This window comes from Clarias gariepinus, chromosome 27, assembly GCF_024256425.1.
Source record: "Clarias gariepinus isolate MV-2021 ecotype Netherlands chromosome 27, CGAR_prim_01v2, whole genome shotgun sequence".
NCBI classification, from domain to species: Eukaryota; Metazoa; Chordata; class Actinopteri; order Siluriformes; family Clariidae; genus Clarias; species Clarias gariepinus.
Genome location: NC_071126.1, coordinates 8,262,322 through 8,406,500, shown reverse-complemented (window position 1 = coordinate 8,406,500; position 144,179 = coordinate 8,262,322). Strand labels below are relative to the sequence as shown.

At 38.5% G+C, this 144,179-nt stretch overlaps 3 protein-coding genes across 7 annotated transcripts in view; 2 read left to right on the top strand and 1 right to left on the bottom strand.

Moving 5' to 3' along the window:
• Positions 1-47,210, top strand: part of mark3b (MAP/microtubule affinity-regulating kinase 3b) — a 52,940-nt gene extending 5,730 nt beyond the window's left edge. The window contains exons 2-18 of one of the 3 annotated variants that reach the window (XM_053488575.1): positions 1,108-1,299; positions 1,616-1,669; positions 20,573-20,621; positions 25,864-25,929; positions 26,049-26,119; positions 27,019-27,075; positions 28,666-28,902; positions 29,454-29,573; positions 30,324-30,423; positions 34,248-34,360; positions 34,684-34,831; positions 34,957-35,168; positions 35,254-35,357; positions 36,596-36,775; positions 37,875-38,141; positions 40,720-40,746; positions 45,740-47,210. In XM_053488575.1, the coding sequence (XP_053344550.1) occupies positions 1,108-1,299; positions 1,616-1,669; positions 20,573-20,621; positions 25,864-25,929; positions 26,049-26,119; positions 27,019-27,075; positions 28,666-28,902; positions 29,454-29,573; positions 30,324-30,423; positions 34,248-34,360; positions 34,684-34,831; positions 34,957-35,168; positions 35,254-35,357; positions 36,596-36,775; positions 37,875-38,141; positions 40,720-40,746; positions 45,740-46,085 (2,343 nt within the window). In that variant the 3' untranslated portion in view covers positions 46,086-47,210. The remainder of the gene's footprint in view (positions 1-1,107; positions 1,300-1,615; positions 1,670-20,572; positions 20,622-25,863; positions 25,930-26,048; positions 26,120-27,018; positions 27,076-28,665; positions 28,903-29,453; positions 29,574-30,323; positions 30,424-34,247; positions 34,361-34,683; positions 34,832-34,956; positions 35,169-35,253; positions 35,358-36,595; positions 36,776-37,874; positions 38,142-40,719; positions 40,747-45,739) is intronic. The other 2 variants (XM_053488573.1, XM_053488574.1) reach the window with 2 other exon arrangements.
• A 13,400-nt stretch (positions 47,211-60,610) lies between these two features.
• daam1b (dishevelled associated activator of morphogenesis 1b) lies at positions 60,611-131,026 on the top strand. Of its 3 annotated transcripts, none has more exons than XM_053488862.1 (26): positions 60,611-60,751; positions 96,628-96,912; positions 105,685-105,774; positions 110,205-110,276; positions 111,582-111,676; positions 112,165-112,498; positions 112,594-112,704; positions 112,984-113,087; positions 113,191-113,257; positions 113,386-113,503; positions 113,722-113,860; positions 113,999-114,057; positions 114,206-114,393; positions 114,517-114,828; positions 116,035-116,142; positions 117,135-117,164; positions 117,348-117,445; positions 121,194-121,278; positions 121,394-121,500; positions 123,975-124,063; positions 124,952-125,120; positions 125,210-125,317; positions 127,353-127,413; positions 127,548-127,679; positions 128,942-129,112; positions 129,421-131,026. In XM_053488862.1, exons 2-26 carry the CDS (start codon positions 96,730-96,732, stop codon positions 129,631-129,633), a joined length of 3,243 nt encoding a protein of 1,080 aa, XP_053344837.1. In that variant the 5' UTR covers positions 60,611-60,751; positions 96,628-96,729; the 3' UTR covers positions 129,634-131,026. The 3 variants fall into 3 exon arrangements, with proteins under 3 accessions (XP_053344837.1, XP_053344836.1, XP_053344838.1); XM_053488861.1 differs by lacking the exon at positions 60,611-60,751 and adding an exon at positions 83,642-83,839; XM_053488863.1 differs by lacking the exons at positions 60,611-60,751; positions 117,135-117,164 and adding an exon at positions 83,642-83,839 and having other exon boundaries at positions 129,421-131,025.
• A 272-nt stretch (positions 131,027-131,298) lies between these two features.
• LOC128514944 (trans-L-3-hydroxyproline dehydratase) lies at positions 131,299-137,665 on the bottom strand. The gene is made up of 6 exons (XM_053488864.1): positions 137,572-137,665; positions 136,080-136,566; positions 135,809-135,978; positions 135,601-135,723; positions 133,952-134,089; positions 131,299-132,582 (listed from the first exon to the last, which is right to left on the bottom strand). Exons 2-6 carry the CDS (start codon positions 136,558-136,560, stop codon positions 132,457-132,459), a joined length of 1,038 nt encoding a protein of 345 aa, XP_053344839.1. The 5' UTR covers positions 136,561-136,566; positions 137,572-137,665; the 3' UTR covers positions 131,299-132,456.
• Between the last annotated feature and the right edge of the window lie 6,514 nt (positions 137,666-144,179).

Here is a 144,179-nt window from a genome sequence, read left to right as displayed (position 1 = left end):
GCTGGAGCTCAGCTGACGTGCTGGGCAAAAGTACATAAATATGTTTCGGAGAAACCACTCCCTGCTGATAAGACTAACCAGGGTTCAAAACATGTCCACTCTTTCAGATTGGAACTCTGTTCACTGTATGGAACATTTTTAATTATTTTATTAATTTGACAGATATTAGTGACCTTCTAGTGACAATTTGCAGGCGATTTCCCACATGATTTAGCCGTTATTCCAGAAGTCATTGGTGACGACAAAATCATTATCAGGTTATCCCTTTATCATCACATCTGCATCATTGTCTGTTATATAATGTTATCTGTTATGTGTTACATGAATAGTCTGAGTATTTTACCTCTTTGTCATTGTTCCACTCTTGTACCAGAGACTGACTAGTTGTTTTAAACATATAGTTGGGCCATTAAAGTGTTCATTACTCTGGTTCAGCAGATTAATGCCTTGGCTTTTCAAACTGTAAATTCTCTCTGAAAGTCATTCTTGCTGTAACCAAGCATTTCACTATGCTGTTGTTCAAAGAAAGAGGAAGTCATGGCTGAAATCCAGGAAACAGCATGGTGTTATGTGTTTAGCCAGCAGTATTAACATGCATATTCTTTCCCGCTGTCAAGGCTTTGAGGCTTTTGCCTATGTCAAAATCATTTTAAAAAGCATTATTTTGAAAAGATTGTGATAATCTTTTTCTGGATCTTCTAATTTAACATATATCATTTTTATGTTAAACCCTCCTGTATGTCTAGTTATTAATAAAGACTTGATTTATTTGCATTGTAGTTTTGTGAACTTTGCATTGCTTTGTTTAATTTAAAAGGTGAAACTCTCATATATTCCAGATTAGTTGCACATAAAGTTAAATGTTTCAAGCATTTTTTTGTTTTAATGATTACTGATGACAGCTTATGAAAATCCAAACTCCAGTATTTCAAAATATTTCCCAAGATCTATCAAAAGGGATTAACGATACAGAAAAATTATGTTGATTTATGCACTTAATACTGGGTCAGGGCTCCTTGAGTTCGAATCATTGCATCAATGTGGCATGGCATGGAGGTGATCATAAAGTATTGCTGAACTCTGAGTCTATGTGTGGTGTATCTCCAGCACACCTCGCACAGTGACGGGCGGAACGATGGTGCCACGAGATCCAGTCGCTCCGGGGCTCGATGCCGCAACTCTATCGCTTCGTGTGCCGACGAGCAGCCGCATATTGGCAACTACCGGCTGCTCAAAACTATCGGCAAGGGCAACTTCGCCAAGGTCAAACTGGCGCGACACATCCTGACGGGACGAGAGGTGAGATTTAGGCATTGACTGACTTTTTTTTTTTTCCTTTTTTCCCAGTCTCATCCACCTGTAAATTTCCTCTCTCGCTTACTGTTTGGCAGGTCCATTTAGTATTAAAAAGATGAATTTAAAACTAATCAGATTTTCATGTTTTTATTTGTGTGTGTCTTTTTGATTAATTTAGTGTTTATAGTGATGGACTTGTAACTTTGTCATAGAGATTCTTTAGAGAAGTCTTTTTTCAGTTTCCCATTTTAGTTCATTAATGTTCCCCTGTGAGCTGCAGGGTCGATAAAATCTAATTTGTCTCCTTCCTTTCTTGCAGGTGGCCATAAAAATCATCGATAAGACACAACTCAATCCTACTAGTCTCCAAAAGGTAAACATGTTTGATTTCTACTTTGTATTATTTTATACTGACATTTTCTTTCTTTGCTTCCTTTTTCCTTTTATTATCTTATTGGGAAAAGTATATATCAGATGTTTTGCTTTTACTTTGAGAGGTGTGCTGTTAGTATATTAAAGGGATGAACAGTTCAGTTTTAATGGTTCAGGGTAAGTGTCAGCTGACGAAGGGAGCTTCTGTGGCCTCAGATGTCTGATGCGGCTAATGATAGCAGGAGTGGAGAAATCCAAACAAGTGACGGGAGTAATGACGGTGCATGCATCTGTGCTGAATGCAGAACGTTTAAATGTGACAGTGGATCGATTGATTGATTTTATTTGTTTTCCCTTCTTGGACACGGTGACAACTTGTAGCTCTAGGAGAATTTGATTCCCAGTTGTTCAACCCTTCTACAGCTAAGGAAGTTTTTTTTTTTTCCTTTTGTCATGCCAATCTAAAAAAATCTGCAGTATGACAATGACATGTAAACATGGCTGGTTTGATAATACCACTGACATCATTTCTGGCAATAAATCTGATATGATCTTTTTTTCTCTGTGTGAAACAGAACTTTTTTTTTACCCTACACGGAACAGAAACGCTTGCATAATAGAAAGGATTACGCACTGAGGTGCGTCTCCTACCAGTAAGATCAGAATGATAATCCTGCAAAAGATGACTATTGAATAATATTTAAAGAATAGTGTTAAACACACAAACACCACAGCAGGGAGGGGTTAAGGCTGATATGTGCTTTGATTTGGTTAAACTAAATGTCTGAATTGTTAACTGATCTACCTGGCTGATTGTCACATTTTTATTTAAACATGTAACTTCCTTTCAGGATATTGCTTTAGTCTCGAGGCATAAATTAATTTGGAGATTTGGTTAATATCAGGTTAGAGTATTTTTGCATTTATGCTACACTGCTTGTGTGTTATTTTGACTTGTGACGTTGTGTCACCTTATCACTGACTTGTTGAACTGCTGCTCTCTGCACACTGGCGAAAGACCTATCCCCCTCTTCTACTTGCGTAATTTTACAGACTCCTGTGATTAACAGTTGTCAAACACCTGATTTCCGGATGATCGTGCAAACCCCGGAGTCCTAATGGTGTGAAATTGTAACCAGTAATGCGTCAATATGCTTTTCCATGAAGAGCTTTGAGACCACTATGTTTGTAGTACCATGTAATGTATGGTACATGTTTCCAATGAATGCAATAAGTAGAATTGGAATAGGAAATCTATAACTAATTATATCTAGACTATATGGAAAAAAAAATACATGAATACATGACCATCTGTGGCTCTTCCCTAAGTGTTGCTATTAAGATGGAAGCATCTTGATGAAATCGTATAGAATGTTAAAATATGCTATAGTTTTTATAGACTTGGCCTTCATTCAACTTAAGTGCACAATCAGAAAACCATAAACTGTTGTGGGAAAAAACTCGAGAACCCTGACCTCAACATCACTGAACACCTCTGGGACGAATTGGAACACTGACTGCACACCCCCGGCCTCGTCAAACATCGAAGCCTGACCTCACTAATCCTCTTGTGACTAAATGAACCCAAATCCCCACAGCCACTCATGACAATCTAGAGGAAAGCCTTCCTGGAAGACTGCAGTGTTCTAACCGTAAACAGGGACTTAATCTAGAAAGGGTTGTTTCATAGGCACATATAAAAAAATGTTATAGTTTTTGCTATTATAAAGGCTTCCTGCTTTTATTTTTTCTTTAATACCGTGACGTTGGTTCTGCCCTTCCCTAGGATATCTCTCAGGCAGTAGGTTCGCCTGATCCTCTCAGTCACTAACAACTGCTTGCTGTAGTCTGTCTCTGACACCATTTCTATCTGCTCTTATGCAATTGGTGGGTGTGGGAGGAGTGTCCGTGCCTCAAGTTCTCTCTTCATTTAGAATCAACCACTTTCTAATCAGATCAGACCTTTTTAAATAAAATAAATTTTTTGTTTTGTTTGGGAATGCTTTGTTTAGAGATGCCTGTCTTTATTCACAATGTCTCGGGTAACACTATTTACTTTTATTGGTGCCAGATTTGCATCAAGCCACCAACGATTCACTACAGGCTTGCAGAAAGACCAATGCAGCAATAGTATAAAGGTTTTAAAAAAAAATGTAAAGAGTGTTATGAGGTTGTTTTGTTTTCTGAAAGTGACCGCTTTATTGGGTAATTTCCTGCTTTGTAGTGGAAGACCCTAGATCTCTTAGTGCTGTCGAGCGCACACGCACAGACACATGCACTTGCACACGCACAGAGCCATGTCGTATCTGGGCTCCCACAGAGGGTTGTATTATGCCTGTTTTTTTTCAATTGCTTTGTACAATGTCACTACTGTGCCGTGATTTGACCTCTGAATGTAAGAGAAACCTGTCTGGGTTATCATCAGAGAACAAATCGATACTGAAATCAATATTCTAAGCAGTGAGAATGATTAAAATTCATGAACAGTATTAGTAATTTGCTAGATTTAGCCATTTAAGCCATATCAAATTCTCTCTTTGGACACACATCACAAACACAACCATGTTGCAAAAAGTCTCAAGTAGCCTAACATCCTGATGCTAGATGGTTTTAAAAAAAGGCATAAACATCAGGCTTTTGTCTGCCATTGCTTTTAAAATCTTAGCACTGTTGTATACTCTGGTTGATCAGATTATGTTTATTGATTTTCAGTAATAGTGAAGGTTTGGGTAGAAGTTCCAAAACAAATCACAGGTTTGTGTTAATGCACTTGTTCTAATACAATATCTTTTTTTTTTTTTTTTAATAACAGCTTCTTTTTGTATAGCAGACCCTCCACAGATGGTTACTTGTGAGATGTTAATTTTTTCCATTTTTGTAAGTAGTCTCAGTTGTCAGTGCTTTGTAAGTGTGAGTTGCCTTTTTATATTTCTTTAGTACCGAAAAGTCTTCAGGGCCGAGGGCATTGCAGCCTTTAAGTAACAGAGCAAGCTTTTTTTTTTTTTGTCGCAACTTCTAGAGAGAGGACAAAAGAAAGGGCTATTTTGTATTTGTTACAACCAACTTGTTTTGCAGACGTTCCACAGTATTAAATATAACTTTTAATTTGATAGTTTTGGATACATTCCAAAAAAAGTAATTGTTGTTAAATTACTGTGGTTACAGAGAAATAAGGCTGTTTTCACACCAGACACACTAATCTGCTCTCCGCTCACATGCTGACCAGCTTTCTGACCACACTAGAATGTTTACACTCTCCGATACATCAGGTGGCAGCATGCGTCTGATTGGTTTGCAAGCTGTTTTTTGAAAGCTGCCAATCATCACAAAAATAAGAAGAGTACAAAGAAATCAAACTTCACAGAACCATGTCATTTATATTTCAGAAAAAAAACTCAACAGCGACCCTCTTGCCTTCCTACTTCTTCAACTTTCATATCTGATTCTAGCTGTGGCCAGGTATGCCACACTGTGCTCAAGACCACCTTTTCAAGTTGCCTTGAGCATGGTACATAGATTCATATCCCGGCACAGTAGGGAGTAGTATGGATGGATGGATGGAAGGATGAATAGATGGATCAATCAATCAATCATACTTTATTAATCCCAAAGTAAAGTCCAGAATATATTACACAATCATGGCAAATTTGACAAGTACACCTTTTCCTCCAAGGAAGTTTTGGAGCTACTTTAGGACGGGTACTCATTTTCGAATCAGTTCTTTGTTTTCAGGCAGCCAACGCACTGAATGGTTTCACGGTGGCACCAACAAAAATGCTGGGCTAGAACAAAGACCCACCTACATCAGTGACTAATTAAAAGTTTGTCACTGCCATCTTAATATCAGAGTTGTGTGCTCGCGTTTGGTGTGGTGCTGTATCTATCACAAAAGATAAAGAAGTGTGCTCCGGTCTGTGCCTAAGCCTTTATTAGGAAAACACGTCTGGATGTGTTGTTAGAGAACAGTAATCAACTCTGAGGTTGTAGCGGTTCTCCATTTCACCATATCTTTCCCATGCCATTTATTCCTTACATCCTCTGTTCTAAAAAGAGATCTCATCGTCCATGATAACAAGCATTTGAATTATTATGATAAGTTAATATCCATTAGTGCCAATCTCCTAGTCTTTTTACTACCCAAGTACTCTTGTATTTCCAGCACATTTCACTGGAACTTTCCTTTTCCTGTTTTTCTGTTGTCAGTGAGGTTCAGTCGTCTCTCTTTTTCACCCCTCTGTATTTCTTGTTCCTGTTATTTTAGCAAGAGATTTATTGTAATTTTTTTCTTTCCTTTTTCTTTTTTTTTTTATAATTCTCTGCATTCAACTGAGAATTGAATCCACCTTCTAAACTGCTATATTAGATCATAATGTTCCAGGGTTTTAGTCACAGTGGACTCTGCTATGTTCACACAGATGTGTGCACTGTGCCAGCGTACGTGCATCCTTGCAAGGGTTAGTCTCTTTCCTTCCTCCCGAGGCGTGTTTTCGAATAACATGTCACCCACTGCACATTGAGAAATTATCAGCTGCTACCTGGAATGACCCAGCAAAGAGAGAATGAAGAGAACAAACATGTCAGGGTTAAGAGTGGAGCGGAGACATCTTTATGTGCCATATAGCACTCAAAAGTGTTTACATTTTTTATTATCATTTTTAAACTTAAAGTATTTAGCTTTACTCAGTCCATCAACTATTTATCGGAGCCTCTTCTTAAGCACAAAAAAACAGACCTGGACCTGGCAATCACCTTATAGAATTACCTGTAGTGCAGCATGAAGTAGATTACACAATTGTAACAGTAATCAGGGGAATAGTAACCAAATGAATGTTTAATACTAGCAGTACTACAATACAACAACAGTAATAGTGATCTAAAGGAATATACAGTAAAAAAAAAAAAAAAATTTATTTAGTCAGCCACCAATTGTGCAAGTTCTGCCATTTAAAAAGATGAGAGGGGCCTATAATTTTCATCATAGGTATACCTCAACTATGGCAAAATAAGAAAGAAAATCTTATTGTAATTAAAAATTTCCTATTACAATATTAAAAATTTTGTTGTGATTCTAAACAAACTTTGCAAATAATTTGCTCCTACCACACAATGTTGTGCTGCCGGCAAATGTGTGGATAATTTAGAGTGCACCACCCTTAGGATTATAAAGAAATGTAAACATTTTTTCTATTTCACAAGTTAAAAGAATTATAGATTTTGGAGTTATTGTGGTGATATATGAATTGTCACACAAAAGAATCACGAAATGTAACCAAATAAAATTTTCTCTCACCCATGTCTATAGTATACCCCTATTAAGTGTCTAATTTGGTGCAGTAATGTAAGTGCAGACAAGTTTTTAAAAATTCTTTTGTAAAACGCTAAATCGCTTTGCCAATAATCTAAATGATCCCAAGAATCAACAAATGCTACCTTCCATCCAGTCATTTTTGTTACAAAGTCACAACCATGAGAATTTTATCAAGTCTATTTTCTTCTAATATTCGGAATTGCATCAGGATTCATGTAACATAAAGAACTCGAGTCAAGTAGCTAAAGGGGATCTCTTACTCACTTAGTCAATATTCAAAGTGTCGGATGGTTTTCCCCCGTAGAGAAGCTAGGCCGCCTCAACCCCCAACTAGAGGGTTTGCAGAATTTGATTCCTCTGCCAGCATCTCAATTACACCTCTAATTCACTCAAACACAATGTTTAGTCTGCTCAGGGTTTCTAGCTGATGTTTGAGAGCAGTTGTTTAGTCTATCTGCACACAGGTATGTTTCTGAATGAGTGATATGTAGACTTTTCAGCATGATCTGATCCATACACTCTGTATTCCTTGGAGTCATTACGTCTAGTTGGCAAGTCGAGCGCCGTATACGATTAGATGTTATTGACTGTGGAGCTCTAGTGCACCTGACTGCCACGGGTGGACAAGGACCACAGTCAGTAAATGACAGTTCTTGAACCTCATCAAGATTCTTCATGAATGAACCTGTGATTGGGTGCAGTCATGGAGCTCTCTCTCTTATGTGTGCCTAAAACACATGCTAGTACAACAAGGAAAGTATCAGGCAGCATGATTGATGGGAACTGAGAAACATCTTTGTGTCATGGTTAGTTGGCTGTGGGTGGTCTGCGCTTTGGTTCCATGATTACAGAACCAGGGGCCCTTTTGAGCAGAACGCTTGTCATGTTGCATGGGAACGCAAATGCATCTGTCAGAGACGCTGTTGTATGCATAATTGTCATCAGTATGTTTTCATGCAGTGTATAAATCTATGCATGTGTGTGCTGATGAAACAAGGAAGTGTACTAGAAGAGAAGTTTAAGAGGGGAAAACGCATTTACCAGGCTGGTGGGGAAAGTGGGCAGCTGGCCAATTAGGTCAGCTAAGAGACCCTTCTACCCTCTGAGTGCTGCAGTGTGTGTCAGTATGGTCCCCACGTGCTCCCCTGTGGTAGACATAAATGCTAGTAAGAGAAAAAGGTGGGGCTAGAAAGATTTATTTATTTATTTTATTTTTTAAAGATGGTTTCATCCTAATTTTGTGTTGGCTTTAAGCATGTATTAGTAGATTTTAGCAGTCTCTACAGCTTGTCTGTCTGTATTAGATGATGATCCAAGTAAAATCTTCACTGTGTTCTTTAACCCGCTGGGTGATCATTTCTGTCCTCCATGTCCGATTACAGGGCAAAGATCGTACAAGGATAGATCTCTGAGGGGGAAAAAAGTTATGTTCAGTAAGTGCAATCTGGGGTTGCGAGTTTAAAGTTACAGCGATTCTTTTCCTATACATTAGGCTGTTTGTTAATCACTACAACTAGCATATTTTTTAGAGCTCATGTGAGTTTTGTCGTCCTATGGTTAGGTTCCAATTGTGCAACAAAAAAAAAAGATTTACCTGAAAAGGAAAGAGATTGTTTTATTTAAAAATATTTCTGTATTTAATGGACAAAGTGCACATGGGTGGACAGATGATGAATCTGAGTCAGCTTATCCACCAGGCTAAATTCATTCCCCAGTCCAACATTACGTTTTTTTATGAAGTCTAGATATTTCGATAACCCACAAGACTTCAATTTGCTAGGGAGCATAAAGATTAGACTTTGAAACAACGGAAAAAGGTCATGTGGTCTGATGAGTTCGGATTGAAAGGAAGTGCATAAAGCATACACACATCATGTTTAGTGCCCCCACTGTACAAGCCTCTGGCTGTGTGATAATCTTGGGTTGCTTCAGATGGTTAGGTCTAAGCTTAGCATCGTTATGGGGCAATAAAATAAAATAAACTGACGACATGAATGTACTAAATGACCAGGATATCATATTTTACACTGTATCAGTTTTCTTACCTGATTGTGCGGCCTCAAATTTCAGGATTCAAATTGCTTGATAGTTTTTAGGACTTAAATTTCCTCAGAGAGTTTTGTACCTGACCCTACCTCAATGAAAATGGATTTAATGTGAATTAAAACATTTTTCCAGTTATATAATCGAACTTGCTCTTGAGTCTGGTTTCTGTCAAGATTTGTTTTTGTTGTCATCTCTGGTAGTTTTACCTTGCTAGCGTCACCGTGGTTGTGGGCAGTCAGCACTTGCCTTTGATTAGGTTAGGTTGTCAGGTTTTCTCATGGACGCTGGGATAAATTCAGAGACAGCTTTCCTAGTGCTGCCTTTATCTGTATGTGTGTATGTATGTATAGGGAATCAAGTGTATAGTTACAGGGGCGGCTGTTTGTGCTAATCCATGTTAAAAGGCTGGTACTTTTTAGCACTTTTGTTCTGCTTCATAGGAAGGCTTTTGTGTTGCAGGAGAGCAGTAGCAGGTATGTGAGCTTCAAAGGCTAGCCATAATCTCTTGGCTGACTCCTGCCGTGGTATGTTGCCTGACCTATACCTAAATGCAGACTAGAGCTTAAAAATGCAACCAACTATTGCTGCACTGCCATGTCGATGAAACACTTCCAGGTGCCATTGTGACAAATACTGTAACTGTACCTACTTTACATTAGCCATCATAAACTAGGCCCTTGTCAAAGAATAAGAACAACTCCAAACCTGCAGCTCTTGTGAGATGTTTTCAGTCTGCATTGGTCAGGACATACCAAGATAGAAAAACAAATGAACCAGCGACAGTCTTGGGCAGCTAAGGTTCACTGATGCGCTTGGGGTGCGAAGACTGGCCCATGTAGTCCTACCCAATAGAAGAGCTACTTGAAATTGTTGAAAAGGTTTATGCTGGTTTAAAAAGAAAAGTGTAAGAATGCACAGTTATGGCGGTTGACTGTTGGCAGTCATGGCAAAAGAAGAACCTCCTCAATATTAGCCATTATTATTGTAATCTGTTTATTATCAAGTCAATCCCAAAAAGAATAGTTTTACTGATCTCACAGCAAGAGTCAAACACTCAGACAGCCTTGAAGTGTTTAACTCAGTTCCAAAAATAAAACTCCCTTTATTTCTGTATATAATGGCCTGCTACACTAATACACTTTACCCAGCATTTCACTAGTGCTCATATACCATCAAGATAAAATATTTTCTCAGTAAAGACAAATGATTGGACTGCCTGCTTCACGTCTGAAACTCTGGCCTCCCAGGAACTCCCCTAATGGCCCAAAAATGTGGAAATGGCTGAGAGCGATCAGGTGTTCCACTTGCTGCATGTTCACGGATTACTTAATTTTTAATTAGTTATAAAAAATGTTAATTAATTATAAAACGTATTGTTTGTTGGAAATGTAACACGTTTGGCGACTGTTCATTCTTCTCTCTTCATCTGGTTGTGTTTATGCACACTTAGTTTGTGCTTACTGCACGTGTTCGCAAACTGTTTTTTTTCCTGTGGGTGTAAGCAAGTCTCACAACCAGCCGGCCGCATCTCCACGAGCAGCTTCCTGTTTGGGAGAGTGTGCCGAGAAAAGTGAGAGGGAGGGGAGCTTCCTACTTCACAGCTCCACAGCAGGGCAGCCAATCGCCTGCTGAGCTCCAGAGAGAGAGCAGTAAACTATTGGGAGATCCAGTGCGTCAGTGAGTCTGCCTGCTGTGGCTGCGGGATATTTGTCTTCACTTTTGTTTTTCCTCATCATGCCCATCAGCGTGGCAATTCTTAAACCTAATTAGTTGTGAATAATTTGAATGCCCTGGCTGATAGATTAAGGATAGATATTTTCCCTGTGCCATCTGTCAGCCATACACACATCTGGAACGTTATCGTTGTCTGGCCTGCAGACCTTCGTAATCACTCTGTGGCTTTTTACTGCTACGCATTTCTCATGAGCTCACTTTCTGATATTTCTCATCTCAAACCAGCAAAATATGCCATGTAGGTCACCCCACTGGTGGGCGAGTGTGTGTGGGAGGCAAGCGACTGAGCTTGATGTCTCAGGGCTTTTAGGGCAGAACCTCATGTCAATGGCGCTAAGAACCTGCTGAAGCGTGATGTCTATTAGCAAAGAAAATAATTGTTCAGAAGTGCAGTGGGAGGAGAAACTGCAGCCGCTGGGCGTGAGGAAACGCATGTGCAGAGACAAAGCTACGAAACCACACCCAGAATAACAATACCTTCCCCAAATGCTTACAGGTGTTCAGAAGATTATTCTAAAAACACAAAACACAGGCATATGCACACTTGGACACAAACCATTTAGATGAAATTCACTTGGTTAGGATTTCTTTACATCTCTATTTTATGCTACTCTTCGGTATGAATTAAACAGTATCTGCAGTGTCTAGGATAAACCACTGAAAGCTACTCCAGACATGTTAAGACTGTTATGGATGTTTTGCTTTGTGATGTGCTGCTAAAGACCTAGTTCGGAGTGGGGGAACAAGCTGGCCTCTTTTCTTTTACTGCAGCCCACTTTCCCCTGAGCAAAGTGTATTCAGGCCTGTCCCTGGCTTCTCGTGAACAAAGATTGATCATCTGATGTTAAAGTTAATATCAGTGACCGTATCTGATTTTTATTGTTCAGCATGCAAGAGTTTACACTGTACTATAAACACACTGTAGTCAACTGAGATGCTAAAACCAAAAAATTTTTTATGACAAACGGATCATGACTAAACTGTTAGAGCTGTGCGATTTAGTTTAGATTATGTAATTTAATAAATCTTTTCTTGGTCACGTTTCAATTCTGAATTGATTCACACGTTTTAAAATGTTTACAAATGTTAAATTGTCTAAAATGACTTTCATTAAACATATATCACAGCTTTAGCAGGGAATACCAACCACTTTCATCTTTTACGAAATCGAAATTATTGCTCCTGATGCTTTTTCTTTTGATTTTATTGGTGCAAAACCGCTTCCTACTGGATTGGAGTGTTAAGCATGAAAAAGAGAAAGTGTTTTGCAGCGAATACGATTCACTTTTTACAGCGTTCATGAAATAAGTTGATTAGTTTCCAATACTTTACATGTCTGCTTAGGACAAATCAAGTAATAAACCTTAGTGCAGTTGAACTGAATCAAATCGTGCATGCGACGGATTGCCATCCTGTCCAGTGTGTACCAGGAGCTTCCTGTACAGGGTAAGCGTAAAAGAATATAATTAAATGAATAAATAAATTTTTAAAAATTATTATAATGTCACCCGTCTAAATGTCCTTTTTTTAATTTATTCATTTTGTTTAGACAGGCTGCAGAGTGCCTAAGGATACAATTTAAAAAAATTGTTATTTAACAACTTCAACAGTTAGCTCATTTCCCCTCTCATCTATTCCAACCACTCAGCATTCAGCATCACCAGTATACTAATCACTGGTCTGATCATCTGACATCATCTGCTCCTGTTTTTCACTGGTTCATGCCTGTTTTTTGTTGTTGTTTTTTTCAGCTTTAATTATTTATAGGTCACCGTGTGGGTTAACAAACAAAAACATTCCTTTCACACTGGTCAGGTAAATGGACTGGACTAAAAATGAGGGCCAAAAGGTCCTACAGGAACCGTGGAGAACTATTTCTCATGACTACATTAAAAATAGAATAAAGTTTGTCCTTTTTGGAAGCAAAATACAAAGAAATGAGGGATTCATAGACTTTTGCAGAGGGCTGTATTTCAGATAGTTCTGGTAGAACTGAAAACAGACCACCTCCTTACTTTGACATACCATAGAGATAAAAATCAAGTAAGCGCACGTGTTGTCAAGTCAGTTGTTTCAGTCAGTACGATGCTATCTAGTTTCTGTTCCTGAATGATCTTTTACCATGCTTGTTTTGTTTTCTATAATATCTGGCCAGCTCTTGCAGTAGTTTACTGTAGGTCAAAAAGAGGAATAACCTTTTTTTTTTTTTTTTTAGCTATTTTCATAACATGTGGCTGATGTCCTTCACAAAGAAGGTTGAAAAATTCAAGCGTAAGAAGTGGGACCTACCTTAAGGTCGTCATAACATTTTTGTCAACTTCAAAGTTGTCATCAGAATGTAAATAACTATATTGATTAGGCTGAACTTTGACATGCAGCTCAATTACAGAAGATAATGACTCATTGTTGAAGTGTTAACCAATGACTTCTTGTCAAGAGCATAAACACAACGTGCCATGTGAAAAAATAATAATGACTCATTTCTTTCCCATAACTAACCAGCTTGTTCTTTATTATTACGTTGGCTACCAAAACATAAGACTCTGCAAGCATGTTATTGTCGAGATAGCTGATGAAGTTATGGTTCGTCCCACAACACACCAGTGTGACTCATATCATTGACACAAAAGCTGTAACTTGCTCCAGATCATGAGCCTCTGTGGTGGCGCCTGCGATCACGTAGCGCGGTTGTGCGATTCACACACTCCGTACAGCGGATGCCGATGATGACTCATCTCATCTAGTTGTTTAAATGCTGGAAAACGTTCAGTCTTCATCTCTGAACCCCTTTCCCTGTTCTCTCTGCTTCATCTGTGTCTGGACGCCAGCAGCTTGTTAGCACAAGCAGCAGTCTTGTTCTTGGTTGGGTGATTAGTGGTTTCAGGCTGATCTTGAATCACTGCGTGCTCTCCTGCCACACACAGACTCCCAGCATTCCTCTGTCTCTGAGCATCACAAGCGAATCTAATGCTCAGCAATGAACTTTCAAAAGAAACCATGTGTTTGTGTGGGTTTTTTTCCCCCTCTTGTGTGCGCATCGACTGACTTTTACTGTGAAGCCAGGTGGACTTGTGCTTCTCAGTGTTTGTTTCCCAGCTAATGAACCCTGTGGCTTAATGAATTCCCATGTGTCCTTACAGTGTCTCATTCGTAACACAGTCTCCATTTGAATATGCATCTAACACGCCTTTAACTGGTAAAAGCTGTTGATGAGATTGTGTTACCACTGTTCATGTAAAAATACAATCGCAGGCCTTGCTTGAAGCTGTATTTAATATTCATAACCAGCCACTTTCACTTTAACTCTAGTGTCAAGAAAGCATCAAGTATTTATTCATCTATTTTTTCCTCCCCAAAGATGTTCAAGCTAAGCAGGTATTTCCAACACAGGAAGGACGACACCTGGATACTGTGTGTGATCTTAGCGCTCATTGTGCCAGCAGGCAATCCATCTCTGCTTGCTCAGTTGCTGGAGCATCAGCTGAGTGCTCACCTAAGAAAACTTAGTTTGGGGCACTGATGCTAGAGTGGCAACACTGGCACAAAACCGACATGCGTGTTTTTTTTAACCATCTCTTTGCCTTTCAGTACACTTTGTTCATCTGTCAGCAAGCTTTCATATTCCCTCATTAAAAAATGTAGGCAGAGCTGCGAGCCACGAATGGACTGCTGTATTCAGCTCTTTATCAGAAGCGATTCTTTGAAGGAAGTGAACCAACAGGTGATGGAGCAAGATCAGGACTAAAAGGAGGATGCTTCACCATGTCAAAATGCGGAGATGCATTTTCATGCAAGATCACAGTGCACTTGGATAGCAGTCCTCTGTGTTTAATCCAAAGTTAAGGCTTCAGCTCTTCAATAAGCATCTCACTGTAACAAGTGAAAAATTTTCCTGATATTGTTTCAATACTGGCCCTTAAGAATCCCAGAAAACTGTAAGCATTCATTTTCCAGCTGATGGTTGACTTTTTTTTGACTTTTTAATGGTTGTTGATTAAGGATGTTTCTGTTCCATAATCTGTTGTTTACTCTCAGACTTGTAGTAATGAAACCAAGTCACCCCTAACGATTCTCTTTACAATCTGTCTCCTTTCGTCTTCCTTAGAGTATCGGTCCAAATATTGGTTGCAGATTTCCAAACACTTCTGCTTATATATATATATATTTTTTTTTTGTTTCGGCACAGAGTACACACTCAAACCACAAAAAACTAATCACTGCACACTGCTCTTCTTTTGTGCAAATCACAAGTGAGTAATTTGTTTTTGCTCGGACCACAGTTAAAAATGAACTGATGTAACACATTCACACCTGCCCAGCACTGATAAGACAAATTTCTTTGTTTGAAAGATTTGTTTGAGATTTTTATTGGTTTTCTTCATATATAGCATACAGTACCATACAAAGGTTCCAACAAGCTATAAAATGAATAAATAAACATAAATAACAGTAATAATTAAATAATGATAATACAGTAAAGCACCAAAGGTAAAGACAGGATCACAGTTTAACCAAAAAAAAATTAAATTCTCCCATATATCAACTTTACTATTCTCTCCAGTCATTTAAGCTAACATTTTTTTAATATGATAAATTCTCAATCATGAATTCAATCCACAGTTTAAATGTAGGACATTGAATATCTTTCCATAACCTCAGTATCATCAGAAGAACAATTTTTATTTTTTTTTTTATTTAATTTTCTCCTCAATATTAGTCGTAGCCAATTCCTCCCCGTCCCTAGGGGGCACCCACATTAAGGCACTCAGTCGGGAGGGCGAAGACTATCCTGTGTTTCCTCCAAACCACGGACGTCAGCTGACCGCATCCTATCGAGGGGGGGAGTAACACATTCAGAGGAAAGCGCTAGCCGTTCCTTCCGCGTGCGCGAGCTCACAGACGCCCTTGACTGGCTGTAGAGCCAAGATTAATGTGGGAGCGCAAGTACCTCTCATCCCTCCCCTCTGAGAGAGCTCGGCCAATCAGCTTTCTCTGTGCCTCCAGCTGTGAGAGGAAAACAGCATCACCGGGGGTTCGAACCAGCACTCCCCGGATGATAGGACGAGCGCTTTACCACTACGCCACACGGAGGCGAGAAGAACAATTTTTGACTCACTTGCTCAGTTGACCACTTGTTTTACTGTGGTCAAGAGTCTACTCACTATACTGTACTGTGCTTGAGGTCTTCTGTAAATGTCAGTTTTACACCTTCATTCTTAGTTGAATCTAATCTAATTTTTATTCAGTGTCAATAATAAGTTATATCTCATGATCGTACTGCCTGCTTCACGTCCCAAAAGCTGGTCTCTCAGGAGCTCCTTTAATATAAAAGGTCGTGTTTGCACATGGTCCTTTTTTTAAAAGCCAAAGACAATATACTTACTCATTTTCATAATAATTTAGTGATGAATACACATACAGAACAAATAACGCGCAAGTGATTAGATTCACTTCTGCATTTGTTGGTCAAAGTGCAGTCAGAGGACTTACCGCCTGCTGGATCAAAAAGGGAAGGTGGATTCCGATGAGTCAGGGGCTCGGGTAAGTATGCCTTGAGAAGATCTGTCACCAGTTTCTCATTGGATCAGAAGTGTGGACGTGCCCTTAACTGATGATACGATCTTCTGTGAGTCCAATGAGGCACGAGGTTAAATGGCTCCTCATTAAAAAAAAATAAAAAATAAAAATCATGGCTGAAAACACGTAATGCAAGATGGTTCCTCTGTGGCACGTGATGCCAGCGACATGTTACTCATGCAGCATTGGAGACAGCGTAACACACATGGAGGACAGCGTTATCCACCTCTTCTGCTTGTCTAAGCCCACAGACGTCTACGATAGGCAACGAGATACGTTGCTCTCCCAATACAAGACGGCAAGACCAATTTGCTCTCTAGGCTCCTGTCTATACGTGGCTGTAGCATCACCTAACAATGGATTTTTCTATTTAGTCACATTTTAAACACTGGCCTCCCAGGACCTCTTAATGCCCCAAACTTTTTGAAATGGCATGGCGTGAGATCAGGATTGTACAGTGGATGTGGCAATAACCTCCAGCAATGTTTAAGTAGTGTTTGTGAATTATTGTGCGTAGGTTTTCACAAGTTGGTGACAAGTTTTTGGGTTGATTTTTAAGGGTCTGGCGTTCCACTTCCTGTATGTTGACGAGAACGACTGCAGTGGGCTTTGAGTTACCTGTGTCGTTTACAGATCTATGGCTTTTTTGCCTTGTTTAAAACATCTGCACCCTTCAAATGTTTTACTGTGGTCAAGAGTCTCATCTCCATCCTGTGCTTAAAGCACATCCTGCGCCTGTGTGGCAATAACTCCCAGCCGAGTTCTAGTAATCTGCTATGATGGTGATATTCGCACCATTCAAATTTTTTTACTGCGGCTTATCAAGTCTCATTACCGTAATCTGTAAACGCGCACACACTACTTGCCCAATGTAGTTTAGACAGGACAAATAGCGCAAATTGACTTTGTGACAGTGCAGTGCACTGCTGTCACATGATTGGCTGATTGGATACTTATTTGTCACTGTTTATATGATTATAACCTATTTTCTTTGCATTTTTATAGTTTTTTTATGTGAATAAGTACTTACGGTATGTTGAATGTTTTATTTATATTTAAACACACAAATTTTATACACTACCTAGTGTTTCCTACACACAGAATTCCGTTTATCATATTGCCTAGGTTGTGCTGAAAAAAAAAACGATATGTCTAAGGATAGCTTTATATTTCACAATCCTGATCCCATATACACATACATATACGTAGTAAAGCAAGAAAAAATTAACAAATAAGGGTAGAGCAATAAAATATTTACCCAGACAATCAGTGCCATCAGTGTATACCAAAGAGGGTTTGGTTTTTTTTGATCATCACATATGGGTACAAGGAGGGGAGGGTTAGTAGGATGGATCTCTGAAATGTAAAATAAATATTTATGTAGTATGTAATTTGTTGTACTGTATGTAGTTGACCACTTTTTGCGCTGGCAGGAAACGCCGACCCGCTCTGCTGGCTGCCACCTCCAGTATATTTCACACCTGTTGAAATGACTGCTGCAGACGGTTTCAGTGTTATAGACCCTCGAGCCACTTGGTTAAGGAGCTTTGTTTCTTTGAGCTTGAAACGTACATGCACACGCATCACATATTTTAGTCTAAAAGTTAGTATTCTTGTGGCATTCTAACAGAACCTGTAAACAAGAATCTTCGCCTCATATCCTGTAATGTCCTCTTAACAGTCCCAATTTATTCTGCCTCATGTATGAGCTCATCCTTTTTTTTTTTTTTTTGAGGAGAAACACTGCAGCCAAAATAGAAACAGGACCTTGTCACAGAAAATGCAGCACCTGTTATTGCTGTTGTTGTTGCTGCTCTTGTTGTGGTTACTCATAAGCTACACTTGGTATAAAATTTAACTTGACATTACTTGCAGACTTCCCTGTCATGTTATGTTTCAGGTTAGGAATATTATCGTGTCATTTAATACATTGTAGTGTCTTGTTCTTTGTAATGTCTTTTTCTGTGATGTAGTGGAGTTCAGTTTTAAGGAAATGCATATTATTGGTCAGTGTAGTATATTACAAGGTCTTGTTTTGTGCTGTAATGTATATTGTCATTCAGTGTAAAATATAGTGTTTAACAGTATTCTACCGTATTGTAGTGTAGTATATAAGTATCTATCCAGTGACGTAAACTTCAAAGCACTTTTTGTAAGTCGGCCCAAATAAGAGCATCTGCCAAATGCCTAAATGTAAATGTAGTATATAATACATTGCCTGGCCACAATACAAGTGCTAAAAAAAAACTCCATTGATGTGATAACCTGGTCATTCAGGTCATCGTCTGACTTCAGTTTATTGCCACACAATGTTGCCAAGTTTAAACCTAATCAGCAACTGAATCAACCCTGTTGTCTCATTACAAGTGGCTATCTAGTACAAATCCTTTGAGTTCTCATCGCATTGTGTAGGTATGGAAATGCTCTTTTGTTTACTATTAAACATGGTTATGGTTTTCAATGTTAATTTTTAATGCAACCTCAAGTGTTTACGTGATCTCCATTCGTGTTTTTCTTTCTTAAACGAGCTCTTTACTCAGTTCCAGGATTTTAAATCTCCTCAGTTGTTTTCTATTTGCTTGATGAAACCCAGTAATTTGACCGTTCTGAAATGGTGACCTTTCATTTGGCCAGGAAGTTTAGTACAGTGTAGTGTCTTGGTGTCTTGTTTCGTGCTATATTGTAGTTTATTGTACACAGACATCCAAGAAGTTTGCAGAAACGCATAATTTTCTGATCAGTGAATTCCCTATAATTTGTCACAAAGTTTGAGCTAGTAAATGTTTGATATTTTAAAACTTTAAACAGCACGAAGAGGCCTTGCAGAAGGCCAACGTTGACCAGGACGTGACATTGTGTTGTTTTAACCTTTTTTTTTTTTTTTTTTTTTTTTTTATTGAACTGCAAGTATATTATTAGGATGCAGGGGGATTTCAAGGCTCATAGACACTTGTCTTTGAGACATTTACCAACAATTCAGAATTTTCTTTTTAAAGAATCCAAAAGTAAAAGGAACAAAACAGGTGTTGTATACACAACCAATTTTGGTGCATAAAGTTTATTCCAAAACTATGGGTGCCCATTTACTACTTGCATGTTTATACGTACAAATTCAGGACAGCGTAATGACGTACCTGTTTACAGGACAAAAATTATAAAGAAGAATTAGGGTCACAGAACAGTGAATTAAAATGAAACTGAAACTCTTCTTTCTGCCTCCCCTGTCTATTGTGGTGTGTGTGTCTGGGTGTCTGCATGAGTGTACGTCTAAGTTGGTGCTTGTGTGAAGTTATTTCAAGGCCCTGAAGTTCCAGTCCTCACCAGAGCACAGCGTTCAATGTGGGTCTGTGTACTCCACAGCAAAATGCCAACACCCTTAGCAAAAGGTTGAGTGGCTAGAGAGATAATGGAACGAAAGAACACAAAAGCACGAGAGAGTGAGAGCTAGACGGGTGGGTAGAAAGACGCATTAGCAAATTCATAGAAGCAGAAAATGTCACAAAGAAAACCTGACTGCTATTGGCTTTGTGTTTGATGGGAGCCAGCTCAGAGCGCCCCTCTCACCAAAAGCATCTGTGTCACCATGGCTCTCTGCCAGACAGGGTCTCCTTTTTTTTTCTCGCCAAGAGTCGCTCATTCACATTGTCTTCTTGTTGCTGTGTGGGTCATAAGTTTGTGTATAGCTGGGGGAGTGTCACAGGGTTATAGCAGGTTAGGAGTCTCGCTCTCCTTACGAATGGGTGTTTATAGAATGAAGAAGAAATAAAGAAAGGAATGTATTAAAGCTACAACAGACATCTGGAGTGTGTGGTTTAAATAAGGGTTTAATAGATCGATCCTGGTTGGTTCACGTGTCAGCATATGGTGGTGTGTGGTGGAAAAAAAAAATCCTGAATAGCATCCCACCAATTTTCTCACAATCCATGTATTGTAAAAAGGTTCTTCTGTCTGTTTCGACTATATGTTCCTCGCAGTTGCATGGCATTTCAGAATGATGCTATTACAGTCACTTAATAATACACAGCATATGCCAGGAGTACAAGCAATGTGGGGTTAATGGAGGAGTTATTGCTTAATTTATGAGTCGCTGCTAAAATACCCAATCACTTGGAGAATGTCGCTCTAGATAGTGTCTCCAAACAAGCTGTTGTAAATATGTACATAATGCTCTAATTGACCTCTCTCTCTCTCTCTCTCTCTCTCTCTGTCTCTCTCTCTGTCTCTCTCGCTCTCTCAAAGCTCTTCCGAGAAGTAAGAATAATGAAGATTCTGAACCATCCAAATATTGGTGAGTTTGAGACATTCTCATCACATCCACACAAACACACTTCTTGTATTTATATATATTTTTCATTAGTAGTTTGAATTGTGATGTGCCTGCGATATTTGAAACTATATAAAATAAGTATTATTTGAAAATCATATTTGTTATATAAGGCGCGTTCAAGTCAAAACGAGATTTTTGAGATTTAATGGAGCACTGTTATGAGAATATAAACTCCCATCATTTGTCTACACTAATGCACCTATCCCAGCATTTCACTAGTATTTAAAGTACACAGGAGCCAATATTAGATTACTTGCTTTATGTCTTAAACGCCGACCTCCTAGGAACAACATTAACAGCCTAAACGTGTGAAAATGACTTGGAGCGAGGTCAGGACTGTATGGAGATGTAGAAATAACTCCCATGTGGCAATAAGCTACATTCCTGTGCAAGTAGTGTTGATGAATGATTGTGTGTAGAGTTCCCACAGAAAGACACATCTCTTCCTCAAGTTTTATGTCAATTACTTGAGGTCAGGCGTTCCACTCGCTGAATGTTCACGGGAACAACTATATTCATGGATGCACAGTCTTTAAAATTTTGCACTATTCAGATGTTTTAAAGCAGTTAAGAGTCTCATCACCATATTGTGCTTGAAGTCTTTTGTAACTGTCAGAATCCGTTTTTTTTGTACAGTATATACAGTAATTAAAGTCTATTTAGTATTATTAAAAATACTTACAATTTAAGATGAGTAAGATTTAAACTGTATTTGTAATGTTTGTGTATATTATGAATGTTCTGTTCCTGCGAGGTTGTACAGCAGCGTGTATTGTATGTACAAGTGTTTATGAAAGTTTAGCTCACACTGTTTAGAGTGAGAAGGTGGGAATTTAATTAACAACAACCTCAACCCACACTCATGCTAATTGTTCCTCACCCCATAATTTAACATCTTAAATAATTTCTCGCTCAGTCTTCAAAACCTTGCCTCATTCAAATCATTTTATACAATGTGTAAAAGCAAAAGCTCTGACTTTGTATTCCGAGGAGAACGTTGTTGAATAGATAGTATGGTTTCAGACTAAATCATATAGTGACTTGTTGTAGTAAACGATGTTACATGTTCTCAGCCATTTGTGCAAATATGTTGGGTCTTAATTTTATTTTATTCCTCCACCCCCCATGAGATCTTTAATTATTCTTGGTCCTAGCTTTTGTATTTGCTAACTACAATTGGTTTAGCATAGATAGAAACACATACATAAGCACATAAGTCTTTCCTACACATATGTTTACTGAATAAAAAAAAAAACACTATTTCATCATTCTATGAACCTCCTTTGTGACTCTGCACACAAAAAATTTTTTTTGCTTGCACGGCCAATTGCTCTGTGCTTGTGAAAGTTGCCAGATATGCCAGGTCCCAATATATATAATTTGTTTTTTTTTTTTAAGCGGCTACTGTGTCGACCAACCCAAATAATATCAGTCTTACATACATTACGTACATTCTTTCACTAAAATTAGCCTAATTTTAACTCATCAACCTAAGAGTTTTGCAGCAAAAGGTAATAAAGTATCTTACTTACTGGAAAACCACCCAAACTGGCATCACTGCTCACTTAAGAAGGCTGTTTCTTATGCAGAGGATCCTTTTTTGAACAACAGGGAATGGGGAAAAATAGCCTGGGTGTTTTATGATCTGTTACAATATTAAGCTGTTTAAATACTGCTATTGTGTGTCTGCATATTCAAAATTGAAACCTCAAAAATACAATGTGCAGTAATATATTATATTATATTATTGTCAGTTAGAAGTTAATAAATATAATTTAAAAAATAGTTCAATTCTTGACGGCAATTTATGATTTATAATCAATCCTTAGTGGACATACAATTGTATGCATAACTTAAAGAAAGCCATGCATGAGTAGAGTTAATTGAGCTATTCTGTGGGTGGACAAATACTGCACATAGATTTGACTACTGAGTGCTTGACTTGTGGAATTAACATATCACACATGATCAAACAGATGTCCCTCGGTGCAAACATGGAGTGCAGAAGGACTAAGAATGCAGTACGCTTGGCATACTTTACTAAGTATTGCATTGTGTGCACTTTGGTCTAAAATTGCAATTTATTTTATATATTGTCTTTAAGAAAACATAAACCAATTGCACAGACCCTTGCAAAAATATGCATTACTGAATCTGTGTTTTGAATATTTGATTTGCTTTGGAAAGGAATGTCAGTAAAAGCTGACTGAATTTAATAAGAACTAATTTTATGTATTTTTTTTTTTTTTTTTATCTCACATCTCTTGTGTAAAACCATATTTTAATTTTATAAGGAACACTGAGTTTTAAAAAGCTACTCAGCCTAACTCAGTGAAATGTCTAGGAGAGCTCCCTAGGAACCAGGATTGATGAACAGTGCAGATATTATCATGGTCTTGCTCTGATTGCACACACCATCGTCTGCAGCTGTCTGCTGTGGGCTGAGCACATGCACTCGAATATCAGATAAGCTGGTCCGGGGAAGTCTCTCCTCTTTTCTCTGGCATAAGAAAAGTTATTGTGTTTGGTCACGTGTTTCTTCTTCCATAGCAATGACCCACTTTTCTTTTGTAGATGAAAAACAAACTGCACCGGCAAAAATTTTTATGTTGGCATTGCATTAGCTGAGGAGTCCAGGAAGTGGTTCTGCGTACAGGATATGTCAAATGTGGCAGTGTAACGCAGTCATGATGTGGTTTTGTAGAAGTTTATGCTGTAGGTGTTATGATGGAATATATATAGTAGTTTTTGGGCCCCAGCCAAGTAGTTTTCTTTCTTTGTACATTACAATATTTACAAGATCTATTTAATGTAATTGTTTTATTTAGAATGCTGTTATCTACAGATTCTTTTGGAAGTTTTATACTCTTATTGTTTTATTTAATTTTTTTACTGAGCAGCACATATTTCTGTCATCCATCATAACGCCCTCCCTCACTGTCAATCATCGTCATTACCGCTTAATCCTGTAGTTTGGGGGGCCTGGAGCCTATCTCAGGAAGCTTAGGGCACGAGGCAGGATACACCCTGGACAGGGTGTCAATCCATCACAGGGTACAGAGACATACAAACACTCACACAAACACTCACACACACACTACAGGCAATTTGGGAGCGCCAATTACCCTAACCTACATGTCTTTGGAATGTGGGAGAAAACCGGAGTACCCGGAGGAAACCCACCAAGCACCGGAAGAACATGCAAACTCCATGCACGCAGGGACGCAAATCGAGCCTCCATCATAACTATTATTTCTAAACAAACTATTACCCCACGGAATGGCATTGTATAAATAGTTTTGAGTGTACCAGCTGAAAGATTATAAAGAAATGTTAATGTTTTACTGCCCCAAGTACCTCTTAAATGCGATTTTAGTGGTTATGAGCCGACTAAATGGCGCACAAGGTGTTTTGAGGCTGGTATAAAAGTGTGTATAAATGTACTCAAGACTAATTGACTCACAGAGTTTGGACAAAAAGGCAGAGCAAAGAACAACTTTAGATAATAAGCGACCATTAAAAACACGTTTCTGTTCCACTACTCAGAAGTGTGTGCACCCAAGCCAGAATCAATTATGTCCAACGTGGCTGATCGAGCGGTGCATCTTTATTATAAATATAATAAATCATTTAAAAATCTATTTTGGAGTCAATTTGCCAATTCCCTCCCCCCAAAGCCATGTCTACTATTATCTTTGTATCATTTATATAAGTAAATAAATGATGACAGGGCTAGCTACTATAGGAAAATAATTAACAACAAGGTCATGTTACAACTCCAAAGTTTATTTCTTTCCTAGAAGAGCAAATGTGTGTTCTGTTCCAGCTTATAGCACAGCAAGTTGTCAAAGGTTACAGCTTACTTTCTTTTGTTTATTTTTTTTTAATGCTCATTTAAATTTTTACTAGGGATGCAGCAATCAATCAACTTGTGACTGAAATCAATCGTTTTTTAGCTTGAACACAATTGGTCAAAAATTCTTGGATTTGATCGATTGATTGGTCAATCCTAAATAGAAATTATAAAAATACTAATAGGCAATATTTTATTATAGACCTACAATATTTTTTTTTACTAATGTTATATAAATGCTTTTGTATGCTGTCAATTATATTCAAAGTTCTTAGAAATAAAACAAAATCAGAATCATCAAATGCCAACTTTAAAAATAACTGATTATAAGATATAATCAATTGATAAGACATTAAGAATGTGAATTTAAGTTCCAATTTCATTTGTCACATACGCCACCACTAACAGTATACAAACAGTAAACAGTATAATATGCAGTGAAATGCTTAAATGACTGCTCATGACCTAACAAAATAAAGGCAGGGGGAAGTGAAAAGACGAAGGAATCTACAAAGTCTTTGTCCTGAAGCCCATTTCCCATGTTTAACCTTTAACTGTTACAAAGGTGCTGATACTCTTCACAGAAAATATTTTAATATTTGCACTTACACACTGTTTTAGTGCAGTTTCCTCCATACAGGTTCTTCTGTTAGAAGAGCCTGTAATATTTTGGAACATTAATATAATATATAAAATGTACACATTAATATAGATCTTGCAGCTTTTTATACAATCCGATTAGAGATTTCAACAGTGCTGTGGTACACTAACGTATCGATGTACAGAGTAATGTGAGGACATTTACAGTATTACATAACAGTTTAACAGAAGTGATGCTTAACCTCAGTTTATATAAATGACTAGAGAATCACCCAAGTGAGTATAGTAAATGTCTTATGAACATAATTATGATCATGTAACACATCCCACCGAGACAAATTCTGTACGGATTGCAAACACATCCATCTGAGAGAATACTGTGCTGCTACTGTGTGAGTGCCATTGTACTCATGTTTGTGTTTTGAAAAACTTTTTTATTTGTTACAGCTTGTAGAGTGTTCAATGTTTACAAAGAGAAAAATGATCAACCTCAAACACATTGGCCTTGGCTCATGTCTGATTTCCGTATCAGCTCGGTTTAATTTAGTGCTACACATCCTGTCCGAGGTTTCCAGCATCTTGTCTTACTGACTCCACACTACACTGGTTTTTATCCAACAATTCTCACGATTATTAAGAAGCAAAAAAAGATCACTAAACTCTTGTTCTGCCATTCAAGAAAAGTATAGACCTAACTAAATGTTTACATTGCTTTTTGGCTTCATGATCTTTTTTTCTCCTGTCCTCCAGTAAAGTTGTTTGAAGTCATAGAAACGGAGAAAACCCTTTATCTGGTGATGGAATATGCCAGTGGAGGTGAGAGCATGTGTAATGTCATTGCCAGTCTATTGTTATCTTTACATTGTCTGTTTTAAGTCTGGGAGTGCACTGCAAGTGTGAAAGCTGTGTAATTCAGTGTGTGGTTTTCTTTGTAGGGGAGGTGTTCGACTACCTCGTAGCACACGGCCGGATGAAGGAGAAGGAGGCCAGGGCTAAATTTAGACAGGTATGTAACCGCAGTGTGCTCAAAACTATATAAAACGGGCAACATGGCATCTTGTAGATTTGGGACATATTGCTATTAGTGTGTGTGTGTGTGTATTTTAACATGCCTGCAGTGCAGTTACGATGTAATTGCCATCAGCACTACAACCCACTGGTCTTGTAACCCCATGTGGTGGGCTGGGTGTAGGTTTTTTTAAATACCCAGGGTCTCCCTCTCCTCCTCCTCCTCTTCCTCCTTCTCCTCCTGCTTGGAGTGTGTAGTGCTGCAGCTGCTAGGCGACTGGCTTATCTGGGTCAAAATGTAACACTAGGCACATTACAGGATCACGTGGATGATTCCAGATTCTTCCCCAGTCAGACAAGGGGAAAGATGGAAATGTGTCATCAACCTGTAATGTTGCTTCTTTTCAAGTCCCAATCCATATCAGTGTGTGGCTAAAATGGTGTATAATGTGGATTAATTCATGATATAAACAAGAGTCATCATAGTCTTGTTTATTTGTTCACGTTAGAGTGTTTCTTTGTCAGTTTTGTTGTTGCCTATCTTTAATATTAATACTTAAAATGCATAAACGGTAAAGCTTAGTTGATTGTGTACCCTCCGTAGATGTTAAATCATTAAATCATGAAAACAATGAGGTTTAGCAAAGAGATTGTGGCTCTATCCAGATCACTACAGACCATGTTGTGCTAGCCAGACACCTGTCCCACTTTTAATCAGTGGGATTCTGGGAAATCGCACACGCAAAGGCGGTCGATGTGATTAATTTGCCTTTCACACACCACTCCACATCACGGGTCATTCGATTTGTCCTGGTGTGCTCCACCTTTATAGCTAACTATACTGTTATTTTTCTTCTTCTCTCTCTCTCTCTTTTTTTTTTTTTTTTTTTTTTTTAGATCGTATCAGCTGTACAGTACTGTCATCAAAAACACATTGTGCACAGAGACCTCAAGGTAAGAACCCAAGACTGTTGCTGTAGCAGTATCCACAAAGACAGGAAAATGACACAATCACACTGCTTGGGAAAGAGTCTTCTGTGCCAATAGGAATTAACTGCCAACTGATTGGTCATGAGTGAGCTATGGGAGAAACATTTTTCTGTAAACCACTCACTGCTCAAACACCCTGACTAATGCATGTCGTGTGTGTGGTGTGGAATTGGATGTTTAACTTTAAAAAATAAATAAATAAATAAATTATTACAGTTAGCATCTTGGTATTGTCGATGGTAGTGACAACACCAGAGGGTTAACAAATACTGATTAATTGAAGTCTAATTTTAGATTGTGCCATGAACACGCAGTTGGGGTGTAACAGTAGGGAAAAGACACATTTGGTACGTACCTTGATTCAAGGTTTTGTACAATTTTGGTATAGTGAAGTCAAATAAAAAGACATGACTTCTTTTTCCTTTATTATGCAAACATATACATTTGTAAACAGTGGCAAACTGACCTTAATTCTCTGAACACATACTACCTATAGTGAACAGTGCTTCTTTTAAATCAGGAATATTTCAATCGTATTTTTAAAATAGTTGTGCATTATTTGTTACTAATGATCGCACTTATTCAGTTATGCATTGTGATTCCTTGTGTGACAATTAATGTATCACCACACCGATTTCAAAATAAATATAAAAAAACAAACAAATTTATAGATGTTTTCATTTGAAGTGGGTTAAACATTACTCTTTTCTCATTGTAATTCTACAGGTTTACAGTGAGCTCTAAACTATTTACACAGCATCCTATGTGATAGAAGCAATTTATTCAAAATAGTTTTTCTTATTTATTTCCCCAGAATAGTAATAAAATTTAGAAAAAAAAATCAGCTGAATTTTTGCTACAAATCCTCAGTGATGATCAGAATTAAAATAATTAATGGAGAAAATCACTCGGCATTATTTAACGCTAAGCGGTAGCCTAACTTCAGGTCATGATACACTGAACAGTATGAATTTGAATACTGTTCCACTCTTTGTAAACGGATATTGTTTTCTCAACATGAAATTGTAGGGTACTTTATCTATTTAACACCTTACACCACTCTTTTCTGTAATTAAATCATAAGCAAGTAATTCAGACTTCAATAAAACATTTTTTTGTCTAAATAACCTTGAAGCACTGGACTTTCTCACGCGGCAGTTGGTGGAATAATGATCGCGTGTACATGCATTATAATCATCAGCAGGAGCGCTGGGCAGATGCTTGAGTGATAGGGAAGAAATGCTCCTGCTTGCTCATCTATTTCCATTTTTAGTCTCTGTGTTTCCATATTATGTCTTCTTTGAATGATTCATAAGACCTTAAAAACCTTGTCAAGAGCAGGGGGAAAAAAATCATTTGCTCCATGGGATGGTGGCAAATGATCTGTACATAATATTCTTCCTTCTTTTTTTGTAGTAACATTATACACTTTAATTTGCCACTCATTGTCTTTGTAGAGTTGACAATTTATATTTCTGATGAATTACAGTCTGCTGTGCTTAAAGTTCGTTGGAGCGTGCCATTGCTCATCTTTGTTTGCTCTCCCACTCTTAGGCAGAGAATCTGCTGCTTGATGCAGATATGAACATTAAGATAGCAGACTTTGGCTTCAGTAACGAGTTCACGCTGGGCAACAAGTTGGACACGTTCTGCGGCAGTCCTCCGTATGCCGCTCCCGAGCTGTTTCAGGGAAAGAAGTACGATGGACCCGAGGTGGACGTCTGGAGCCTTGGGGTCATTCTCTACACACTAGTCAGTGGATCGCTGCCTTTTGATGGCCAAAACCTTAAGGTTAGTATGTCCTAATGAAAAGTCTCAAGTGCCCTGACCCAGGTGTACAGAGCCTTGTATACATATTCACCCTACTTGAACTTGAACTACATTTTGTGGTGTTGCAGTTACATCTCAGAATGTTTTGAAATCTCCATCGGCATCGCAATCTGATCCTGATTTTTTTTCCAGGAACTGTACCAAAATTATTTCAACCATTGAATCTGGACTGAATTGAGGTCTCTTGATTTACTGGACCATTCGAACACATTTGGGTTCTGATTTTAGAATTGACAGTTCCATTTGTGTTTGCGTGTGTGTTTGCGTGTGTGTTTGCGTGTGCGTGTGCGTGCTAGTGTGTATGTTTATATGTGTGTGTATGAATAGTCTAACAATAACTTCAGGATCCACAGTGAAACCATCTTTCGAGTAATTGTTATAAATCTACCTTCAGCCTGGGATGTTCCCATGGAGTATCCGGGTGAAACTGGTTCAGTTTATCAGTACCACTTCCCCTAGCTAGGTGTTTAAAGATCCTGTTTCCTGTGTCTGTATTGTGCTGATTGATGCAGGAGCTGCGAGAGCGAGTGCTAAGAGGGAAGTATCGCATTCCCTTCTACATGTCAACTGACTGTGAAAACCTCCTCAAGCGCTTCCTGGTGCTCAATCCTATCAAACGGGGTACACTTGAGGTAAGAGAAAACAAAAACATGTTTGAATTTATTTTAGAGCTAAAGTCTCCTTGCCCTTCCCACCACAGTCCACGAGCCACTGGCATCTTTGGTCATAAGTGGGGGGAGGGGGTCATGCACAAGCGTATACTCCATGACCGATTTAGAGGAACGGGTGTTGTCCCAAAAAGAACTAAGCCTGCTGAGGTGCACACTTCACTAAAAGACGACAACCATACAGAATTGCCATAGTACATTGAACAAAGCATTATCTGCTTATATTGTGAATAATTTAGAAGTTCCCACTTAGCATCACTCAACTCTGTAAGGGACTAATGCTTTGAGCGCTTCATGAACATTAAAGCTTAGTTGCTGGGGATTTTTCAACTGACCAGCCTCTGTAAATATTGCATGGCCTAAAGAGCATACAAGCTATAAACAACACACTGTATCGGAAATATTTGGAGATGTGCTCTATAAAGGTATATAATACTTATAATCTGTAAAAAGCATAAAGTATGCAGCTCGTTTATTTTATAAACCTTTGTTCGAGATCTTCAAAAAACTATTTCAGCGGTCAACGGACGTTTACTTTAGCTAATAGTGTATATATAGCATTGCTATTGGCAATTTGTTATTCATAGTGCACTATGAAACTTCCTGTCCTGTTTAAGCCTCTCTCTTTCAAGTTCCTATCTTTTGAATCACTTAACATTTTTAGTGCCTAAAGTTGCATCTAAGCCGTTATGTAATTCTGTGCGTCCACTCCAGCAAATCATGAAGGACAGGTGGATCAATGCTGGCTTTGAAGAAGATGAACTCAAGCCCTTTGTGGAGCCAGAGCTTGACATCTCAGACCAGAAAAGAATAGGTACGACACCAGTTTTTTTTTATTATTTTTTTAACCACAGCAGCTAAACCACATGACTTGCATGATTATCTGTTCAAGTTAATGTTGTAAACAATAAAAAAGGGAACTTACATTGTTTCTGATTTCCAAATCTAGTTCTCTTTGTGTAACTGACTTGTGGTGTCATGTTCACTGGAAAGTGTGCTGTAGGTCAGCTGAATTTAAGATGTACAATCCTACAATAGCCAGCCTTACTCGTCCATAAAAGGCTAGACATCAGGCATATTTAAAGAAGGAAAAGAAAGAAACAAAGACATAGAGCTGGAAGTCTTGTTTTGTGGGCAAAAAAGGGGTAAAATATATTTATTTGCTAATTAATTTGCTAAATAAAAATGAGGAGAAGAGGAAGAAACAAATCCATACAAAGATGAAAACCAACCAATCGGGATTCATCTATGAATTATGTATGAAACTATGTCCACTGCCCAGACTCACCAAAAAGACAGTGGACACAATGGGCACATGCAATTAAAGGGGAAATACCAATACCAACATGACATAATATTAGAATATAGGGAATTTTATGTTAAGCCCCCAAAAAAGCCCCAGATGCTGGAAAAAAGCATTACTCTATGACGTCAGTTAATATGATGTAACTCAAGAAGTAATTAAACACTTTTCGTCATAAGTTTTTAAGGCATCGCTACCGCCATTTGCAGTATCAAAAAACCTTTAACAATTTTGCATCTGCATTGTCTTGATCATATTATCCTTAGAAGAACAATAGGGCCTTTAACACAATATAACATCATGGGGCTGCTGTCATAATGCTTGGGCCCAAAAAGAGCAATTAGGAGAGTCAGGTTCTAGATTTCAATTCAGTATGTAAGACGGATCTCTCCAGAATTTTTCCAAATCAGGGCACGTACATACAATACATATAATAATAGACACCTCTCCACTTTTACATTTATCACAGCAATAATCAACAACTGGGTAGAAACGATAAAGCTTACCGTTGGAGTGGTGGGCACATACGGAGGTTGAGTTGATGCGCTTAAGAATTGAGTTCCATGTATCATCTGACAGTGTGAGATTTTTTACTCAATTTTACTCAAAGGGGTGGGAACTCAAACTCATTAGTCCACCATAAATAGTGGATATTAGGTCTTTATGCAGTGGGGACAATCAGAGGAAATTATTTGTAATATTAGCATTAGGAGCCTCAGGGAATTTTGGTATCAAATAACTAATGTGTAAAGTGACTTGTGTGCAAGTATCCGAAAAAGTGAGATTTAGAGGTTAAACCATTCAGACAGCTGTTCAACAATGCAAACTTATGACCGATAAAAATATTCGTAATGTTTATTAAAACAAAAGCCATCCTTGAAATACGTAAATCATGTGAACAAGGTAGAAAGAAATGGTTAGAGATAATAGGACTGGAGAGTGGAACCCCCCCTTCCCCCCCTCCCTAAAGAAAAAAAACTGAGCCCATACTCTCAAAGTATGTCTAATAACTGAGTTATTGATTGATTTAATTGAGAGGATGGGAAGTGCAGATCCAAGTGCATAATCAGATTTTTTGACAGGGTTTGTCTCCATTTCTACTCAGGCAAATCGATTAGGTTAGTTATAAAAATATGCCCAAAAGTTGAAACATTAAATGTGTAACTTCCCAGTAGTAAAAACCAAAATTAGGTAGAGCCATGCCACTATCTCTCTTTTAGATGTTTGAAGAAGGGACTTGTTCAATCGACGTTGCTTACCTTTCCAATGGTAAGATGATATAATTGAATCTAATGCGTCAAAGTAAGATTTGGAAATAAAAACAATTACTGACTGAAAAAGATCTAAATATTTAGGAAGAATGTTCATTTTAATGACGTTAATTCAGTCCACCAGGGACATGGACAATGGCAACCATTGTCCCAAGTCCCTTTTTGATTGATTCAGCAACCCAACAAAATTTTCTTTAAAAAGTTTTTTTCCTCCTTGTAACTATGATAGCACGATAGGTAAACTGATCTTGTTTGTACATTTGTTGTTAGTACTGCACTATATATAAAAAATTTCCCTTTTGTGCAAATTCAATTTATATCCTGAGAAATGACTGAATTCACTAAGCAATTACTGCGAAGGTGGCTGAGAGGTGATTGGATCCGATATGGAAAATAAATGATCATCTGCATAAAGGGAAACTTTGTTGTTCTCCCTTCATCCAAATCCCAGATATATCCCTTCAACTATGGAATGTAATTGCTAATGGCTCAGTGGCAAGGTTACCCTCGAGTTCCCCGCTGAAGGCTGAATGGTTGAGATTGCTGAGAATTTGTCAGGCCTAAAGCAATAGGGCTTCAAAATTATAACCTGACCTTAATCTGAAGTGATTAAACTTGATCCAAAATAAAAAATTTTTAAGATCTTAAATAAACACCCCCTTTCCACGTGGTCTAAAGCTTTTTCAGCATTCAAAGAGACAACACTCGGAAATCCCCTCTATTTAAATGAGAATGGCGGTTTTTGATACAAACTGGTTTGGTCCTCAGATATAATTTGAGTAATACATTCTCTAATCTAAAAGCTAAGACTTAAGCAAGATTTTAACATCCACATTATGAAGAGAGATTGGTCTATATGAAGAGTCCTCGGTAATGTCTTTATCCCCCTTTGCTATAGAGTCTCATTAAATGATGCAGGCAATTTACCTTGCGTAAAAGAATCAGATAAAATCGAATTTATATTTGTACACTTCAGTACCTCACGTTTTATAGTTTCCTTTTGTACATTCTGTTTTTGTGTGATTTATTTATTTCTATTTTAATTCTCTATTTAGTTTAATTGGATTCTTTAGTACAATATTTTCATGGTTGTAAAATCTTTCTATTTTAGGTCACTGCATATCATATAGTTTATGGTTATGTATGTGACTAAATTTGAGGTATAAATTTGATATACCCCACTCATCATGTTTATAAGCCCTCCCTTTGATTATATACTGTATAGATGTTATTATATTAATTATGTAATAAGAATTAAACTACAAAGAGTTGGGAAATATGAGGTTTCTGGTAGTGTATTTAGGTTTGCAGTTCAGACAAGGAAGTGCTATGTGAAATAAACCACAGGCTGTTTTGGCTTGTCTTTGCTATTTAATCTTGAATTGTCACTGTATGTGTGCGCGCGCGTGCAAGCAGCGCGTCATTATTTTGACTCAAAACAAAGTGTTAGCCTGGAATCATTTCATGTGAGGCTGATAGTGTTTAATGTGCCGCTGGGCCTCGGTGATGAGGAATCGATGAAGCACTGGCATCACGGTGCTTTCCACTGGGCAGTCTGTCCTTCAAACACACCATCAATAGATCCCAGTTTGTCAATTTCAAAGAACCTTTCTAGTGTTCAGTCTGGGGCCAGGAGCTCAACTGTTTTTTATTAGTTTAGGGAATTAAGTATTAAAAGTAAGATAATTAGAGAAAACATGATCAAAGCAGACAAAATAAAAGATCAGCCCCTGGTGGTGTAATTGGATTGGATTTCTCAGCATGCTACTGCAGTATCATGTCTCTATCTCTACTGTCTGCGCCTTTGTAAATAATGCCACCTGTGTGTTTATATTCGACATTATAACATTATAATATTTTACTGAGATATCTACACTGTAATGCAATTTGGGAGTAATTTAAATGCTTTAAGCTGTTTTTTTAATTTATTAATAAGAAATAGATATGTATTTTTCCCCTAATAAAACTTTTCCCCTAATAAAACTTCGCTCAGCAAAACCCCAGCTTCTCATTACCAGATTTTATATATATAAAATATATATATATTTATTTATTTTTTTGTAGACATAATGGTTGGAATGGGTTACTCCCGTGAGGAGATCCATGAGTCACTGACCCGGATGAAGTATGATGAGATCACCGCAACCTACCTGCTGCTGGGTAGGAAACCCACTGAGGTGAGTCAGTTTTAGGATCTAAGTTAAGATAAGGCTGAGTGCCACTCTAAACCCACTCTGGTGAATGAGATAAGGGCTTTGTTTTAGGTGTGTTGCAGACAATTTTGTATAGATTTGTGGTTTTTAAGTCTGTGCAGGTCTGTGTTTTCCGATATAAGTTGAGCCATAAGGCATGCAATTTTAGAATGGGGTTTGGTGTGAAATAGAGATCAGTTCTTACAACTGATCCATAAGAATGGTTTTTTGCTGGATTCAAAAATTATAAAATTTCATTATAAGTAATTAAATGTAATTACGGTCATGTTTTGTTCTCGTGATTCTAGTTGGATGCCACTGAGTCCAGCTCCAGCAGTAACTTATCCCTGACCAAAGTCAGACCCAACAGTGAGCACAACAATGGCCAGTCACCGTCTCACCTCAAAGTCCAGCGGAGTACCTCCAACCAGAAACAACGGCGCTTCAGTGACCAGGGTGAGCTTCATTATATTGCACCTTGAATATAGTAATTGAAATTGTCACAGATAATGCACTGTTGGTGAGTTATGCCTAAGCTTTATCTCTTCCTCTTGGCTTCGGTCCCATGCCTCTCCTCGCAGCTGGTCCAGCCATTCCGTCCGTGGGTTACCCCAAGAGGAGCCAGACCACCACAGCTGATAATGAGCACAAAGAGGAAAGCAGCGCCCAGCCTCGCAAGTCAAGCTCTTCTGGCAGCCGTAGCATGGCGCCTGCTAGCCCCCTGTTGGGCAACGCCAACAACCCAAATAAGGCTGACATTCCTGACCGCAAAAAGGGCTCCACTGCTCCCGGGGTATGTCACCAGCTCTTCTGAAATTTTACATTCTTTTTTATCATCAGCTTATTATCAATAATCAGCTTAATCCTTTTTTTCACAGAGTAATTCTGTGTCTGGGGGGATGACCAGGAGAAACACCTATGTTTGTAGTGAACGCAACGCTGCAGACAGACACTCTGTCATTCAGAACGGCAAAGAAAACAGGTAAGCTCATCACTTTTTAAAATATAATCAACAACATGCACCAATCAATTAAAGAGAGAGGGTTGATTTAAAGAGCTATCAAGTGTTTTGATTTGATTGTGGAAATTGTTGATATTGTTGTTGTCAATATATTAACAATACAGTGTATATGTAAATAAAAAAGGTTTTTTTAAGAGGTTAATGTTTAAATGCTATGAATTTGCCTTTGCGGACCTTAGGAACTTCAATTCTCCCACTTTCCCAGCTTTCAGAATGATTTGCTTTCTGCTCTACAGTTGTAAACATATTGTTGAAATTAATTTATTCAACCTAAATTTATAGTCAGTATGAGCATAAGTAGGTTGTAAGTTTTAATAGTTTGTTTTTACCCATCACGTTAAGTCCTATTCAGGTGGCATTAGATTTACACAGTCGTCTGGAGTAATTGCATCATTTAAAGATGCTCCTGTGTGATTTAGACACATCAGATAAGACATGTCAGTGATTAGATGCAGATGCTGCCTCTTGAGTTGAGGGGAAAAATCTCTTGCAGTTATATTTCTTCACCTAGAGTGAAATCAGCATGAACAGCATGATCCTGAAAAGAACTATTATAATGCCAGATACATGTATAAAGCTGTACATCATGCATGTTTTTTTTTTCTAGAATTAATTTTTACAGTGGTTGTCTTGTTGTAAGTATCTTATTTTCCAAAGGATAGGTGCTGTAAAGTAAATATATCACATGACTTTAAGTAATTCCATCAAATATGAAGCGTTCTATCAGAAAGATGAGAAGTACAAACTTTCTATCCATGTCACACAGTGGATCTTGTGATCCCACAGGGTCAACATCTTTTCAGAGTCACTGGGTCCTTTTTTTGTAATTTTTTTGTAGACTTTTTACAGGCTCGGGTTAAGGATTATGTAGTATGCTCATCATCTTTTAAATCCAATCCTTCTTTTTCTTTTCCCCAAATGTATTTTGCCCCATTAGAGATGTAATTAAAGCAGCAATCAATTAATTTATTTATTCCGTGTAATTTTGTTCTGCAAACTCTTGACCAGATTGCACTATATTACTCTTAGCTATATTGGAAGAAATGTGCTGCTGTCTCAGCTTTCGCCGCAGCAAAGAGAGCAGAAAGCCAAAAAAAAACACTTTATCTCTCTTTTATGCATTCTTCTTGCTCTGTGTTGTCCATCATTGTTACTGTTTTGTTTAAATGCACATTATTTCCCGCTGCCTGCTTGGCCAGCCTGAGTGAAATGCCAGCACGCGCCACAGCAAGTCCATCTCCATACACTGCTGCTCTCATTGCTTCATCTGCCTCTGTCCGTCTGAGGCACCACAAAGCCACGCCACTTTCAGGTTCAAGCCACACCTGCCGCTCTACGCTGCCCCCTAGTGATGTCCCTGCTGAATTCTTCAGGTCTAAGTAAAGACAAGCTTGGTATCTGACTCACTAATTGCAATGTGACCCCCACCCCTCTCTAATGCCGCCATGACCTCTCTTTGATTACATATATAACACTTTTTACTGCCTGCCACTCATCCTTGTGGGGAGCCCTCACACTTTCCCGAGCCACTAGCCTTGACTAATCGTTGAGGCGGTCCTTTCTCCTCTGTTCTCCTCAAACTGTCCAAGCTAATGTCCCATGTGTGGTCCCATTACATGTAGTAAGAGTTAAATATGTCTTTATGCGATAAAAAGAAGTTCAATGTAATCTAACACCGGACTCAAGGCAGTGTGTTTAAACAGACGTCTAACATGATATTAATTGTTAAATATTTCATAGCTCTGATCAAGGTAAGATCAATGTGTGAGATTCAATCTGTGATAGAACGATTAAGAAGTCACAGTAGCTAATAAAATGATAAAGTGGGAGACATGAATGCAAATTAAAGTAGAAGTGTCCCAAAGGATATGCTTCCTCCTAATTTCATGCATAATGTGGCAGGGAAAGGAACTTTGAGAACGTCCCTAACTCTGGCTGCATGCCTTTTTGGTTTTATTGGATTCTAATGTCTCATTATTTACAGGAAGTTTAAGCTAGATTTTGCTTCCACATAAATTCTTGTGATATTTTGCATACAGTTGAGAATTTATTCAAAGAGGCTGAAGGGTGAATTTCTGTAGTAATTATTTAAAATGCTTAACATCTATCCTGAATGCCTTGTACTGTTAAGTCTAAGCTACTAGATCTTAAAATATTTATTAACCCAACCTAAGAGCTTTAGGACTGATAAAGCCCTTTATGGAGGCTTGTGATCAAGAGTTCAGTTCAAGTATGTTCTCAAAAGCTGAATCAGATTGATGGTTAACTCTTCTTTCAATCTGCTACGCTGTATTTTATTACATTATTGGTTATATATTAAAAATATATATTGTATTATAAATATTGGGTTTATGTATGGACATGTAAAAGTAAGCCCAGTGCATTTCTGCCTCGGTTTTACTTCAATGTGACATTTAGTTGTTACTTCTAGAAAAAAAAATTCCTTGTGAGTTCTGACCTCACATTTGTGCTCCTCAGCACAACCACTGCCTCTTCACAGCGAAACCCTGGGGCCTCGTCTCACAGCATCAGCAGTTCCACACCACCAGACCGCCTACGCTTCCCACGAGGCACGGCCAGCCGTAGTACTTTCCACGGCGGCCAGCTGAGAGATCGACGTACGGCCACATACAACGGACCCCCTGCCTCACCTACCCTGTCCCATGATGCAACACCGCTCTCACAGTCACGCAGCCGCGGGTCAACCAACCTCTTCACCAAACTGACTTCCAAGCTCACACGCAGGTAAGCAACGTACTTATCACTTATCAACATGTCAGGCATGACATCTTCATGACACACTGAAAGATGAGACACACTGTTTGCCTATTTGATTTATTCAGTGAGCAGTGGAGTAGATGGTGGTCTTGTTCTAATTTATGAAAGTGGAAATCACCAGACAAAAGCATTGGTGATCTCACTAAACCTAACCAATATAGTTTCCTCTTCTTCCTCCTTGTAATCCTTCCGCTGTGCAAGCTCATGCAAAACACAAACCACAAAACAGTCCTTGTACAAACAGACTTCCTGTTTACTCTATTTTCCAGACTATAAAATGCCTTTTTTTCCCTTTTATCAAGTGGTTTAGCAATACGTGTGAAGCAGCACGATGTTGTTCTTACTTAAGCTTAATAAGAACGTTTTCACAGTAAGCATGCTGCTCTAGATGTTACTCTAGTTCACCTGGTTTTTGTGAAAGACTGCCCATGTGAAATGAGGTTTGTAAACACAACTACATTTATGTAAACAAGCAAAAATAACCAAACTCCTATATAAAATAAAAAATTTCTACTCCAAACAATGATGATAAATGCAAAATAGGTATGTTAAGTGCTTTCTTATAAACCTTTTACATTTTATTTATGTTAAATGTAGGAATAAAATTCACAAAAGATTTGATTCTGTTTCTCTCATGTTTCCATTTAAGCTGTAATTTCTATTTAGTTTGTATTTGTCAAAGTAGTGTACTATACAGCGCTATTAGTTGTGCGCTAGCAGAACATGAATAAAATAGAGTAAAAGTTATTTATGAAGTGAATTACAAGCTTTCAGAATTAATCATTGATAATTAATCATCACTACTTTCTATTTCAGTTTTTAGGCCTAACAGAGTGATTGAAGCCAATGTGTAATACTGAAATTGAAAACTTGTTGTGGTGGGATAGCGCTAAATACGACTGATTCTCGGTTCAGATTTTTAACCCAGCTGCTTAAATATAGTTATATTCAGAACCAGCTAACAATTAAAAGAAATAAAGTATTTGGGATTTGAGGGTGGAAATTACTAGGAAAGGCTACTGTACTTCTTATTGATTCCCAAAACTTAATTTTTAATTTGGGGTTATATTGAGAGTTGACTTAAGCGAGTGAAGAAAGGATTTAACATTGAAATTGTCCACGACGTTATCCAGACCTTAAGCATACGGTAGCTCTGGAATTCAGCGTTATGTGAAAAAAAAAAATTCTCAGAATACATGCAATTTTAAATTCAAGTTTATTTTCTTAAGCAGCTCGAGTGTGAGGTGGGATTAATTTACATTTCAAGTTAAATTTTTATGTCCTTGATGTATTGGCTTTGTTTAATTTTGTAGAGCGTGCTATTTAATCTCTAAAAACTAATTTTAAATCCTGTGCTGTTTTATACGCTGGCTAAGGATTGAAATTTTAAATTAGAAAATTTGCAGTGCATAATGTAATTATCACTTTTTTGCAGCAGTATACAAGACTTATATTCAATATATTGTTTTTAAAACAGTTTTGTACATTTGACTGCTTGCCATTTAAAAATAAATAAATAAAAAAATAAAAACTAATGAAGATCCACCTATTATTTGCAGACTGTGGTGCATGTTTAAATCTTATCAGAATCAGGAACATGCACCTGAAAAAACTAAGCAAAATATTATGTGGCCAAAGCAGCCATATACAGTACCAGTCAAATGGTTGGACACATCTTTTAATTTAGTTGTTTTTTCTTTAGACATTCTAGAACAATACTGTATTTTTTCAAAATAATGCAATAAAATGTATATGGAATTATGAAATTAAGTAACAAGTTATTTTAATACACAAAGGTCAGCTGTTCTGTAATAGTTCTTGTAAAAACAGTACTGGCAAGTGCATTTGCGAAACCCATCAAGCACCATGATGAAACTGGTTCTCATGAAGACCATCCCAGGAAAAACAAGTTCAAAACTTAAATTTGCTGCAGAGGAGTAATTATCAGCCTTAAAAATGACCTATTAACATCACCTCATGGAGCCATTATAAAGGCTTTACAGAGCACAAGTAGCAGACATTTCAATATCGACTGTTTAAAGGAGATTAGTGGATATTTTTGATGCCTTCAGCATTGTTTGACAATGTAGAAAGAATAAAAAAATCACGAAAGACCAGAGAATTAAGTGTGTCCAAACTTTTGAATGGTAGTGTAACTATCCTTCTATACGTAAGTGATGTTAACCTCGTGGTTAAACACATGAACACTTCAGCTCCGCAGTGTCACCAGTGGCCTTTGAATTGCTTACTTTTTGTCAAGGACAGAAATGCACTATGCCTCATTAAAACTATGTTAAAAGAGAATTATAATGATTTATGCACTTCAAACATTTTTATAATCTGGAAAATGCTAGCACTTGTGATGTCTCTCACATGCTGGTGATTTTTTTTTTTTTTTTTTTTTTTTACGTTTATGTTGTCTACACTATTAATGTCTGTGTCCTTCTTTTCTTTGTATCAGTAATCACAGGAATGATTCTGTTAGTCTGTATATTTGTTTCTTGCGTGATTGACGCCTTTGTTGTATTATGTGTTTGTTTTATAGAAACATGTCATTCAGGTTTACCAAAAGGTAGGATCCTCAATTCGGTGTGTGAGTGGCCATGAGTTAACATTAACATTAAGAGTGTGGCAAAGTTCTGATTAATTGCCTGATACTCACTCCTTGATCTGTGTGCCTTAACCGGAGTGCAACCGCGCATGCCTGAGAATCACTGCTGTCTCGGTGGAAAGAAACAGACTCACCAGAAACTCTACTAATCACACGTGCATGCTTCTCTACAGGATGGAAATGTGCACAAAACTCTAAGCTTTTGTATATGTGGTTTTATTTATTTTAATATATTTTTATTAATGTCACATTCTCTTTTGCAGTCATTTTCCTTTCAGTTTCACAGTAATTTTTTGCATCTGAAAGAGTTTGTGACCATTTTCAGTAATTATTGTTTTCTCATGACTTTTTATTATTTTTATTTTTTTTATTACGCACAGTTTTTATTTTTTGGAATCGGCCCCTTACTTTCCTTGCAGTCAACTCTGAAAAGTTAAATCCCTGGTTCTGTAATTCAGGCCACCATACTGGGCGCTAAATTTGGCCGCTGACAGATGTGGCGATTAAGAGTGATTTGTTACAAGGTGTCTGGAGTTCAGGTACAGAAAATTTTTTCTTTTTGACTGTTGTTTCTCCCTCTCATTTTGGCTCTGCTCTAATGCTCCAGTATTTTGTCCTAGTTGTACAATCTGCTCTAGATGTTCCGACCTGCCCCTGTCAGTTCTCCCCAGATCTGTCCAGAGAAAGTGTTCCTAACCCACACTCTGCTGTAAAAGGTCTCAGACTCCACCCACCGTCAACATGCTTCACTAGGTGCAAATTCCCACAATGAACTTGTTAATGTCTTTCACAACTGGCTGGATGGACTATATGAAGCCCAGTTGTCTTTTTTTCTTTTTTCTTTTAATGAAACAGATTTAAACTTGTTCCACATGGCTGTATTATCCACTTGCTATTGCTGAGAAAAGGTGTGTCCTGCCAGACAGCACATTCCAATCTTTGTCATTCTAGGAGTAGATAAGGTGTTCGCAGATTCCATAACCATAAGGATGTCTTGGATGCTAAATTGGTCATATTGTTGAAGTGGATTTTAAAAACATTAACAAGTGGTAGATCAGCGGATTAAGGCTTTGAGTTAATAATCAGAAGGTTGCCGGGTCAAGCCCCAGCCTGGCAGTGTTTGGCACTTACAGTAACTGTCTGCTCCTGGGGCGCTGTATCATGGCCAACCATGTGCTTTGACCCCAGGTCAAGCTGGGACATGTGCATAAAAGTATTTCATTGTGCAGTTTATGTATTTGGCAAATAAAGGCTTAACTCACTCGATCTTTAAGGGATGGCCTATTATCACTCAGTGTTGTCAGATTAATAGCCACGAACTTCCTTCATGACATTTCCATTGATAAATGATATACTGGCAAATGATATTTTAATCTCATAACTCCAGATCTGCACTGCATTTTTTTTATTTTTTTTTTCATTCTTGCGGTAAAGCTGTCTGTCTTTTAAACCAAATTGTGGGGGAAAAAACATGATTCTGACCGGCTTCTGAACTTCAGTATTCAACACCCCATATTCCCTTTGTGCACATCTTTATTACATCGCGCAAACATTTTATGGCACACTCCGCATAAAAGTTCATAAAATCCCTATTCAATGAGCACTGGTGAATGTGTTAACCATGATAACCATCTACAAGTAAGTATTTGAAGCTTGAAAATATTTCAGGCAGTATTACATAAAGTCTTACAGCATAGTTACTAGGGAACAGAGGTCGAAGGTAACTGAGTGCATGTACTTGTGTACATATTTTATGTATCTGTACTTTACCTGAGTACAGTACTTTAAGTACTTCTATTTGTGTACTTGTCAGTACTGAAGGCCCATTCCAGTACCTCGCATTGTTTCAGAACACAATATGAGCAGAACTTTTGGGAATGCCCCACGTCTTCAGATATCCAATAAACCTGCTATTGCTTTGATAGCCTGTGAACTTTACATGTAGACTGGCTTCCAGTAAAAACTCCTCATTAATATCCTTCTGGTGTATTTTCTCTCACTCACGTATTCCACTTAATCCTTTTAAGGAACGGGCAACTTGTGTGGTAAGCTTGGTATTGGAACGATTTTACGAGTAAATAAGCATGAGATTGACCAATTACTAGTACTGGTTTTGGTTAAGTTTACACCTGAAGAGTTTTGACTCACTTGAAATTGCAGCTGTCCTGGCTTCAACTTAGAAATGTCATTCATCTTGCATAGACACTGTATTCATGAAAAAGGATAATTTTTCTGTCTTTTTTTTCCCAACCACATTTACAACAGTACATTCTATCCTTGGACCCGATGTCCAAAACTTTTTTGTTTTCCCTTTTATGGTAAATGCACATGTGCATTTACCATAAAATGCGCATTTTAGTTAAAGTTAAGTTACTCAACTTAAACAGTTATATAGAGGAAGTATTTCAGTGTATTCCAGATACAAAAGCACAAATTGAAAACTCTCTTCTTGTTTCCTACTCTGTTTATTTTATTTTAACTATCAAGTGTCCAAATCAGGGAACCACTTACATCATGGCCGTTTTCCCCCACTTATTTTACTTATGTCAGGAAATTCATTTCTAGGCTACAGAAAGCAGAACAGCTGCAGAATTCTCCTCCTCTTGTTTGATCCCATTCTTCTGAGTGCATAAGCAGTATCCTTCCCTTCAGCCCCAGGAAATTGAACATGAAGACACCAGACAGCTTTCTTTTTTTCTTTTTTCAAGATAAGAATATGGTCTCTCCTTTTTGTTCTCGGGTTGTTAAAACATGTTATAAACATCCCTCCACCACCAACCCAGGCCATCATAAAAACTCTTTTGTCTTACTTTCTGATCAATTATTTTCCTTATGTCCTGGTTATAAAGACTCCCAGCAGAGTTTGAGAGGAATGGCAGACCTGAGGGCTCAAGGTGAGACAGGACGTCTCACATCATGCAGTCTTGTTCACTCTATGCTTCCTGTCAGCCTTTACAGAGCTGAAACTCTCCTCAAGGCGCTGGGCTCTGTACCTTCATATCCTCAGTTTCTGATTGCAAAATTCAACCACAGTTTGAGTGTAGATTTAAGTAGCAGCTGATGAGTGCAGAAACAATGTGGCTAAAACTAAATCAGGTGTGTCTCCTATTGCTTGGGCTGTAAACGAAGGGTTGTATAGACAATTAAGATGTTATGTAACATTTTTTAAGTGTGTCTGGTTTTTGGCCATGAGTCAGTTTATGGACTGTTTTGTTGTATAGTGATGCTGATTGTTTTTAATAATAGCACTGCATAATATAGTGAAGACATTTTTTTTATACAGAATACATTCATGCAATATTTTTTTAAGGATGCACAGTCTCTCATAAAACCTGAGCATGCACTTCCTGGTGCATTTGCTTTATACTTTTTATAAATATACTCTTAATAACTTGATTGAGAATCATAACATATATAATGTTTATAAAAAAAAAAACTAATATTTCAGAATAAGGTCATCAGTATAAACACAAATGTGCGTATAGTTTATACAGTGCTGTGCATAGGGTATTAGCCGAGTGCTGCCACTTCACTGACGCTGTTGTGTGAAATGAACACTCAGTCATCATGTGACCCTTACACAATGCATCTGGTGTGAATTCTAGATATGTTTGTAGCTCAGATGGTTTCATTATTTAGCGTCAGGCCATTTTTGACTGCTGGGCCTTGAGCTGTGTTACTGTAACCTTCACTGATTTTTTCTTTTAAGACTTACAGTTTGTGAGTTTATATTGGTGTAAATAAGAACAGTGAATAAATGATGAGTTCAAAACCATTTTTTTCTGCTTTGCTGCCACCTTTTGGACAAAAAATCATATTGCTCCTTTCATTAAAACTGTTCTGGTGATTTATTTTTGATATGGCGCTGTGTTAAGGCATAATTAGGTCCTCAGATGATCATACAAATATCATTATGATATGCTAGTTCCAACGAGCTATCTGTTTGCATGGGATCCCATTCCACGAGTGACAGCACTGGAATGTTTAACTATATGCTATGGGTTCTGATAACCATAACTGATTATCTGTTGGTGGCAGCTTGTGTGAAAGTCATTTTGCTTTACCTGAGGAGAGAGCAGCTGTCTGGCAAAACCCACATTCAGAACCAGACACAGAAGCACGTTCAGTTTGATAACGTCATCTCATTTTAAACAACACACTGTCTTCTTAGTAACCACTTCCAAGTCCTTCAGAATCACCTCAGAACAATCAATGTTCTTTTATTTACTGTTACAAAGCTAACCAGCTTCTAACATAATGCTGAATCTCAAATCCCTCTCCAATCCCTGATAGAGGGCAGTACTTGGTGTGAGTGACTAAGGAATTGTACATAAAAGAGCACTCTTTTCATTTGATGCTGTTTGAGGCCCAAAAGTTAACGTAGATGATACTCTAAAGTGAAATAATTAGAAAAAAAAAGATAACCTTTTACCATATCTGTTGACTGTAAGCTCCACGAGTCACGATTATTATGATATTCCTTAATTGTCTCAATTTTATTATTTTGTTTGTTTATTTTGCTGTAAAGGCTTACAGTTGATGAGCAGTGTGTTTTGCATAAGAGTCTCAGCAAGAGAGTCTCTAGCTCTGCCTTAAGTGACTCTGTATCCAGTTTTGTCGGGTGGATATAATTCCTGTAAAGTCTACTTTCTCCTATTTTTTTTTTCTCTTCTCCTCCTTCTTCTTGAGCTGTTCATTTGCATGAAAAACAAAAACAATGTTTGTGTATGCTGTATGCTGAGACTCCCATGCATGCATTTACACAAGGTTATGTTGCACTGAGGAGAACATGTATGATAAATTACCTGTATCACTCTCCTGCTCTGCTAAGCAGCGATTATCCCTCATACTCACTCTCTCTACACTCTAATACACACCACACTGAGCTTTTGGACTGTGGTTATCCTTAACCGCTCTCTTTTTTTTTTCCCTTTCTTTTTTTTTTTTTTGTCAGTCGGAACGTGTCCGGGGATCAGAAGGAGGATCAGAAAGACACCAAACCCCGTTCCCTGCGCTTCACCTGGAGCATGAAGACCACGTCAGCCATGGAGGCCAGTGACATGATGCGCGAGATCCGCAAGGTGCTCGACGCCAACAACTGCGACTACGAGCAACGTGAACGCTTCCTGCTGCTCTGCGTCCATGGCGACGGCCATGCAGAAAGCCTCGTCCAGTGGGAGATGGAGGTGTGCAAGTTGCCTCGCCTCTCTCTTAACGGCGTGCGCTTCAAGCGGATATCAGGAACGTCCATTGCGTTCAAGAACATAGCTTCAAAAATTGCCAATGAACTAAAGCTGTAAAAAACAAACAAAAATCATCAAAATGTGAAAATGTGACAAAAAGGACTAAGGCAAACAATTTTTTTTGTTTTCTTTTTTTCTTTCTGTTGAGAAAAGGAGCAGAATTAAGGATTGTTTTTCGAACGCTTGCAGAAAAGTGTAATAAACTGTCTAGAATCATGCCTTAGGTGGTATTATTATTATTATTATTATTATTATTGTGACTGGTGGTCTAAAACTGTGTGGAAAAGAAGTGAAGGTTGGTGGTTTTCTTTTTATTTATGCACTACTGCATTAGGTGCCCACTAGGCCTAGAGTTAACCCTTCATTTAAAATCAAGGGACGATGAAATCGCAGTATTTCTCTTCAGTGCTGTGCCTGCCCACACTTCCTTTGGTTTATTTTTTGATACTAAGCAAAAATGGCCATAACATTGTGCGTTGTGTTAGGTAGATAGGACAATTATGACCATTATCACCCATATCCCGAAGCTGCTCATAGCAGTATGTTCACATTTCCCCTCCTAATATATTTAGACAGGAAGTGACTTCGTCCTGGTAGACTGAACTGTTCTGTATGCCTAATGTTGGACAGAATCAGCATATTTATAGACTGTGGTGCCATGAATCTGCTCACAGACGCAGCTCGGTGAAGTGACGCGAGAGTTCGGCCACAGCACCTTAATCAAAACCTCATGGTTGTAATGCATTGTAAGACTTTGACTAACAATTTTCAGAGAATTAAAAGACTTATTCAGAGCAGGAAGATTTTCCTTCCTGGTCTGTTGAGATATTTAGTTTATTTCCATATAAAGTGTTTTTTTTTGTGTGTTTTTTTTTTTTTGTAACATATATTGAAAGTTGTTGAAATATTTGTATTCTAATGAGGAAAAAGGGACTATGGAGGAGTAAAAATCTTTTTAGTCCTTAGTATTCACTCCCATTCACTTCCATAAAGAAACCATGGCACTGTTTTTATTTTAATTTTTTTTTCAGAATGTAAATAATGTACCTTAGTTTTACAGCTGCATATTGATATACTTTTCCTTTTCTAAATCTGGCAGTGAGTTGGAAATTATGGAAATTAATGTACTCATCACAGGATAAGATTAATCAGTGTCTTCATTAAAACACACCTAAAACGAAACTCCAGTGTCTTTTTGTTTTTTTTCTCACATCAATAATGTAAACCAATATTTTGTGTTTTCCAATTTGAAATGTTTGCTTTATGTATCATTTTAGGAGCTTAACCACTTTTTGTCATCTTTCGAAGAGTGTTACAGCTGGTAAAATGTGAATTCATGTTGAGAAAAGTTCTGTTAATATAACAGGGAATTTTAAAGTAGGTTAAAATCGAATCGGCATCACGTTAAGCTCAGGTTATTGTGCATGAAGTTTTTGCACGTTGTCCACTTGCACCTGGACACCTGGCCACGTATGCAGTTATCAAAAAATAATCATGCTTTACAACCATGGTGGGAAGAAAAACGTATATAAATGCAATAAATGCAAATAAATAAATACATAAATATCTAAAAATTCTGACAGGTCCACAATGCATTTTACTCTTCTTACATAAAAACAAAAATCTAAAGCTAGTACTGGTTATACAGGTCCTTTTCAAAAAAAGGGGGTCAAACACCGTATTAGTATGGTGTTCCTAATAATCCTTTAGGTGAGTGTACAGGTCCTTCTCAAAAAATTAGCATATTGTGATAAAGTTCATTATTTTCTGTAATGTACTGATAAACATTAGACTTTTATATATTTTAGATTTATTACACACAACTGAAGTAGTTTAAGCCTTTTAATTGTTTTAATATTGATGATTTTGGAATACAGCTCATGAAAACCCAAAATTCCTATCTCAAAAAATTAGCATATTTCATCCGACCAATAAAAGAAAAGTGTTTTTTATACAAAAAAAGTCAACCTTCAAATAATTATGTTCAGTTATGCACTCAATACTTGGTCGGGAATCCCTTTGCAGAAATGACTGCTTCAATGCGGCGTGGCATGGAGGCAATCAGCCTGTGGCACTGCTGAGGTGTTATGGAGGCCCAGGATGCTTCGATTGCGGCCTTAAGCTCATCCAGAGTGTTGGGTCTTGCATCTCTCAACTTTCTCTTTACAATATCTCACAGATTCTCTATGGGGTTTAGGTCAGAAGAGTTGGCAGGCCAATTGAGCTTGTTTAGAGAACCTATTTATGATATGCTCATTTTTTGAGATAGGAATTTTGGGTTTTCATGAGCTATATGCCAAAATCATCAATATTAAATCTATATCAATATTAGAACTACTTCAGTTGTGTGTAATGAATCTAAAATATATGAAAGTCTAATGTTTATCAGTACTGTACATTACAGAAAATAATGAACTTTATCACAATATGCTAATTTTTTGAGAAGGACCTGTACACTCACCTAAAGGATTATTAGGAGCACCACACTAATACGGCCCCCTTTTGCCTTTAGAACTGCCTTAATTTTACGTGGCATTGATTTAACAAGGTGCTGAAAGCATTCTTTAGAAATGTTGGTCCATATTGATAGAATAGCATCTTGCAGTTGATGGAGATTTGTGGGATGCACATCCAGGGCACAAAGCTCCCGTCCCACCACATCCCAAAGATGCTCTATTGGGTTGAGATCTGGTGACTGTGGGGGCCATTTTAGTACAGTGAACTCATTGTCATGTTCAAGAAACCAATTTGAAATGATTCGAGCTTTGTGACATGGTGCATTATCCTGCTGGAAGTAGCCATCAGAGGATGGGTACATGGTGGTCAAAAAGGGATGGACATGGTCAGAAACAATGCTCAAGTAGCCCATGGCATTTAAAGGATGCCCAACTGGCACTAAGGGGCCTAAAGTGTGCCAAGAAAACATCCCCCAAACCATTACACCACCACCACCAGCCTGCACAGTGGTAACAAGGCATGATGGATCCATGTTCTCATTCTGTTTACGCCAAATTCTGACTCTACCATTTGAATGTCTCAACAGAAATCGAGACTCATCAGATCCGGCAACATTTTTTCAGTCTTTAACTGTCCCATTTTGGTGAGCTCGTGCAAATTGTAGCCTCTTTTTCCTATTTGTAGTGGAGATGAGTGGTACCCGGTGGGGTCTTCTGCTGTTGTAGCCCATCCGCCCCAAGGTTGTGCGTGTTGTGGCTTCACAAATGCTTCGCTGCATACCTCGGTTGTAACGAGTGGTTATTTCAGTCAAAGGTGCTCTTCTATCAGCTTGAATCATTCGGCCCATTCTCCTCTGACCTCTAGCATCAACAAGGCATTTTCGCCCACAGGACTGCCGCATACTGGATGTTTTTCCCTTTTCACACCATTCTTTGTAAACCCTAGAAATGGTTATGCGTGAAAATCCCAGTAACTGTGCAGATTGTGAAATACTCAGACCGGCCCGTCTGGCACCAACAACCATGCCACGTTCAAAATTGCTTAAATCACCTTTCTTTACCATTCTGACATTCAGTTTGGAGATCAGGAGATTGTCTTGACCAGGACCACACCCCTAAATGCATTGAAGCAACTGCCATGTGATTGGTTGATTAGATAATTGTATTAATGAGAAATTAAACAGGTGTTCCTAATAATCATTTAGGTAAGTGTGTGTGTGTGTGTGTATATATATACTGTATATATACTGTGTGTATATACAGTATATATATATATATATATAGTGTGTGTGTGATACGCTGTGATAGACTGGCATCCCATCTAAGGTATCTTCCTGCCCAGTGGACAAATTCCCAAAACATTTGTCACCCTGACCAGAATAAACCGTTTACTGAATATATATTCCTAGCCTAAATAACCTTTATTTAATAAATGCATCTACTCTGGTACCAGTAAACACTACATTATTTTTTAATGCATAATAAAATTTTAACTGATTTTATTAAGGTTTGGTAAAATGTGTAGTAGATTTTGCAGTTTTCCTTTACAACCACTAGGTGTCTCTCTAGGGTTATGCTTTGTCAATTACTGCTTTTTGTGTTTTGCCTGGATTTTTCCCAAGTATGTGTGACGCCAGGCCTGAACTGACATGTGCGAATGTACAGATTATGGAATTTCCTGGTGTGAGTGCAGCAGACCCTCACACAGCATTATTTATATCTCAAGTGCTTTCTCTGCATGGTATTGCACTTTGTGTGGATTTCTACATGAGCGTCGTTTTCTGGGGCAAAGACCAGTCAGTGCATGATCATGTGCTCCAGACGGTCAGCATTTTTCCCCACTTCTGCAAGATTTGAGAAATTTTTCTGAGCAGTCTTGGAATTATCGGTTGTAATCTTTCAACGTCCTATTAACTCATATAACCACATAAGTACTGTGCGTTTCTGTTTGTTTGTAATCTTTCAACGTCCTATTAACTCATATAACCACATAAGTACTGTGCGTTTCTGTTTGTTTGTAATCTTTCAACGTCCTATTAACTCATATAACTACATAAGTACTGTGCGTTTCTGTTTGTTGTGCCTTTAGATAGGTGGTCGTCTAAAACTGATCATTTTACAGTGATATAGGTACCGTGGTATATATCCATGATCCATGAACTAACATATTTAATATGGTAAAATATGTACAAACATATTACATGAGATACCTGCTGGACTTTGGTATTTACCAAAGTATTGTGGTAGACTATATAGGAGTATAACGTCACCCTCTGATGTCAGAGTATTTACCATGGTGTTCAGCAGTGCATGGTAGTACATGTCATAGTACTGCCACGGTACATAAGTCCTATGGTAGCTACTATTGTATCAGGATAATACTATGGTCATTTTATGGTTTAGTCTATATACTATACTACATACCATAGTATCATTTGTTTTGGATTTGTCAAAGTTTTCAATTTTTGACAGGATATAATGTTATAATGTAATATAAAGGTTCTATAAAACTTATGATTTGTTAATATATTGAAGCTTCCATCACTTTCCCCCCTTAATTAGGTCAAATCAACTGAAACTTTTCATCTAAATCCATTCTATTTATTGCCCTTATATGGCATTCTCATTAAATCCCAGCTTGACAATGGATTTTAAAGGTGCCATTACTATTGGACTTCGGTTATGAAATATTCATTAGGGGTTACTCACAGGCCTACTTAGCATAACAAGGTCCACACTGGTTTCTAATTACAAAACCCTGAACTTTGAAAAGGCTTCTTTATTATTTTTAAGACAAGCAGCCTATAATGACCTCGTTTATTTATTTATTTATTTATTTATTTAGACATATTGACAACTCCTTTCCTATTTGATTTCACCAGCACTGAATAAACTAAACATTGATTAATTGGAAGCAGATGTGTGTTTCCGTCACCATCTGTGATTGGGTCTCCAAATAAAAACAGCCATATGCTTGATGTAATCAAAACCCAATGCCTTTGGCCCATAGTTAAAAGCCTGTGACGTTTGGCTCTGCACTCCGACACTAATTTTGGATAGGCGTAAGGCAGATGAGGCCTGCGAGATCTCAGGGGAGGGTTGAGAGTTACGAGACAAGGGAGTGGGTGACAGCTTCACATCGAGCACTCCAGATGGGACCCAATTTAACACCATTTTAAATCTGCCCTTTATTTTCTCAACTGTTTCCCGGATGGATTTGATTCGATACTGCATTAAATGGAAACAATTTTATTTAATTTATTCATTCCTCTTCACTAAGATCTTTTGCATGGGTTACAGTGCATCCAGAGCCTACATTGGGAGTACTGGGCATGATATAGAAATACAACTTAAATGGGGTACCAGTCCAGTACACGGCACCATGCACATGTAGACTTTCATGCTTAGGGAGGAAATCCAGCTTAGAATAGAACCACGAATGGTAGAGCTGTGAGCTTGCAATTGTTAAGTGTTGTACCACCTTTTTTTTAAAAATCCTTAATATCTATACCTTTAATAAAATACCTTTTTTTAATGACCAATGGTTTATGGATATGTGACCGGGCCCATACAGTATGTGTTTGCTAAAAATCCTATTCCTGATTTAGTCCCACTTTAGCACTTTTCTGCAAAGGCTTTCGACAAGATATTAGAATGTGGCATTAGTGACGTCATTTTACACTTTCGGGGTTAGACAAAGGTACGTTTATCTCATTATACATCTGTGCAGGTGAGGGTTCATCAATAGTAACCTGGTGGTGCTGGGTTTTAAACCTACAACGCCTTAAACGCTAAGCTGATCAAAGGTTGAAGAAGGCCAAGGTCAGTGGATGATGCAGGGCAGGAAGTGGTCTGTGGTCCTGTTTTTCCCAATTTTTTTTCAAAAAGACGCATTCTTTGAGCTGGCATTGTGCACAGGGGCATTTTCGTGCTGGATCTTTTTAGTTCTAGTGAGGAAAAATTGTAATGTTACAGCATACAAAGACCTTCTAGGCAATTGTGTGCTTTCAACTTTGTGGCAAAAGTTTGGTGAAGTATGATGCCCAGATGTCCACAAACTTTTGGCCTTATAGTACAGATGGACAAACAGTGCATAATATTATATTTACAAAATATGTACAGAACAAAGTACTTTTTAAAGATTAGAATGTATTTTTTCGAATCTTCTTTAGCTTTTGTGGCCCATCTGCACTGCAGAGGCTATTAGAGTAGAGGTTGATGTTTCCGGACTGTTCGCTCATGCTGGGGCTGTCCCTGTGCTGCCTTGGGGCTGTGTCAGGTCTCAGAAGTGAGACGCAGTGGGTCTCCTGGGTTATGGGCAGCTGAAGAAAGGAGCAGTGCTTTGTTGTGCTCTGCTCTGGCCATCGATCATCCTGCCTCCCCACTGATAGCCATTAAAGCCTCAGCAATTAGGCCCTTTTTACCAGGGATCCATACTCAGGACCTGGACCTCAGGAACTGAACTGAAACCTATTAGAGGCTTAATGTACAGTAATCACACAGCCATCATTTGAGTTTAGCTTTCATCTTCACAGGAAGCCATAGATAAAAGTGGACTCGTATGATAAATGGTGTGGCGATCGCTTAGCTGGTATGATATGGCGGCTGAGCTTTATCTGAAAACTGCTCATCATTCATGTCTTTTTAGCAAACCAAGGTGGGAGGATGAGCACATGTTTAATATGTTAAATCTCCATGAGACCTCAATAAAACATGAAGCGCAGAACGTCAGCCAGCCCATGCCTGAATCAAATCTCTTTTTGTCTCTAAGTGCTCTTTCCCGCCCGTCTCTGCAATCAATAACAATTTTTTGCATTGTAAGCACCACTGCTAATAGATCAACGCTTAGTTTAAGATCTGCACTTTATCTCTTGTGGTGCATTTCGCAATCATTTCCATGTACAGTGTGGTTATACAGCGAAAAGTCAGTATATTCACAACCAGTCAAAAAACGGATAGGAGGTACTCATAGACATGCTGCGCAAACTAAAACTCAAGGATGAAAACGTATTTTGTTACAAGACAGCTTGTCCTTTGCGTGTGAAGCTCTTTTAAGGTATTTGAGCCCCAGAGGCCTGGGAGTACAGTGAGGAGCAGAGCAACTCTTTAATTAACCAAGGACAAAGTGGAACTGCAGGAACTACTGTGGGTCTTTAAAATCATTTCTATCTTTTATGCGAGAGGACAAGGCTCTATAATAAATATTATAAATGTATCATTTTAAACCAACTTAACCAGGTACGGGTGAATGATCTGCCAAAATTCTCCCAAATTCTCTCCTTTCCTCCAAATGATTCCCGTATTTAGTCTCGGCCACCCACTAGCCAGCTTTCTTCTGTTATATGAGAGCTACCCACTGGGTTAAAGTTAACATGCTTCCTAAAAGCCATGTGAAGCATCCGCATCTTTTTCACACTATTGCTCATTCTGTCTCACAGGCTACTGTAACACTTTTAGGGGAAAGCTCTGTATAGATGCCTTCTTCTGCATACATTAACTCACAGATGCCCACAATTTGTGGATGCTGCTGTGATTGACAACAGAGAGAGAGAGGAAACAGTGGAAGCAGTGGACATAGACCACTTTAAAGACAATACATATTAAATTGAGCAATTCATTGTGGACAGTTCTCTCTCTTGGACTCCAGGTCATGGACGGCTGGGCCTCTAGCAACTCTTACATGGCACATGCAAGTAACGGCTGTAGAGCAAGGATGTATTCAAAAAAAGTAGTAAAACATAATTAATGAAATAAAGTCAATAATTGTATATAGTCAAAAAATATATAGTCTCTGTATGCCACAGAACAACCATGCTTCTTTTTTCATGCATGCAAAACCCCGAAGCTTTCTTCCTTTTTTTCTTTCTTTCCTTCTTTCTGTCTGTCTGTCTGTCTGTCTTTTTTGGAAAAAGTATAATTTTCTGGCCTACAGATATTTTCCTGCAATGATGATGACCATTTTATTGCATAATAAATATAAATATTATAAATAATATTTATATTTATTATGCAATATATACAGTATATATTGCACGGTACTACTGTATGTGAAATAAAAATGAAATGTTTCCTGCATGGCTAAATAAATCTGAAAACAATAGATAGAAATCTTTGATCCCAACTAACAAAAGGCATTGCCAAAACATCAGAGGATGATGAATATTATAATATGCAAAAAAAAAAAAAAAAAAAAAAGATATCTGTTTTAAAACAATGTGGACATTGGCAAGTAATTTAATAGCATTCACTCCTGCTGTGTGTCACTATAGTGACAGTAAAACAGTCTTAAAACAAGAAGATACTGAAAACAGGATGACCTTTGTACTGTTTACCAGACCATATCAAATCATGTCCTTAAAGATTGTGAAGACATCATTGTCACCTCATATTTATTTCCCGAGATCCTAATGTTCCATAATAAATTCATAATAAATAAATGCATGAATAAAAAAAATAATTTCCAATAAAGAAAGTTATTATTTTTAATATATCTAATATATATTTGCAAAGGGGAAACTGAATTTAAACACACACACACCCTTGTGTGTCCTTGCATTAGTCACCACTGCACATTGGAATATGATTGACTTTTTTTATTTTATGATGCAATCATTCTTGCTTGAGTTGTAATTCATGGTAAATCTTTTCAGTAAGATGCTCACTGTAGTTACATTTTTTCACACTTTGACAAGCTGTCTCACTATATTAATGTCTCTACACTATGTGCTCAATTAATTTTAAAACAGCATTAAAGTTTTGACTAAATTTAAAAAATTATTGCACTTCTGTTACAATACGACAATACACTTAACGTAAGTCAGATGTTACTTACCGTTCATTCACCACACACATCACCCACAGGGCTGGAACATCATGTGATAATGTGGCAGCATGACTCCTTGGGTTATAGAGGGAAATAGTGGTTAATTATTCAATCACTGACCTGCCCTTAGGCCTTCGCTTCACCATGTAGCACAGACAACTGCATACTTACTGTCACATGGCAGCAATCATGACGTCACACTGCAGGAGGTAGCTAGGCAAGGTCTTTTTACATTCCATACCTTGTACTTTTATATACTTTACTATTTATTCCAAAATATGCAATAATAGGCTTTTAACAGAGGCACCATGGTGGCTTAGTAGTTAGCACTGTCACCTTGCACCTTCAGGGTCCAGGTTAGATTCCTGTCTCTGTGTGCATGGAGTTTGCATGTTCTCCCCGTGCTTGGTGGGTTTCCTCTGGGTACTCCGGTTTCCTCCCACAATCCAAAGACATGCGGATACAGATTCATGTGAATAAGTGTGTGAATGTGTGTATCTGTGTGTGCCCTGCAATAGATTGGCACCCTGTCCAGGGTGTACACCGGCTTATGCCCTAAATCTCTTGGGATGGGCTCCAGGCCCCCCGCGACCATAAAAACAGGATACAGCGGTATAGACGGTGAGTGAGTGAGAGAGGCTTTTAGCGGTTGATATTAAGATGTGTCTGATCCTCATGTTCTATAAAGCCTTCATAACGGCTCTAATCTGAGGTGCTGTTAATTGGTGATTTTAGAGGCTGGTAACTTTAAATGCTGCTTGATGGGTTTTACCAGAACAGCAGAACTGCATGTCTTAAAATAACAAGTGATGTTATGTGTTGTTGTTGTTGTTTTTGTTGTAGTTACTTAATTGCCTAATACCTTACTGTATGTGTTATGTCATAGTTAGGAAATCTTCAGTATTGTTGTACAATGCATAAAATAAATCACAGAACAAAAAACACTGAACTAGAAGGAGTTTGACTGGTACTCTATGCTGTCCTTTAAAGTACTGTACAGTATGTCCTTAACATTAACGTCATTATTTGTGAACTGTATTGAGAGCTATGTGTGCATTTTACATTCACGCTACAGAAAGACACTTGCTGTTGATGGAGTTAGATACTAGCCTTTGATCACTCAGACAGGTGATGTACTGTGCAGATGTGTCCTGTGTAAATGGTCCTGCTGACAGACATGTGGACGTGGACTGACTACAACAAATAACTACCCTGTTTACTCTAGAAGTACAATTCCTATTGTGATAAAAGGGTATAAATTATTAAAATATTACAGATCATCCTGTCTAGTATGAATTTCTCTTGAAATATCATCTATTTTATTTTGCCTGTATATTCAAAAACAAATAGTTATTAGGACTCAACTAATATACTTTTATTCATAAAGCAGAAACATATCAACTAATTATTACTGTCAGAAAAGATCCACAGTTGTATCATTCATAATCCTTCATCTCAGACTTGAAAATATGACTTCATAGGCTTAAGGAGTGTAATTTTTAACTAATGCATATTTCACCATTTTTAACACAGTTAATTAATTAGCAGCATTAATACGTATATGGTACGTATATGGCTTAAGTACGTTTTTTTCTCATAAAAAAAAAAAAAAAAGAAAATACTCAATGAAGTGTGACTAGAGTGGAAACACTTACAACCCATTTTAGCCTTAAAGAAAACCTTACATATCCCTTTAGAGACAGGTAGGCCTCATCCTAGTATTGTTTGTTAAATTACACTTTATAAGGAGCTACCTGTTCTGCAGTTTGTCTATGAATTAGAAAAAGGCTGACGTGGAATTTTCCTCCACCCACAATTATCAACTATTCCATGCCTTTTATAAGACATTCTCTTTGGTTGTTAAAGTATTGCATGCAAAGGTACTCAGTTTCCAATGCCGTTTTGGAGCCATGAACACACCCATAATCACAGTACATTAACTCTCAGAGACTAATTATTTTGTCAGGGTTAGTCTTTCTGTTTGAAAACATCGAGTAAGTTCATAGATATTAGGTACCAATAAAGATAAGGTACAGGGAAAATGCAATGCACACAACAGTAGTGTCCGGGTCTTAAGAGGTTAAAACCTATACCATTTAGGATAATATAAGGAAGGGCTCAAACACCTAAAACTGAAATTGAAAGCAAAGAGGTTTATAGTCATACCTGTCATATCCACTGTAAACAACCTATTGTTATACAAAGGTATGTGCATAACTAACCTTTATGTACATCAAAGGTAATGCATAGTATTAACTATACTGTATATGTTATATCTTTCTCATTGGTCTTACTGACAGGTGGTTTTCTAATGGCCACACAGCTGTTTAGGTCAAATTCAGACATTTTTCATCACATTCATGTGTGTGTATAAAATGCATTACTTTTACTATTAACAGCTATTGTTTTTACTGATTATTTTTTACTATGCAACACTTCCGAGTGTTTAAGTAATCTGCAGTCATGTTTTTTCCCCCAACAACATCTCTTCCACTACGTAAGTTGATGGTTCAGCACTATCATTCCAGGTTTTGAAAACATGTTGAAAGCTTCTTAAACCAGTTCCAGTAATTTCTTCAAATCTTCTTAGTTGTTTTCTTTGTTGGATGCAGCCCAATAATTTGGCCCTTTTTAAATGGTGACTTTTTTTAGCCAGGTAGTGTAAATCAAATCTACCTGTATGTTAAATATTCTAGGAAATCTTGACTTCTGCAGCAGAGATCTGCATTGTCAATACATATTGAACTGCTGTTTTACAGTGTACAGTATGCCAAGCCAGCTTATTTGGAGAAAACCTGCTTTCTGTCTCAGTTCTCCATTGGCTATGAGACATTTAATTCCGTTTAGTCAACTTGGGAAAAGAAACGCAGGATGCACTGAACTATAGACCAAACGCATGTCGAAAAGTCATCAGTAAAATATTCACATGTTGTAAAAAATAATTCTTAAAGTCAGTTCTCAAGGGAAGTTATACACTTTTTATTTAGGACACTTTACCTTCCTATTAAGGCCCTAGTAAGGCTTGGCAAGAATATCCCTGCTCTCTAAGGAGAAAACATTCAAATCCTGATAAGGATCCAGATGCATGTCCTCCTCTCCATAATTCAATATGGAGGAGAGGAAATCCGAACACAATGGACTGGAATTGCTACTAAAGAGTGATAATCTCATTGCTAAAGAATGGACTGCAAAACAAGTGAAATAAAACTCAATAAGAGTATCATGACAAGAACATTGACTCTTTGACCTTTACTAATGCCCAGTCATTAGTGTGCCTCATAAAAAACACAGTCTATGATGTCTATGTATACAATATACCCTCTTTGTGTCTGCCCTAGATGTGAATGAGCATTTGATTGTGTGTGCCTTGTGGCAGGTAATGAACTGGTGTCTTATTTACCTTGCTCACAGGCTCTCTATCCACTGTGACCTTGACCAGGATAAAGTACTTACTGACAGTGAATGAATAGATTGGCGGGATTTTTAAAAGGCAAGATAACGCAGATCTCAGAGGTCTTCCAAAGTGTGTGTGTTAATGCTTTAGTTGGAATACCTCTCAGATAATGCATTTTCTATACCCTAAACCCCCTGTGAGTCACTCCTCCCCTAAATGTGCTGTTTCAATCTTTATGTAAATGAGCTACTACTGAGCCACAGGATCCATTAAAACCCTAAATATTTTAACACCCCAGAGATCTTTAGGAGTAATTTCAGACCTCATATTAAGGTCCAATTTAGAATTAATTAATTAATTAACTAATTGTTTTCCCACATTAATTGGTATTATCTTATTTTCTTGAAGATGACCTAAAGACTTGTTGATTGTGCAAACTCTGTGCACCAGAGGCGAGATAAAAGACCCCAAACTTGGAGGTGTATGGAAACTCTTAGCTATTAGCAAATGTTAATGCAGCATATCATTATGTCTTTGTAAACATCGACCAGGTGAAGGTTTGCTAACAATATGCCTGAAAAATGTAGCTATTTATATCTGATGCTTTAATAGCTAAAAGTAATAGCTCAGTAATAAGCACTGCATAGAAATATGATAATGGGATCATACACTGCCTGGCCCCCCAAAAAAGTTACACACCCTAAGATTTCATTTTAACATCTTTAACTTTGATTACAACACACAATATCATTTCCCAGGTGCCCAGATCCACTCTCTTACAGTTTCAGTACTGGAAGATGGCTGTGCCATCAGGGTAGAAAAACTCCATAGAAGAGATAACCTGGTCATTCCGTACATTCAGGTCATCAGCTGACTTCATTTTATTGCTACTGTGCCAAGACCTGACCAATAAGGCAACCCCTGAGCATAACACTGCCTCCAGTGGGCACAATATGTGCATCACTTCCCTTCTTACCCTGATGCACCTATCGCTCTGGAAAGGGGGTCAATCAGACCACTCATCATACCACATGATCTTTTTCTATTGCTCCAAAGTCCAAGCTTTATGCTTCCTAACAAATTGGACCCCTTTCTTTTGAGTAGTCTCACTAACAATTTCTTTTGGCCTCACAGCTTTTTAGATGTAATCCTGTGATTTCTCATTACACTGTACTATGCAACTTCACCAAGTGTTTAAATGATCTCCTTTTCACTCTCTTGTCGATATCGCTTTATTCTGTATACAGGGTCACAGGGAGCTTATCCCAGGAGACTTTAGGCATGAGGTAGGGTACACCCTGGACGGGATGCCAATCCACCGCAGGCCACACCTACAGACTACGGGCAATCTGGGAACGCCAATTGGCATGTCTTTGGACTGTGGGAGAAAACCCGGAGTAAACCCACAAAGCACAGGGAGAACATAAACTCCATGCACACAGAGGTGGGAATTGAACCTGCCCCCTGGAGGTGCATGGTGCCAATACTAACCACTAAGCCTCTATGCCGACTGATTATTATTATTATTTTTTTTCCTGACCACATTTTTTTCCACAAAGTTCATAGTTCAGCACTATCCTTCCAGATTTTGATAATTCTCGAAGATTTCAACTCCTTGTTAAAAAAAAGGTTGTTTTCTTTGCTTTGTGCAACCAAATCATTTGACCTTTCTCAGTGTATTTCTGCCAGGGATTTGACAAATTTTCTTGATTTGAAATTATTATTATTATTTTTTTAGTTTTATTGAGCTGCTGCCTTTTTTACGTACACAAGTGCTTAGTAGAGAAGAAAACAAGAAAACAGGCCGCTGTGGACTTTAGCACAGCCATAATAGTCCACTTCATTTCCCAGAATGCTTTTCGGGGCGCATGCGCAGTAGGTCCTCGCTCGGTAAAAGGAGAGCGATGATGTCAACTTTCATTCGGCTTGGCTCAACGCTCTCTCTCTCTCTCTCTCTCTCTCACACACACACACACACACACACACCGGCCGGGTTTCCACGTCCAGAAACAATGCGGCGTTCAGGAAGCGCTATGAACCGATGCAGGAGGTAGGTTTTCTTCAGCTGTTTGGTTGTACATGATGTGTTTATGAATCTCTGTGTGTGTGTGTGTGTGTGTGTGTGTGTGTGTGTGTGTGAGAGCTGGATCTCTATCAGCTGCTGATTGCAGGCTAAACAGGGACCGGCGATAGTGTCGGTGTGGATTCATTTCTGTTTTATGTTTTTCACTCGGATCTCTAAGGAGCAGCAAATAAACCCTGAACCTGTAAGGTATTAGATATTTCCCTATATATGTATTTATAATTTTATATAATCTTAACTGCGATCAGCAAAGCAGTGCACTAGCAGCAGCAGCAGCAGCAGCAGCACATCCCCCTGTGTGTGTGTGTGTGTGTGTGAGATCAATGTGTGTATTGACAACACTGGTGACTTTGCACAACTTGTGTCCAGGGTTAGTGCTCATAGTCCAAATGTAGATCTTTGTACTGGAAACCATTAAAAACCTTTAAACTGGTTTGTAATTCATACTATGGTTTCTGTGTTTTGTTCATACAAAGCCTTTAATGGGGTTCAAAAGTCATACAGATGCGTGCATTTCTGTTTGCATGAGAATGTCAAAGACAAATCAGTTTAATGTTTAATCAAGACAATTCCAACAATTTAATGTTTAATCAAGGAAATGCTGATTAATATTCTCACGGATGTTTTCCGCACTAGAATTGAATATAAAAGTGCATTAAAATAGGGCAATTTTTTTTTTTACACTTATAAATACACTTTGCCCATCAACAAGCTTTGGTATTCCCGTGCTCTCAGGGGACCAAACAGGTGAAAGTGCACTGGAGATCAGGACTATAGGGAGGATGCTTTAACATCTGAAAAAAAAAAAAAAAAAAAAAAAACGAAGTCGACAGTGTGTGTGGACGTGCATTGTCATGCGACGCCCTTGGATAGCAGTCCTCTGTGTTTAATCCGAAGTTCAGGCTTCAGCTCTTCGATAAGCATCTCACTGTAACGAGCACTGTTGATTGTTGAACCTTTTCCTGATAATGTTCCAATACTGGCCCCTGAGAATCCCAGGAAACTGTATGCATTGATGAATTTTCCAGCTGATGGTTAAGTTTTGCACTTTTTCTCCGAGTACGTTTCCATTCCATACTCTGTGGTTTACTCTCAGACTCGTAGTGCTGAATCCGTGTCTCGTCACTGCTAATTATTGATGATTTATGCTAATAAGACAATGAGACAATTTTAATATAACCAACATGCGGATCATTTTTGATTCAATCTTGTATGCACTGTATTTATAGTGTGTGTGTATATTGTACATATTACACACACACACACACACACACACACACACACACACGTGTGTTTGTGTATATATAATATAGTGTGTGGAAGAGAAGTGATCTTCACCCGCATCAAGTCTGTAAAGTTTACAGCAGGTCTTCAGCCAGGAAAGCTTTCTGACAAGAGAGGAATATTCAGATGACAGTAGTCAGACTGGTTTAGGCCAACAGGAAGTCTAAGATTAGTCTATGGCAAATAACAACTGAACGGAGTGGAAAAGCGTCTCATAACACACGGCAGGTCTACCCTTGAGGTGGATGGGCTACAATGCTAGGAGAGCACATAAGGTTTTGCTCCACTCAGTCAAGGACAAGGATCTGAAGCTACAATGGATACAGGCTGGACAGCTGAAGTTCCATGTGCATCTCTCCAATCTTTGGCTGTTTGCTCATATGGAACTTTAGCTGTTGAATACGTAGAGATCCACCCTTAACCTGTTTATTCTTTTGTTTAATTTTTTAAAATTGCACGTTGAAGCAAGCTTTTAATCTTTTTAATCAATTGTCTGTATTTAAAAAGTGGATACTGTGTTCTTTGGTCCAGGGTGTGGAGTTCAGAAGCCCAGAACAGCAGCTTGTTGATCAGAATTTGTGCTTGTATTCACTGGTATAGAACAATCTGGTGATGGATGATGAACCTCACCTGAACTTAACTCCGTCCATGTCCTGAGTGCATCCTGTTTTTACAAAACCAAACAACTGTAAATGAATACTATTAGGAGCTTGATATCAGGTGTCAAGAAATCTTAGAAAGAGTCACATATAATTAATATTTCATGTGTGTATGTATGTGTGTGTGTGTGTGTGTGTGTGTGTATGTGTGTATATAAATAATGTGTATGTATATATGTATGTGCGTGTATATGTTAGTGCTAGACGGCAACTTCTTTGTTAGTTTGTACTGAGATGTACAGCATTTCAATGATGATACTATAAAGGAAGGCAATATGAAGATTAGTGCTGGACAATTATTTGCATAAAAACCGAAACCACAATATGGACCTGTGCAATTATTTAAAATCAAAATGCTGAAATTTATTAAAGGTATTATACGCATAACTGGTAATTTATGTAGAGTCTGTGGGTTATTTAAGTATTTATTTATTTATTTTTCTAAAACCTTTTTAGTGATGTACATACTGTCAGACATCCCCTTAATGAGATTATTTGTGCCATTTAGTTTGAATGCAAAATGGTGCATTTTATGGTACAATGTTACATATTGCCATATGTATCAAAATAATCAGCCTTAATGTAGGTTCACCAATGCACAAATGTTGTGTAATTTGTAACATCCTTAGCCATGGCACATTTTTTCATTTTCATTCATTTCATTCAGAATAAAGAATAGTGTTTCGTTCAATCTGATGACGTATATAGATATAATCAATCAGTAGACGTTAAAATAAGAATAAAGATCAGACCTCAAATTTGGTTGACTCACACAAACAAGTGTTGTAACATCATGTGAGACAATTTTTTTATGTATTGCAATGTTTGTACTCTTGTATATGTTGCAATGTTATTACAGTATAGCATGAGTAGGATTCATGGTGCAGTTCTCCACCCATTCCATAGTCACTTTGTTTGCCATGTGATTTTGTTTAGCCAATTTTAAACAGTTTGCACACTGCCATTGTTGACTTTTTATTTTTTTTTTTATCCTTTTCTAATGGAGCATTGTATGGAAGTCACACAAAAAGCCCATCCATTTTGCAAGGTCTGGAGACACTGATGATTAATGTTTCACAATAAGCGTTCCTCAGGCAGATGTGTGTGGGATCTCTCCTGCAACTTCAGGTCCTTGCATTAATTCCTGTGTATGTCTTGCTTTCACGTCAGTCCTGTGTCTTCAGATTTACTTGATGCTATGTTTGCTGATGTGTAAATGAATTCTTGCGATCTCCAGTAAGGGGTAGCCCATTGTGGTTACTTAGAGTCTTGCTTGGAGGTCCAGCCAACTCCTACTCTTAGTCACTCGGAACAAGGCCTAGTGGGAGGCTGTACCAGTGCCTCGGCTCATGCGAGCAGTCAGCCCCCTTTCCCTGAGGGCTTTGCTGCCAGAATGTTGTGTTTATGAGGAGGCGGCATTCCTTGAAGTAATCGCAGGTCTTGTGCTCCAACAGCCAAACTGAACAAGCCTCTAATTAGGAAGAGGAAGATAGTGATAACATGATGAGTCTAGAGGAATGAGGGAGTCTTTGTAGACCGGCAGATTAACTCGGGCTGTAGGTTCAGCGCAGAATACACAGAACTGACAAAGCTAAAGATAGACATCATATCTTCTTAGGTAATGTGCTCTTTTTAAAGCTTTGCTGACTTTTTTTTTTCCCAACCTCATACATAAAACAGACATGGGCTTTGATTGTGGATTTTGAAGCTTTACAGCTTTTATTGATTAATTGATCTCTCCTTAATGGCTTGGTTGGTAATGGAGTGAGTAGTGGGGTCAGCATGTTTGTTCCGTTGTTAATCCTGGAATTAATCATACAGTTGCCACACTGAGATATTAAGCAATAGATTGCTCCTGGTTGATGTACTCCACTTTTTGAAGCAAATTTATAGCATTTTTTTTGTGTTGAATCATCTCTGTTTTTAAATTCGCAATAGGTAATATAATTTTGACGTGGCACAGTGGTGTAGTGGTTAGCACTGTCGCCTTGCACCTTCAGGGTTCGCGTTCGAGTCCCGGCCAGGCTCGATTCCCATCTCTGTGTGCATGGAGTTTACATGTTCTCCCTGTGCTTGGTGGGTTTCCTCCGTGTACTCCAGTTTCCTCCCACAGTCCAAAGACCTGCAGATTAGGCTAATTGGTGTGGTATCAGGGATAGCCCACCCCCCCTGCTGACCCTGAGACGATAAGTAAGTCAGTGAGTAATATAGTTTTTACATTGGTTTCTAATGGTTGCGTCAGGAAGGGGACTCCGGCGTAAAAACCAGTGCCAAGTTATTGTTGGGATCGGATGGTCCGCTGTGGTTCAATTCAATTCAATTAAATTTTATTTGTATAGCGCTTTTAGCAATTTTCATTGCCGCAAAGCAGCTTTACACAGTCAAAATAATTAACACCCCTCGATGGGAGCACCCGAAAGACCACCAACAACATAGGTTTCTAGTACAGATAAAACGTACACTGCGATCAGCCATAACATTAACACTGATTATTAATGAAGTAACCTGTCTGGAATGTTTGTTCGAATTTAGATGGGTGTAGAGTTCAGAAATCATGGTTGTAGAGTTACAACTTGGCGTTCAAGCAGCTGAATGTCTACATGTGGTTCAAAATGAAGTCAGGTACGGGCTCAATCATTCAGTCTTATTAAATTGCATATATTTAACCATTTTTACAAATTTTACCTTTTAAAGTACTGATTCCACAAAGAATGAATTGACAACCAGGCATCCCCAAACCTGATCTTGGGTTTTCTACTGTTTCTCAATTAGTTTTCTCCTTATGGTCAAAAACAAGTCATTTGGTGGAATGTCAGTTTTAATTTAAAGAAAAAAAGATTGCAGATGTTTGTGTTAATAGCTCCACTGTGACCCATAACCCTTTCTTTTAACATTTATACAGCTTTCCTGTGGTTGTTCCCACCTGTTGACCTTTTAGTGGGAAATGGGCAATAATTATATGTGCGATAAAACACCTAACTGAGCTAACACACGGCCCTCACTACCCACAACGTTGTATAGGGTTATTATGTGTAACGTTTACTTTTCTTCTCGCAGTCAGATCTACAGTGCTCTCATTGAGACGGCGTATGCAGTTGTTAGCCACATGACAGATGGAGCTGTCTCTGGCTTTATTAATCTAAATCTTCCCAGGCTCAGTGCTGGTGAGCTGGTTCCTTTCTGTTAAACGGAAGAATATTTCAGAACAGCATACCATGTGTGCATTTTGTTACCACCGGAAAGGGAAGAAAAAAAAATATGGTGAATGATCGTGGTGTCTGTGTGTGTGTGTGAAAAGCCAATTTAATTAGTCAGGTGTTGAGTTACTCTGGCTTGTGCCGAAGTGTGTCTGTGTCAGTAGCTCATGTTTGTAAATGAGGCGAGGGGAGAAAGCCGAGACGCCACTGGGAGCGATAATTGTTTCCGTTGTTGATTGGGTGGTCAGGGGACAGCTGGGTTACACCACCAGATATCATAGTCCACCCCCTGCATGCTCTCATCTCTACTGGGATTAATGGGAGGTCAGAGAACTTGAGAGGGTCAAATCTTTCCTGAACATTTCACCTGACTTTAAGACTCAACCAATACTGTATTATTAATACGTTTTATTATTATTATTATTATTGTTTTTTTAATTGAGCAAAGCAATGTTATACTTCCATCTTTCGTACCATTATATCATCTCTTGTCTCTTTTAGATAATATCAAATTTTCTTTCTTTCTAAATAATCTGTTCGAATTTCTCTTCCTTCTACATACACTCTCCATTTTAATCACTGCCTTCTAAGATAATTTTGGTGCATTGTAAATTATGTAACTATCAGTACTTTCACCCTTCACTAGCTCTTCTCCCCCTTGACTATGAATAGGCCTGCCTGACAATAAAAAAGATAAGAAATTGCATTTTTTGCAGAATCCATGGATGCTCAGGAGAACGCCTTTTCATTTTAAAGGGATTTTTTAGGGTCATCTCTACTTAAGGTTTAATAGTGCATTACTGAAGTCCAATATTTCTTTTTCGGGGTCATCTCCACCTTTCTCTGGAAGTGTATGGCAACACTTAGAGTTTTTGTTTGTTTCGTTTGTATAACTTCTTATGGACTGGATATGAAACCCCTTAGTTCAGGTCTTACGAGAGCTCGTGGCATGGTATTGCATTGTAGCGGGAGGCAAAGAGGCTTTTTGGTTCTGCCAAGCTTTGTGAGATCGGGTCCCACCCAACCGGCGATGACAATGGGCCTGTGTGGCCGTTTGAATGTCCTATTCTCTGACTGTTGTGGTTCACTTGGAGCACACAATGCGGTCATTTAGCATAATTTATTTTCAGAGGCCCTGCTTGTCACCAATCCAGTTCTGCTTGCCTCTTCCAGCTTTGCCCCTGCACCTGATATTGCAAATCTGATGACTCAGTAATCTATGTGCACTCTTGTCTGCAGACTTAGTGGTTTGCAGGAGACGTCTACATACATATTACAGAAGTCAGATATGGTTTTGTTTTTGTTTTTCTGCTTTGCTGTGGTGGTAAGCAGATTATGCGTATGGCCTGGTGACTGTAATTAACCCTGATCCCTACCCTTCCTCGTGTTTCGCTTTTTCTCCCTCTGTGTTTCACCATTGTTCTCAACTCTCTATCATCTCTGTTGGCTGGCCTGGAATTATTCACCTTCTCCTCTACCTTGTAGAGTAGACTGGTTGTTATAAACGGAACATATTAAAACATCAAAATAATTTGATTCATTCCGCTGCTTCATCAAGGTCAACTTTATGAGAACATAAGAGTTTAGCAGTGCAGTAGTAGAGCTTTTAGTATACGTGGTCTAGAGGTGAGTGTTTAGAGGAAAAAAACTATCCTTTCCTCTGTACCCTCGGGCAAGGAATCTTAAGCGTTTGCTGGTGTTAGCTTTCCAGGGTGTGACTTTGGGAATCACTTAGCAAGGTGTGGCCTTGGAGTTGTGAAGTTTGCACCAGTGTGTTCACTCACCATGGACTTCAGTGTACTGAAAGCTCCTCGCAGGCCCCTTGACCTACTCTATTGCTTTTGGGTCAAGGAGCAGGCCATTCTCTGCCAGTGTTTAAGAGAAGTCTCTTAATTTATGAAAGACTGCTCTTGGTTGTCTTATCCTTGGTCTTTTATTCTTTTATAGAAACTCAAGCTGCTCAAAATATCAGCTTAATTGTCATTGGTCAAGGTTTTTTTTTCCCCCCCAAAAAACCATTTTAACTTTGGCTACCAGCTGAAGGCTTAATCATATTGATGAATTGACCACCTTCTCAAATTCAACTCTTTTTTTTTTTTATTTATCCAGATTGATTTTTCTTTTAATCACGGCACTGTCAGAGTTTCAGATTATTCGTGTCTGTATGTACAGTAAGGCAGCATTCTTGAATTAATATATAATATCGGTCCAAGTTCCATAATGCTGTAGAACAGGAAATATTTCAGCAAATCTTCACTTATCTGATACTAATGCATGAGCCTAATAATGCATCTGATATCACTGTTGGCATGACATTTATAGAACTAGATTTTAAATGTTTGTAGAATTTGTTTTTTACATATCTTTGCTAACAGCAGATGAAGAGATTAGATTTTGGAATTGATCCAAACAGGGTCAAGGTCACAGCAAGGCCAGATGTTTAAAATGTTTATTATCAGTAGCTTTTTTCTATTTGAAGAATATTGTATGAATATTTCAGGCATATAAATTAGTAGAACTATGACTAGATTGCTTGTTGGTGGTGGAGATGATGTTCCTGTTTGACACCATGGAGTCACTAGTTTGCTTATGGTAGACCACAGTTGCGTCATTTACAGATCTGCAAGATAAATTCATCTAGAACTTGGTATGCAGACTCTTATCATGTTATACTAGCGAAAATAAAGGTGTAGCTTCTTGCCCTGTCAACATCGCCAGGAAATGGGGTTTTATTAGGTCCTGTTGATCAGCTTTTTGGCCACACACATAGTTTTGGTTTTAACCGGTCAAGCCCTATGTGAATCCGTTAGATCAGAACAGGGGACTTTGTATGATTGGTGCTATTGATTTTTCAGCTCTGAAGTTGGAAAGCATTGATGCGAAGGCTTTTTCACAAGCTGTGTGGCTGTGTTTGTGAATCTAGTATTGTTGGTCCACTCAGTGGTTGTTGAACATGGCCTTCAGTGTACTGAAATATGAGAGATCTAACCTAACCGTGGGTAGGTGGATGGATGCTGCGCTTTCACCATCGTCAGCACTGTTAGGGCTGATCAGACAAAACAAGGCAGCGAGCCAAAGAAAACAAGAGTCATCATCTTCCTTTGAAGCATTGTAATGCAGTGTAGTATGCCAGGAAAGATCAGACACCCTCTGTTGTGATAAAAAAGAAGAAGAAGAAGAATGATTAAAAAATAAATAAAAAAGGGAAAGCAGAACACGAGCAGTGGGTTTAGAAGCCAGACTGGTGTTTTGGAAAGCGTCTCACGGAGCATTCCTCTGAAAATTGACTACACGCATAGGTGTAGAAGCTGTACAAAAGCCCACTGTGTCCTACTGGAGAGTTTCAAAGGGTACCACTTATCCCATTTGTTTTCACTGGAGGTATTTTTTTCAAGGTGTGTTGCAGTTGACATAAGGCTTTGTTTAGACTCCCTGCTTTCTTGGCGGGTCTAAACCAAATCGTCTTAATAAATGAAACTAGCACTTGTTCTTCAGGGGCTGCTTTTGGCACACAATTACATTCCACTGCTGTGTCAGCCCTCTCAGCCAGAATCTCCTGAAAGACCTTCAATTATGTCTCGGCAGAGAATTAGGGCCTGTCCTGTTCCATCATCATTCAGGCTTTCTGCCATACAGCACATCCTAGTCAATCACTACATTCTATCTGCTTGTCTGTGTTTTTTTTCCATTGCTTAAGTGAAACACAGCTGTGTTGTTCTTATTCTTTCTTTGCTTACATTATGATAACATGACCTGCGCATCATCACCGGAGAAGCCTTGGGGGAACCGGGTGGGCTCATGCAAGTTCTTGGTGGAATATTTCATGCCAGGTGACGTCATGATGATAAGTTTTTAGAAAACTTCAAATTCGGGTATGGTGTAAGATTGTTTCCCCCGATCCTGAAATCAGCAACAACAGAGGGTTAATGATGAAAAAAAAACCAAGTGCAAGTGTGTTTGGGGGGGAGCAAAGTTCAGCTGTCAGGCGAAGCTGTAAAGAAATATGGAAATTCTCTTCCTGACCCGTGTTTGCGAGAGGCCCGTGTTTTATTTTCTTCCTGAAAGTTATAGTCAGCAGTGAGTCCAGAATGTCAAGCACCCCCGTTAAGTTTGAAAGCTCTTTTAAGGTTAAAGGAGCTTGTAAATAATTATTATCTTTTCCACAAACAACCTACATTTTTAAGTCGTAGTAAAAAAAAAAAAAAAGAAGGAAAATTTATAAGGTTTTAAATGGTAGGTGTCCTTGATTTGATTGCTCTTCCTGCGTCAGCCATTCGACCTCCCGCAAACGCTGGTTGTGGTTCTAATTAAGCGTTCAGATCCAATTAAAATGTTCAAACGATGGTATCAGCTGGATCTGATGCACCAAAGATTGGGCTCATAAGGAACTTTTTTTTTTTTTTTTTTTGGCATGGCATTAACTTTCATTTAACTTGCAAATGAGATACTTAACAAATGACAATGCTGCATTTGATCCATATTTGGTCTGTGTTATTAGAATGCAGCCAAGTTTGACAGTCTACTATTTCAGCCTACTATTTCTGATCTCAACGCTCGAACACTGCAATCCAATCAGTTTCACAGTGAAATTGTAGCAGTTCCAGATGTCTCCATAAAACTCAACAAGGATAGAATTGAGACCAAGTCCAGTGATGTCACCTTATAACCGAGTCCAACAACAGTTAATGACTCCAGATACAAAGGACCAAGCTTTCTTTATTTAAATGTATTTTTTTTTTATTGTCTGTTAAAATGTTTCCCGGTTCAACTGGAAAGTTTAATGATCTGAAATTCGGATTGTCTTCCATTTGCATGGAGCTAATTTGCAAGTTGTAAGTCAGTGTCAATAATAATCATTACAGTTCTTCTTCTTGTTCATTCTATGATCTCATCTATATGGTTGTTGTTCTTTTTTTTTTCTAACTTTGTATAAGCGTGACAGACGTAGTTATGCAGATAACCGACAGGTTTTTCCACTTTGTCGTCTCGCGTGCCTCCTGAGTTACTCGTCTCAAATGATTAGCTTTGTGTTACGGCAAATCTGCAGGTCCGTCATGACTTCTGCTTCTCGTATTTTAAATTAGCTCCTCAACTGGGTTGCTCGAGACTCCGAATCTGGGTTGAGAGGAGCTTTTCGTGGAAGTGTCCTTGAGTGTGAGCACGCACTGTTCCGTTCCTGTAAGTAGAGTATGTTTTTTTTGCATCTGAGAACATTTGTGTCCGTGATGTCCTGGAATCATAACATTTAGTTGAAAACAAGTTTAGGAATTAGCCACTGTTGAAAATTAAGCAAGAATGCAGGCACCTTGCAACGTATTCTAATGTATATTTTATTGTGGACAGGTGTAGATTTAGATTTTTGTAGCTGTACATAATTGTGTACATGTTTATCTGCGGTTTCTATATGATTTTTCTTGATTTCTGCTCTCCTAATGTCAAGCTTTCTTCCCCCCCTCCAGTTTCCTCTCTCTCTCTTTCTCTTTCTTTTTCCTCGACCAAGATTAGCAAGATAATGAAAGCATGTTCTCATGATAGTCTGTGGAGCCCATAGCTCCGATGAGATGAGGATGGCTCCATGCTGGTGTACACGCCTTATAGACAGTCTGGAGGAAAAAAAAAAAACGCTATGTCTGTTTTATTACGTGACCTGTTTAAGTGCAGGTTATCGACTGTGCTGTTGTTGGCTTCCAGTGTACTCTCGACAGGACACCCACTGACAGGACACGGCATCGCGTTCGGGAAGAAAAGCCGATGTGCGATTTTGGACGTGCGCCAACTCGCAGCCCTGCTGTACGCTAAAAGCTTTCCTGTAAGGTGTCATTTCTGTCTGTCAAGATTGCGTGCCAACGTGGGGTCAATTCGCTTTGGTGTTGAATATTTAAATGGCACGGGAGGATAATATATGGGAAGGCTCGAGCTAAAGTGTGGTTTGTACCTCACAGGAAACATGCACATCGCTTATAACTACGCAGTTTGTGGTGTTCAGACATGTTATATATGTTGTTTAAATGCAGTTCTCTAGTTAAGACCCTTAGCAGGTCTTTTATACAGTAAGAGTGTTGGGATTCTGTGTGCTTCCTGTTCTTGTGCCATGTTGATTTTAAATAAGCTTTAAATAAGGAAACCTTTATTTAGAAAAAAAGAAGAAGATAGAATTATCAAAGGGCTTGGGTTCAATTTTTATGCATTTTATGTTTTAGAATTAAGGTGTTGTGTCTTTCCTGTTTTGGGTTATTTCCATGGCGCAGCTGCTTGTTGCCATTCATGGTGCTTCTAGCATAGCAACAAGACACGTGCCATCCTATGTAGCCTCCACTTTTCCCTAAATGACCTGACACCGGGTGCAGACTGAGGACTAATGCTGCTTTCGACCTGACATGTACTGTGTGTGGTAAATTCAGGCTGGAATGACATCATTTTCCACCTTGACATATTCAACTTGTGAGGCCTGAAAGAAAAATGACATGCATTCATGCATCTTTGTCATTTGTAAGCAACGAGCTAGACAGCTGAAGATAATGTACATTAATCAGACTAGGGCTGTAGCTATTAAATATTTTAGTAATCGAGTATTCTACCAAAAATGTAATCAATTAATCGAGTAATCGGATAAAATGTACTTTTGCTTAATTAAACAGCAATATAAAATATATAAGAGAAACAAAGTTTAATTGGTTTTCTTTTTAGAAAAATCAACTTTTATTTTTTAAATGCATACAGCATTTTATCAAAAATAAACATTGTCATTATTCACAATACAAGGAATACCTTATAACCCTGTCTCATCTATGCGGTTTGACTCGCGGTGAGTGAGTGTCAGACACCGTGAGCGGCTGCGATTGCCCGCCGACATTCTGCTGACGTTCTGCAAGGTCAAAACTCACGGTGAATCATGATGAACTGTACTTCCAGCCACCGTGCGAAACCGCGTAGGTGAGATTAGGGGTATTGAGTCTTATTTTAAAGCCTTTTCTCAGATGCAACTGAAACTAAAAAAAGGTATTTCAAATGGCTTTAAGGATAAAAAAAAATTAAGGCACACATTGAAATAAATAATTATACAAAAACACTATATTTTTATCGCTCCCTTCCATTTTGTAGCCCGCAACAGAACACGCCATCAAATCAATACACAGCTAACTGTTTGCGTCTCCTTCAGCTTTGTGGGTGACGTAAGCGCTTCTTCTTCGTTGGTGTTTACTGGCGTTGTGCATCCGGAAGCGCACTATGTCAAAAGCTTTTAAAATTAATTAAACAAAGCTTTGAGGCAGAAGATTTTGCCTTGATCATTTTTTGTAATCAAATTACTTTCAAGTTCAAATTAATTCAAGTTACTCGAAGAATCTTTTCGGCCCTAAATCAGACATAACCATCAAATGACCTGTCTGATATGTTAGCATTAAGGCATGGACTCAGCTAGATTGCTGATCCTTTAATAGATCCTACTAGATTTAGATCTTTGGAATTTGAAGGCCAAGTCAACACCTTGAACTCTTTGTTGTGTTCCCCAGACCATTCCTAAATGATTTTCAGTGCAGCAGAGTGCATTATTTTGTTGAAATAGGCCACTGCCATCAGGCAATACTTGGTAATTCCAATTTGAATGCCATGACCCAGGGTTGTTCAGTATAACATTTACCAGAGCATCACATTGTCTTTTTTGGCTTGCCTTCTTTCAATAAGTGCATCCCGGAGCCAATGAGGCAGATGCACCCAGACATCAACAAGATGTTAAAGAAAACATGATTCATCAAACCAACTTTGCATCAAACACAACATAGGTCTTGCAGATATTAGTGATAATGATATGATATGTCTATACTAGATCATAGTTCCTGTTTCCTGCTACTCCAGACAGAAGCCTGCTTAGTGGTTTGGCTCAGCACATGTAAAACTGACCTGCTTTGTAGAGATAAAAAAAATCGATTCACTTACGCTATTCATGTATCCGGTTTATCGAGGGATGGCAGGAGGCACAGTGTCCTGTGTGTTTGGAGCAAATTAGTTTGTTTAGAATTGTTACAAAATCTAGAAAAAATAGTTAAAGATTTATGAAATCGGGATACTAACAGAATCGCAATGCAAATCAAATCAGATCAGCACCATTATGTCGTATCGTCTGGTCGCCCTAGTGATGTCCATCCCTGCTGCTTTACCTCCTTTTTCTTTAGTCGATATGTTTGTGACCAACTCTAAATGAATTTGGTTTAAAAGAGTAATCTGATTAAGTACATGCCTCATATGTCTTTTATTTCAAGCATATGTCAAATTCTTAAGAAGATGAGCTTTCTGTTTTTGTGCGTCAACATACAGTATCAGTCAAAAGTTTGGACACACCTTCTACTGTAATTCCATGTTTTTTTCCCTGATTTTTATTTCTTTCTGCACTGTAAAACAATGCTGAAGGCATCCAAAAGCCTTTATAACGGCTCTTATCCGAGGTGCTGTCAACTGGTCAGTTTTGAGGCTGGTCTCACTTTCCTGGGATGGTCTTCATGAGAGCCAGTTTCATTATGGTGCTTGATGGGTTTTGCAAATGCACTTGCCAGTACTCTTCTTGCAAGAACTATTCCAGAACAGCTGACCTTTATGTCTTTAAAAAAAAACTACTGACTGTTGCTGTTGTTGTTTTTACTTAATCTTACATAATATCATATGGGTTATGTCATAGGTCTGAATTCCTCAGCATTGTTCTAGAATGTAGAAAATAAATCCCTTAATCAAAAGACACTGAATTAGAAGGTGTGTCCAAATTTTTGGCTGTAAGAAATATACTGTATGTTTGATAAAGGGCAGTGGTAGCTCAGAGGGCTAAGGCACTGAGTTACTGATCGGAAGATCGGCGGTTCGATCCCCAGCTCCACCAGGTTGCCACTGTTGGGCCTAGAGCAAGGCCCTTAACCCTAACCGCTTCAGGGGCGCCGAATCATGGCTGACCCTGCGCTCTGACCCCAGTTATGCTGGGATACGCGAAGAAGGAATTTCACTGTGCTGTAATGTATATGTGACAAATAAAGGCTTAACCTAACATAAAACAGTACTGTTTGTGCTGCTGATTATGTATTTAAGATATATCTGTTATTCCGTAAGTTCTTAGACTGGGTAAAATGCTGAGCTCTTATCAAGCCGTACATGCCCAGTGATGAGACTCTGTCTAAAGTGGTGTGTTGTGCTGTGGCGGCGCTGCTAACATGACGTTCCCATAGCCCAAAAACTTGTATGTATAAGATTAGACCATAAAGAGCTCTGCCATCAAAAGAAACAGACACATCTGTGGATGAGTGAGTTAAACCAGAGACGTTAACCCCCAGATTCCAGTAATCTGTCGTAAGCGTGTCTCGAACAGATGCAGCATTTTCTCCTAGCATTCTTTCAGTCTTCAGCTCTTAAAAATCTCTAAAAGGCTGTTGTAGCCTTTTGAGCAATGTTTATCTAACTTGGCAATATATAATAAAGGAGTTGTTTACCTAAATTATATTTATTGCCAAAAAAAAAAATTTCATATGTTGTGTTCATATGTTCATGTTCATATGTTACTTTCTCGTAGTTATTATTAAAAACCTAATTTAGGCTGTGTGCAGTGAAGATAATAAGTAATAGTCATTTGATGAATGTGTGTAATAATGATGGATGTTAAAGTGCTAGTCTGTGAATTTATTAAATAGTAAGCCCATCCCCATGATAAGTCAATATGCTACAGTTTAATAATGTTGTTTTTGTTCTGGTCTGCATGAGTGTTTTGAGGACAATATAGAGAAGGCTAAATTATAGAAATCAATGGTACAGCAGCTCTGATGAATGTTTTTTTTTAATTGTAGTGACTTACCAAATTTCCCTTATTATATAAAACCTAAACGACTAATTTGACTTCAAGCTTCTTTGGGCATTTGAGGTCGTGATGATGGTGTGAATGCGGCATATTTAGAAAATGTTGTAGGAAGGTCAGGCCAAAGCATCTTCGTGAGTCTCTGACAGTATCACAAGCCTTTCTGGCTTAAGGATGAGTAGAATCACTGTAGAAGCATTTAAGGCCAGATCAGGTTTTTTCTTTCAATAGTTTCAACACTTTGCAATTTTGTCATCTGCATATAAAGTGTAGGCCCAACACATAGGGATTACTTTTCGTTGGTTCCATTGCCTGCCATCGTCTCACTTCTTCTCTATTCACAACTCCCCCTAAACCATTCATAGGAACTTAACTGAACATTTACAGAAGTAATTTAGGAGCACATTCAGTGGGCAGGTGACACTGGTCTTCTTTGGAAGACTTATAAATTATTTATTATATATGTAATACTATAGGTAACTGGATGATAATATTTAAATGAAGAAGAAGGTATTCGTAGTGATGGTATCCATTCTCCAAGTGTTTCTTTCTTGGGACTGCCAGATGATGCCAGTTGATATGCCAGATCTGTTGTTAGGCAGCATTTTAAAGGTGTAATGGGAGGCATCTTGTTTGAGTCATGATGTGTGATTTAAAACACAATCAGACCAATGTTAACTAAGTTACAGCTAGCTGATAAACTCCATGTAATTAGTTAGTAAGTTGGTTGCACAAGTTGCAATGGGTCTTCAGTCTGCATGCACACAAAAAAAAAAGGGATGAAAAAAAGTTTTGTATTGGTCTATAATTTTTCTTTTACTTTTTGTGATCTCTCATTGAGAAATCCCCTACTCTGGCTTGTTGCTCAGTCCTGCTCATTTACATAAATACTGAAATTAAATGAAGGAGTGAAGTAAAATAACTACCTTTATTTCTCTATATAATCCGATGCAACTCTAATGCACTTATACCAGTGTTTCACTAGTGCTTGGATACCATAAAAGTAAAATTTCCACCCGTCACTAAGGGGCTCCCACATTAAGGCTACTACTACGAGTCATGGAGGGCTCCTCACAAGGTTCCTCCAAAACCATGTGACGCTGGCCAACCACATTTTTGTGAACTGCACGCTCACAAACTGTTGAGTGTGGCGTAAGCCATTCAGAAGATGATAAGGCGAGCATTTTACCACTGCGCCACTTGGGGGTCAGAACAGCCTTCTTTAAAACGTTTGCACTATTTAACTGTTTTACTGCAGCGAAGAGTCTTCATCATGTTGTACTCAAAGTCTATTGTAAGCGACAATCGATTTTACGGCTACGTTCGTGAGTGAGTTTATTCCAAGTCCTGGTTTGATTTGAACGCCTCTTGTATTTGGAGAGCATCTCATATGAACTGAAGAATTCTTCCAGTGTCAGAAGGAGTTCATCTTGGACCAGTGCCAGCTCTTTGCTGCTTTAGATCCAGCTGCTTTTATAACTTTTAAGAAAAATATGTTTTTATTAGTTATTGGACCTGACTGCATAATTGAACAAAATGCCCGAGAGAATCTGTACAGTTAATACAAAACATTATCTGAAATAATGTCTTGTGAGAGGATAATCAATGTCTCTGATTGCTAGAAGACATTCTGTATCAAAATAGTTTGTGTTTCCATGTGCATGCTCCCATTGTAGACCTTTAAGCAATGTTTATCTAACTTGGCAATACGTATATAATAAAGGAGTTGTGTATCTAAATTATATTTATTACTAAACCTTTTCTTAAAAACTAAAAATTCTATGTCATGTGAAACTTTCTAGTAATTATTATTTCAAAAATAGTATCCAGGCTCTGTGCAATGAAGATAATAGTCATTTGATGAATGTGTGTAATAATGTTGGATGTTAAAGGGCAGGTCTAGTCCACCACATCATTACTGTCATATATTTATACTACAGTTTATTAATGTTGTTTTTGTTCTGCTCTGCAAGAGTGTTTTGAGGACACTAAAGGGAAGGCTAAATTATAGAAATTAATGGTACAGCAGATTTATTAATGAATCCAGCATGATGCCAGACTCGACCTTTTTTTGTATGGTTTCTTTTGCCATTCAGAGCAGAAAGGAACTGTTTCCTAATTTGTTGTTTTGGTTCAAATGACCCATCACAATCATTCCATGCTTTTGACTTTGTTTGCATGTACTGCATAATTGAAAGCTAAGGGCTGAAAATATGTTTTTGGTTGACTGAGCCCCCCCAAAAAAGAAAAAAAAAACAACAGAATAAGAAAACATTGTGGTTGCTTATCGTAGTACGCATTGAAATATCAACATTGCTTGTATTTCTGTCCCCTCCACCACTGAGGATTAAACCGGATTAAATGTCAAAATGCGTTACATGGTGCGGGCGCTGTCCGCAGACGCGATGGTCCACAGCTGTCTGTTTTTTTTTTTTTTTTAACCTTTTATCTTATTTAACAAAACTTCCTTCCTTTACATTTGACCATCTCGCTTGGTGTGTAGATGGCTTTCATGCATCACATACTGTATATCAGATGGCTGTGACTCAGCTGCCTTACAGACATAAAGCCCATAAAAGACAGACTAAACACGTTCTCCGCCCAGGGGCTTCAGCTGTCGTAGGGTTGTGTACTGCGTATCCAGGTGCTCATATTCAGTATAACCAGATAGCGATCTTTTGATGTATCTCCCTGGTGGCACATCTCAAAACTGGTTCTGCTTTGGGTTTGTTATCAGTTTCAAAGCTGCTGGCTGTGGGTTATTTATATGGCTGCAGGTAAACGGCCAATTTCTGTGTCGCACCTAGTTAAATAAAGTGCAAATGCTGAAATGCTGATGTGCCACGTGATTCCATGTGTCTCTGGACTGTCCAGACTACGTTGCTAGTTTTAATAAATTTTATTATTGAATTTAATAAATCTGAGAAATTATAACCAGGTTAAGTGAAATGTCGACACACTCACTACAGCCTTTTAGTGGAGCTTTCAAAGTGGCTTGGCCATGCAGAGTCAGGGTGTGGTTACTAAAAAAAAAAACAAGGTGAGCAGACAAACACGTTAACTTGAAGATGCTAATTTTTTTTTTAAATATACCCATTTTCCAATCTTTATAAGTTCCAAAAAGCACTGTATCAGTCCCATTTCAAGACGCTTTAAATCCAGTAACCATATTGAGACGCACAAGCTTGGGACCAGGTCTTTTCAAACATCAGACTTTCCAAATGCGCTTCTGGAATTATGGTGAAAAATTCCCATACACACTTGCAGTATAGCCATTATGTAGTGAATTTCATTCTTCGCATATCCCAGCTTGTTGCCCGGGGTCAGAGCGTAGGGTCGGCCGTTATACAGCGCCCCTGGAGAAGGCAGGGTTAAGGGCCTTCCTCGAGGGCCCACCATAGCAGCCAGTGATTTGAATTGTCGATCTTCTGATCAGTAACCCAGAGCCTTAACCCACTGCCCCTGATTGAATTACCTTATCTGTATTAGCTTCTGTGTATCTGTACTACTGTATCTCTGTCTATATTAGTGTACTTCTTACTGTGGTCTGTGGTTAAGCTATAATGAGAATGTAGGAACATATAGTAAAGTTGAACTGCTCTGTTTTTAGCCAGTGGTAATCTCCATAGTAGTGATTATTGCAAGTCTCGATTTGTAACCTTTATTCATAAAGTACGATGACCTCACGTCTGCTGAATGATCTCAGTCACACCTCACCCAGCTGTTGTTTCGCTTAATTATTATGATAAAGTTGCTTTTAACGCTTCATGATGGTTTTGATGTTTACTAGCCGTCACTGCAGGATATAGCAGCCTTTCCACATGACCGACACCTCATCTGTAAAACGCACACGTACTGTAGGCAGATGCTCCCCTTTGGAGGCATGATGGAGCCTGCTCTGACCTTCTGTGGTGTGCTGATTCAGGAAAAGTCTCCTCAAAGCATATGCTCAATTGAATTCCTTAAACTTAGTTTCCTTTGTGCTTTCTTGTGGAGTGTCCGTTTATTTGAGAAGTAGGATAAAGCCAATGGATTATGAACGCATCCTGTCTTCAGAGCAGGGGAGTACAGTGTACCAGTTTAAAGAAATGTGGTTTGCATTTACATTCTAGGCTTGTTAGAAAGCAGTGGGAGATGTCATTAAGACATTTTGTGCTCTAGAGTCTGTGCTCATTCCTGTGCTTGTCTCTACCTGTCTGAAGAAGCGCACGGTTCTTTATTCCCTCAAGTCACATGGACATGAGTACACGACTTTCCGAATCATTTCATTGACACTGCTTGACTTTATCACTTGTAATCCCTTGTTTTTGTGGATGATGTGTTGTGTACGCTCTATATTCTCTTTTGTCTGTTGGTGTCCCTGATGATAAAACACCTGGTCCCTTTGTAGCCATGAGCTGCAGATCGTCTGACGTTGTCAAGGGCGGCTGTCTGTGGTGGCTCGTTTCTTCAATGTTTTGTACAGAAAATCCAGTTGTCCTAGGCATTATTATTATTATGCGTACACTTTGCATTTGAACTCCCACACAGACGGATGAATAATATAACTGGATTAAGGACTTCCTCTCACAGTTGCTGTCTGTTACTCATCACTGTTTTTGCCACTTGTCATAGAAGTGATTACACATTACAAGATTCATCACCAAGAATGTCAAACGTGTAAAAATATCAAAGCAACAGCACATGGACTGAGAAAATGACATTAGCCATATTTTCATGCTACATGAGATTACCCTGTAGAGCCTGGGCTAAATCATATAGTGTGCACTCTGCATTAGTTCTTCATCGGTTGATCCAATGATGGACAGGTGTCGCAGGGTGGGCGGGTGAATGGCTCGGTGGGGTAGTGGTTAGCGCTGTGGCCGAGCATCTCCAGGGTACAGGGTGCGATTCTTGCTTTGACTCTGTGTGCATGTTCTCCCTGTGCTTGGTGGGTTCCTCTCCGGTTTCCTCACACAGTCAGAGACAAACAGATTAGGTTAATTGGTGTGTGTGGCATGCGAATGATTGGCAAACCTTGTGTGCAAAGGCTCCAGGGCCCCCCGCGATCCCATATAGAATAAGTGGTCTAGAAGATGAATGAATGTATTTGTGTATATAGATACAGATAGCTTTATGGTGTAATATCACTTATAAGGGTTTAGACACTGTACAGTATATACTGTGGACACGCATACATATACATAAAATGTATATATGCAATAAAATTACATCTTATTGACGGTGTTAAGGTGTATTACTGGCTCTTCTAATCTGGATCAGTTGGCGAAGGGAACAGTAATATTCTCTAATAGACTCTTCTAAGCAGCCTGCATGTTAGGCATGATCGAGCTGGACACAAAAATGAAAAACAGATTGGAGAAACTTTTGGCCTTTATAGTAATAGAAACCCACTTGGCCTCATTTATATTATGAATGTTTTTGTTAATGATGTAAAGTACTGTACAGAAGTCTTGAGCCACCCTTATTTCTTCATAATAAATGAAATTAAACGTAATGATGTTGAATAAAGCGAAGAAATGGGAATAAATGTTTTACTGCGACAGGCCGCAAAGTCCCTAAAGATATCATTTGAAAATTGCCTGATTATGTACGTTACCAACTTTAGCTGCAACCTCATTTCCCCTCTTGTCACTTTTAACCACTTCAGCATCACTAGTATACCAATCATTTAAACTGAACCAGTAAACTAGTCAAGTGACTTAATTTCTATTTTTAAGCCTAATGTGATACAGATTTGGTTTTTAAAGGGCTGTTTTTTACCTCGAATCTAAGTCCCAATCGTATGTAGTTCTATATGCAGATCCTGTACACGGTCATGCACCTTGAATGAGAATGGGCAGATACAAATTGTGCCTTGGTACATGCGTGGGATGCTCGCTGACGTCAGTCAGAATCGGCAACGTAGGGATCTCATAGCAACACTAGCAATGGATGATAAATACAATAGCACACAATTTTCCTTTTCCATCCGTCCGTCCGTCCATCAAGTATCTGGCCTACTTTCCTCTTCTGGACCTTAAGAAAAATCCCAAGCATGTTTTGCAAAATCGCATTTATTGTTTGAAATGAATGAGTGATATTTTAACCCAGATCAGAAAAGAGTCAGAAAAAAAATCAGTTTATGAATCAGTAATTATGAATGTGAACCATCATGAAATCTGATCTGACCAAAAAACTAAGTCAGAATTGCACCATAATGATAAAAATAAGACCAATCTCCCACTTTCACTTGTTTTATAATTCACACAGAGCTGCACTAAGCCGCCACAGTGTTTGCTTTCAAGCAGCATGTAGCTTTCTTCTATTCGAGTAGGCATGGCATTCTCCACATCAGCATCACCAATTGTCAAGTGTACCACATAGATCTGAAATAACCCCACAAACTATTTCTTCCAAAAGCAGTAAATGCATGTGAGCTAAGTACGGATAACTGCGTTGCACATATCACGCATTTATAAACATATTTGCGAAAGGGGGTTCACTCTTTTCACACCGCCTTATTCCCTCTGCTCCTAGATTAAAGGTGGTCACAGTGTTCCTGTGCTTTGGACAAACATAGACCTTTTAGATTTTTTTCCAAAGTGTTCAAGCTTTTTCATTAGACCAGATTGTACCCAATTTAGTTTAGGTTGTTATTGTGTAGACTTGGACATGCATGAGACACAGGTTTTCCGTGTAGCCTTCCTACCTCGTAGGCCAGACATGTGAAGAATACCAGGGATTGTCACATGCATCAAGTGACCATTTCATGCCAGATTTTCCTGCAGCTCCTGTAAGATTACTGTAGCTCTCTTCGCAGGTTTTTGGCAGCTTTCTTCTTGTTCTGTTGTCAATTTCGGTAGGATATCCTGTGCTTTATAATCTCACTGTGGTGCCGGATTTTTCTCCATTTGTTGATTCTGGCTTTCATGGTGTTCCATGGTAAGACTGTTGTTTCTTTTGCATCACTCTACTGATAACTTTTGAACATCCGTGACACGGAGTGCTACATATAGTTAAATGTCCCAGTTCTGTTACGGTTTATCATCACCTCTTATTGAGTTCCTCTCTTCCAATCAGATTACTCAATTTGGTTGTATAATTACATTGACATTTGTATATGTGTCATCAGTTAAGTCTGTCACATTTTTTAAGTCTGTGCACACTACAGTTCTGCATTTTTTTTTTCAGTTTTAACCTTGCTTTTTCGCTTTAAAAAATGAGGAGAAAGAAATGCTTTTGCAAAGTTGATCTTAGGTTTCATTTATTTATATTACAAAACCTAACATTTTAACACGGGTGTGTAGACTTTTTATATCTTCCATATGACACATGCACCAGAAATATGATAGGGTGCAGCTTACAAACCCCATGTTTTCCTCCAATAATGAAAAATAAAAAAAGTACAGGGTGCGGCTTTAAATGAAGAAATCATCCGATTTCAAAAAAGATGAGCGCATGAGTGGTTTTTCCTAGGCTGGTGAAATTACAACTTGGCATATGTCAAGTGCAAGCATGTGGTATAAAAGTTCCTAGACGCAATGAGATCATGAATTGGAAGGAGAAAATCAATCTTGTAACATGAACATTAAATATTAGCACATGGTTAAGGTTTGCGTGCGCCCGTTTAAGTCTAATACCCTTTAATATTTAGAAAGTATTTCACATGTCAGATCTCCACCCTGGCTGTTAACACTACAGCAGGAGGCCATGAGGGTGTGAACAGGGAAAAAAAAAAAAAACCCCGGCTGAAGGGAAGGAGAGAACGAGCAGTGGGCGGCGATTTCATACAGCAGGCGTCCTATCAGGAGACTGAGTGATGAAAAGGGGTGTGGCTTGTTCGGAGTAACATCTGTGTGTGTGTTTGTGTGAAAGTGAGCGAGAGACATAGAGAGAGAGAGAGAGATAAGGAGGTTTGGTTGAGTTTGTGGGCAGCAGTGTGTGAGAGAACCGGCTGACTGACTGGGGAGTGAAAAGCATAGGTGTGAGAAATTTCCTGGATTTAGAAATGCCGGAGCTTCATGTCAGAGGAGATTGATGCGGAGACGATCATGTCGACTGTGGAGGGATGCCTTCGGCAGACGGCGTCAGAGCAGAGTTGTAAAGGGTAAGAGTGAACAGTGACAGGATTTTCTCCGCACTTACAGTAGCCGTCTGGAATGTGCGATGTCGCCAGCTTGGTCTTATCTTCATCGGGGGGGGAGATGGGGGTTCTGACGTCTGTGAGGTGCTGAATAACACGTGTGTATTCTCTCTCTCACGCTCGCTCTCTCAAACGCCACAATCCCCCCGCCCCCCAACCCGTGTGTGTGACAGCTCAAGGTGTCTGCTGCTGCTTTATTACCGGGAGGGGTTTGAGGGACGTTTTTGTCAGTTGTCCGCACTGTCACAGCTACCAGTATTGAAAACCGGCATGATGCGGGATTGCTGTTAGTAATCCACCCTTCCTCCTCTCATATGCTCTGTGTATTAATTCCCCAGAGAGGTGTGTCTGTATGTGTGTGTGTGTATCTGTGTGTGAGATGAGGGGGGGAGGCTGTTGGCATCCATTAGATAAGAAGGTAAAAAAAAAGGACCTTGAAAATGGATGACCTTGTTTTTCAGCTCATTCAGGGTTATCATCCGTTTTTCTATCAGGGTGTCACGTGCCATGTGGGTTCGTGATGATGATGATGATGATGATGATAATGATATAACAGTAGATAACACAAAAGTGTATCACTCTACAGATTCCTTTCTCTCTTTTTCTCTCCGAGATAGCCGGACCATCGTTGAATCATTCATCTTCAGCTGGCTTTGTGTCTAAACCTTAATTACATTCCCTTTTATAATCTGAACAGTTTACTGAATTATTAATGGCTCAATAAGCTTTGGTCTTTAATATCTATGAAGGCACCGATTTTCCTGATTTTGGTTCATAGCAATCAAACGTAAACTAATCACCGCTGGCGCTGTGTTGAATCAGGTCATGAACAGTTACTGACCTGTCACTTATGTGTCCATCTTCTAGCTCTTTTTTTTTTTTCACGGGGTGTGGTCATTTTTATTACTTTTTTATTATAATGACCAGCAGAAATAACGTACTGCTCAGTTTCAGCATTTTAACCTGTATAGATATTTAATCCCACAAATACACAATCAAAACATGAGGATTTGGCAATTAACTATGTGATATGATTTAGGAATAATAAAAAAAAAAAGGTCGGCTCACAAGCCGGCATCGCAGGTGATAGTTGCTATGGCAACAGCAGCTGAAGGAGGGATGGCCGACTCCTCTGGCGTGGTCTCCTAACACGGTTTCCGTGCGTCCATACTGACCATCTCTGTTTTTTGTTTTTTTTCTTTTTTTCCTGGTTGCTTTGATAATTATATAGTTAGAATATATTGTATTTGTTTTCTGTAAACATGGTGATCAGTGAGTCCACTCGTTTGCTCTATCGTGCTCCTTCTTTGCTGCACGCTTCCAAAGGTCGCAACCTACCCTTAATCCACCGGCTTACTTCCTGCCTTAATGACTTCAGGTGTTTCACATATGCAGCCGAAGCATGGAGCTCACACGCTCCTGCGGTTCTCTCATTGATTGTCTTTATATTTAGGATTTTCGTGACATATTTAACTGTTTTGTCATCATGCATGCGAACACGAGGCACAAACTGCCATAAAACAATGCCTTTGACACTTTATAGAGTAGATCTCGAAGAAAGTTCAGCATCCTGATATGAGTTATAGTATCAGTAATAGAAATTGATCTAGTAATGTCAGGTAGAAGCTTTTTAATCTTATTTTTCTGGCTTGTCACACAAACTGTAAATGCATAATCTGAGCATTTTTCCTAAAAAAAAAACCCCCATTGTTTAGAAAGCAGTTTTTTGCTTACTGTACTTTTGCTAATAATAACAACCCACTGAACCCATTCTGACCTTGGTTCCCAACGGTGAAGTGTGTGTGTGTGTGTGAGACGTGGTGGAGTGTTGTGAGGAGTGTTTGGGTGGGTCAGTGGCGGGTGGATATGTGTGGCTTGTGCAAACGTTAAGTTGGGGGATGGGTCTCATTGTCTGCTGAACACGTTTGACAAGCCATCTGTTTGGAAGAACAGCTCTCCTACCTCTTTATCTTTTTTTTTCCCCCCTTCTCAGAGTTCCCAAAGACATGACTGAGGGAGTATGGAATTTGAGCCTCTCTGTGGGTTCACCTCAGGGCTGGTTGTGTTTGGATCATGCCGCTGCTTTAGTTGCGGAGCGTTCGCTGGTCAGCTCGGTGGTTCGCGAGGTTATTATAACACAAACGGGACATCCAATGCCTAGCCCTCGAACTACCACCGCCTGGGTGATTAATGTAGGACCTTTCTCATAATAGGCCCGTTACTCAACACCTCTTTTGTAAAAACGCAGACCTTATCTCATTCTTTAAACGTGCCTGCAAAGCCCACACCGGGAGGAGCTACTAATCGCTCCCTAGCGGCTCTCCGTAGTCTGTTGATTCAAGAAAGTTATTTTAGGCCTGCCCAGTGTCAGAACTCTCTTATCAGTGTGCGAAATGTTTTAGGGGGTGTTTTTAAATTAGGGGTTGCACTAGGTGTAGGAGACATTAAACGTGGTTTGTGAGTGAAGTAGGGCTGGAAATCTGAGTTCGGCGCTCCTGTAATCAAGGGATTTGGGCTTCCTTACATTCTCAGTGACATTTACAGCAAACTGGCTTTATGTCCTTCATGCCTCAGAGACACTATTGAAAATGCAAGAAGAAACAAGCATGTACAGTAATGTGCAAGGCTTGAGTCACCTCTCATGGCTTCATATTTTCCCTCCAGGAATTAGATTTGTATTTTTTTAACGTAGTCTAGAATAGGCTTCCTGAAGGACTTTTTTCTTTCTTTCATTTTCAGTCCCTGTACCTGACCAGTTTTAAAGGAATGTTTTTTTTTTTTTTTGTTTGGCAGCCCATAAGCACCCAGGGTGGCACTGGTGTCGCAAACCATTTAAAAGTTTAGGAAAGTACCTTATTCAAATTTATCCTTGACTTTAACTCATGAAGTCCCTAAGTGACAGCTAATTAACATCCTGTACGGTCATGTGACAGTCTGCGAATTTATGTACCCATGACATCATTTCCAAAATGATGTATCTGGTTAGCACCTTGGCAGTAAATTTCATTCTATTTACCAATTCTAATGATTTATTAACATCTCATATTTTATATTTATCCTGTTTTGATTGTTTTTCGATATATAAAACAAAATAAGGAAACATCACCGTGACATTTGTCACATAGTAGGACATTTAACCCTAAAATTGTCCAAGAAAATGCCATGTGACATCTTTCAAAATGTGTTCCATCTGTGTTATATCCCTCAATTTCCTGTAAAGGAGGAAGCGATGAGTCTGGGTTCTTATCACACAGCCACCTCTGAATCATTTAAACATTAAAATCATCTTTAAGGCATGAACCAGTGAGAAACGGGAACAGATGATCAGGATCAGTGTTTGGAACAGACGAAAGGGGAAATGAGGTTGCTGCTGCGATTTGTTACATAATCAACACATTTAAACTTTGGACGGGATTGTAGCCTATATCCAGGTTTAAATCCTAGCGTTAACCCACAGTGTATGCAATTTGCCTTAAGCTACATTCACACACGTATTTATTGACATGGTGTATCAATTTTAATTAATCAGGGAGGGGTTAAGGATGGATGAAAGCCAAAATCAAATCACAATGTGATGGATGTGCATGTAGAAAATGTTTGCTGCTAGAAAACAGGACTGATGACTTTTCTGACACACTTTTGAAGAGGCTGATTTAAAACATTAGGACAGTAAAGTGACAACAGTAGTTAACAGTTTGGCTGAGAGTGATTCAGTTATTCAGGTACTGTGGGTAAAAATCGATGTCAAATGAACGACATAACCCAAGATATGATTGATTTACAAGCATAAGTTACGTGCAATGCATATTTTTTTCTTTTTTAAGTTGCATTCTGGTATTTTTAAACAAGGTTTTGGGTTACATATTCAAATGATGCAGATTTATGAAAGGAATAGGCCTGGGCTTTGAATTTGCACCCCTTATATTCTTTTTCCTGTTTTTCCTTCCACACTACACATTCCACGTTTGTACAATCAGTAAAGATTTACATAGTTACAGCAGTTTTATTCGCTCTGAATCCTTTCCTGTCAGGGCTCCATAGCATTTTATACTAGAGTTGGGTAGAACAGGGCATCATTTTTCTCTTTTAACTAAAGCTCGTAACTTGTAAATGTTATGGTTGTGCAATGCCATGCTTAAGAGGTCCATGATGAAACTCTAGAAAAAATTATTGGTTGAATAATTTATTCTATAAAGAACGTGAAAGAGACGCACAGAAATTGCAAGGATGCTGACATGGCTTTATAAAAAGGAAGAGATGAATACTGTAAGCCAATGTGGGCCGATTGGCATTAGTGCGTGGGCACTGCTGTGTGCTGGAGTCTCTCACTTGTCACATTCGATAAAGTCATATCACAGCCAGTGCAGTATCCGTGCTGACACACACGTCCCAAATGTGAGGCACGACTTTGTCGTGTCTGTTCTCTACTGTCTTTTGGCTTTTTTTTAAGTCATGGACAATTTGAGAAAAAGGATGCACAGCAATTCTGCATGCTTTTTGAGAAATTCTGAACGGCAATCTGGAACTATCAGAACTTGTGCTTTGAACACAGGAAACATTTAGATATAAACTCTCAATACATGTAAAGCACTGAAGTTTTTTATACAAACGAATGTAATGGGAGAATGACAGTGGAAGCAATACAAAACCACTGGGAATATCAACAGTTTTCTTAGAGTGTTTAATTAAGTTGAAATGGACCAGGAAAATTGTATGAGTGGAAAAACTGAACACTAGCTACGTTTGCACGGACAGTATTTCTTCGGGTCTATTGAGATCATTCCGATTAACTCCCCGGTTTACATGGACACCGGCCCTATAAGATGTGCTTTTACATGCTCTAGGCATTTAATTACCGTTTAAGTTGTTTTAACCTGTGCAAACTGGTTGTTCCTGCTGTAAAGCTTTTAATTTGCCACAAATATGATGAATGACATTGAATATTCCATGACAGTTCATGGAGGAGCAGAAACAGGAGCAGAAACAAACTTTGGACTGATACCCTTAGGAAAGTGAAAGATTCTTAAAGGGAATCGTTACTGGTGACGAGATATGGATTCATCACTACAAGTCTGAGAGTAAACCGCAGAATATGGAACGGAAACATCCTTAATTGCAGCCCAAGAAAAAGTCATCTTCAAATCCTCATCTTGAAATGTAATGCCTTCAATTTTCTGGGATTCTCAGGGACCAGTATTGGAACATTATCAAAAAAAAGGTTCAACAGTCAACAGTGCTCATTACAGCTGAAGCCTGGACTTTGGATTAAAAGCAGAGGACTGCTATCCAAGGGCGTCATGATTTTGCATGACTGAAGGTTTGCGCACTTCTGCCCACACTGTTGAAACTTTGTTTTAAGACGTTAAAGCATCCTCCTTATAGTCCTGATCTAGCTCTGTCAGACTTTTACCAGTTTGGTCCCCTAAAAGGAGCTCTAAGAGGACAAAGATACACTTCTGATGTGAAGAAGTGAAGACTGCGGTGGATGCGAACCTTTAAAATCATGCAAAATTACGATGCCCTTGGATAGCAGCGTACTGTAAAACAGTTTTTAATAAGGGAATAAAAAAGCTTGTTGAAAGTGTACTGAAAAGCAAAGAGATTATGTCAAATGATGTATTTTTTTTTATAATGTTCTTATAATTTTGCCCTACCCTTGTAATTATCAGATGCATTAATAACTATTGGCTAATATTTACCTTGTGAATGGATTATGGAAGTTTTAAACCACCCCTCTTATTCAAATTGAAAATTCATCATCGAGCCGGATCTGTTCCCGATCTAGGTATTTGCACTATGTGGTTTTATCCACGATAAAATCCATAGAGTCTGTGTAAATAATGACAGACTGCACAAATACTAAGACATATCAGCGTCACACTATAACTTATTTTTGAAGTTTTGGCTTCAGCAGCAATAAAAACAAGGTTGACACATTAAAATTTACCTCCTCATAAACATTCCGAATATAAATTTGTTTAAATGCAGCGACAGGTTCTGAACAACAGCCTGGATGTACAGACAGAATTATGTGAAACTACAGACGTGATGCCAAAGTGATTTAGCTGATGTTTTGTCAGGCAGTTAATCACCTTCTCAACCTTGCTGTGACCAATTAGCAATGATCAGCATGGCGGCCTACACCCACGCACAATCTGCAGAAACCTGCCTGCTTTGAAAAAAGAGTCACTGAACATTTTAGAAAATTGGAAAAGTGAAATTTTTTACGTTTTTAAGCAAATCCTCGGTTCTTGAAAAGCTTCTTGTAGAGAAAAAAATAATATAACCTTAGTGTCAGTGTTGTTGTCAAGTTAAGATCAGGGAATGCCCTTGCAATCGTTAAAAGCTTTGAATATTCAAATGGTAATACGAGCTGTGCTGTGCACGATGCACAATGAAACGGTAAAAGAGGCTCATTTATAGTTCATAGTAATGAGGGGAGTGTAATTGAAATGTCGAAATGTATTTTATTAATAAACCTTCCCAGAAGAGTTATCGCCTTTTGAATGGATTTTGATTTTAAAATAGTTCCACATGGAGGTGGTTAAAGCCAATGAAAATGTTTGATTTAATTAGAGAGCTGATTCATAAAGACTACGGGGTAAAGTGGGAGATGCGAGTAGGTTTGTGGTAAAAGCCAGCTGGCAATAAGTGGAATGTGTTGTGTGGAGTCACACCTGTGGGGCGGATTAAGGCTTCTCCAGGACCAGAAGTATGCAAGTCTGAAGGCATCAGAGAGGAAAGTAGGAGCCCCGATTTGCGTAATTATCGAGCTAAAGTGAAGCTTAGAAGCGTGTCCCAGGCTACTCTGAGCATTAGAAAGGTCCAGTTCATTATGCCATATAGTCCTTAACAGCTTGTTTTCAAGTATATCTTGGTTTTGAAAAATATTGCAGAGGAAGTTCCTAATATGTATATGAATTTTTTTTTAAACCAAAAAAACAACAACCTATAATTATCTGGTGCTCATGAGAAACTTTCTCATGCGCACCAGATAATTATAGTTTTTTTTTGTTTGTTTGTTTTTACATGAGATAATGCCACCTGACAGCTGAACCGCTCCCGATTCTGTCAAAATGTCGATTTCTTGCTTGGGTGAGTTAACTTTTCGCCATGGACTTCAGTATAAAGGCATTGCAGTTTGCTGCTCCACCACCATTACATATTCTCGGAACAGTGTGTAAAGAGAATTTTTAAGTTTCATGGATTGTTTTTAAAGTTCATCGGTATCAGGTTATCAGTAAACAACTAAAAAGTGGACAACAGCATGGATAAAAGGTAGATATCCAAATAATTTATCTAGCATTTAAAACTTAAATTATTAAGGGATGCTTCCGATCTCTAGTGGTCAAGACCTTCCAGAAGTGCGCCAAGGAAGGAAAACCAGTGAACTGGTGACAGGGTCATGGTGGGACCAAGGCTCATCGATCAAATAGAAGAGCTGCTGTAGCTCAAATTGCTGAAAAGGTTATGGCTGGTTCAGATAGAAAGGTGTCGGAACAAATACTGCCTCTGTTTTGGTGATCGTAACGTTATGGTATTATGTACTGAATAAGTGTGTGATTTATTTATGTATTTATTTATTTATTTGGTTGACTGATTAAATAATTAATTAATTGATTAATTAATGTCCCTTTCATTTGTGCACACGAGAAACTTTCTTTGCATAATATGCGTTTTCTTGATTGAGCATTAAAAGTACATTTTAATTATTACATAATGCTTGTGAATATATATCATGATCTTGGTTTTCTATCTTTCAGTATCTGCATGAACAATTCACTGGTGCCTTATTTGCAATGGTAACGGAATAAAAAGTTTTTCTATTGGAAACTTGAGTCGATCAGATTGGTGTCTCCTAGATTTTGAAGCTTGTGGCCAGAAAAGTGCCAAAGATACGCAGTGACTTGCGTACACTGATTCCTAAATAAAAGATGTTTATTTAAAATATTGCCTATGTTCTTTAGACATAAAGCCGTATAATAGAGCAGTAGATTATTTGCTAATGGACAGACAGTGTCACTATTAGATCATGTTTGCTCATGGAGGATATATAGTGGTGTTTGTCATTGTGTCAGGATTATCATATAGAACTTGTATGACTGGTTCTGTAGCGTTTTCTTTTGGAAAGACGACTCCTGGCAAAATATTTCCCGTTTAAATTGAGTTTTTCCACGTTTTATTGAGCTCTATAAGCGTTAACTAAAAAAATAATAAAATAAAATTTCCTTTTGCTTAATGGCCTTCTGTGCATTATTGCCCGACACCAACAGTACCACCATGAGTCGATTAGCTGTTGAGTAACTTGACTTATTTAAGTGTGTCTTAAGCATTCTGTTGGAGGAATCACTCTTGAGAGGGAGGTTTAGGGTTTAAGATATGGGGTTGATAGATTGTGTTTCTTTTTGGAATTTTTCCCCCTTGGCAAAACTGCTACTCAGTGTTCACAGGACAGTTTGTCATCAGGTTCATTTCTGTTTTTCTCACTGTACGCGGGTAAACAAACCCGTGCTTTGTAGATCTAACATGGAAGCTTACCTGTGAGTTTTACTTACCTGCCTCCTAACAATTTCCTAACCAGTGACTTCAGTCTCTCTCTCTCTCTCTCTCTCTCTCTCTCTCTCTCTCTCTCTCTTTCCTAATCTTTGTTTTATTTGTTGCTTGTGTTTTCCACATGCTGCTGTCTCTTTGTGTTTTGTCTACCGTATGAAATATGTGTAATCCTTCAGCTTGGGCAGTGTTCTGTGGAAATAAAGATCCTTTTGTTGTTGCCACATGATATCCAAAACCCCTAAGGGTCTGTTTTGAGGGAAATACGAGAACAAACAGCCCTATATGCAGAAATGTAAGTAATACAGTGTTTTTGTTTTATGCGTTGTGAAGAAATATAGCTTTGCTTTTAGGTGCGTATCTTCAGGTATGCTTTTATTTCTGTTAAGCCAGTTTTTGAGATTGTTGCACTTAATTAGAAATTGTTTTTCTTATAACATTTAGTGACATGGCTTCATTTTTTTTTTTTTTTTGGTTTTTAGAGAATGTTATTTTTCCTGATTAAAAGCAATTAATTGTAATTAGATATAAGAAATGTGTTGCACCTCCGCAAGACTGATTGTCAGTAAATGTTTGCACGTACTGGGTGGTGCTGAGCACAATTATGGTTGGACTAAATTTTCTGAACCAGAATAGGACCTATCCCAAGTGATCATGAATGAACAAGCTGGCCTGATTTGAGACTTATATAAGGCATCAGGTTACTTTATTATTAAACAAATGTCATACATATCACCAGAGTATTTTGAATGAAACTTGAGTTTTTAATTTGTAACTGCATAATTTTGGCACATTATTAATAATGCATGAATTAAATGCAGGAATAAACAGGTGTTTAGATGTTCCTAATAAAGTGTCTGTTGAGTGTATATAGGAGCACGCACACCTGATAATTGTACGAATCAGTTGTGCGTAGTACAGCTGTGTGATTCAATCGATTATGCAGTTTAATCAGTCTTTTTGAATCAATGGCTCAGTTTTCGATTCAGAATTGCTTCACATCGTTTAGGGAAACTGTCAAATGTTAAATTCTTTAAAATTGATAAATTCCTTAAAAATATCTCATGCTTTCTGCAGGAACTGCAAACAGCTTCCATCTTCTACCTGGCAAATGTGTTGCTGCTTCTTCTTTTAAGTTTATGTGCGGTTAGTGCAATACCACCACCCACCTAACTATATATATATTTTTTGCATTTGTTGCAGTTCCTCTATAACTGTACAGGTGGTGCACTCTAAACTAGTCACACATTGGCAGGCAGCACAGTATCCTGTTTGGTAGGAGCGAATTATTTGCTGAAATTGTTTAAAATTGAAACAAAATTTGAGAAAAGGTTAGAATGGCATCTGGATATTTTTAAAATCATGAAACTTACAGAATCGACTCAACGCCTGGGTATCATGATAAAATCGTATTGGCTGGTTCCCGGCGATTCCCGTCCCTATTAGATACTTTAAGTAGATTTTAAAGCTTAAAACACCGGTTAGAAATATGACTGCCTAAGAGAAGTCAGACAATAAACATTAGTGCTGGTAAATAGAAATTAAGCGAAAAATTATTCAACCCTAGGGCCTAGTGGGAAAGCAGTCTTAGTTAACATTGATAAAGGGGAAAAACAATTCACTTACATGTAGCAGTTTGTGTTTTGGCACAAATAAATGAAATTAAACCAATTTTTCTTTATAAAGTTTGCATCCTGCAGGTGGCGTGCTCAAAACTGCTCACACAACAATTTTTTACTAATTTTGTTTAGAATTATAACCAAATCCGAAAAAAATGTCTACCATCAAATGAGGATTTTTTATAAATATTTTGATCGCAATACAAATCGAATCGGCACCTAGGTACCGTGATAATGTTGTATCGCTGGTGATTCCTATTTCTATTGGTCAACCGCTCCATCACAGTGAAATGGACAAAAGCAATGTCACAATTTTATTATAGCCGTTAGCTGAATACTAAATACATTGCTTGAGCTTGAAGAGCATGAAAAAGGATTAAAAAAAAAATCACAGTAAGTCATGGAGTAGACCAGACAACACTGATTAGCATTGTCATTTGATCTTGTGCATTCATTGCTTATATGATATCTTAAACAGCCCTTTATTCCCCTTAATTGGGAAATAGATTACTTATTTATTGTCTTGTAGTCTAATACTTGCCTTTATTACTATAATGTGACCTGAACACCGTCTCAGAGTCAGAAAGGCGATGTCGTTGTAAACCATGATCTTTAATACTACTTACTTATTATCTGGAATGATGTAGGCTGTACAAATTTCAGCTGGGAGAGACGGCACATACCAATCTGTTGCACCACGGAGTAGAGGAATGCATGCATGTTCATGTTCTTCTGCCTAATCTGGGGTTATCTGCTCGAGCAAGCCTTAGTACCTCTGCCCTGCTGCACATGTCAGATTGTCTGGTCTTCCAGAATCAGTGTACCAAGCTTAAGGTGAAATTTGTACTTATCTTGAAATAGGTTTGTGGACATCCTTCATGTCAGGGATTGTACCCCGGGTGTAAGTGTATGAGCAGTTGGGATTGGATTATCTCAGCCTGTAGGGTTGGGCTCCTTGAGATTCCTTGGTGGCGGCAGACGGGCTAAAAGGGTTAGGGTTCAGCTGTGCTCCAGCTGTGTGGATTATATATTGGTAGCCAGCAGATGGGGGTTCATACCCCACTCTGTTATTTAAAAAAGTGCAGGGAAATATTTTGGAGTGGTCCACCCATGCTATTTTTGACACCACTTTTTCACTACTTATATGCAAAGGATTTTTCTTCCCTGCATTGTTTACACTAAGCTTGAACTGGCTTGTAGATTTTCCCACTGTTTATCTGAGGGCCTTGAGATTGTCTGTCAAACGGCACAACTGTAAATGTCCAGCTGTGATAAGAACCCTTCACCATCAGTCTGTAACACAACCGGTTCTTCACACGCAATATAGATGTTTGTGCTGTTCCACTGTAATGCTTCCTGACATTTTTTGGAGCATTTCTGACACGTCAGTTTTACATGCCTCCTGTTTGGGGGGAAATAATGAGCCAGTGACATCATATTTCCTGTTTAATTATGATGCATGGCATGTCATACAGTAAGTCAGACTGGTTCTGATATGATTTCCTATGAGTTTTAGGGGTTCAGCCTGGCTACGGCTTCCGTCTCTGCGCAGACCTATTGTATACTATTACAGTGTAATAGTATAATGGTGCTATAGCTGGGAAAATCCGCTGGGTTCCTTTGAGTAACGCTGATACCAGATTTTGATGAATCACTCGCGCTCTGCACCACACTCCCTTTGAACCCTCAAACGCGGCTTGACGGCCCTTTTTCTCTCGCATCATGCATCAAGACTTTACTCTCTCCTGGCAACCAGCTGGTGCAATGAACTTTCCCTGTATGTCCAAACAGCTGAGTCGAATTCAGACTGAACATTTACATCTTCACTAAGGCCTTGCATCAAGCACTTATTTAATTATATATTTTTTTTAATGCATCCCTTTCCTTGTGTGTGTTTTTTTTATATTTACTAAAATATCTCTATTGATTGAATTATTTTAATAGAGATTTAAAGCACTTGTGTAAGTCATTCTGTATAAGAAGGTCTTCCAACTGCTATACAAGTAAATGATCGCCATAGCGCATGCTGTAGTCTTATTCTTAGCTTGGGTAACCTTTTAAGGGCTGGAGTCATTGTTTAGACATTTAGTGGACTCCATGTTCACTTTTTTTATTATTGCAGTATAAGTTAACTTAACTCTGCCACGTTCATACAATTTAATGAGATTTTATTTCTGATCTTGGACACTAGCGCATCTAGTCCTTTTCTGTTAGCCTTTATAAATGAACCTGAACCAGACAAAGTCAGCAGTCAGCCTAATAATACCCTCTCTTGCTTTGTGCTTCAGGTGATTTGTTTGGGACTATATTAGGAATAGCTTGTACTGAACAAACTGTTATTGCTAAGTAGCTCTGAAAAGTTTCCAAGCTAATTGCTGTCTTCACTTACATTTTCTAAAGCAGTCTATGTTAAGTGGTCAATGTGTGGATGTAAGCTGTAGTAATGCATCCTCTGAAACAGGATAAAGCACACCGGACTTTCCTAAAACTGATATCCTGATGACTGGCCTGTGTTATGTTTTAGCTTGGCGTATGACTGACTTCACCACTGATCAACTTTTTCCTTTATCTTCTTTCTTTTAGAATTTTGTGACCGAGGCAAGCCTAGATAGCTGAGGCACTTGAGGGAGGAACACCAGCCCCTTACCCTTCACCCCTGCCCCATCCCCTCCCCCTCGAGAAGCCATGGCGCCTCGTAAGCGTGGCGGCGGAGGCCGGGGCGTGTCCTTTATCTTCTGCTGTTTCCAGAGCAATGACCACCCGGAGATCACCTACCGGCTGCGTGAAGACTTCGTCCTGCAGACCATGGAGCCCACGCTCCCTATTCCCAGCTATGATGAGCTGGACGGCATGTTCTCTGAGCTTGTGGTAAGTGGCAGTATGCATTGATGAATGGAGGCATCTCCATTCCTCCAATCATTAATGGAAGGCGCTCATTTGCATAGACATAAAATGGCATATTTGGAGGAGGAGTGAAATAAAATGAGTTTGAAGTATGAAAGAATGCATTAGTTGAGCAATATTTCAGTTGGACTATTAACACCCACATTTCGGCGGACCTCTGGGATGTATGATCATTTGATAAAGCGACAGTAAAGAACAGTATGTGCTCTTTCAAGAAAGCTTGAGTCACCATACACAAATTGCTTATAATTATACAGTAGCTACTGGATAGAAACCTAGGTTGTGATTATCTTGTATCATGTTCTAAGTTTCTAAGGAGAAGTTTTCCCAACATTTTCCCACACTTGCTAATGGATTACGCAAGCCAATAGAAGGCTTCAAACACAAAATATTTTAACAAACCATTAAACAAATTATTGTAAATCTAGCTTCCATAAACCAATCCCATGTTATCTGGTCTTCGGAGCGATATTAATGATGCATTGCTGCACCCAGTGGCTGGGATTGGGGCATTGGCTGGGATTCGAACCCGGACCTTCTACTGAACCACCAATGTTCATTTCCATCACTGAATATTAAGATTTAAAAAGCATGAAGTAGATTTACTTGTCTTTTGTCACCCTGATATCAGATATTTTTAAATGCTGTACCTTTAATATCAGTGATTTGAAGCTGTTTTGAAAGTGAACAACAGCCATGCTTATTTAAGATGGGGTGGGGTGGGGTTTTATGTGGCAGAACATGCACCACCGCACTGACTCCTAAATCGATTTAAAAAATTTTTTTTTTTTTTTTTTATGTTTGCATTTGAGGTGGGTAAAATGTTGCCATTGCTCTATAATCGTACAGGTTGCACTACAGGTGTGCTCTAAACTAATCACACATTGGTGTGCAGCTCAGCATCCTATGTGATGGATTTATTTTCTTTTTTTAAAGATATCTGTAATACTGAATAAATGAATTGCAATACAAATCGAATCAGCGCCATGATAATTTTGTATTGGTTGATCCCTGGGGATCTCCACACTAATGCTTAATATTAAATATTTGATATTAATATAGTAATGATGATTTCTTATGATCATACTACATACAAGGTTAATGAAGTGGATCGTGCAGCACCATAATGACTTTTGTCAGCCCCATTTTACTCTGAATTTTGCAGTCATTATAGTAGCATGTCTAACTGACTTAAACTAATTGAGATAGCTTGAAGAGGATAAAAGTACCCCACCAGGACTGGCAATTAATCCCCTTATCCCCCCCTCACTCTCTTTTATTCGCTTTCTTTTCACTCTGTTGTACACTTGCTTTTTTCCTGCCTTTACTTTTTTATTCTCTCTTTTTTTTTTTTTTTTTTGCTCCTTGCCAACCCCTGTGGTCCGTTGGCTCAGCTTACACAGAGAATGTCGAGCGTCTTTGCATATCAATGGGTGCTATTAAGTGGCCTTATTTCTTGGCCTGTTTCGTAGACTAATTGCTTGTTTTTGTCTGGACGTCTCTTAAGCCTGCTTTGGTTTTGAATTGCTGTACAAGACAGAGCAGCTTCAGTCTTTTCACAGTCCTTACAGGGACATTTTACGGCTTTCGTCACGTGTCGCGCTTTCAGCGTGCGAGTCAATACGCAGAGTTTGTTTAATGAAGGTGAAGATCCTTAATTAAAATGTTAGTGCTTGAAGAAGGGCTGAAAACTTATCAGGGAATAGTCTGCTGCTAATTTAAGGTAGCTAAGTGCATCATTGTGAGTATACAGATTACATCAATTCGTTTATTTTTGTTGAGTCTAGCTTGCCGACTAAACCTTAAAGAGGGATTGCCTTGTGTCTAATAAATCAATAAGCCTAGATTCAGCTAGTGACTGATTTTAAATTTTGCAAACAGCCTTTGGCAGAGCACTAGGCCATCTCTTTCAAAAAGAAATAGTCATGCTGCAGTGGATGACAAACTAGCGTTAAATTATCTAATTTCATCATCTTTGTATAGTTGACGACAACCTGTAGCAAACAGTGCTGGGCAAAGACAAATGTGAAATGCTGTTGATATGACCCTATGGTCTTTGCATTCCCTTATATAGCTTTGAGATGAAGGTATAAACCCGTGACCACAAAGGCAATGCCATAGAAGGATTTTGTGATGCAGTCTGTGCCAAATTGTTGTACTTACCATGGCCATTCTGTTATAAACTTTGTAACTCTAATCACTTTGCACTCAGAGGCAAGAGCACCAGCTTCTCCTAAAGAGCAAATATTTAGACAACTTTTATTTTCATTAGTTAAACAAAAATGGACCAAGAAACCCATTTCAAATTTTTTGGGATGAAACATCAGTAAAGTGTGTATTAGTGCATAAATGATAAAAAAAAATTGTTATAGGAGCTTGTTTTATTTCATAGCACTGGTGATGTTCTTTTCAGTGCTTGAGTGTGACCGAACAACCGTTATCCAACCTAGATCTCCGTTTTGCTTCGCATGCCTGTTCGGTGAGATGCTGCTTTTGGCGACTTTTTTAACTACAGCTTCACTGGACGCTTTATGAGGAACACCTGTACCCCTGCAATGCATAAAATTATGTAGTCTACGCAGATCAACGTCTGTTCATGTGAACATCTTTACTCTGACCAAGGCATTGTTGTTGGTGCAGGAAAAAAACAACAAAAAGCATCCAGTAAGCAGTAATTCAATGGGTGGGAAAAAGCCTTGTTGATGAGAGAGGTCAGAGGAGAATGGCCAGACTGGATTGGCCTGACAAGAAGGAAGTAATAAAATTAGCCATCCCTGACAACTGTGATGAGTGAACAAGCATCTGATATCATCACACTGCAAACCTCAACACACTCAAGAATGATAACCTTTGGACGTTTGCACATTAGGGTCTCTAGGATTGTTTTAAAGAATGTTCGCCCCCAAAGTCAGTTTATTTTGATCAGTGAGAACACAATCGTTCCAGGCCAGGGAACCTTTTTTTAGTGGATTTGGTACAGCATACTTGTGTACAGCGTACACAAATTGACTCAGACATGGAGGGCAAGTCATACCTGAGCATGGAAAAAACTTATTCTCTGAATTACACAACCATAGCTAATAAAGCACAAGGGCCCACATACATTTTTCCCTTGAAATATGAATAATATTAGTCATAGTACAAAAGTAAACATCTTTGCACTCTTCTTCTTCCGTGTTTAATGGTGGGTCGCGAGCTGCCACCTGCTGTTTCGGAGAGGATGCATTTGTACTCGAGAATGGGGAACAAAAACAATGTGAACGCTGGGCAACAGGGAGTGCGGACTTGGGGGAAGAGGGAGAGAAATCATTTCTAGGAACTGTACAAATCAATCATATCTAATGTGAAAACGCTCTAAGACTGCAGTGGGTACAAGCTCACCAAAGCCTGAAAAGGTTAAAAACTACCCGGTTGGTTTATTTATTTATTTATTTATTTTATTTTATCTCTGAAGTTTAAAGAAACCTTGAAAGAAACAACAAAACAGGAGAGAACCAATCTAGATCCAACAACCATGCCTTTGTCTGATTACATTTTTTCCTATTCTTATATTTGATGTGAAACTAAACTGAAACACTAGACCCGTATTTACTTGAATTCATGGCCTGTGCTTCTCCCACATGACCGGCTGAGTAGGTAACTGCTTCAAAGAGCATTGGTACACACATTCCAGTTGAAAGATCAGCGAATCCGATGAATCTTTTAGTATTATTGAATTGTATACTGTAGTTATACCTACTTTTGGTGGGTAGTTGTAAGCAGTGTGTTAAGTCTGACAATAGTGCAGTCTTTAGCGATGATTACGCTTCACACGGTGACCTCTATAGAATAGAGTGAGACAGAGAACACTAGGATGGTGAGACTGGGTATAGTCAAACTGTACAGCAAATAGAGATAATGCTTGGCTTTTTTTTGGCTATAAAGGTGTTGTTGGAGGCCCAACTTGGCCACTATAAACTAATCTCCAATGAACTTGAGATACCATGCCATTTTAAACTGTGTCCTGAATTTGTTCAAGAAAGGTTTTACTTATTTCAGGGCATATGTACGGTATGTAGCCAGAGATGGTATGCAATGAAAACCATTCTATAATACTCAGAAGTCAAATAACGTTTTTCTCTATCAACACTGATGCAAGCTTCAATTCCAACATTGCCTTGGCAATATTCTTGTTTGCACATAAAAGAGGACACTACCGTGTTGTGTTCACAATTTAGGAGCTCTGTTAGTGAGGATGGCATGGAAAAACCCTACAGATCAATGTTATGACCCTATGGATCAATGCCGGCTGTGTAATTGGAGATTGTGTGTACGCCGAGGATAGAACTCTGCTGAATGCTGAGTGTGCAACCCATTTCCGATGAAGTGATTCACAGGAAGAAAAATGATGGGGCAGGAAAAGAGATGAAGCCTCTCTTCCTTTCTCCTCTATCCCTGCTGGTCAAACGAGAGTTTACTGTCACCAGGAGCCAGCAGACAGGAAACCACTCTGTAGCTGCTGATAAAATTATTAAAGCAAATGACAGTATGGCAAGGCATGCAACAATTCCCCATAGGGATTTCAGTGTGATAATAGTAAATTTAAAGAGACATCACATGGAATTTTCATCTGATTTGGACCGCATTCTGGAAAGTAAAAGCAGAAAACTGGACCAATACTTTTCCAACACAATAGAACATAAAAGTAGTGTTCTTTAAGGGAAGTACGCTGCCTGGCCAAAAAAATGACATTTTGGATTTAAATAGGGGAATATTTTAGACGCTTTAATTTAATAATTACTGCAGTGATTAATATGTTTCAGCTGAAAAAATTATTTTAACTCAGATGCAGCTCCTTAAAGAACCATATAGGAAGATGTATTCTGTAGTCATGGAAATGATGTTGTAATGCAAAGAAATCATCTAAAGAGGTGGCTGAAAGGACTAAACTTGAGTTAAGAACAGTTCTTTGCCATGGATTAAGGCAGCTCTGGATGAAAATTAAAGTTGTGCTATTGCATAAGGTTCTTGAAACAGTGTCTGGGTGAATGTGCATCCTAAACTAAGCTAAATTATAACAAAAGTTTAGTATCTACAACCATTCTTTTGGGTGGCAGTGTATCTTTGTGTCCAAAATGTTCTGATAACTGCATAGGAATAAAAACATTTATCCAATGTGATGTGAGCATATGTTAGTCACAGACCTCACCTCAATTAATCTGAAAACAAGAGCATCTGCCGTATTCAGTACATACAAAGAAACCAGGATTTAGCTTACGTAGGTACTAAAATAATCTGCATGTGCTGAAACTCGATAATGATGCTGTTATTTGGGTGCATGGTGACACACTTAGTGTTTTGACCCTTCCTATTCTGCTCCACTTTAGAATCACTTTGCTGATGCCTCTGTCCCAGAAAAGGACCGACCTGGTTTAGAACTAGTATGATTCTTCTTCCCAAAAATGGAAGACCTGGTTTGGTGGTGTGACATGTCTAAGCAGCTTTGAATTGCGAATGATCGAATGATAAAACCCAGATGAACTGTTTAAAGAAAGGTCATGTATAGGTGAACTGGATAGGCTTGATAAGCAATACACCTGGGTTGCTCTTTTTCCTCAAAGCAGCTACACACTGTTAAAAGATGCAGATAAAATAATCCCAACAAGTGCTGATTTTAATTTAACTACTGCATTGATTGCGGACGTTATTATCTCCGAATATGTCGCATAGTAAAGGGTGTTTGTTGCTGCTTCATTTGGGCTCGGGGTGTGGTAAGCATGAGAAAGGCATGTTGTTGCGATTTTAGGAGTGTGGCATGGTATGTGAGGGGGGTGTTTATCCCTAGGCATCTGGAGGGAGTAACTGGGAGGTGCTACAACACATGTACGTCCATGGTTTTACGCCAATAGTCATTAGGATATGAGTGAAACTTGTGTGTGTCTATCCGTGTGTTGCTTTCAGACAATTGCAGGGTTCCAGGGCTTCGATGGCTGCGAACACATGGGCTTTCCCGCAGTCAGACCCATTATCAAGGGCCAACCACAACAGCGTTTGTTGTGGTGTGCTATTTCCATGAATGGATAAAGGAAAATTTCTAGTGAAAAGGTTTACTGGGGGCCTTTGTTGTCAAAAGCACTACAGTGTATTGTGTGCGTGTGTTTGTTTACTTACACAGCAATGCGTGTGAGGTTGTTATAATTGCTGTGCACATCTTTTAGCAATTATTGGTCTGGTACTTCAAGTGTGTGTGGGTATAGACACGCTGTTCTGAAGTGCAGGTGTTTAAAAAGCACCCGTTTTCAATTTAGTTACTTTTGGTTTAACTTAAAGTTATACGAATATATATTTTTTTCAAAGATTTACATTTCTTTTGTAAATATATTAGGGCTGTCAATATTAACGCGCTAATGCATGTAATTGATCTAGAAACTTTAATGAATTTCTTTTTTTTTTTTTACGAAAATTAATTATATGACCCTAATGGCTTCCCATAAGCGCAGTGTGATAACCCGGCTGTGTGCGACAATAGCGACACGTTTAGTGCACATAATAAGATTACTGAGAAAACTTCACTAGGTGTGCTGAACTGAGCTCCTAGATAAAAGATGGGATAAAACCAAAGATGTGTGCTCGAGCTTCCTTCAAGAGGAATTATTTTTACAAGAATAAGCTTAAATGTATTGTGGGAGTGGTGGCTCAGGCAGCTAAGGCTTTAGGTTTCGGATCTGAGGATCCGGGTTCAAGTTGTCACATCTCATATTATCCAGCCACTGCATGCAATGCCAGTCGTATTTAAAAGCTTTTGAGTTAACATTTGTTAAATGTTACTGTCTGAGAACATACATTGTCATACATTTTATTATTCCAACATTGCACATTTATAATACAAGTAAATTTGAACTTTAAAAAATTGTAATTAATCATGAATGATTGTAGACTTATGACTGACAGCCTGAATATACTGTATGTACTAAATGTAGTCTTGAGGAACCTCAAGCTCTTTCTGAAGGGCTTTTTTTTTTTTTGGTCATATTTTTGGCAAGTTTTTGGCTATTGTTTTTAGTCCCTGTACCTAACCAGTTTTAGATTTTTTTTTTGTGCTGTGACCTATGAATCACCCAAGCATATAAAAAAACATCTAACCTAAGGCAAGAGCCAGTGAGAAACATGTGCAGTTGATGACTGGTGATCAGGCCAATGACGAGTATGTGTGTTGCTAAATGCTGAGTGGTTGGAACAGACGAGGAGGGAAATGAGGTTGCTGCTGAGTTTATTGCATAACTAACCAGTGTTTAAACCAGTGTTGCAGCTTATTCCAGGAAACCATTTGTTCCAATTTCTTTAATTTATTTCACATAATTATATTTAACCTAATACTGTATGAAGAAATTACGGTTGGCTTAAGACATTTGAACAGAAGGTTTTTATTTAGGATAGCTTTTTACAGTTTTGCATTAATACATTAATACTTTCCTCTGTACAAACTAATTTTCCAGTCCCAGTCATGGAAAAACATCCCCTCAGCAGGATGCTACCACCACCGTGTTTGTCTGTAGGGATGACTTTAATGAGGTAATGCACAGTTGCTGATTCCCTCATTCCAAATAGTCCAATCTTTGGTCATCAGTCCAGAGGATTTTGTTTCTAATGATCTGAAAGTCCTTTAGGTGCTTTTTGACAAACTCCCAGCAGGCTGTCATGTGCCCTGTAGTGAGTAATGGCTTCTGCCTTGCCACTGTATAATATAGAGCTGATCGTTGGAGTGCTGCAGTGATTGCTGCAGTACTGTATTTACAGCATTCTTACACATGCAGTTCCTGAAAGGAATGTAGCTAAAATGCATAAGTAAAATTATCATCTGAAACAAGAGTCCCGTTCTGTCGTGTTCCTTGCACATTCTCTGCCAAGTGTGGTGTCCTGATTTTCATGCATTACTAAGCGCGCATTTATACAGAGTGCTTCTCATTACAGCCAGAGCAATGGTGTAAATATTGCTGATTATATTATACAAAGGCTATTCAAGTAATACCAGGTTTTTGGATTGTGCAGAATGCCTTTATTTATGAGAAATTTCATCACAAGTCCTGGTTTGACTTAAAGACCCCCTTGCATATTAGTTATGCAGCAAAAATTGAATTGGGGTGAAAAAAATCCCTAACAGTAAATTTTCTTCTTTTCCCTTTATTATCTTCATTGGTTCATCTCCCATTTTTTTTAGAGAAACAATTGCTAGCATATTTTTTAGCAGTAACCTGAATATTTTGATGTTAAATTAGATAAAGATAAATTAAAGAAGCTTTGCTCAGAAACAGTGGCGATGTAAGGTCTGATGGGTTAAGTGGGTAGTAAAATATCATGTAGAGATGTTCTTAATAATCATTATTTTATATGAGTCTAGTGGTGGTGTTATTAGTCTTTCATATGCTCCCGTCGAGGGGTCGGCACAGCAGACCATCTGATCTGCACGCAGGTTTTATACCCTGACGCAACCATCCAGTTTTATCCGGGCTTGGGACCGGCGCTGCGTCCAGTGTCCGGGGTTTATTCTTTCGCATGGCAGGCTCGAAGCCTACCACTGAGCCACCGATGCCCATAGTCATAGGAGTCTGGTGTGTACTATATGTACTTCAGAATCCTAGTTCGTTAACCATTTGTGTGTACATAAATACATTATGGGGACATTCTACTTAAATCTTGTGAGTTTTGTTTGTAAGTTGAAAAAGAATGACACTTATGTGACACTTTTTTTTATTTCAGGATGAGCTGGACCTCACAGAGAAGCACAGAGAGGCCATGTTTGCATTGCCTGCAGAAAAGAAATGGCAAATCTACTGCAGCAAGAAGAAGGTGAGAAAAGCCCCGGTGTTTGTCAGATGTGTGTCTGCATGTAAGATAACTAAAAAGTAATCCAAGTGATAGAATTGAACAGTTTTATAAACATTCATGTTTTTGATTGATCTTTACTACACTGGTCCACTATCTAAAATGATAAGAAGTTCATGTTTATGTTCTTCTCAGATGAGTGGTGATAAATTATTGAAGGCTTTCATGCTAATAGAGCCTCCATCTAAATGATGTGTGTTTTTATGGCCTGCCTTTGTATTAATATACATTTAAGCCGGTTTTCTGAAAAGAGAAAGCACAAAAAGGTCCATTAGAGCCTCTCTTGTCTCCATTTTAAATGTTAATGTATTATCCTGTTAACAAGTGACTGTGAGAGAGAGCATGTTTTGCAGAGCATCGCTTTTCTGTAAAGTGCTCTTTTGAGATTGCTCAAATGTTGGATTTTGGTCAGTCATTGCTACATTTCACACATAGATAACGTATGTGAGCGCAGCCCCTCTTTCGCATTGCGTTAGTCTGGATGGTCACTTTGTATCGTAAAAACCTCACAGTGGATCTTTTTGTCTTTAAGCCAACGAAGCATCCGCAACAAGACGTGCCTATTTCTTAGCACGTTCTTTGAAGTATATGGCAATGATGGCACTGCATTTTTAGGTCTTACTAGCCATTGGTTTTGGGTTACACTTGGGTTACACTGGGGAGATTTATTTTCCTAATTGAACTTGATGTTCTGTAGGCACAAGGTGCAGTTGAGGTGTGCAAGATCGTGAACCTCTGACAGATTAGGATCCATCTTTAATTTGTTAAACTAAATAAACAATGTCTGGAGAAAATCAACCTCTGCTCAAGATTATAATATGAGAATATAACAGTGGGAAAACCATGTGTGAACAAAAGAAGGACGTGCTGATTCTTTGTCTGCTTTTGATTAGTTCTCGAGATGTCTTATTCCCACCTGGGAAGTGAATAATTATCTGCACCGCGGTGGCGCTAGGTTTAAAAAAAAAATTATATACACGGTTTTGTAGATTCACAATTGCGATAGTGTTTAATTTGTTGTTCATGCAAAGTGTAGCTGTTTACTTAATCCTCCTTGACGTATTTTAGAGTGTTACATTTACTAAGCCGAGCTGCACATGCTGTGTCCCAATTACAGACCTAATTCCTTATTGCCCTGGGTCTCTGGATTTGAGAAATGGCCATTATGTATAGTACAAAAAAAAAGGGAACAAGATTACAAATAACTGAAACAAAGAACTGTGTTTAATTTCTGTCCTCCCGTTGTATTTTGAGTCCATTTCAAAGCACAAATCAGGCAGGTGTGCTTTTCATGTAAATGTAAATGCTTTGCTAGATCAGCAAAATCCTTTAAAACAAAGCTTGGTTTATAAGGATAAATGGATTTTCAGGGTATGAGTGGACAGTTTTTGGGCGGCAGGTCTTTGCAGTGTTGCGTCAATACTGCTGACTCTGCAGAGTGGCCAGCCCAAAAGAGCAAAAGCTTGGCATGGCCTCCGGTCTGGGAGAGTTGTGTGTGTGTGTGTGTGTGTGTGCATGAGAAGGCATACAGGAAATGTTTCCCAGTCCAAGACAAACAGGAAGATCTCTCTGCAGGTGCAGCCTTTGTTTCTCAAAGAGGGTGCAGATCCATGCCTGTGCTGCCAGTCTGGGAATACGACTAAGGAAAAAAAGAAGAAAAAAAATAACAACCCTGCTTCGTACTTATTTCCTCCTTCTGTTGCCCTCCACCCGTTTCCCACATCATTAAGCTGCTGCTTGGTTCATTCAGAAGCAGGAGTGTTTGAAGAGGCTTGGGGCCGTTCTCCCGATGGATCCACAGAGCTAATGACAGCTGGTTTTGCCAGCTCTGGTCTTGGAGCATGATGAATAGATTGAGTGTTTGCATTGGCCCCAGACCTGAATTCAGCACAGTGTAGAAAGTCATGACCGACTTGACCTTCTTTTGCTTTTTCTTCCCATTAAGTGATTCCAATAGTGCCGGCTTTGCTTTAGAGCTTTGTAACAGTCTTAGAATAAAATTGAATGGTATGACTGCAGAGGTGAGGAAGTGACTCTTGCTGCAGTTTGAGCGGAACATGAGTCACTTAATTGTTTTATTTGTACAATGACAAAAAAAAAGTTGTTTAACCCAATGCTTCTTGGTTGTGAACTTGGTGGGTTGTCTATGGTTTTAATATTAAACTGTTGCTTGTATACAATTATATGCACTTTTCAGATAAAAAAAAAAGAAGTTAAAATAGATATATAAAGTTTGCTAAACACAATCTGGTTCTCTGCACGAACATGGGTCTATTGTAAGTAAATGCCTTCCTGGCCTTGAAGGCTCTAAAGTTCTGCCTTCTTTAATTTCTCTTTGAAGGACAAAGGCTATTTTAAGATTTGTCCACAGCCCTTTCCGCTGACGTCCCTCCTTGTCCTGTCACTGATTACTCAGCCTACTGGTCACAGTCCAGTCAGGTGTGTGCACTGCTCCTGGATCTAGGCCATGGCTGAATGCATCAGCTGTCCTTGCCCTGTCCAGGAAGGATTTTAAAAGTTTTGAGCCTGATCTCGCTTGCCTTATTTGGGTCCTTTTTCGGGAGTGATGAGTAGCTACGATCAAAGCTTTCACATCAAATCATTTCCAAATTAAATTATATATGTGGTGACGAATCTTTTTAAGCTCACAAAATGTGCTGAACTGATGAGATCATAAAGCTTTGGCTTTGGGGGAAAAAAAGTTAAAGTTTAGCCTTTACTATTTTTAAATCGAATGGTTAGGTCACATGCTCTTATCCTGTGTCACGTCTCCTCTTCTAGCTTGGTCCGTAATGTTGGTTATGACCGAAGAAATGGTCTCCAGCATCATATTTATTTTCCCCCAAAGACACGAGCTGGAAGCCAGGCCCTGCGTGCACTTGTTTAGCCCAAGTTTCTTGGCCAGCTGGCCAACACATACAGTGCCTCGACACACACATCCTCATGATGTGATGGAATGAACAGTCCATATTTTCTCTTGAAGGATTACTCATTGAATGTTTGAAATACACTTCATCAAACATACAGCTGTATTGTTATTAGCCAAGATCTCTAAACATGCTGTGGTCATTGTGGACGTTTGCTGTAGTCAGCTTATTTTTCCAGAAACACTGGTATGTTCCCCATCATATGAAATGTTTGCTTTTGAGCCTTCCATGATTAGTCCGTTATTTACTTGAACTATATTCAAGTGCACTCCTCGTTTGAAATAGGGTTAAATGGTTAATACTTCAGATTAATCGAAAGCATGCAATTATGTTGATTTATAGCTATTGGCACAAGCTTTTGGCTAAGCTATCTTGTCTTTCGAATTGTTTCCCCTCTTGTTTTGTCTGAATATCCATCACTCTGGAAGGAATTAGCCAAATATTTTGATCCTTGCTTGAGATTCTTGACCTCTAGTAGCCAATACACAAATGCTAGAGTGGAAAAATGAAGATCCCCCACATTCAGTTCCAATGCAGGGCGTGCATCAAGGCAGGTGCAGAGGGATGTCTGGGGTGCTTTGTGGCCTTGGCATGTATCGCAGCATGCCTCATGTCTCCCCAGACATGCTCACCAGCTGGCTGGCACTGTTCCCCAGAGACTTAGTAGAACTGGGGTGTGTGTGAAGTAGCCCCCCCTGTGCTATCTGAAGATTCTTCAGCACCATGCCAGGATTCTGCACTTCAGCCTGATCAGTAAGCATGATGTTAATTAAGAGCCAGTTGAACTCTATGGAGGAGAGGAGTTGGTGCTTGACCGCCCTTCCCTCCGCTCAAGATAGTGATAGGTCTTTAATCTTCTTGCTTTTGGATGGGGACGTGTTTTTCATACTTCACCACTCCCAAAAGAGTTTGTTTTTTCTTCCAAAAAAATGTTCTACACTGGCTTTGTGTTTGGTTTGCCTCGAGTTTCTGTCATAAAGTGTCTTGTTATTGCAGTATTGCAATCACACTTTATTATGGTTTGTTAGCATTTTGACCCATCTTGGATGTTGTACTGCTTTTATAAGCTGGTGATTTGTTGAGTCAAATTAATACATACTAACAGTTAATTTGCTTTAATGTAACTCAATTTTTATTACAAAGTAAAGTTTTAGGAGAGTTTTTCTAAAAAAGATTTTCACATATCCCAGTTAAGACGCTAACATCAAAGCGCAGGGCCAGCCAGGATACAGCGATCCAGGAGCAGATAGGGTTAAGGGTCTCATTAACAACTTGGCGTTGTTGGGGCTCAAACCTCCAGCCTTCTGTTCAGTAACCAAGTTATACCCAGTTCGACAATTTGTTTGCAAACCCAAACATTGTGCTGTGTATCATGCATCAAGTCTGAACTGTCTGGGTAATACTGATGATGATAAGATAAAGGTTTAACGCGTACATGTGCACATGTTCTGTATCTGTTTTTCCCAGGAACAAGAAGAAAATAAAGGTGCTACAAGCTGGCCAGAGTACTACATTGACCAGCTCAATTCAATGGCAGCTGTAAGTATCTCACAGCAAAATCTAAACTTTTTTTTTATTTGCATTTGCAGCTGTTTTTTCCCCAGCACTTTTTACTAAGACCCCACAAAATCCATTTGCACTCAAGAGTTCAGTCCATTAAGTGTGAAATTGTTGTCAGGCCCTGCTGTGGTTCCAGGAGCTGATATCTTTTCCATCTGAAAAATGGTGGTCTGGGTTCTCTTCAAGAGAAATCCGTAATGGAATACATCATGTGGGAAGTGATCTACTCCCGAGGTTGCATTTGTCATCTTACTTCTTATTTAAACCTCACGTCGAAGTCTGGAGATAGAGACCCGCTTAATGCATTAAAGTAATAATAAATCATCGAGTGAAACTCTGAAATGCACTAAATGCTTAATACTGTAGGCCTTTATGTAAACCATTGATCAGTATTCAGTGAAGGTAAAGAATCTCAAACTAAATGAACAATCGGTTACTAAAAGAATCAATAGGTTGTGCCCATTATTGAAAAGGTTCTCATTGTAGAAGAAAGGAATTTCTGTGCATCATAAAATGATGATACCCTGCCCTGAACCCTGTCGAAATGAATCTCTGATAGAGATTTGAAGGCCAGGTCTGAACTGGTTACACTCCTCTATGATGTAATTGTGTGACTATAAATTTGTCTGCCCCATTATAGTAATTATTTTTTCATTTTATTATTTGTTTTTGCCAAATTTGAAGATCTCTTTTTGTTTAAAAATAAACTCAAAAATTCTTGCTCAGAAATTCTCTGATAGCAGATTAGAAATATGGATTTGAGGCGAAGGGAAAAAACAAAAAAAAGATAAAATAATCTTGTTACACGCCAGTCATCATGCATGCAGTGGTCTATAAACCCAGAGGCTTTGTTTCAGGTTACAACATCATCATGATGTGTGGCTTGGCAACTCAGGCAGGCGTTTGGAAGAGACCCCAAGATGGTAAAGTGATATGAAAATGATGCAGAGCGAAATCTCAAACAGTCCAATCTTTATCATAGACGTCCTGCTGCACTTGCATGATAATGATAAGCCTCAATATATATCTGTGTTCAGGGAGTCATTTTCTAATTTTCTGATGCAGACAAAATGAATAGCTTTTCCATTATGCACTTACGTTCGCCATCATTTTTTTTTGTCGTGTTTCTGCTGCTCGGAATACAGTTATTAATGTATATTTTTGCAGACTCCACTTTTTATACTATGTTCCACTTATTCGTTTTAAGACAAATAATGAGATTTAATCATTTCTGACTGTAAGGACATTTTTTCCAATAAAAGGAAATTTTCATTTATTTCACAGAGAAAGACGCTTCTGGCTCTGGAGAAGGAGGAAGAAGAGGAACGCAACAAGACCATAGAAAGCCTAAAAACCGCACTGCGGACACAACCTATGAGGTCTGCATGTGTTATTTTAGCAGACATAATAAGCACAGATCATTTTACATAGAGGACATTTGATGAATTGACTTGGTTTATGAGAGTTATTCAGCTTCCCTGATGATAAACCAAGCTTATCCTACATTATGCTGGAAAGGGAAGTGATCTCTTTTGGTCATAAGTAATATGAGCATACAGTTACAAATTTGGAATGGGCTATTTTTAACATAATATAAAATGGCATTCTTTTTTTTTTTTTTTTCATTTTTTCTATTGGGTAAAACATGCAGCATAACCTTGATTTTAGTCTACCGTCTGGACCTAATCGATAATAAAACCTGTGAGAAATATATGCATTTAATAGCTGACCTTTTGACCTCTGGGTTAGGTCATCATTTATTCTTGCTCATCATGGATTCTAATATTCTGCTTGACTGGAAATGTGTAACGTTGATCTACTTAAAATCCTTTTTATTTATTTATTTATTTATTTTCATATATTGCAGGTTTGTTACTCGTTTTATAGACCTGGATGGTCTAACATGCATCCTGAACTTCCTGAAGAGCATGGACTACGAGACCACGGAGTCCCAAATTCACACGTCCCTCATCGGCTGCATCAAAGCGCTGATGAACAACTCGCAGGGCCGAGCTCATGTGCTCTCTCACCCCGAGAGTATTAACATCATTGCTCAGAGCCTGGCCACTGAGAACATTAAGACCAAGGTAGCCGTGCTGGAGATCATGGGAGCTGTGTGTCTGGTGCCTGGAGGTCATAAGAAGGTTCTAGAGGCTATGCTGTACTACCAGAAGTTTGCTTGTGAACGGACACGGTTTCAGGTGGGCCATATCAGAAGTATGGAGCTTCTTGTTTTACTGGTAGCAGGATGCAATTAATTACACATCATTGAACCTCTTTATTATTCTCTATGTAGATGCTTCTAAATGATCTGGACAGAAGTACAGGGCGGTACAGGGATGAGGTTAGCTTGAAAACGGCCATCATGTCCTTCATTAATGCTGTTCTGAGCCAGGGAGCTGGAGAGGTGAGACAATTGTCTTATACACCTTAGTATCACATCTGCAGGTTTTTATTTGTCGATGTCTTTAATATACATTGTACAGATTAGTGCTGGTTGATACAACAATATAATATTGAGGTCATGTGACTACATTTTTCAGACATTTCCTAGATGTCATGTCACATATTGTGTTTGTCTTCTTGTAATATATTTGTCATGTCTTGCTTATTGTTAAGAATGTATCTATAATGTACATTCTGCTTATAACAATCTGCTCTTCCTCGACACGTATTTAACCCCTAGACCAGTCTTGAGTTCAGGGTACATTTGAGATACGAGTTCCTCATGTTGGGGATTCAGCCGGTCATCGATAAACTCAGGTCACATGAAAACTCAACATTAGACCGGTAAGGTTCACGTGTAAAATAAAAAAATTTAAATGATAATTTCTTAGTATAATGCGTCTGGATTGACATCACAACCTTGTGTGCTGCATTTTATTTCCTTTAGGCATTTGGATTACTTTGAAATGCTAAGAAATGAAGATGAACTGACTTTATCCAGACGCTTTGAGAGTGTAAGTGGACCAAGTTATCATTCTTTCCTAATATGATCTTTCTTAATAATATCTAAAACTAATTCCATTAATAATGGTCGGCGGATGTATAACGAGTTTTACTTTTGTTTTTTCCCCCCCACTTTTAGATACACGTAGACACTAAAAGTGCAGGTCAGGTGTTTGACCTCATACGCAAGAAGATGACTCACACAGATGCATACCCGCACTTTATGTCCATACTGCACCACTGCTTGCTCATGCCATGTGAGCATTGCTTCCGTACCTTCTTTCTCTATTTCCCATCTTCCATTCCTTCCTCCCTCCTTCCATTTCTTTTCATATTTCTTTTACGTCTTTACCTTTTCCTTTTGCCTTTTCTTTTTTATTTTCTTCTTTTTTTCTTGTCTCCTTGGTCCTTTATCTTCTCCTATTTTGAGTTTTAATGTCTTTATCGATGGTAATACGATTTTACGCTGTTACAGATAAGAGGAGCGGAAACACAGTGCAGTACTGGCTGCTTCTCGACCGCATTGTCCAACAGATGGTCCTTCAGAATGACAAAGGTCATGACCCGGATGTCACACCTTTAGAAAACTTTAACGTCAAGAATGTGGTTAGAATGTGAGTGAGCCATATTTGTTTATTTATTTATTTATTTTATTCTTTACATTTTACTCTTTTTAAATGTGTTGTCTTGCATTTATATACATATTGTATGTATTTATATCATCCAGCGATCTGAGCTTTACCATTTTTCAGGCTTGTCAATGAAAATGAGGTCAAACAGTGGAAAGAACAGGCCGAAAAGATGCGGAAAGGTCTGTTACTTGAGTTTTTTTTAACAATTTCTCTTTGTTTTTTAGTTTCTTTGTTTTTTCCCAAAAGGTATTTTGTTAGAGGTGTAAGAATAATTTAAAGACAAGTTCATAAAATTTTTAATTTTTGGTGGATTTTTTATCTTGGTAGACCACCAAGAGCTCCAGCAGAAGTTAGAGAAGAAGGAACGGGAGTGTGAAGTCAAATCCCAAGAAAAAGAAGACATGATGCAGACGCTCAACAAGATGAAGGAGAAGCTTGAGAAAGAGTCAGGAGAACACCGGCTGGTTAAGCAGCAAGTGGTAGAGCTTAATGCCCGCCTACATGATCTCAGCACGGTATACATATTTTCAGTCCAATCTTTTCTATTTATTGCATGCATAAACAATTTGTATAAGAATACTATACATTTTTCTACCTGAAATGCCCCAAACTGATGTTGAGTTCACTTCTTTCTAAAGAGGCAGGTAGCTGTTGTACCTGGTGGTCCCCCAGTCATCCCTGGACCTCCAGGTGGGCCTCTCGCCCCCCCACTTCCTCCTCCACCCCCAGGGGGAATGATGCCACCTCCTCCACCACCTCCACCCTGCGGTGCTATGATGCCCCCACCACCACCCCCTCCACCTGGTGCCCCTCCACCCCCCTTTGGACGCGCTGCTCTTGGTGGCCCACCGCCTCCTCCAGGAGCCCCTGTAGGCCCAGCTCTCAAGAAGAAGAATATTCCTCAGCCATCAAATCCACTGAAATCTTTCAACTGGTCCAAGTTGCCTGAGGTGAGTCTACATGAGTCATTTGGACCAGTGGTTTCTAAACAGTAAAAAGAGTAATTAATATATTTTATTAATTTAATCCAACTATTCAGAGATTTTCATTATTAAACTTTGTATCTGGCTGTTGGTTAAAGCCATGGAGATTCTTATTCTTGGACTCTTAACTGACCGTACACATCATGTCCAGTTTTATTTTGGCATCATTTGTTGGACTAAGTGCTATTGATTTTTTTTTTGTTTGTTTTGTTTTAGTGGTCTTGTGACTAGGCAAAGAGACTAGCATTTGTATAAATCCAGTCATAAGTTAATTAGCGGGTTGTGCTTCATGGACCCTTTTATGAAAATGACTGTTGTGGACTCTCTCAGGTCATTTTATTCAAAATCATAAAACAAAACGTTTGCCAGTACCTGTCAAAACTTTGGACACACCATATGCAATGTTTTCTTTTTTTTTCCTGATGTTCTCGAACAATACTGGAGATTTACAAACTATGAAATAACACATATGGAACTGTGTAACTAAGTAACAATCACAGTCAAGCCTCAGAAATCACCAGTTAACACCTCAGATTAGCCCAAAGGCCAGCATGTCCAGGTCTAAATCCACAGAAAAGCCAATGCACAACAAATCACCAAAAACAGTTAACACTGTGCACTTCATCAAAGTGCCCAGCAGGCAAAGTGCCCAGGGCCACAACTTCCCAGATCCCATTTCGATCATGCACCCATGGGATGCGCTGGACAAACATGTCTAATCCATAGCGATGTCGCCCCACAACTCACAGCACCCGAAGGATCCACTCCTGGCACAAGGGGAAACCCCAAACCTATGTTTAAATGTTTTAAAGTTATAATTAATGAGTGTCTGCTGTAGAATTACAATTTATCTCCACTGGAAGAAACCTGGGCCAAATCTGTTTCAGCATGGTAGTGTCTCTGTGCGCAAAGTGAGAGAAGTTATTATAACGGCAAAGGGGATCAACATCTAGGTTAGGATGTCAAAAAAGTACATGTGGGTGTTTTGGTCAGATGTACACATTTTTTGTATGTCTTATGTGTATATTAAATGCATGGAGTGGCCCTGTTCTATTAACTGCCTTGATGTATTCAAGAGCGAGTAAAATGGGGATGAATAATCGGATTAATACAGAATTGTGGTTGTGTTTTAGTAAAGGACAGTAGTCACTAATGAAAACTTCATTGTTGCAGAGTAAGCTGGACAGCACAGTGTGGGCTGAAGTTGATGACAGCAAGGTTTTTAAAATCTTAGACCTGGAAGACATCGAGAAGACCTTCTCAGCGTACCAGAGACAACAGGTTAGTAAAACCAGGACTATCTCTGTCTTTCATTCAGAGCAAAATGAGAAGGCTTTTGCAGTTACTCATGCATGAGAATGTGATTTTAGAGCTCGTGTTGTTTGTCGCTGTGCTAGAGAACAAAAAATACAGAGTACGGAGTTATAATTCTTATATATATTTACAATGGATACCAGCCTTCATGATGTCATCAGGCCAAAGGAAAGGTTCTTAATGGAATTCATGCTCTGGTAGATTATAGGCTTTTAATAGCTGGAATTCTGACTGTGCTTATTCGCTTTTGAAAAATATGGACATGCATACCAAACCAAGGCCACCCTTTTGTTTTGCAATGGCTAGCAGAACTGCAGCATGCTTTATTGATTTATTGATTTATTTATTTATTATTTTCCTAATAACCATGATTAAGCTGCATTTGACATTAATTTAATCAGCTGTCTATTACCAACTAATGTAAATCCATATACTGTATGCTGTGTCTGAAACCCTGCCCTATTCATCATATATAATGCACTATAATAAACATATTGAGCTTCGGTTTTCCTCCAAACTGTAAAGTAATGGTGGAATTGTTTTGTAAAGTCTTTTACATGAGCGCAGTCATATATATTCTATTCCATACAGTTACATTTATTGCAGTGTTTCTGAATTTCTAATGCAGTGAATAGTGACTAGGGTACTGTATTTGGAACACAGCAATGGTCTGGCATGTTTAAAAGATTGAGTTACCCATTATGTTCGCTTTTGCAGTAATGCCCTGTAATTGCTTGTGATTCATAGTAGAGATGATAAGTGTGAAGATTTGGTATGTTTATTTAAAACAATGCATGGAGCTACATGTAAACCCCATCATGCACTTCTGCTTTTGTGCATCTTCTCAGTAATCATCAATCTCATCTTTTCCACTAGTCTGTTTTTATTTGGCTGAATTCACAAATCACCGCTCTTTCTAACGTGTGCTGCATTTACTTTGCTCCTGACTTGCATTTTAGGACTTCTTTATGGTCAATAACAACAAACAGGTATGTGTTACTCTGTAGAAATCAATTTTGTTCTTTTTAAATTTGACTTGATCAATGCTTGCTTATAGCATAAATTAGCACAAGGCATACATTAGAACACATTTCTCAACATATACAGCTGAGTTGTAGTGTTGGTGTGTAATAGAAAACATCTAATATATATATCATATTATTTTTCTTTAGAAAGAGGCCGAGGATGACACTTTAAGCTCTAAGAAAGTCAAAGAGCTCTCCGTTATAGACGGCCGCAGGGCACAAAACTGCAACATCTTGCTGTCGCGGTGAGTGATGCCTTTAGCCTTGACTGTGAGTCTCCGGAACCGTCCCGCTTCCAGACATGAGGTCATATCCTATATGTAAAACCCTTTGTCACGTTTACGGCTCCATGGAAACACCTTGCCTCTGCTCTGTTATTTCCTGTTGACGAAAAACTTCTTTGTCAGTTCCTCTACTGATACGGGGTGTTTTCCATAAATTCCTTTTCGAGCAGATTGACCTTTGTCCTAGGTAATTTGCCTTAGTGTGAAGAAATTCTGTGGTTTTAAGTTTATCATCTTGTTCACAAAGAAATGTCATTTATTTAGACTTGAAAACATGCTAGATTCTGCCAAGAGTGATATTTGAGCTTTGGATAACTGTGAGTTCCCCTGGAGCTAGATTAACATAATGTTTTCTTGTGACTATTGTGATCACAAGGACTGTCTTATGTGGTTTCGTATCAGAATATCTTCAGTCAGATTAAATTTCGTACATAAAAAACATGTTACACACACTTTCACATGTACACACACACACGGATTGACTATGAGTGGTGGTAATGGATTGGAGGTTTTGGTGATGTTAGAACAGCTTTTGAAGGTCCTTTTTTATCAATGAAAATGAAAAACGGTTTTATGTGCTATACTGTGAAAGGTCTTGAGCCACACCTTATTTCTTTATATTTAATTATATGATGAAGATTAAATTCAAGAAATGGGAAAAAAATTGGTTACTCCAAATTTCCTAAGGATACAATTTAAAAATTGGTTTGGTTTTCCTCCTTGTCTCTTCACCTCAGCATTCGGCATCACCAGTATACTTATAACTGGCCTGTTCATATGCACTTGTTTCTTGCTGGTTAATGCCTAAAGTTAAAGGTTTTTTATGCTTGAATAATTTATCCTTGTGTGGCTTAACAAACAAAAACAAGGAACTGCTCAGGTACAGGAACTGGACTGCAAATGAGAACCAAAAACGTCCTTCAGGAAGCCCGGAGAACTATTCCTCAAGACTTCATTAAAATACAAGCCTAATAAATACAAAGTACGCCTAATTAAGCCTCTATACAGTATATATACAGTATATATCCAAAGAATACCACACATGGATGGATAAAAGATGTATGACAGGGTACCCCATTCATTTAGCTTCTTTTTAAAATTTGAATTTTAGAGAAGATTTGGCTTTCACAAGTCTGGGCTTAGTTTTTCTCCTTTATGTACCCATTTGTGGATACTTGGGTATGTTGGATCAGCACAGAAAGTGGTTTAACACATTATGGTCATTCATTATTTTCCAAGTAAAAACTTCTGGTTGTCACTCAGAAGTGGCCTGTGGTGTGAGGAATTGAAGCCATGAAAGTGTAACAGTTGGCTGCACTCGGATTTATGAACGTTCACTAATTAAATGTGGTTTGGCCCCATACGGAAGCGAGGGGTTTTCTTCTCAAGAGTGTCATTAAGTTTGTCTGACTCAAATCAGATGAAACAAACCAAAATGGCACTTAGCATTTCCACTTGGCCCTTTTTTAATTTAGGGAGAAAACAATTCCACATCAAGAAGAGGTTTATACAAATGGGATGGACAGACTAGAAAGTGGGATTATGGGGTATACATGTGCGCATGTTAGTGCTGCTATACCGCATATTAACAAAGGGATAGAGAGCAGATAAAGAGGACATGTAACAGACTGCTAATTAAGTTAAATGAATGTTTGCTTACAAAAATATAATTTTAAAATACTGTTATTAGGTTCGGATTATGTGGAACGTCGGCCCTGTAAATTAGTAGTTACTACGGAAAATATGAGTAAAGAAACAAAACAGGCATATTAGAGTGTGTTAGGTCATCTTTAATTAATTATGTTAGAAGTTTATTGGTGGACGTGTCTCTTGAGACGTACTGTATAATCAGCACACTCGGATTATTGGTAAATCATCTCCAGGTAAAATGTGTAGTTGAATCCACTACTTGTTGCCACAGAAACTATACTTTCCTTAGTGATTTGAATAGTTCAGGCCATTTAATTAAAGTAAAAGTATCTTACTAAGGAAATAGGCACTGGATGAAGATGAAAAATCCTCAGAGTTGATTGGCATTTATTAGGAAAATGTTTTTTTTTATAGCCTTATAGATTAGGTCTCAGTTTAGTAATGTATATAGAAACTTTGACTAACTACTTAAAGTGCAAATAAAGTAAGGGTGAAAACCATGCAGGTTTCGTGCCATGCACATTTCATTATAACCTTAAACATTTATTTGCATCTTAAGAACAAAGCAGAGAGATACACAGATCAGCTGTAACATTTAAACTGTTAATATCAAAACCACGGTTTTGCATCCCATGGGTGTTCGATTGATTTGGAATCTGGCGAATTTGTCGGTTGTGTCAAGAGCCAGCCAGGATCAGGAGCAGCAGGCTGCAGTGCGCTAGGTGTTCTGGTGCCTCTCTGTTGGGGCCAGAATAGATTTTTATTTTCTTGGCTTTTCTGTTGATCGGATCAGACAGGGTGGCTTTTGGTCCCTGTGGACATGGATGAGAATTGGGCGTCCATGATCCTGCCACTAGTTTGTTGGTATATAAATGGTGGTCAGTGTTGTTCAGTTCACCTGTAAATGGTTATAATGTTATGGTGGATGGGAGTGTACAGATTGCCATTGTTTTGAAATAAGAGACATCACTGACCTAATGGAAGTAAAATAAATGTGAACATGCAGTCTTCATACTGTACACTTCCGCTGTTGTGCATGACCACCCTGATGTTTATTTATTTATGTCGGAAAGCAAATTCTTAAATAATAGTAGAGGAAAATGAAAACTTAGCAACCATAGTTTTATTCATATCTGGTTTTTATTCTGTTTAGGGTTAAACTTTGATTATGTGGAACATCCAGAAAGCAAGTCCCTAAAAATGAGCTGTTCTTATATAAATGATAACATTAAAAAGAGAGCTTTAATAGAATCTGTGATTTATATTGTAGCCAGAACTACTGTCTAAGCCGCTGTTATAGCAAATTAATCAATACCTTCTGGTCAGTTAGATTCAGCGTTATGGTAAAAAGCATGGTCTGGAGGTGTTCCACGTCCTGTCCGTCCGTTCCCCTCCTTCCTCTTTCTCTGTCTTTGGCAGAGGAACTGAGAGCGCTCTCCAGTCCAGATCTCAGGCCTGTCAAACACCTGTTGTGCTTGGCACGTACACACATGAAGCTAACCCAATAACAGCAGCACGCCTCACGCTGACTATGAGCTGTGTGTAGTCTAGCACGACCGCCTGTGCTGATGTACTTTTTCTCTACGGTGTTATCATAGCATGGAGCTGTTTCATCCTATCATCTTGCTTTAATAAGAATCAAGTAATCTTCAATAACAGTAGTTCCAGGAAGTCTGGATGTATATCACTAGCACTGCTCCACAAGTTCACCTGATCAGTTCTATCCAGTAGTTAATGGACATAATTAAGTGAGAGTCCTAATGCAGTACAGATGAACCCACCTGAGGGAATGTCATGGCTTTTTCCTAATTTCTTTTGGCTCACAACATGAATTGAAATGAGGTTTTCGTCTGGAACAAATACTCATGGGTAACAACGATAAAGCACATGTATCATTGCTTTATGCCAGTGGTGCATGTGTTGGTTTTGGACCTGCGTAGCATCTAAGTAGACGCGGGTCTGTAATTAAAACATGGACACTTCCTTGGATTTGTTATGAGTTCATTATCAGTGATTCATTCATGTCTGTCTGGTTTCTGTTTCCTGTTATTGTCTTTAGCTTGAAACTCTCCAATGAGGAAATTAGGAGGGCTTTCATGACTATGGATGAACAGGAAGATCTGCCTAAGGACATGCTGGAGCAGGTATGCATCATGGACTTTAGACCACAACTTGTAGTGCTTTTAATGAGAAGTGTGCATGGTGATCTTGTACGGTAGGGATGATGTATTCTCATTTTGAAGGCTTTCTGTACTGCAGATGATGAAGTTTATCCCAGAGAAGAGTGATGTGGATCTGCTGGAGGAACACAAACACGAACTGGACCGGATGGCCAAGGCCGATCGTTTCCTCTACGAGATGAGCAGGTGGGAAAGTTAACTGTTGTTCATGGAACAGTGATTTGATCATTAGACTTGGACTGTAGGGATTGAGGCAGTAATGGCTTAAACCATGTTACCCGCAAAGTAATGATTAAATATTAAAACAGTGACACACTTGCTGAGTTTTACAGCGTTTTGGCTTCTTTCGGCAAGATTGCATCGTTTATGAGAACTGGTTTCTGAGCCATGTTTAGAGGTAAAGCCGAATCTCGGTTAGGTCATCCAAGGTCGAATGTGTTTTTTATCGGATCATTAAACCGTAGGCTGAGTTAATCAGCTGTTGCTTATCACTTCATCATGGCCTCTCCTGAGAGCCAGTATGCGAAGGAAATGAGGCATGATGGAAATCAATACACTGAGAGTGGGTTTTAAAATATAACAAACTGCAAATCTGAGAAGAAGAGGGAAAAAAAGCAACATTGAAGTCTTTTACGAAGATTACATAATGTAAAAAGATGCCTGGGGGATTAATAAATAACAGGAGCTAATAAAAAGCAACTTAATAATTACATTATCATTTGGTAATAGCATGTAAATCAGTATAATCAGCAGTAAATACAATACCAGCAATTATGAAACATTTATTGGTTGTTATAATTTATAATTTATATCAATCATATCGGTATACTAAAAATAAACAGTTAATGCTCATTGACTAATGTTAAAATAAATTCTAGCCAATAAATTTAAACATTAGTGAACATTTTACATGGGGTGAGTCAAAAATCATCCGCACTATTCAATAATATTTTAATTTATATTAAAACTAGCAATGGTGGCTTAGTAGTTAGGTGTCTTGCACCTCCAGGGTCTGGGTTCGATTAACGCCTTGGGTCTGCATAGAGTTCTCCGGTTTCCTCCCACAGTCCAAAGACATGCAAATTAGGCTAATTGGCGTTCCCAGAATGCCCGTAGTGTGTGAATGAGCTTGTGAGTGTGTATGTGCCCTGTGATGAATAGACACCCCGTTCAGGTTGTACCCCACCTCATGCCCCAGTATACAGGAGTAGACGGTAAAGACGATGAGTGAATGAGTGAGTGATATTAAACGTCTTATCAGAGCTTTCCATTCGAGGCTGTTGTCACTCCACGCACTGCTGTACAGGTATGAATGTGTTAATCAAAATCAATTCATTTGTACCTGCAGTGCGAGCAAAAAAAGATGCCTCATTTGTGATTTGCATGAAAGAAGAGCAACATGTAGTATTTATTATTTTTATTTTTTTTGCTGAAACAACTCCCAGAAGCGTTTGAATATCTGCAAACAAGATTTGTACTAATACTCCAAGAAAGGAGAAAGTTTCATAAAGAAAGTAGAATGGACACAAGTCAACATCAGCTGGAAAATTGATGCTTACAGTTCTCTGCAATTCTCAAGAGCCAGCTTACATTCTGTATCCTCAACAGATTTAACGTAGCAAAAGTTCCAATTCGGCGATGAACTGGTGCCATCATGCTGTCCAGCTCACACTCCTGCACAACAGAATTCATGATCTCGAGTCAGCATATTGCTGTAAACGGGTCCGGCGGCTGCAAAAGGCAAAGGGAATTTCTCATCCATGACCTGTGCCTTTACAGACCCAAAGGACTTTACAAAGCAAAGGACTAAATCTGGTTTAGCATTCATCTTAATTTTAACTAAGTAGGCATGGTGTGTGTGTGTGTGTGTGTATCCACATAACATTGCCTTGCATTCTGACTGAAGGACGTGAAGCTGCCAAATCCTAAGCAGGTGTCTTAAGCAGGAAAATGCTTGGTTTTAATGAGGCCACAGTAAAAGTGCAGTTTATTTGCTTTTCCGCTCTATGCGTCCGTGTGTGCGTCTATGCGTGAGAAAGACATTTAGCTCTAGCTAGAAAAGAGTCTGAGTTTCCCCAAAAGAGTCCTGCAGTCTAGTGTTTAAATATAGTCTCCAGAGTGACATTTCTGCTCCCTACGCAGAAGTGCCGAATGCAACACAGGGGTGCCATGAACACCGCTCAGGGTCACGATCTGTTTGCTTTTCCTATAATAATCAGTCATGCCCTTTGCCTTTTTAAACTTCTGATTCAAAGCGTGAGATTTAGTGCAAAATTCTCGTCTCCCCCAGCTATTAAGGCTACTCAGTTTGTCCAGTTACGCTCTTAATTATTTGAGAGCCGCAAATAAATTTTATTTGCAGTGCTAATAGTGATGAGTTTAATCTTAGTTATGTCTGAAGTAAAGAAGAAATATTAAAAGGACATGGTTTTTGATTCTGTATGAAAAGTACGTTCCATACAGAGGATTGCTTAAGCAAATAATAAAAATTCTCATAATTTAATCAATCACTGTATATCAGTATCTCAATAGCCAAACATTTCCCCATCAATATAAGTGTTTTTTCACTGAATTTATTAATGTTTATACACAGATTGATTAAATAAAAGACATATATTTAAATATGATTTTTTAATATTATATTCTGCTCTCCCCCAAAGAATAAACCATTACCAGCAGAGGTTACAGTCTCTGTACTTCAAGAAGAAGTTTGCAGAGAGGATTGCAGAAATAAAGCCCAAAGTCGAAGGTGTGTGTTTATCTCCTCATTCTCATATTTGGATGCATTTTGTTTGTGCTTCTATTTTTACTAAATGTTGCTCATCACTTTGGCTCAGGGATGTGTGTCATACCACATTCTAGCACCATTATTACATAAAGGGCTTAATCACAAGTATTTGAGCAGATTAAGGTTATTTGAGGTGATGATGATTAATTCACACCTTCTTTTGTCATTTAAAAGTACATAAACACATTTATGGTTGATTTAGTTTCTTAATGTAACAAAATCATATAGTAATAAACGATATAGTATTATATAATGTATTATATAGTAATATATATTTTTCAGTTATGGAAAAAGATTTGCTTTGTGATTAAAACCTATTGATTATAAAGTTTAATGTGTTAGTATAGAGTAGTACTTTATACATTTTCTTATTTATAGCAGGTTTCTATTAGTTATAGTATTCATTATATTATTTATAATAATTATAATTCACTCATTTTTACAGTATCCATTTGTATTTTGAATGTGTAATGAGGTGCTCCGTAATAGTCAAATGTAATGCTGTAAAGTTTTAAGTTTTTACAACAAATATATATATACACACACACAATGTAAAATATAAAAAAATATATATATTTTAAATCGCTGCATTATAAGAGGAAAACACTCTTCTGATTATTATTTTCAGGCTGCATTTTACTACCTATAGTAATGATTTTGTCTTACACCAGGTTGCATTATACCACCCTGTTTTGTCTTATTCCGTGCCTACTGTAGCCTATTTCAGGAACCCTTTGCTTCTCTTTATTTGTTCGTTAAAAGAACAGAACAATGATTATCATAGCTGAAGCCGTGTGTACCTGCCTGAAAACTGGCCCAGTGCACTAAATAAGTGTTTTTGTTCTCCAGCTTTAATTAAAGCCTCTAAAGAGGTTCTGCAGAGCCGAAACCTTAAGCAGCTCCTCGAGGTTGTTCTGGCATTCGGGAACTACATGAACAAGGGTCAGAGAGGAAATGCTTATGGATTTAAAGTGTCCTCGCTCAACAAGATCGCTGATACCAAGTCCAGCATTGACAAGTAAGAGAGCTTTCACTAAATAAACAGTACTGTATGTTTGTAAATAACCTTGGATTTTAATAATCATGGCGTTATATTCTGTTTTATAGGAATATCACTCTTTTACATTACCTGATCACCATCCTAGAGAAGAAGTACCCAAAAGTCATGCAGTTCCAAGAGGATCTCAAGAACGTGCCAGAAGCCGCTAAAGTCAAGTAGGTCTAGAGGCAGACGGGTTAATGTGTTGAGCTGAGCTGAGATTTATAACCCCTGTAGGTATACACACAGTAAATGGGTTTAGGAAATGTTTTTCTATAGTCTCATTGCCTTCCTCTTGCCGGGCTAAAGTCTTCATAGTGATCACATATGCAGAGTGAAACAAATTTATGCCATGAGGAAACGAGGCCCCGGTCTCGGCGCTGAAAGGTGGAAGTGTTCTCAAGAGGTTTAGCAGTGCTGGAGGGATGCAAAGTCACGGCCACCAGGGCAGACCGGGAATGAAAAAGCTTCCTGGTCCACATCGTGGGCTGAGCAGGGATTAAGACCAAATCAAATAGCTATTCGACACATTATCCGTATGACTTAGAACTGGAATTGTGTCCAGAAAACTGTGAAAAGCTCCATTCTAGCAGCTGTCTTTACTCTTTTGGACTTCATGCTTCAGTGAGACCATGCTCTGATTGTAGATCAAATCATTCCAAATGTGCAACAAAAAAAGCTATTTGGTTATCAGTAGAGCTCCAACCCATGGAGCCAGGGTGACTAATGTGATAACTCATGCTTCTCGAGTGAAGTGGTCACAAGACTGCCCACGCTTGATCTCATTTCAGAAACTGGAGAGAGAGTGCAGATCATTCAGTGCCTCTCAGTATCAGTTTACCCCAGGCAGAAAGGCCATTGTTCGAGAGATGATGACACCGTTCTTACAGGCTTTCGTCTGTGTCCTAAGTGATTCTCATTGCCTCATTCAAGCATGCCTTTCTTTCTACAAAGCACCCTGAAGCATTCATATTAAATGTGCTGATTAACAGACGTGTGAATGTATGCAGCTTTGCAGTTGTGTGAGGCTCTTCATTGCTTCATTGCACTGAAGTTCAGTTGTATTGATGTTAAAATGCAACAGTGACAGGGGAAAGTGATCACTCGTATGGCTAGCCTCACGGCTTTAAGTAACAAAAGATTAAATAAGAGAGTCGTTGTGACCTTGCAAAAAAAAAAAAAAAAAAGGTAATTTTAGGACTGTCTACACCTGAAGGGAGGGGAAGGGATTAAAAATGTGATAGGTTTGAGTTTTTTTTTAAACTTAGATGAAATTGTGTTGCATGTCTGTGAAACAGATGGTAACACAGGGGTCACTTGGGGTCATTTTTGGCACACTTTTCTTTTTATTCACAACTTAAAATAGAAAAAATATAAACGAAAGTGGTCTGGTTCATGCAACTCCTCTAAACCATGCAAGGGAATTTGACCAAACCTTTGTGACTACATTGTAATACCAAACAACGGCACTAGGTGGCAATTCATTTTGTTAGTTCCAGCTGAATGTAAATTCTCTTGCTACTGTATGACACTGCTCTGATTAGCTAGCTCACCGAAACTTATTATCCTGGGTAACAAGTGGCGCAGAGTGTGATTGCTATATTCTGCACTGCATGTTTAATCATGCATCAATGCAAACTCGAAATGAAATTTGATTCATCTTATTCACAACCATACACAGGATGGCATGCAGTGAAATGCTGACATGACTGCCACTGACCAGAAAAATAAAGTAAGAAATGTAGTGTCTCGGACAACTGGCTTGTATACCGTAGATTCGCACTAGCTATGAAGCATAGACGACACCTAGGGATAACTACCTGTCGTCTCACACTGGCCTCACAGCTATTCTCTATCCGGAACACCTCCTAAAGCATTCATGGGAATTTAACCAAGCCTTTATTATGAGGCATGGATGTGTATCACCTACTTCATCTTTAGAAGTAGCTCATTCAGTGGGTAGGAGACACATGCCTTCCTTGTTTTATTAATAAAAAGATGCTTGTAAAAAATGGAAATAATTAAGTTTATGTTGATGTAAAATTCAAAAGCAAACAAGTTTAGCTGCACTAAATTAATATCTCGCTTAAAGCATGGTATACTTTATATTCGAATAGTTTAAAATCGTACTAATCTAAGTAAGAATATTAATACTCAAATGTGTTTCTTATTAACCCTGTGCATTTTTTTTCTTTTTTTGAACATATATAGTATGACCGAGTTGGAAAAGGAGATCAACAACCTGCGCAGTGGCTTGAAAAATGTGGAAAGTGTAAGCACCTATCAGTTGTACTGCTTGTCTTTTGTTATCTACCAAAAAAACCTTAGTCCACATCTGTTTCTTGGATCCCAGATCCTATTTACTTGCCGATAAGTACACGTCTCTGATGTGTTTATCACGTACAGGAGCTGGAATACCAGAGAAATCGTCCACAAGAGATAGGAGATAAGTTCATGTCTGTGGTCAGCCAGTTTGTTACACTCGCCAGTTTCAGCTTCTCCGATGTAGAAGACTCCATTAATGAAGCCAAGGAACTGGTGAGTGAATGTGGGTGTGTTGTACATCAGTGTGTTGTGTGTTGTGTGTGTGTTGTGTGTGTGTGTGGTGTTGAAGGAGAAGCGATGCAGAGCTCTGTGTGCTTCCTTCAGCGGCCAGCTGTAGAAACAGGCTGCACTTTTGCCTGCTGAGTGCAGGAGCTAACCTTTGACCTTTTGCTGTGAGCACTTCCTTTGGAATGACCCTGGCACTCTCCTCAGCCCCTGGAGGCTCTACAGGACATAGGAACCTAACAGGACACACACCTTGGTTTAAGAGCAACATCTGTGCTGCAGGAAGCAATAATTTGCAGCTCGGTTCCATCAACTGCAACAAAAGGGATTTTCAAAGGGGATCCAAGAGTTAACTAAACTGAACCGATGGTGCAAACGCCTTGCTTGTGATGGAGACCATGTAACCAGTGTCCATCACTAGTGGTAGTCCACCAACATGTACAATTTGCACAACCTGTGTCCGGTAATTACAAAACGTCCTGCCCACATTACTTTTGTTAGAGCCCTCGTATTATTAATTGCTTAGTTGACTTGTGTTTTGAGAGCTGATTCCCAGGCTCAAGAACTTAATTTCAAACTGTATTACATGTCTGTTAGTCGTTCCCGCTATCGTCGTGCTAAGACTTTTCCCAGTCTGTTACTGGACTACCTCAACCTGGGCCTCCAGTCTACTGCAAGTGATATTAAGATAGGAGGAGAGTGTGTGAGGGGGGGAATGAAATAAAACCATGTGACATTCTCTGGCTCAGACTCGGTGCTGCTTTAGAGAAGGTTAGACCCATATGGCTACGATAAAGGCACATCAAAGGCACAGAGGGAAGGCTCAGCCTCTTCCCCTGTGGAGAGGCAGCACGAGGCTACGCTGGTGCCATGACAGTGTCCCTTTCTCCATTTCCTTATGTCCTTCCCTCAGGGTCTTTTGGCCGCTGGTAAAAATTGAGCTTAACAAGACTACCGGTACATGAACGACAGCTGTGTGTGACGGGATTCATTTACTACACGTACATTAGTCCCCTGCTGATTGTTCCTCTGTTCTGTCAACTTCACTTTAGTTTGTTTTTCTCCTGTTAAACATCTAGGGTAGATTCTAACATCACTTGCTTATGGCAGAATTGCATTAAATTGACAGGTTTAAAACAAAATTATCCAGTTTAATCATTAAATTCCTTTTGTTGTATCTAGAATCTGATTCTATCTGTGATAAGATGCAAAGCATGTTCAGAGACTAACCTTGCTTTTTTGTTCTACAGTTTAATAAAGCAGTGAAACACTTTGGTGAAGACGCTGGGAAGATGCAACCGGATGAGTTCTTCGGCATCTTCGACCAGTTCCTGCAAGCCTTCGGAGAGGCTCGGCAGGAGAACGAGAACATTCGGCGACGCAAAGAGGAGGAAGAGCGCCGGGCACGCATGGAGGCACAGGTGAGGATCTCGCCACGCACATATCCAGACTGAGATTCCAAAAAAGTAGAACAATATTAAAAGATAAATAAATAATAATACAATCATATAAGCCTTTAAAAAATATTCAAGTAATTGCATCTGGTTATTTCACATATCATCATAATAGTTATAAGCTTCCTTGCCTTTTCTCCTAACTGGCAAGGTGTTGAAATAAAAAAAAGCCAGTGACTATAAGAGAAAACCTGTAACTCAGCAATGTTTTACACAGTACGTTTAAAAAAAAAAATTCTGTTATACTCAGACTCTGATCTTTCCCTGCCTTCCAGCTAAAGGAGCAGCGGGAGAAGGAAAGAAAAGCCCGGAAGGCCAAAGAGAACGGAGAGGACAACGGGGGCGAGTTTGATGACCTGGTGTCAGCGCTGCGCTCCGGTGAGGTGTTTGATAAGGACCTGTCCAAGATGAAGCGGAACCGCAAACGCATAAACAGCCAAACCACAGAAACGGGCAGAGAGCGTCCCATCACCAAACTCAATTTCTGAGATACAGCCATTTTGACCATTCGCAACGCTTAACCTTGTCGACGAAGGCCCATTGCTTCATGCGTGCTATCCGTAACTGTTCTATTCCTTCACTGCACAATACGGCCTCATAGTGGGGGATGCTTGGAGAGCACTCATTTGCAACATCTTTAAAAAAACATGGAATTATCGGCCTAAATATTTTGCCCTTTCTAACTCGGAGGACTTAAGTGGGCTGCTGGGTAGAACGCAGAAAGACGTGTTTAGACATTTTAAGACTACGGCTGCCAAGATGGTCTTTATTAAAGGAAATTGAGTTTTTTCCCTTGGTGCTGGAGCACTGAGATTATGCAAGACAAGAAAAAGTTGCTAGTCAAATCTGGATTTGACCCACGATGAACACGATGCATGGGCACAACACAACAATCTTCCCTCTTGTTTTCCACTGCAAGAACTTCCACATTATTCACAAAAACACCGACCACACATCTTTAAAAACAAACACAACCACTGCGAGTCTTGTTCATTGGCTCATTCTTTAAACTGAGGCATGGCATGCAAAATGGAACTTGTCTGTGTGTGTCTGGACCTGTTATCTGGAGATTAAGCATAGGATTTGGACTAAAAAAAGACCTCCAGTGGTGAATCTACTGGCAAAATAATCTGTCAAGATAAAACTTAATCTCGGTGCAGAAAACAGACCTCAGAAGTTCGATGCTATACAGCTAAATGGCAATGCTTGTCTTTTTCTCTTATTATTAAGGACCATTTTATATAGTAAGCTTTTATTGAATACTAATAACAGTAACTAGGGTTATGGGATGTTTAAGTTGTTTATTACATCATTGTAGAGAATTGCATTGGATATCAGACACAGGCTGGCTGAAGATGATTTTTAAAGATAAGTTTTAAATAAAGAGCTGGCCCAGGCCCACGTCATATCAAACACTGTGGATGTTCCTTTGTGCAGATTCTATGCATTTATGTTGTTGGATCTTTCGTCAGACACTTTGCAGACCGTCTTGTGAAATCTATAGACTTATTTAAAAACAAACATACCAGTAAGTAAATCAATGCAAGAGACTTTCCTTCAGCTCTTCCTTCATCACTGGATATATTCCAGTATTTTTATCCACAGTGTATGTTGTGACAACGTGATATGCCTTCATTGAACATTTGTAATTTAAAAAAAAAATAAAAAGCCATCTATTGTTGCAAGATGGAGCTTAAAGAAGAATAAATTGGAAAAAAAATTGAATGCTTTTTTTTTAGGTGGGTTTTTGTTATATTGATATTTTCTCACGTTAAATGCTAAACAGTGTGCAAGAGGCAACCTTCAGTTCTGAAAAGAGTCCAAAGTGTCAAAACATGCAGTTCCTTGAATGACCATTAGGTTAAAAAATGGCTCTGAAATGAATCAATCCCCATGGAGCACCATGTTAAAATAAAAAACATTCGCAGCCTGGATCAAAAACAGTTCTGGTCTCCATAACTAGATCCTATTCATGACAAGTGTTTTATGTAATTTATTAGTTAAAATAATAAACGATTAAGATGTAAGATTATGCATAATCAGGGGCATGGTCGATTTGAATGACAGCAGCCAACTGCAATCGTTGTAGTTTAACTTACTACAAGAAATGCAGGAGATGATGTGTACTTCAATCAAAATAACATTAGCATCTAAATAAATTTTGGCCACCTTAAGATTGTAGCTAAGATAAGGGTAAGCTTGTAGTAACTGAGGTAAGTGGTCATGTTCCAACCAACAGTCAGGCTCTGTTTGTTCCGCCATTTTGCTCATTTATGGATTAACTGAGGATTTGGGCAAAATCTGCTTCTGCCAAATGGCAACAACCAGAAGTTGAGCTTCAAAAAACATGCTTCAGAAAAAAAAAAACATGGGTGACATCACTCAGGGTTCGTCAAGTTCTTATGCAGTCTAAAGTACAATATTAAAACCTATTTGGTTGCATGTTCCTGTTCTTCATAAAAAGGGAGATTCAGGAATTGAAAATATTTGGACACACCTTCTAATTAAATGTTTTTTGTTTAAAGATTTATTTTCTACATAAAAAAATAATGCATATGGAATCATGTAACAACAGTCTGTTGTTATTTCAACAGGTGAACAGGTGTTCTGGAACACCTGTTCTGTTTAAATATTTGTCTTGTCGTGCATTTCAACAAATAATCTATAAAATGTTGAAGACTAAAATATATTAGAAGTGACATTTTCAATGAAAGACAAAGCCATGAAGTGACACCCTGTCAGAGGAAAGTAATCAACACTGGTGTGTTGTAATGCACCCAACATCAAGCGAATAACGACATGTCCTTGAAATGGTTTATTCCGTTTATACCAGAGCCATTATAATTTGCAGATAGTGGGTTAAAAACATCACCAGCCTCTTTTTTTAATCCTTCATAAAGTCAATAAGACAGAACAGTCCCGCTTGTCATGTTACTGAGAGTGGAAAGTATAAAATGGCTGACTCCTGAGATTTCTTTTGCTAATATTAACTAAATGTCTCGACAAACAGTGGACACAGGAACGAATTAAAGGTTGCGGAATTACATGTGTTAAGAATTAACGAGCCTTGTTCTGTTCAACTTGTGCACATGGTTTAATTGTTAGGAAAAAGTAATTGGCATCTTCTAACAAAGGAAATATGAAACAGAGCTAACATGTGCATTCCAGCAGTAACGATCCCCAATGAAACATAGAAATGCACTTCCACAACGACAGTCAGTCACGATATTTTATATATATATATATATATATAATTTTTTTTTTACATTTATTCCAGCTTGTTAGGTCTCTGCTTTAGCATTCAAGCAGACTCATCGGAGGAGGAAGCCATTCCTCAGTGTATCTTCATTCTCCAGAGTGAAACTGGCGGTGCCACTGTAGTAAGCGTGACCTGCAACTTCCACCACCACGGCACGGAACTCCCCGCACATGGTCTCCTTTAAACACAGATCATTTAGTCATTCAGTTTAATACTGGTAGCTCAATGTAAATCGAACAACAGATCAATATCTAGGAATGTTGTCCTATTCAAAAGTGGGATTGGGATATTTTTTGTGAAGCAGTGCTGCTGTACTAGGGAACTACATCCTTGTTTTCAGGGGTGACTTTCCACTTTAGATTCGGCTTATGCATACCACTGAAATGATTTTATACATAAAGATCTTGGAAGCATTGAATTCTTCAGATGTCTGACTTTCTGAGATTCTTATTTTGTGTGTAAGAAAGATTGTTGAATGTTTTTATATGGAATTATAATTGTAATCTGCAGATGAACTGATTAGAGTTTGGAATTGATCCAAAAAAGATTGAGGCCACAGCAACATTCCCTGTTTTCATGCACAAAATATATTCTGAGGTTATTTATGGCATATAAATTAAAAAGCTAAAAGAACGATACAACTTTGGGGCAATGTTATTGTCATGACAAGTGTCGTCGTACTGGTGATGCAAATTTCACACGTTATTCTTGACATGTTTATCAATAAAAAAAATGGTTACAAATTAATTTAGACAAAATAAGTTCTATTTAAACACTGCCAGTGACACATTCACAACAAATTATTGGTGGGACAAATAAATGAAGCCCAAATTGTTTCAATAATAGTAAATACTTTTGTCTCTTTTGGGTTTTGGGTGTAAGAATCAGTGTCCAGTCTTGCACATCACCTGAACTGCAAGTGCGCCCTCTTGTTGCGAACAGAGGAATATCTATGTAAGCTAAGAAAATACGAGAGCCATTCAAGTCAAACTGGGACTTTTGAGACCACGGTTCTGAGAGTAAGAACTACCTTTATTTATCTATCTGTTATCCCCTGCTATACTAATGCACTTATCCCAGTGTTTCACTTGTAATTGGATGCCATTAAGGTAGAACGTTTTCTCAGTAAACCAGAGCCATGATCAGACTACCAGCTTCAAAAACGTTCAAAACGCTGGCCTCCCTTGAATTCCTTTTATAGGTCAAACCTGTGGAAATGGCTTGGAGCGTGGTCACGACTTTACGGGGTGTGGCAATAACTCCTAGTGGGTGCCGAGCCACTTCTGCCGGGATCGGCATTTACAGATGGACGTCCTTCTTAAAAAGTTTGCACCATTAAAATTTTTTATTGCGGTTTAGTCTCATCACCAGACTGTGCTTAAAGTCTTCTGTAAATATCAGTTGGATTTATTCCTTTACTCACAAGAAATTTCATTACAAGTCCCAGTTTTACTTGAATTGCCAATTACTATTTCCATATTATGCAAAATAAACAACTATGTTTTTAAGTGTATTGAATTGAATACTTTTGGCTTTACATACTGTACCTTTACTGCTTTCCCTGTAAATATGGTTCCTGTGGTTCCGCTCCTGAAGCTCCTAGTCTTATTCAGCTGGATTTGACCTTTGTGGTACTGCAGAGCAATGCGAGCAGTCACGCCTGAACCGGTGGGGCTCCTGTCCACCTAAAACCAACCAAAACACCTTTTTAAAAACATGGAAGCCTAAAATATAGTGTCGTGCAAAAGTTATTGATACCAATTGAACTTTTCAACATTTTGACATGTTACAACCACAAACGTAAATGTATTTTATTGGAATTTTATGTAATAGACCAACACAAAGTGGCACATGATTGAGAAGTAGAAGGAAAATTATAAATACAGTAGTTCCAAAAAAAGTGTGATGTGTATTTGTATTCTGCCTCTTTTACTCCGACACCCCAAACTAAAATCCAGTGGAACCAATTGCCTTCAGGAGTCTCCTAATTAGTAAATAGAAACCACCTGTGTGTAATTAAATCTCAGTATAAATACAACTGTTCTGTGAAGCCCTCAAAAATTTGTTGGAGAACATTAGTGAACAAACAGCATCATGAAGCCCAGGGAACACACCAGACAGGTGACAAGTTATGGAGACGTTTAAAACAGAGTTAAATTATAAAATAATATCCCAAGCTTTGAACATCCCACAAAGCACTGTTCTATCCATCATCTGAAAGTGAGAAGAGTATCACACAACTGCAAACCTATCAAAGGATGGTCATCCTTTTAAAATGACAGGCCTCCACATATCCGGCCTCTACAGTATGGAAGAGTGGCAAAAAGAAAGCCATTGTTAAAAAAAGCCATAAGACGTCCCGTTTGCAGTTTGCGACAAGCCATGTGGTGGATACAGTAAACATGTGATAAAAGGTGCTCTGGTTAGATGAGACCAAAATTGAAATTTTTGGCCTAAAATGCAACTAACACTGCACATTATCCCAAACGTACCATCCCCACCATAAAACATGGGGGTGGCAGCATCATGTTATGTTTTTCTTTAGCAGGGACAGGGAAGCTGGTCAGAGTTGATGGAAAGATGAACAGAGCAAATATATGGCAATCTTAGAAGAAAACCTGTTAAAGACTGCAAAAGATTTGAGACTGGGGCAGAGATTTAACCAGCAGGACAACGATCCTAATAATACAGCTAAAGCTACAGTGGAATGGTTTAGACGAAAGCATATTCGTGTGTCCAGTCCAGATATAAGTCCAGACCTAAATCTAATTAAGAATCTGTGGCAAGACTTGAAAGTTGCTGATCCTTGCTGCCGACAGAGCTTGAGCTCTATTTTGAAAGAAGGATGGGCAAAAATTTTACTCTCAAGATGTGCAAAGATGGTAGAGACATACACCAGACATTCAACTGTTATTGGAACCAAAGGTGGTTCTATGAAGCATTGACTCAGGGGGACTGAATACAAATGCATGCTGCACTATTCAGATATTTATTTGAAAAATTTTCAAAAACCATTTATCATTTTACTTTAAATTCTAAATTATTTGCGTCTTTGTGTTGGTCTATCAAACCCAAAATTCCAATACTGTAGGTTTGACTATACACCCTTACCAGAGCTCCTTTACAGAAATGAAGGTTGTATTTTTTTTTAGAAGATCTGCTTTAATGTAGAAGTGACGTTGAAAGTTGGTCTCACCTGGGCATCAGCAAACACACACACATTGGCTGTAGGCTCATCAGAGAAATCATCTTTACCATCTGTAAGGATGGTACCGTATAGGAAAGCCAGGTCTTCACTAACAGGATGATGGAGCTTCACCTGCCATAATAACAAACACCAAAGCACATTTCTCTCTCAGTATATCCTGTGTTTTATCTTAATGCACCTGGTGTTCGTGTTGTACCTGAGACTTGACTGCGTTGGTTACGGCAGTGGCTGCATCCACCAAATCTCTGGTTCTGGACTTATTGACATCCAGTCCAAATATTTCAGCGCTCACAAACGCATACAGTGCTCCTCCATAGCTTATGTCCACTGTTATTTCACCATATCCTGGAACCGTGACTGTCACATCTATAAAAAAAACATAACACTTTAAACTTGTTACATTCCTCAGAAATGCATGATTAAAAAAATATATATATATCTAAGAAAAGCCTAAGAGAAGGTATTACCTGTGGCGAAAGCAAAAGCTGCGACGCTGTGGAACCTCACTGCTCCTGTTTTACCGTTGTTATACTCCACAAACGCCTTCACCAGGCCACATGGACAGTGGATGTTTATTTGGGTCTCAGGAGAAGTCGGAGTCTTGACCAAACCGTAGTCTACAGCAAAACGACCGAGAGCAATGACGGCATGGCCACACATGGTGCTGTAACCTTCATTGTGCATAAACAGAACCCCGAGGTCGGCTTCTGGTATCTCGCTTTCGACCAGCAAGGCTCCGTACATGTCATAGTGGCCACGGGGCTCGAACATCAACACTTTGCGAAGATGATCGAGATGTTCTCGTACATAACGCCGCTTTGCGAGCACGGTGTCCCCGCTCACAGTAGGGTACCCGCTTACAATGATGCGTAAAGGTTCTCCCCCTGTGTGCATGTCAACCACAGACAAAAAGGCTCCATCATGAGGTGGCAGTTTTGGAAAATCCATTCGGTCCTTTAAATCGATCAGAGAGAAGTATACTGTTAAAATAGAGAACCCAATTAAGGTGCTCTTTGTTAAAATTCTGTGCTTAAATATCGATCACTTCATAATGTAAATGTGCTCCATATAAAACGACAATTAAAGTAGGTGCATACCTCCAGGTATACTGATACATTTGTACACACTAAATGTTATTTAGGGGATGAAACTGTGTGCTTTTACTGGACATACACCTACCTTGTAGACTGTTTCAAGAGTCCATATACGCTATTCGGGAATTAGGTTGCGTCTATCACACCAGTATGTGATCCTTCCCCAAACTTTTGCCACAAAAATAGAACTAGAAATAGGTCAACTAGTCTGATGAGATCAGACTGACTCTATTGTAGAGCAGATCAGCAACGTTATGCGTCAATAAAATGTCAGCTAATGACCAGAATGAGCAGGGTATCACATCTATGGTGATTTTCTTTATTGATTGCACATGCATTTTTGTGAAAGGGTTGTTCTGGGAGCATGAGGAATCATTTTCAAACCATCACATTGTGTGCTGTAATCAAAGGTGACTGAATGAAATGTTAGTGTGTGAAACAAACCCAGTAACACTGCTTACAAGGTAAACTCATGTCAGCAACCCACACAAATCATTCTGTTATTAATCAAACAAGTGTTTTTATGAGTATTTTTGATACAAGGGGCAGAGTGTCAGAGAAAGTCTGTGCAGTTACTGAATACAGTATTTAGTGCTATAAAACCAAAGGTCAGCTCTATACAACAAGGCAAAGTTTGTGCAGTTTAAGTCTGGTTTTATTTTGGATTTCCTTAATAAAGTATCTATCAGTTTGTATATCTTATTCACAGACATGGGCTCATCATTCCCAAAAACAGTTCATCAGAATGTCTAATGTTATTTTCTCTGTTTACACCACTGTCCTGTACATATCCCTGACAAAGCACTGGATTATAAAAGTAAAAAAAAATAGCGCTTTAATACTACACAACTGTATTTTTGCTTACCGTTAACGGCTAAAATGCTTCACTTGCAACGTCAAGTTAAACTTCTGCCTTCTTTTTATAATTCTTGTCTTGCAAACTAACGTCTTTTTTTGCAACGGATCAATCACAAATAACTCCAGACTGCCTATAAAAGTGCACTCCATTTGGTATGACATCACTACACGTGGTTTTGCACACTAAGAAGTGCACTAGAAGGAATCCAAATGGGATTTAGTCTGGTGACAGTAGCTATTTGCTGCCCCCTGCTGGTCTGAATGTAAAATTGTATATATACTGTATAAAAAGAAGTGAGATCTAGCGGCCTCTAGTGGATTAACTGTGTAAGACATTTAACTATTCTTACTTTACTTCTCGAAAAGGATTTTTTTTCACAGCAGAATGTGTTTTCCCTCATGCAAACAGAGAAAACAAAGCAACAAAGACGACTGCTTAATGTTATGTTAAAGTATAAATATTTAATTACCAGTATACATCACACATGAGTTTTATTACAACTTTATTATTTGCTGTATTAAGTATAAAGTCATGTTTTCTCGTTGAACACAGAGGAAATTTACTCTTTCTTTCTCTCTCTCTCTCTCTCTCTCTCTTTTTTTACACTTTACATGTACAAATAACCTGAACGATAAGAAGAATATAATGGGAGAAGAAAGTCTTGAAAATGATTAACTCTTGGCCCTAGCACAAAGTCTATACGCCGCTTGGAAAACGGAGTTCCGGTACGAAATGCTTGATTGTGATTGGATGTACCTCCTGTCACTCATTTTATAAATACTGGTTTATATTGGACTCAGAGCTCTAAGGAGGCGGGAACTAATTTTACAGACCCAAGTTCGAAAAAACAAACAAACTAATGTAACCTATTACAGTTTAATCTGTACACTGTGGTAATTGGATACTGTAGATATGCTCAGTAACACTGTAGTGTTACTGTTACCACTTTATTCTCTAATAACATTACATCCCACAGTGACTTATTCCTTGCATATCACAAAACATGCATATCTTGAATACACACAAAACCACAGCCAAAAGTTTCTTTTTTAAATAAGAAACATTTTTTTTATTGCATGAACTTTTATTTTAGGTATAATCAGTTATTCTCCCACAAGCCTATTTATTTATTTACATATTTTTAGACAGCACCTGATTGGAGTTTTCTCCATGCACTCCAGTTTCCTCCCACAGTTTAAAGACATGCAGATTGGCCTTCCCAAATTGCCTGTAGTGTGTGTGTGTGTGTGTATATATATATATATATATATATATATATATATATATATATCTTGCAATAGATTAGCCCCTGTCCAGGTAGGCTCCAGGCCCCCATGACTCTTTATACAGGATAAGCAGTGTAGAAGATGATTGAATGAACATTCAGTTTCTTATAAATTACAAAGAATAATCATCAGTGTAATTGTTGTTTTTTCTGTGCATTTGCAATCAGTAAACGACTGATGTTTCCTAAGGCCTTACAGGAGCCTCTGTTTGTAAACATTAAATAACATGGATAATTTATGATACACATTATGTACAGTCCATGCACACAGCAACACAGTGTTTTCGATCCTTTTATTTGCTACCCTTTGTTTATTTTAACCATCTAACATATGTACATGTCCTTATTAGCTGTTACAAATAAAAAGTAAATGAAGGTAATTAATATACATTATATGGACAAAAGTATTTGGCCAAACCTGTAAATTATTGAATGTTAGTGTTTCAAAATTTTCAGGTGAAAGGCAATCTTAATGTTTCAGCATATCAAGTTATCCTGGAGAATTCCAACTTTGTGTCAATAGTTTGGGGAAGACCCTTTTTTAATCTAACATAACTGTGCCTTAGTGCACAAAGCAAGGACTATAAAGACATGGTTTGATGATCTAAAGAACTTGACCAGCCCATACAGAGCCCTGACCTCAACCCCATCGAGCACCTTTGAGATGAACTGGAATAGAGATTGCAACCCAGGCCTCATAAATGCTCTACAAAATGTTTGGGTATTGCCATAGAAACACTTCAAAATCTTTTACACAGCCTTCAATGGAGAGTGGAAGCTGTTATAGCTGCAAAAGGGGACCAACGCCATATTAAAGTATATTTATTTGGATGTGATTGAAGGTTTGGTCAAATACATTTGTCCATATAGTGTATATTAATATATACGTGGTGGCACGGGGGCTTAGTGGTTAGCACTGTCTCCTTGCACCTCCAGGTTCCAGGTCTGATTCGTGCCTCAGGGTCTGTGTGCATAAAGTTTGCATGTTCTCCCTGTGCTTGGTGGGTTTCCTTCGGGTAATCCGCTTTCCTCCCACAGTTCAAAAACATGCAGATTAGGTTCATTGGCATTCCCAAATTGCTTGTAGTGTGTGAATGAGGATGTGAGTATGTGTGTGTGTATGTATGTGTGACCTGTGATGGAATAGCACCCCATCTAGGATCTACCCTATTTTATGCCTTAAGTTTCCTGTGATAGGCTCCATGGCCCCCCACCACCCCGTATAGAGGCTACCGTTGTATAGACTGTGAGTGATACTGTATATACAAACAGATAATACATTGTAGGGCCAGGGGTAGCTCAGTGGTTAAGGCATTGGACTACGGTTCGGAAGATCCCAGGTTCAAACCCCACAATCACCAAGTTGCCACTGTTGGGCCCTTAAACAAGGCCCTTAACCCTCAACTGCTCAGATGTGTAATGAGATAAACAAACAAAAATATATATGTAAGTCGCTCTGGATAAGAGCGTCTGCCAAATGCCTAAATGTAAATGTTTGAATAGAATTAGAGCCAACACTGCTGTCAGAACTCACTTACCTTGCGGTTGCGGGGGGCGCGAGGTGTGGTACACCCTGGACAGGGTGCCAATCTATCGCAGGGCACACACACATACACTCACACACGACGGGCAATTTGGGAATTGATCCTGGCCAGGGATCGAACCCGGACACCACCGTGCTGCATTACCTTATTAAAATTTCATTTTTATATAATTATATATAATTTTGTTTATAATATTAAACACCTTTGAACCAATGAGAACTTAGCAGCATGTTGCAGATTGTTTGTTTGATTGTTTTACACTATTTCTTTATACTGTGACTCACCCACTTGGACTAGTTAAATCCCACTGGCCTGGTGAGGACTGACTGACTGACTTTGGGATTTGGCATGGTGCCAGCTGGAGCTCGCGAGCATGTTGCAATCAGGTGATTCAATCTGGCAACCCGGCGCGAACGTGTATATGTGTATGTGTGTGTGTGTGTGTGTGTGTGTGTGTTAATAAAGTAAAGTGAGGTGTACACTGAGCTTCATTCCCGCCCATCACGGCGCAGATCTCCATTCAGTTCTCTACACCATCTATTAGTAAACAACTCTGTCCGACATCGGAGGGTTTTTTTTCTTCCGTAAGTAGATTTAATAAACTCGGGAGTCTTTACGGTTAACTGGTGGACTTTTGGACCCCGGAGGAAGTTTTAGACGCTTTCTCTTTGTTGCAGGTACAGGTTTGTGCTCTGGTTATTCGGTGTAGAATGTGACAGGGTCGTGTGTGTCCATAATGCATGCTGAAGTTCTGCAGGGAGGAACATGATGGGACAGGGACAGACAGGGACAGACAGGGAGAGGGACAGACTGACAGATAGACAGACTGACAGACAGATAGGACTTTGCACAGTACAATACACTCAGGGCACATGAATGTCACTGGACACTATATATGTTTATCTGATCTTTATCACTGTCTTGCAGTGTCTTAGAGAAGGTGCATTTTATTATTATTATTATTATTATTATTATTATTATTATTATTATTATTTTAGTGTGTTTTCACATTAAGACAAGATTGTCCTGTAAACTTTGTAACAATTTGTTAACAGAATAACACAAGAATGTTCAACAAATACGCCTGTGTGTGCGTGTACTTTTTTACACACACAAACACACACACACACACAAAAAAAAAAAAAAAAAAAAAAATATATATATATATATATATAAGCTATAAAATACCCTCTGTTTGATTGCCATTTCCTTGTAAAGAGTCATCTGTTCCACTCGTATTAACACATCTGCTGTTGCATGTAACTGTGTGCTCCATTAAATGATCTTTGTGCTGGATCTTTTCCTGGTACACAATGATCCCTATTGCTACAAAGAAGTAAAGTGAGCTTAGATCAGGGGATCTAAAAATATATACAATGTAAACTACCATAGGTATGACAAATTTTTATAAAAAAAGTTAAATGTTGACTTTTTCTGTGCATGGATATTTTTGACACCATGTATTAATATGTTTTATGTATATACAGTATATATAAATATATATATTTTTAATGATAAGGCCTGGGGTGTCAGGTGGCATTTGAATTCGAAGGTGATCAGTGAGGTTATGGTCAGAGCTCAGTGTAGATTACTCAAGTGATTCCATGGCAAACTATGTGTTCATAGAGCTCGCTTTGTGCACATGGGCACCATCATGCTGAAACGGGTTTGAGTTAAACTGAATAGAAAGTGTAATGCTGCAGGTAACAAAGATATTCTACACAATTGCATGCTTCCAACTTTGTGGCAACAGTTTGGTGAAGAATCATATCATATGGATGTGGCGATCAGGTGTCCAAAAACTTTTTGGCAATATCATGTAAAGTTGTGTAAAGTGTTGACAAAAAAGATGTTGAACTTGAACTACTGGAATGTTGAACTGCACAGACACAGTCTACATTTACAGTATGAGTCGAGGAACGTTCACAAACATAATAGATTATAAATGCAAGGCTATGATCATAAGCATAATGCATGCCAAAATAATCTCTCATGTGCGACCAGTTTTTAAATTAGGCAAGGAGCCTACACTAGGATTGTGTCATTCTGAATCATTTGACCAATTTTAAAGGCAACAAATGAAATGAATCTGTGCAGCGATCATAAACTGATTGTTATGTTTGTGTGTGATTTAATTAAGGGTGTCTTAGTGTGGTGCTCATTGTGAATGCTGCAGTATAATTTTAAAATAAGCTGTTGCATATCAGGTTCTACAAGGAATCACATATGGATCTATAAGGAATCACATGAGACCGATGTGCAGAGATTTGGACAGAAAAATAAACCATGTTTATTTTAATATAATTTAGTGTTATAATATTATATATTGCGATGGAAGATTAATACAATGCACCATGCATTGTGCAATCTATTGAATCTTTCAATATCAGTTTTTAATCTGCCTCGACATGTCTGACTTGAATGCTGAGCGAATAATAAGCTACTTTTGAAGCATGATATTCTTGCTTCCTGTCCCACGGATTGGTCCTGCCACACCTACTAGATTCTTACACTGATAGTGTGTTAGAAGAGATATTAGACTCAGTATAAATCTCATATCATACTAATATTTATTTGGTCAAGGTATATGTTTTGTATATGTCTTGAAGTTGTTAAGAGAATTTAGTTGTTTAATTTAAGTAAGACAAGCGGAAGTGGTTTTAAGGAGTATAACTACCGTTACTCTTTTGATCTTTGGTAAGGACTGGATGTCTAACTGTGAAGAAGAAAAATGGTTTGCGTAAGATAATGACTGCTCCACACTTCTTGGACTAATACATGTTAATCATTGACCTTGAATTTTATGGTTGCTTCATCAGGTCTTTTTATCTCTGTCATGTTTCCTAGAAAGGCAGCTTTCAAGCTTTTGTGGTTCCATCAGATGTACTAATGCTAGTTGAGTAAAAAGGAAAGACTGCTTAGTATAGCAGACAAGACCATTAAAATTACAACCTGTATAATAATAATAATAATAATAATAATAATAATGAAAAAGTTGTAATTATGCTTATATATTGTAATAGAATTAATACTCCTGCAAACACAACTCAGAAACAACATTTTAATTGGTCAGATTTGCAGTTACCCAATTGTACTTTTTAGCTCAGAAAAAAAATTAATAAACAAATTCAAGCCGTGCATGTATATGCATATCTGGTGATTTTGCCAAACCTTCAGTCAAATGGAAGTAAGTAGGGTAAGTGAAGGTGATCCAGATTTATTTAACACACACACACACACACACACACAATTGTTGCCTGCCAGTCAGAGTGCATGTGTAGACCAATCCTATTTTCAGACTCCCCAGATTCCTTCTAGGTCTCACTGTTCCTCTGTGTCTCAGCCTGACCTTTGTGTGCATGTGTATATATGTGTGAGAACGTGCATGAACTACAGGTCCTAAGGTGTCATGAGGGCTGCACGTGTCCTTAAGCGGATTTGTCCTCTGATGTCCTACTGCTGGCACTGCAAGGCTGGTAGAAACTGAAGCGTCATGTACCAGACCTTTCTATGGTGTACTTGGTTTGTTTAAATCCCTGGGTACTGCTGGTGTGTGTGTCTGGAAATGGGTGACCATATCCTAGAAGGTTCAATACTGCTTTTAGTCTTTTAGAGACTAATGCTGATTTGCTATGAAGTTTTAGTTCGGTTTTAGTTTAAGTTAGTTCGATGCTTCATGTGACTTTTCAGTCACCTCAATTCCCCACTATTCTGAAAGGTTTCTCATATGCAGTGTGACAGATGTGAATATTATAGTGGAATCATTCCGAACACGGCTCTCTAAA

Excerpts from the sequence above, each read along its gene's own strand:
- daam1b (XM_053488862.1), top strand. The coding sequence starts at position 96,730 with ATGGCGCCTCGTAAGCGTGGCGGCGGAGGCCGGGGCGTGTCCTTTATC. Across the intron at positions 125,318-127,352 it reads CCAGAAGCCGCTAAAGTCAA|TATGACCGAGTTGGAAAAGG; the intron begins GTAGGTCTAGAG and ends GAACATATATAG. Across the intron at positions 127,414-127,547 it reads GCTTGAAAAATGTGGAAAGT|GAGCTGGAATACCAGAGAAA; the intron begins GTAAGCACCTAT and ends TATCACGTACAG.
- LOC128514944 (XM_053488864.1), bottom strand. The coding sequence starts at position 136,560 with ATGGATTTTCCAAAACTGCCACCTCATGATGGAGCCTTTTTGTCTGTG. Across the intron at positions 135,979-136,079 it reads AGCTTTTGCTTTCGCCACAG|ATGTGACAGTCACGGTTCCA; the intron begins GTAATACCTTCT and ends TTTTTTTTATAG. Across the intron at positions 134,090-135,600 it reads GTGTGTTTGCTGATGCCCAG|GTGGACAGGAGCCCCACCGG; the intron begins GTGAGACCAACT and ends GGTTGGTTTTAG.